We start from the raw sequence: 103,707 nt of genomic DNA on the forward strand, positions 1-103,707 counted from the left end.
AGAGTCCACTCATGAACGCCTCTAATCTTTATTACCTGCACATTACCCACGGTCGAGGCAACATATACGCAGAAGGGGTGAGATTTCATAATCAATACATTAAGCATATAATCCAATAAAATGCATTTAACAACTTGAACATTAATAACATGTCAACAATTAACAATCAGTATATTTTTCATTTCATAACAAATACAATCATCAAATATCATTACTAATTTTCATCAAAATTCATAATCTACTTAACACTCAACTTGACGACACAACTCATCCTTGACCATGCAACTTTATCAACTCGACAACAACTTTACAACACAACTCATCTAGACCATACAACTATATCAACTCAACAACAACTTGACAACTTAGACATCATGAAACTTCTTGATATGCAAATGCATGTGGTACCAATCAACAACAAATGAGCATAATAGGCTCTTCAACGTGTGAGCACAAAGGCTGCCGGGCTTAAAGCCCCCAACTTTAATGAGCACAAAGGCTGCCGGGCCTAAAGCCCCCAACTTTAATGAGCACAAAGGCTGCCGGGCCTAAAGCCCCCAACTTTAATGAGCATGCAATGAACTCAAACTTCCAACGACTTAGACGACGACATGAACAACTCATACGACTCATAATCATGGACAACTTCATAAAATTCCAACAACATAGACCGACTCATGCAACTTCAAGACACTAACAGTCAACAGCAGCAACCAGCAACATTTACATCGTAAAACAGTGTTTAAATAACATAACAACATTAAAGGGAATGAATCATAACCACTTATATCATAAAGCATCTTAAATAATTCTTATACAACACCACTACTAATCTCAGTCACCTAAACAGACTTCTGGGACTTCTGAAAGCATCCTAAACAACCCTCTTTCTTACTTCTAAAATCAACTCATGACTACACGTGCGAAAGGATCGCATCAGAACAATTTTGGGCAACTAACGGCCTAACTCGCAGTTGCGAGTAACTGTGCTCGCAATGGCGAGCAAAGCGTGCATTCTGGGTTCCTACGTATTTACTCGCAGTTGCGAGTTATTCTGCTCGCAGTTGCGAGCTCACAGGTCACTCGCGGTTGCGAGTTGTGTTGCTCGCAGTTGCGAGTTCTGGGTTCTAGCTCGCAGATGCGAGTGTTCTTGCTCGCAGGTGCGAGCGATGAATGTCAGTACGGCCAGAAACCTAAAAATTCCAACTTTTCACTTAATCTCCTAATTCTAACCTCAATTCAACATCTAATTATCATCTTATGGTGTATCTAAGTTCTGTACACTAATTTAGCATCAACCTAACATCTTTTCATGAATCAATCATCAAATTCGGTCTTAAACCTAATTCCCAATTCTCACCAAAACTTAATCTAATCATGCTAAATTCATCCTATAGAATCATACTCTTAATAATATTGAAAATTAGTCTCACCCTTACCTGATAATAGCAGAAATCGATAGCCTCCCTTTGTTCTTCTCTCTTTCTGACTTTTCTCCCTTTTTCTCCAAAAACGTACGTATTCTGTTTTCTAACTTTTGTTGTCTATTTATCTCTCCTAATTACTCTTCTCACTACTAATTGCTCATCTCACAGCACAGCCCAATTTTAATATTTTTATTTTATTTATCATATCTTATTTTATTTAATAATAAAATAAGTCTTAACAACATAACAACTTCACCACAACAAAATACTCCACATAATTCAGTTATAAATCATATAACCCACTCAACTTCATGAATCATAAAATTCGCACATATCAATCATGAAAATCACGTAAATCATATATATAAATATATTTTTAAATAATCGAATAATTAAGACGGGCGTTACAACTCTCCCCAACTTATAGAATTTTCGTCCTCGAAAATTTACCTCAAGCAAACAACTCTGGATAAGACTTCATCATCTTACTCTCTAGCTCCCATGTCAGGCTTTCACCAGTCGTTCCACTCCAAACAACTCTCACTAGAGGTATTTCTTTGCCTCTCAACGTCTTCATTTTGCGATCACCAATCCTCAAAGGTAAAGTCTCCACCGTAAGGTTGTCTCTAACTTGCACGTCATCACTCTGAATCACATGGGACGGATCTGGAACATACTTCCTCAGCTGCGACACATGAAACACATCGTGCAAGTTCGATAAATGCGGTGGTAAGCCAACTCTATAAGCCACCGTGCCAATTCTCTCGGATATCTGATAAGGACCAATAAACTTTGGAGTCAACTTCTTTGACTTCAATGCACGGCCAACCCCGGTCGTTGGAGTAACTCTCAAGAACACATGGTCTCCCTCTTGAAACTCAAGGTCTTTCTTACGCTTATCATGGTAACTCTTCTGTCGACTCTGCGACGCTTTCATCTTCTCTTGAATCATTTTCACCTTCTCAGTAGTCTGTTGAACAATTTCTGGTCCTAGAACCACACTTTCACCTGTCTCAAACCAACACAACGGAGTCCTACTCCTCCGACCATACAAAGCCTCGAAAGGTGCCATCCCAATACTTGAATGATAGCTGTTATTATAAGTGAACTCTATCAACGGAAGATGACTATCCCAAGTTCCACCTTGCTCAAGCACACATACTCTCAACAAATCCTCAAGTGACTGAATCGTTCTTTCCGACTGACCATCTGTCTGAGGACGATAAGCCGAACTCAATCTCAACTTAGAACCTAAAGCCTCTTGCAAACTCTTCCAAAATCTAGAAGTAAATCGTGGGTCTCTATCTGACACAATGCTCGAAGGAACACCATGCAGCTTCACAATGTCTCGAATATAAATATCTGCCAACTGAGCCACAGGAAAACTAATATTAATCGGAAGGAAGTGTGCCGACTTCGTCAATCTGTCAACGATCACCCAAATTGCGTCATTCCCTTTAGGGGTATTTGGCAAACTCGTTACAAAATCCATGGATATACTATCCCATTTCCATTCTGGTACATCTAACGGTGTCATCAACCCAGCAGGTTTCTGATGCTCTACCTTCGACTTCTGACAAATCAAACAAGAGTACACAAATTGTGCCACATCACGTTTCAATCCTGACCACCAAAACAGCTTCTTTAAATCATGATACATCTTTGTAGCTCCCGGATGAATGCTCAAGCTACTCCTATGACTCTCTTCCAGAATCATCCTTTTTATCTCATCATTGTCTGGAATACAAATCCTACCTCGGAACCTCAACACACCTTGATCATTGACTTTAAAGTCACCATCTTCAGTTTGATTACTAGCAACCAACAAGTCCACAAACTTAACATCAACCTTCTGTGCATCTCTAATACTTTTCAAGAAATCGTTATCAATTTTCAGCATTCCTAACTTAACGCTCCGAGACGACATTTCACAAACTAAGCTCATATCTCTAAACTGTTCAAGTAGTTCAAATTCCTTTACCATCATAGCAGACATATGTAAACTCTTCCTACTTAAGGCATCCGCAACAACATTAGCTTTACCCGGATGGTAATCCAAACTAAAGTCATAATCCTTCAACAATTCGAGCCACCGCCGCTGACGCATATTCAATTCTTTCTGATCAAACAAATACTTCAAGCTCTTGTGATCACTAAACACCTCAAATCTCGAACCATACAAGTAATGTCTCCAAATCTTAAGGACAAATACGACTGCAGCTAACTCAAGGTCATGAGTAGGATAGTTTCGTTCATGAGTTCTCAACTGTCTTGATGCATAAGCAACAACTTTACCATTTTGCATAAGCACACCGCCTAAGCCCAATTTGGACGCATCACAATACACCGCAAAAGGTTCATCAGGTTTTGGCAAAATCAAAACTGGAGCCGTCGTCAACCGCTTCTTCAATTCATTAAAACTGTTCTCACAATGAACATCCCACACAAAGGTTTTACCTTTACACGTCAACTGTGTTAACGGAAGTGCCAACTTAGAAAATCCTTCTATAAATCTTCGATAGTATCCTGCCAAACCCAAAAAGCTTCTAATCTCTGTAACTGACTTAGGAGTCTCCCATTGTGATACTGCTTCAACTTTAGATGGATCGACTGCATTACCACTACCAGAAATAACATGGCCCAGAAAACTTACCTCGTTCAACCAGAATTCACACTTAGACAATTTAGCATACAACTTCTTCTCTTTCAGCACTTGCAAAATGATTTTCAAATGCTCTGCATGTTCTTCTTCTGTCTTAGAGTAAATCAAAATATCATCGATGAACACAACCACAAAGCGATCCAAAAATGCATGGAAAATGCGATTCATATACTCCATAAACACGCCAGGCGCGTTACTCACACCAAAAGGCATCACCTTATATTCATAATGACCATATCGCGTCCTAAAGGCCGTCTTCTGCATGTCTTCATCTTTTACTTTAATCTGATGATAACCCGACCTTAAATCAATCTTGCTGAACACACGTGCACCCACCAGCTGGTCCATCAAATCATCAATTCTAGGAAGTGGATATCTATTCTTTATTGTTACTTTATTCAGCTGTCGATAATCAATGCACAACCTCATACTTTTTCTTCTTTACCAACAATACCGGCGCTCCCCAAGGTGAAACACTCGGTCTTATGAACTTCTTATCTAGCAAATCTTCCAACTGTTTCTTCAACTCAGCCAACTCAGAAGCTGACATACGGTAAGGTGTCATAGACACAGGCTTCGTTCCCGGAACAAGATCAATAGAAAATTCAACCTCTCTCTCCGGCGGCAGGCACTTCCTGATGTGCCGGTAAGGTCAAACAACAATCTCTTCAGGAAAGCTTCGGGAAATCCTCACACAATTTGCAACTTATCACTCATTGCTTGATTCTCAATAGGCAGTGACGCCATCAACGAAAACATCAAAATTCCATCACGTGCTAACTTCTTCAGCTGCTTAGTAGACAAAAACTCTGCTCCACTTTCTTCTTCAGCAGAAGAGAAATACACCGACTTACTAAAACAATTAATATGGACATGGTTGTACTCCAACCAGACCATACAAAGGGTTAAACAACAAACAACAACAGGACAACTCAAATACAGTACAAAACTGTAAAACGACACATCGACTCATCTACTTGGCCGGGCGGACCGACCTGCTCTAATACCAATTGTAACACCCCGTTTTCCCAACATAAAAATTTCATTTAAAATCAGAGTATTTTGATCACAACGGAATGTCACATACTTCATTTAAATCATAAAATGGATAATAATAATTATCCTTCAAATTCAACATCATGAAAAATCTTAAACTATTGCAGCGGAAAATAGTTCAACATTTAAAAGTCTTGGCACGCAGGCCTTATTGAAAAAATCTCATAAATTAGTTCATAAAAGAGACACGTAAGGAATAGAAGTAAAAGCAAGCCCCATCCCGTTACGTATCAGAGCACCTAGACACCAACTGAGAGTCCACTCATGAACGCCTCTAATCTTTATTACCTGCAGATTACCCACGGTCGAGGCAACATATACGCAGAAGGGGTGAGATTTCATAATCAATACATTAAGCATATAATCCAATAAAATGCATTTAACAACTTGAACATTAATAACATGTCAACAATTAACAATCAGTATATTTTTCATTTCATAACAAATACAATCATCAAATATCATTACTAATTTTCATCAAAATTCATAATCTACTTAACACTCAACTTGACGACACAACTCATCCTTGACCATGCAACTTTATCAACTCGACAACAACTTTACAACACAACTCATCTAGACCATACAACTCTATCAACTCAACAACAACTTGACAACTTAGACATCATGAAACTTCTTGATATGCAAATGCATGTGGTACCAATCAACAACAAATGAGCATAATAGGCTCTTCAACGTGTGAGCACAAAGGCTGCCGGGCCTAAAGCCCCCAACTTTAATGAGCACAAAGGCTGCCGGGCCTAAAGCCCCCAACTTTAATGAGCACAAAGGCTGCCGGGCCTAAAGCCCCCAACTTTAATGAGCATGCAATGAACTCAAACTTCCAACGACTTAGACGACGACGTGAACAACTCATACGACTCATAATCATGGACAACTTCATAAAATTCCAACAACATAGACCGACTCATGCAACTTCAAGACACTAACAGTCAACAGCAGCAACCAGCAACATTTACATCGTAAAACAGTGTTTAAATAACATAACAACATTAAAGGGAATGAATCATAACCACTTATATCATAAAGCATCTTAAATAATTCTTATACAACACCACTACTAATCTCAGTCACCTAAACAGACTTCTGGGACTTCTGAAAGCATCCTAAACAACCCTCTTTCTTACTTCTAAAATCAACTCATGACTACATGTGCGAAAGGATCGCATCAGAACAATTTTGGGCAACTAACGGCCTAACTCGCAGTTGCGAGTAACTGTGCTCGCAATGGCGAGCAAAGCGTGCATTCTGGGTTCCTACGTATTTACTCGCAGTGGCGAGTTATTCTGCTCGCAGTTGCGAGCTCACAGGTCACTCGCGGTTGCGAGTTGTGTTGCTCGCAGTTGCGAGTTCTGGGTTCTAGCTCGCAGATGCGAGTGTTCTTGCTCGCAGGTGCGAGCGATGAATGTCAGTACGGCCAGAAACCTAAAAATTCCAACTTTTCACTTAATCTCCTAATTCTAACCTTAATTCAACATCTAATTATCATCTTATGGTGTATCTAAGTTCTGTACACTAATTTAGCATCAACCTAACATCTTTTCATGAATCAATCATCAAATTCGGTCTTAAACCTAATTCCCAATTCTCACCAAAACTTAATCTAATCATGCTAAATTCATCCTATAGAATCATACTCTTAATAATATTGAAAATTAGTCTCACCCTTACCTGATAATAGCAGAAATCGATAGCCTCCCTTTGTTCTTCTCTCTTTCTGACTTTTCTCCCTTTTTCTCCAAAAACGTACGTATTCTGTTTTCTAACTTTTGTTGTCTATTTATCTCTCCTAATTACTCTTCTCACTACTAATTGCTCATCTCACAGCACAGCCCAATTTTAATATTTTTATTTTATTTATCATATCTTATTTTATTTAATAATAAAATAAGTCTTAACAACATAACAACTTCACCACAACAAAATACTCCACATAATTCAGTTATAAATCATATAACCCACTCAACTTCATGAATCATAAAATTCGCACATATCAATCATGAAAATCACGTAAATCATATATATAAATATATTTTTTAAATAATCGAATAATTAAGACGGGCGTTACACTAAACATGCTAATTTAATCTCACCCGTTGATTTGATCTCTAATCTCAAACTCCTCATTTTCTCTCATATAACTTAGTTAATGCTAATTGAAAACGAATAACACACTTTTAATGCAATTGAAAACGAATAACACACTTTTAATGACAATTGAAAACGTAGTTAATGCCGCTAATCTAATCTCACCCGTTGATTCGATCTCTATTCTCAAACTCCTCATTTTCTCTCATATAACTTAGTTAATGCTAATTGAAAACGAATAACACACTTTTAATGACAATTGAAAACGTAGTTAATGCCAATTCGATTAGCAACCCCCTACAAACTTTTAAACCATATCCTCTCCTCATGTTAACTTACGAAACTTTCAATATTAATGACTGCATTCCCATTATCCTCTCCTGCCATCATTTTTACGTCAAAACAGTTTAGACTTAACAATGGAAAGTGATGCACAAACTCACTTAGCCTTGCACTGCTTGAAGGTTACAAATAACACAGCAAAATCTAACTATGTTTCATCTCCTTTCTTGATCTCTTATGTTTTGTTTCATATATATTTTTCAACTTGCACTAATTTCTTTGAATCTTTGATCTTTTTCAGCTCCATTAGATCCAAATCCTATAACTGATTTGGACAAGTTTGTTAACAAATTGCGAGTTCAATATAAAACTCTTCGACTTGAGTTCCGTGTAACAGATGTGAATGCAAGATTACTAATACTGTGTTTTTATTGATGCGACATTTCAAATTAAAAGTTCATTTGATCATTTTTCTCACTTACTAATTTCAGATATTGTATATGTTTTACATGGTGCACTTATGTTGCCAAAAATCGTTGTCTCTGATTTTGGTGCATCACTAGGTGATTACGCAACTTTTATCGACCCTAACAACAACCAGGACGTGTTGTCGATCCTCCTCTTTTTATTCCTTCTATGAAATTTGAAATTGAGAAAACTATCATGCCAGCCTTTGCATATGAAGGTGTTCCGGTCACAAGTGAAATCCTCTCATTCCATCATGATGAGAGTAATTTTCAAATATGGTGGGAGAAGGATTTGACTGGATTTGATGTCACTTCTGGATTTATGGTATAATGTTTTTGTATGACATTGCTTTTTTGGGTCATTTTTATTACAAGATATAAAAAATTGTTTTTAACGTAGTAATTTTTTTGCAGATGCGTATTTACCAGGGCCTGTGTGATTTAACTATCGGGAAAAAGACCACTTCATTGACAATGATTGATGATTGTGGAAACAAGTGGAATTGCATCACTGTATTTGGAACCAGGCCACATCACCACATCAAGCTTGGTGGAGGATGGAAAAGAATGGTACAGGCGCGCAAACTTGAGGAAGGTGTCATGGTTAAAGTTGGGTTTCCACATGCTGGCATGAACGACAGCATCTACATTCAAGTAAATCGCCCAACTGTCGTGAGAGTTTGATGTCTGCAGTGCAATTGATGGAGTGCAGTTTTTAGGGTTTATATTTTTAGATCCATTTTGATGTTTTTGAATTTTCTTTACATTTTAATGCAATTTATGGTTTTATCTTTCCATTTTAATATGCTCTCTTTTGATTTCAATGAAATTAAAAGTTTTATCTTTTCAGTTTAATGTGCTCTCTTTTGATTTCAATGCAATTTATGGTTTTAAAATGTTTCTTCGTTTGACTATTGAGCTTAAATGTAATTTATGGATGATTGTTTACGAGCAATTAATATTGTACCATAATCCTTCATGTAACCAAAATCATGGTTTTAAAATGTTTCTTCGTTCGACTATTGAGCTTAAATGCAATTTATGGATGATTGTTTACCATCAATTAATATTTTACCATAATCCTTCATGGAGCCAAAATCATGGTTTTAAAATGTTTCTTCATTTGACTATTGAGCTTAAATGCAAGTTATGGATGATTGTTTACCAGTAAGACACAAATTATCCAAATCATTGCACAATTTATGGATGTGCTTGATTGTGGTGAATGTGCTTGATTATAGTTTAACATGTTAATGGATAATGGTAACTTAAATATCAATTGTTAAAGAATATGGGTCTTCAACTCTAATAAACCCGTGCGATAGCACGGGTCAAGAGTCTAGTTATAGAAAAACCCTTACCCTTCCTCTTTAAAAAACCCTATGCGTTCCTTTTATAGAAAAACCCTACCCTTCCTCTCTAAAAAACCCTACGGTTTCTCTATACTCTCATAATTCTCTTGCGACTAGGTTTCAGCACAACACCTTTCTCCTTCACAAGGTAACCAACCATTCTTCTATTTTTATCATGGTTTCATACGTCATTCGTGTAGTTTAGATTTACATCATTGATTACATAAAATTATTTGATGATTTTGTTGATGGTTTTGTTTTTTGATTTTCTATTCAATTTGAATTTGGCTAAATCTATATATTTCCATGTTTAATCGCAAAGTGTGATAATCACTTTTTGTTTATGAATCGGTAGTTTTATTTGTTCTTATGAAAGAGTCGATCTTTTATCAAGGATTTTGTTTATCACGTCTTTATTCCTCGTGTCACTACCGTTTGATATTTTATTTTATTTTTTTACCCAACCGTTTGATATTTTATTGTTGACTCCAATTGTGCATTTTTTTTGTCACCTTTACGTTGATGGTAGTATTTTTTACTTAGTATTTTTCTTTTGAAGCATACTTATGGAGGAAGCCAACAAGAAATCCAAAGCAGTGGCATGCTCCAATGAACAGCGTGACCGATTAAGCAAACTCTCGGACGAATTGATTCTTCGCATTCTGTCTTTCCTATCAACAAAAGAAGCTTACAAAACATGTGTTCTATCCACAAGATGGGAGTCCATCTGCACCATGATCCCCGACCTTGACTTTAAATTACAAAAGGTTTCAGACCCCCCTAGCTCGCCTGAAACAATCCAATCTATATATGCATCTCTCCTGAGACGCACCGAAAACATAAGAAAACTAAAGCTCTTTAGTGACAATGGCTGCCAATCATATGATGTACACTTATGGGTTTCAAAAGCATTAGACCTCAAGGTTCAGGAACTTGACGTGGAATGTTGGTCCCTTGACAAACGTCCAACTTTATTGCCGCTTAGGCTTTCCATGTCTAAGTCGCTCGTGGTCTTAAAATTGCACGGTGAAGCTCAGCCAAGACTCAGTTCTTCTTGTGATGTATCTTTTCCGTCACTAAAGATTCTTCATCTCCAATATATTGTGTTAAATTCTATCATAGATAATCATAGTGAGTATGATCTCTCTGAATTTCTATCTCGTTGTCCACATCTTGAGGAATTTCTCTTACATGACGTCTTCAAACAAGCCATCAATATTGTCTCTTTTCACTCATTAAAGAGATTAATATTTCTTTTAGAGATGCCTCTTCTTGATTCTTACGTTTCTCCACTGCAAATTAATGTTCCGTCCCTTGAAGTTCTTAATATTGCTGATCTTTCAAGGACTCACAAAAAATACGAGCTTATAAACTTGTCCAATCTTGATCAAGCTACTCTCTGCTTTAATGAGCATCCAGATGTTAACAATTTGTATTCACTCTTGAAGGGAGTTTCTAATGTCAAATCATTGACTATCAATTATGAAACTATTCATGTAAGTTTCATTTTTTTATTATTTTTATTTTATTTTATTTTTTATGACAAGTTCCATAACTACGACACATGCACTTTTTGGTTATGCAGCATCTAAGCAAGGAGGAAAATCTTGACAACCTACATCTTCTCACTTTTCACAATTTATTATTTTTATCGGTTGAAATATATGAGAATTGCAGTTGGAATATGCTCGTTACCTTTCTACAAAATGCTCCAAAACTTGAGGATCTTGTCATTAAGGTGTGTATGATGGTTTTTAACTGCATTTACACAATCTTTTTAAAAAAGTTAAATATATTGATAAGTTCGAATTCTAGCACAAGAAGTGCAAAGAAGGGGACAAAAAAATACTTGGACTTTGCAAATAGAACTGATAAACAAATAAATTGAATCAAATAAATCAATATCTAATCTATATTTGTGTTGCATTTATTCTACCAATTTAATTTAACAGTATATTAAAGTATTTTACTTATAATTTTATCTTTATTTACTTAATTCATTTGTTCCAAGCCAATAAATGGGATCCCTCTCTCTTGCTTTAGGTGTTGATATCTATTTTTCTTTGTAAATTTATGGTTTTCACAAATGTTGTCACACAAATGATTGTTCAAATAACACAGCTCCTTGCAAAATCGAATGAAGTGTTCAGTGCAGATGTTTAATCTCATCCTCTTTCGACCCCACCAACAATTAGCTTTTATTGGAAGTCTTCATAGTAACAATTTTCAAGAGAAGACTACCACCATAAGAGGGGCTAGACTCCCCTACACATAGGTGGTCCGGTGGACGCCTAGAGTTGGTTGAAAGATGTTAGAACATCCATTTCCCACTCAAACAACGAATCTCTCTCCTTTTGCAAGAAATCAAGTACCCCCTGGTTTTATTTTGAGAAATGATATTTGAACAACCATTTTATAGCAACTTTTGTGACAACTTTCTCTCTTATACTCACATTACATTTTTACTTTCTCTCTCTATCACTTTAGTTTTCGTGCCAATACATACTTTTCTTTGTAAAAATATGGTTGTCTATTTGGTTATCAAACAAATGGATGTTCAAATAACACTACTCGTTTTTTTTTTGGTCCGTAGACATAGTGGTAAAGACCACTAAAACTCACACAAACCGTAAGGTTCCGAGTTCGAACCTGAATAAAGGCATCCAACCTAACAATTTCGACATTGTCGGTTGAGCTAGACTTTACGGACCCCATAGTTTTAATAATATCCATGTTTTTTGAGAACATAATATCCATGTTAAACCTTCTTAATTTTTAATAATAACTGTAACCTATCCATTCGTATATAATTTGTTAGTAAGGAACACACAGAGATATATAGACAATAATATATGTTATCCTTTACATGAAGAAACTATATGCTTTATATACACAAAAACACACTCAAGCACATAATTTGTTAGTTTTTTTATTTGTCCACATAGACAATACATGAAGAAACTATATGCTTGTATATCAGTTGGAAAATTCTAATTAACAATAATATATGTGATCCTTTACATGTAGAAAACGTCTGAAACAGAAGATGTTGGAAACTCGGACTGGGTGGAGCCATCGGTAACTCCAACATGTCTTTTAAACACTCTCCTTAAATTTGAATTTAAAGAAATTCAAAATTTACAATCTGGGTTGGACTTTACACGATATATTATTAATCACTCAACCAAGTTAAAGAAGGTAAAGATTTTCACACCAAATGAATCAGTAAAAAGAAGTTTACACGAGATGTCAAAGAAATCTTCCGGACAAGTATGGGTATGAAGTTTACACACTTTCTTTTCTTTAATACTGAGTTTATATACTTTTTATTTTTCAATTAGAAATATTGGTATGTAAATCTTTGTTAGTATGATGTTGTGGGGTGGTGAGAGCCATCATCCGTCCTCCTTTTTTCCTTTTTTTTTTTGACGTTTACTTCTACATTCGTGGTTGAGTACTATAGGATTATTATTTTTACAAATAATAAATTTTATTCTCATAATTTTTTTTAATTATATTAATTTTTTTTATCAGTTTACTCTAATGATTATCATTTTTTTTTGTCAAGTAGCATTTTTAATCAATAAATAACCAAGTAATAAATAATACAAAAAGTAATGTTTGAAAAGCCATACCAAATATGAACAAGTTTATAGAGATATATAATGTTTATAATCTTGCAATTAATTATTCAATATTTGTTACAGGATATTATTTCGATTTGAAGATAATTTGGACGTCTTCAAGGATTCAATCAAGTCTACTCGACACTTTTAATCTAGCTATCAAAACTTATACAGCCAAATTGGTTTGCTGCATTGAACATGGTTTTTGTTCTTTATTAATCTGGCTTAGTACCTTGGATAATCTATTTTGGAATTTGTCGATTTAGAATACCCTAATTGCTTATTTGTTGCTTTTTTAGAGTTGGATTGGCAACGCCAAACTATTAGCTATGATTAAAGTAGAGTTGGTTGGTAATTTTTTTTCCTTACAAAGCTGATAGCATTTCCTCACGAGATTATAATATTTTTTTAAAAGGCTACTTCAAGTAGTGTTAGTTAATTTATGACTTATCATATTTTCTCTCATTTTTATCATCATTATCTTAATTGATTTTTTTTAATATTCATTTCACTTGGTTATTAAAAAGTTTCTATCACTTATTCTTAAAGCTTATTAGGTCTTGCCATCACTTAACCTAATTTTTCCCTCTAATTCTATTGAATTAATTGCTAATCCTCTAAACCCTAAAAAATTTCCCTCCTTCTATATGTTCAATTTGAAATTCAAAATTTACCTGCCTATTTTTCCGTTCCATCCACTTCCTATGCATTTTTTTTTGACAAGACTTCCTATGCATTTATTAAGACATGGTTTTAGCACTATTAGTTAGCTCTTCCATGATATTTGCACTTTGAAATTCAAAACATAGTCTGCTTTTAAAATCGTCGGTTAGCTATTTCCAAAGCAATTATACGTAGCTCTTCACCCTCCCGTTCTGCTATATATACATGCAAACCAGTATTGGAATTGAACAAGCATTCATAATCTTCCTATTTACTTTTTCAAAACCCTTATTCTAACCATGAACTTGACGTTTTTATTTAATCTCTCTAAAGACTCAATTATGTCATTAGAATAGTTTTCCTCTCACTGAACTCCTTCAATCTTCTTCTTTGAAATGATATTTTTCTACTTCATTTTGTTTGTATCTTTTTCTGAAAGGATTTTAAGTTATCTCTTTTGCTTTGTAACCGAGAAAATGGGTTTTCGAATTTGAATTTTTCACTTTTCAGCAGAAATCATATTCAATCTTTACCCTCTCAATTGCTTCTTCGAATCCGACATCAAATCGTTTTTGAGAGTAATACAATGATAAAATTGAAGCTTCCTTCTTGCCATGACTAATTTCGCCACCTATGACGTGTACAACATCAACATAGTCAAGGTTCTCCTGTCATTCCCTTTGTAAATCCCTTATGATCTCTCACACATTTCCTTTCTGTTGCTTTTTTTTTTCTTCATGTTTTTAAAATTTCTAATTAGGGTTTTTCAACATGCAGATAAAATTGAGCTCTCTATAATTATTCCTTCTTATTGTGAGGATTTTCATCTATTTGTGTCATTGAGACCGATGTTTGTAGTTTCTCTGTCTCCTATTGGTTTGCTTGAGACTCATGCTTAAACTACTGTGAAAAGTTGAAAGAAAAAATATGTTTAGTTAAATGTGAAATGAATTTTATAATGAAAAGTTGGTGGAGAAAGTAGAGTCAAATAGAGAAAAGTAGAGAGAGTTGGAAAAGTTGGCTGTATCACTCTTTCAAAATTTCTAATGCTAACCCGTCAAGCTATCGAAAAATAGAGAGTTTATCAAAGTTGGCTGTATCACTCTTTCAACATTTATAACAACATTTACTTAAAGTTTTTCTGCACTGTTTTGTTTACTGTTATTGTTGTGTCCTTTGATAATTATTGGAAATAATAATCACAAATTCAATAGTTTTCTAATTATCAGTTTTTAATGGTTTAAATTACATCTTAATTTGGAATTCACAATTACAAGTGAAGATAGAATGAGTTTCAAATAATTTCATGCTACTTATACATTGAAGGAATATATTACGGATCCGCTACACGAAATTATTATGTGTGGTGCTGTCATATATTCTCATAACTGCGGCGTTATTTTTACATTCTAAACTGCGGCGTTTTTTTTTTGGCATCTACTAATGGCAAAGTCGCTAAAGCTCTTGCGAATAAATTCGGCATGGTTAATTATCAGACTTTATTGTTATTAGTCTCTGTCAATTTTGTCAACTATGAATGTGGAGACAATTTTCCCTTTAAAAATTGATGAAACAATTCAAAGGTTACTTTGTCTGTGTCTTGATGCTTAATTGTTTTAGACGAATGAATTGAGGTTTTTAAGGTTTAAGATTCAGATCTAAGGAAGAATTACACTTAAAAATTTACGATCATCATAATTTAGAGAATGTCAAGACAATTGATGCATTATGATATTGCTGGAACTATGTCTTAGTTTCAAGAAGGATATGTGTACCGCACCTCATGCAATGTATACTGTATATTTCATAAGCTGATATTAGATAATTAGGTCATTGTCGAATTCTACTGCTAACATATATGTTTTGTTACGGTTACAACTTCGAATATTCGAATGAGAGTCATCAATGGTTGTCGAATATAAGGATGTTATTCAATGCAGTTAATGGCAAAGTCACTAAAGCAATTTGGTATTTATACGCTTTATGCTATGTTTTTACATGAAGACAATTTTAGTTTAATTAAGTATCAACAAAAATTTCCATTCTAAACTGCGGTGTTTTTTTATTTGGCATATGTTAATGGCAAAGTCACTGAAGCAATTGCACATTCAACTTTAGATGTAACCTTAATTGTACTGATCTTTAATTTGCAAATAAATGGATTGGTTTGATATCAGTGTAATCCTTTTGCAAATAGTTAATTTCAAATAACATGAAATGCAGGATCGTTCTTATAATTTAATCAGTTATAGCAAAATGGTTCGTATGGCAAATTGTAGCTCCTGAGTAGCAATAAAAAAATTACTTTTTTTTAGGGAAATAATAAAAAAAAGGGAACTTCTAAGGTACACCCGCAAATTCAGGTGTACCGGTACTCTCGCTTACAATTTTTATTAGTTAACTATCATTTTATATGAAGAAAATAGGTGTTTGTTGACATATATATTTTAGAAAATATCATATTATAAGAAAAAACATCATTCCATTTTTTATAAAAATCATACTAATTTTTTTTTACATTTTATTGTAAAAAATAATCAAAATTCTCTATTATGAGAAATAAGAATTCAGAAAAATCAAATTTTATTGCGTTGACGTTTTTGGTAAATAAGATTTAGTTATTATAATTATAGTGATAGAAAACAATTTTTTCCTACAAAAAATAACTCATTTAACTATTAATTTGAGAATTTGGTGTACCAATACACTCAAATTGTTGGGTGTACCATAGATTTTGCCTAAAAAAAATACTTATTAAGCATTAATAACATATTAGTGCAAAGATCTTATAAACTGTTACATTTTATCGTTATGCAAAGATCTTAAGCTTATAAGACCCGTGCAGCGCACGGGTCGTCAATCTAGTTTAATATATAAATAGAGGACCCTATCAGTTCATAAAACACAACACCTAGTTGATAAAACACACTTACGAGTTTTATTGAGTTGTCGAGAACTCTTTCTCTTTTCTTTCTCTTTCTGCTCAATGCATTTTCGAGCTACTTCTCCCCTTTCTTTTTTGTCCTTCGGAATTAAGAGTATTCTTAAGATCATTGTCTCTTTCGAGATATAATGTTCCTTTGGAATGAAGAATGATCGTAAGAGTATAGTCCCTTTCGATATTTTCTTTCCTTGGAAGAGTTAAGTATTAAATTTGAGAGACCTTAATAGCCATATTTAAGGGTGTAATCTTCGAACGATTAACTACAGTGTAGTAGTTAATCAGACCATTGTCGTTGAGCTTGTTTTATCCTGGAGGCGGCGTGGTTGATAGTTTGCCTTGCACAATTTTGGACAGTACCACAAAACTTCTTAAAGAGAGCGACCGGGTCGTGACTCAATCCAATAACAGCTTCGGTAGATGAAAATTATGATTACTTTTTAAAATAGACTTTGGAAATCCAAATATAACAACAATTTGGATATCTAAAAACCAACAAGGATCAACTAGGACTTCATAGTTAATGTTATTAGCTACGTGTTGAAAGAAGATGTCTGCTATTTTAAACATTTAGCTTTATTTTGTGCTATCATTATATAATTTTATCCGGAAGGATCTTGATACTCTTTACTTATGCAAGTAACTAAGAAATGATTGTGCATTTTTATACTTAAACTGAAGTTGATTTTATTGTCACTTAAAGTAGTAAACTATTGTGACTTGTGTTCTCATGTTGATTTCAACTGTACAAAAGATATACTTCAATTGCAGTATTTCAAAAAATTTACCAACTTCATTCAGACTGAAGCAAAAGGAGTATTACACGGTAGAAAAGAAAAGTAAAGAAAAAAAAAAGCAGGCGGGGCATTCCCCAACCAAGTCTATGAAACTAACAAGGTTTGGTAAACCAAGTTCATGAGCCCATACATTCAAGGTTCTACTTATATGATAGATGCTAACTACAATCAAACTACTCATTAAATCATTGCAATCTTGAATAATACGGCCAGTTGCAGCAATAAGAGAATTTTCTGCAATACATTGGACAGCCGTTTACGTATCAGTGAGGATGGTTACATTATCCAACTGTTGTACTTGATCGGTACTGGTTTGTTGTCTTCGATATGATTGTTCATCGGTTTAAAGACATATTTTGCAAGAGCTTTCGGACGTGAAAGTGAATCTTCTTCTATCTGTCAAAATGAAGGCAGTGTAGATCACACACCTAAAAAGAAAATTGAAACATTAAATTACGAGTACTTTAGAAAAAATCATAAAAAAAATGCTAAAAAGAAGGCAAACTACACCAGCTTATACATTAATTAAACATATGATATGCATCATTCATAAGCAAGATATGTTGTATATTCTTCTAATCATAATTTATTGAACTTCCTTCTCCGAGAACTTTCACAAATGTTAGTGTGAGCAATGCTAATGACACAAATCATTGCTTCAAGACAACAACAGATTCTTTCTTTGTTTTTCTGCTCGGGCCTTGGTGCAGGTATATGAGTGCTTGATTTCTAGAATGCTTGGGAAGTCGGAATGTGAGTACCTACCTGGAGGTTCGAATTTCATTTCTTGATCAACCAGTGCTTATACATTGGCTTTCCAGTGCCCAAGCACTAGAATTCGACATAATATAAGCATTTTATTTTTGCCCCAATAACCGCTGAAAAATACTACACGCATAGGTTTATTTTCGTTTTATGTTGTTCAATTTTGGAGAACACAAGTTATCTGGCTGCAAAACCAAACCATTGTACAATAGGTCAGATAGACCTTTTTATGATCAATTCAAGTACATATTTAATGCAAATCTGATTTCAATGACTTCATGGTTTGTATTTGTTGGATCACATGGTTTGTATTTGTTGGACCACATGATATTAGATGCAAAGCTATTAATTAGTCTCCCTAAATTGTTGTTCTGTTTCTGAAGAGCTTTAGGTCTTGATAAACTTGGATGCTAATAATATATCATGGGAATGAAGAAGAATTCACAGTAAAGTTAAGCACCGGCCTTTTCAGGATCAAAAGGGAAACGGGGAGAAGGATTCTGATTCCTAAAACCTCAACAAGTAGGACAACAGATAATAGAAGATAGGTAACAAGTCTAATCAATCATCAGTTTATCACATATAGTCAAGACCATACAAAGGGTTTATTTCTATTAAGGAGATAACTTAGTTTAAAATTCACAATAAAAGAAAGGAAAAATATGATTGAAATAAAAAAGCTTAAGGGGTAAAAATCAATAATCATAATATTCATTCCTTTTACTAATTTTCCTTTCTTTTATTGGAAAGTATTTACATTCGGACCAGCTGGATTTTAATTACTTCCTCTATCTTATATAAAGGAAGGAAAAAAAACACATGTTAAGTTATGTTTTGTTTTCACTAACACATTATATTCACATAGAATTCGCTTAATTTTTGTACCCAAAAAAAAAACTCTCAATTTGCAAGATTTTTTTTTCCTTTTCAAATAACCTATTTTGATGTTTTTTTTTTCTTCATAAAACTACCCTACTTATATATACTATAAGTAGGGAGTCTCACAAAACTTGTGTACTATCCACAAGATGGGAGTCGATCTGCACCAAGATCCCCAACCTTAACTTTGAACTACCAAAAATTTCAGATCCTATGTCGTCCAAAGCAATCCAATCTGTATATGCAGCTCTCCTAAAACACACAGAAAATATTAGAAAACTACGTCTCTTTAGTCAATATGGCTGCCAACCATATGATGTACACTTGTGGGTATCAAAAGCATTAGACTTCAAGGTTCAGGAACTTGAATTGGAATGTTGGTCCCTCGATAAACCAACCATATTGCCGCTTAGGCTTTCCATTTCTAAGTCACTCGTGGTCTTAAAATTGCGTGGCGGAACTCAACCAAAACTCAATTATTCTTCTAATTTTCCGTCACTAAAGATTCTTCATCTCCAATATATTGTGTGGAATTCTATCATGGATGATCATATTGAGTATGATCTCTCTAATTTTTTATCCTGTTGTCCACATCTTGAGGAATTTGCTTTACATGACTTCTTCAAACAACCCATCAATTTTGTCTCCTTTCACTCATTGAAGAGATTATACCTTTTTATAGAGATGCCTCTCCTTGATTCTGACATTTGTCCACTGCAAATTAATGCCCCTTCGCTTGAAGATCTTCATGTTGTTGATACATCATTGACTCCCAGAAAATATGAGCTTATAAAGTTGTCCAATCTTGATCAAGCTAGTCTTCACATCGTTAAGTATTCAGATTTTAACAGTTTGTATACACAATTGAAAGGACTTTCTAATGTCAAATCATTGACGGTCAAATCTGAAGCTATTCATGTAAGTTTTTATCATGATTTAATTTTTTATAAAGATAAGTTTCATATTTAGATACCCATATGCACTTTTTTTTTTTTTTTTTATCATGCAGCTTCTTAGCATGGAGGACAATCTTGATGCCCTACATCTTCTCACTTTTCACAATTTATTATTTTTATCGATTGAAATATCTGAGAATTGTAGTTGGAATATGCTCGTTAGCTTTATACAGAATGCTCCAAAACTTGAGGATCTTGCCATTAAGGTGTGTATAAAGGTTTTTAATTTTATTTGTACAATCTTTTTTAAAAGGTAAAATATATTAATAAGCTCAAAATCTAGCATAAGATGTAAAGACTTAGGAAAAGATATTTGGAGTCTGCAAATAAAATTGATAAACAAAAAAAAATGATTCAAATAAATCAATATCTAATCTATACTCCCTCTAGTCATATTTATAAGAAATTTTTTTTAGATTCATTGAATACATAATGTATTTATAAGCAAATACTTTTTAGATTTTTGATCAAACCCACCACCAATTCTACAACTAGGAATTTTGAAGAGAGGATAAAATCATTATGAGTTTTTTAAATTGACCACAAAACCGAGTGTCAAATCAAACAACAAACCCTTTTGTAACTTCTCCTTTTTCTCAAAGAAATATATATGCTTCCCTCAAAATCAAGGGGGTCCTTTAGCAATACAATGATCGCCCCCTCCCAAGTTCCCATATCACCAATGAATCTCTCCTTTTGCAAAGAAATCAAGTAGAGTATAAGGAAGCTATTCCGTAGTTTTAATGATATCCATGTTTTTTGAGAACATGATATCCATGTTAAACCTTCTTATTTTTTAATAATAACTATAATTTATCCATTCATATAATTTGTTAGTAAGGAACAAATATAAATACATACACATAATTTGTTAGTTTTTTATTTGTCCATATAGACAATACAGGAAGAAACTATATGCTTGTATATCAGTTCGAAAATTGTAACAACAATATTTGTTATCATTTACATGCAGAGAAAATCTAAAACAAAAGAGGTTGGAAACTCAGCTTGGGTGGTGCCATCCGTAACTCCAACATGTCTTTCAAACAGTCTCCTTAAATTTGAATTTAAAAGAATTCAAAACATACAAACTGAGTTGGACTTTGCACAATATATTATTAATCACTCAACTAAGTTAAAGAAGGTAAAGATTCTCACACCAGATAAATCGGTAGAAAGAAGTTTTCACAAGATGTCAAAGAAATCTTCCGTACAAGTATGGGTATGAAGTTTGCACACTTTCTTTTCTTTAATAGTGAGTTTATATACTTTTTTCAATTAGAAATATTGTTAGGTTAATCTTTGTTAGTATGATGTTTTTTTTTTTTTTTTTTGAAGAATGTTAGTATGATGTTGTGGGGTGATGATAGCTGTCCTCGCTTAATGCTCGACACACACTTCTACGTTCGTTTTTTTTTATGTTCACTTCTACATTCGTGGTTGAGTACTATAGGATTATTATTCTTACAAAAATTAAATTATATTCTCATAATTTTTTTGATTATATTAATTTTTTTATCAGTGTACTCTAATGATTATCATTTTTAATTTGTAATCAAGAAATAAGCAAGAAATAAATAATACAAAAAAGTAATGTTTGGAAGCCATATCAATTATGAACAAGTTTATAGTGATATACATATTTATGTTTATAATCTTGCAATTAATTATTCATATTTGTTACAGGATATTAAATCAATTTGAAGTTCATGTCGGCGTCTTCAAGGATTCAATCAAGTCTACTCGACACTTCTAATATAACTATCAAAACTTATACAACCAAATTGGTTTGCTGCATAGAACATGTTTTTCGTTCTTTATTAATCTGACCTAGTACCTTGGATATTTTTCTTTTTGGAATTTGTTTATTTAGAATACTGCTATTGCTTATTTGTTGCTTATTTAGAGTTGGATTGGCAAGGCTTAACTATTAGCTATGACTAAAGTAGAGTTTGTTGGTAATTTTTTTTCTTACAAGCTTATAGCATTTCGTCAAGAGATTATAACATTTTTATAAAATGCTACTTCAAGTACCATTAGCTAATTTATGACGTATCATATTTGCTCGTACTTTTACTGTCATTACCTTAATTGAATTTTATAAAAACTAAGAGCAAATATGGTACGTCATAAATTATCTTAATATTTTGTCTCAAAATTTGCTCTCATTTTTACCGTCATTATCTTAACATTTTTAAACATATTTTTATATAATTTTTATTTGAGTCAGTTCAAGAACTAATTATGATAATCAAGTGATTGAGATCAAACGGTTAATGAGTTCCATCCATGACGAATTGTTCTGGAGAATCCGAATTAGATTTCTGATTGGAATAATTACCGGACATCTAAACTCCCGATTACTAGGACCCTTTTCCTTAAAAACTGAAAGATAATAAACATATCAAATTCAATGAGCTAGCGAGATGAAATCACATCTTGCTTATTGAAGCAACAATAGCTGCCATAGAAATATTTGTAGGCAAGTTGAGCATAGATTTGCAACAAAATATACTAAATTTTCTAAGTCTATTTTAATCGAATTGTGATATAGAAATTGCAAAATTTCAGACTTTGAGAAAGCTATACATGCATGTATACATCAACAACATTCTTCTACCTATTAGCTTTTCTCAGAATGCTGACTCCTATTGTTGATAAGTGATGAAGCACTGTTGTTATAATTGTTTGGATTGCAAAAAAGTTGGTGTCCACTTGATATATGCCTAGTTTTATTCCACAATGTATTTTTTTTATACCGATGCACATAACCTTTCTTCACTGGAAATAATTTTGTTATTCTCTTCTCTGTCATTTATTGTATTTTGTTTACAAAAAATATTTGCAGAGCTTGGTCCATATACTCTAGACTTTACTTCAAGTGGCCGGTATATGGCTGTTGTTGCCGTAAGGGACACCTAGCAATCGTGGACACGATGATTCTGAGCCTGATCAGGGAGCTTCATTTACCCTTAACTGAGCTCACAATAGTTTAGTTTAAAAATGTTTGTTTGATTTTATCTTCGTAAGAGTGATACTCATCATGCCTTCTTTTGGACGGGACCATTATTTAGGGCTGTGTATCTTCAGAAGCTACTGAGAGAAGCACTAAAACAAGTTTTTTGAGCTTTATTTAAATTTTAAAGCATTCTATTACATAGAAGCAGGAAGGTTTTTATTTTGATTTTTTGTCTGAAGTTTTTAAGGTTTTGACTTGTTAAAAAATTAGACTTCTTCTCTTCTCCAATATTAAGCTATCACTTTGGTATTCCAGTTCTTTTATAATAAAGGGAGCATTTAGGGCTCTGCCCTCTTTTTTGTACCAAAAAAAAAAAAAGTGAGCATTTAAAGATCTAACTATAGCAAAATACAAATAGCATGTCAAAGTTCTAACCATAGCATTTAAAGTTTTAAAAATGAGCATTTAAGAATTGGAATACCAAATTTATTCCAAATTTTTATTGGAGTATTTGTTTTGTATTCACAAAAGCAGTTATAGCCTATTCCGACAACTTTCTTAATTCAAACCTTGGTTTTTAAATGAAACTACAATAAAGATTGCAAGTAATTTAACTGTATTTTACCTCGTAATAATCCGTCCCCATTAACAAAGTGTCTTCAATAATTGGAGCTTATAATATGCAAGATTGCAGACCAACAACTGAAAGTGGCAACAAAAAAATAAAATCATAATCGAAATACAAGCATCTCATAGAAATAAAGTCTTCCATCAATGAGGAATAAAATAAAACATGTGAATATACATTTTTTCTGAGAGCCAAAAATAAAAACAAAAAACATAGCTAAAAAGAAACAGAAAACAAAATGAGGGAGTTGAACTACCAAAACATCATATTTTCAAGCATTTTCAAACAATAAACACAAGGTAAGGTCTCATTCCCTCCAAATATTTCTATCACCTTCAAAGTATTTTGCAAGCATTGAGCAAACACTCGACGCATTTGCCAGAATCTCTCAAGGTCTGCAAAATAGGGAAGTCTATAGTCCTGCAATATGTACGAGCAAACATTCCAAATTTTAAAAATCAAACCACATAACTATATATCAATGACTACTATGTTAAATATTTAGAGAAAAAGAGAGACATGAAATGTAAAATATTTGACATGAAATGACTCACCTTAAATATAAATTGTGAGTTTTTATGTCCAATGTGAGTTTTTCAAGCAACTGGCAACTGTTGAGCAAGAATTCAAATCCACAAAGCTCATATTTATGCATGTTTTTAGAATCAAATGTCTTACATTCAAATAAGTTTTTGTACTCACTGTCACTAGGTCACCTGCAGATGGAGCAACCTTTTTTGTGCATCTAATTGGATGTCAACAAAATGAATAAAAGTGTACCAGGAGTAGATAGCTGCAAACCGTTAGAAGCTTAGCATCTTTGAAATCAATCAGTATTTGACATAGTCCATTGGCATGAAGTTTATAGAATTTTGGTTCTGTGTGGAAAAATCAATGTCTACCTCTTCTATAACATTTGGACTTACACATATCTCTAAAGTAAACACATCCCTGGAATACTTGAAGTATTTAAGATTTGGTGCATCTAATTTGATACACTGTGGATCGCACTTGTTTAGCACCAATCTTTTTAATCCAAGTTGTACAATATCTTTCAAATCAAAGTCAACCAAATTCCAACACCTCTTCAGACTCAAACTCTCAATACTCTTACAAGTTGATAACAAAGTTTTAAGAGTGTCCATGCGAACTTCAATCCAACCCAAAGAAAGGTCTTTGAGTGCACCAAAGTTAACCAAATCTGGCATATAAAAACCACATGAATACAGTTTTAGTGATTCAAGCAACGACCCGAGTTGATAAACATGTGTTGGCAATTGGAACAATGTATGCTTATCATCCAAAACGTTCTCATCCCATTTAGGATTAGAGAAATCAAGAGTTAAATCTTTCACACGGCGTTGTGTCGCGAAAGCAACTCAACGTTCGATTGTTTCCCCACAGGTTTGAGGGTTCGAAATTGTGAGAGAAAACTTGTTGATTCGACTGCTCGTGAAGTGTGAAATCCAATTTTTGATGAAGTTGATGAAAACTTCTCTTTGCGCTTGTTTGACTTCATCCGAAGTTGAATCGACAAAAAGATTTTCATTGAAGTTGATGTTCTCACCGGATTGTCGTATCCTTAACCATTTTTTGTTAAGTATACACGTTGTAGCGGCTAAGAGTAGGATAGAAATTATTGCAAGAAGACGTGATTCTGATAAGAAAGAATATATCACTATTATCTCTTGCCATGGTTATGGTTTTGGATAAGAAGATGAAAATAATTTTGTAAGTATGGTTTTTAATGAATACAACAATGGTAGATTTGTGAGTATATGGGGTGTGTGTATTCAATTTATATAGATTTGAATATGTGTAAGTTCCAATGTATAAAGATGGTATTAAATTGCGTTCAAATCGATAGTTTTTCTATTTTGTAATGGACCCCAACGTTATTTTTTACAAAAAAAAAGAAGAAGAATTTAATGTTTGATCAAAAAAATAAATTTAATGATATGCACTTTTGGAGTAATAAATTGGAGTAATTTGGTCAAAGATGCGTTTTGGTGACATGGTGCTTTTCCAGGAAGCTAGTTAAGGTCTTAACCTTACGGGTCTTGTTAAGCTGTGTCTTGGAGGTACTAGTTGATTAAAAGTTAAAAAAAATAAATTTTTGCATTGAAAAGAACGCCTTTTTAACTTTCAAAAAGTAGAACACACAATTTCCAACATAATATTTTCTTTTATAATTTCTTAACAAGTATCCTAGGTGTACTTGTTAACATTTCCCTAACCTTAATAAGCATCTCGATATTGCTTCTTTTTGTGCTCTAGCAAGAATTTAATGTTTGACTAAAAAAAAACCAATATAAGGAGATGCACTTTTGGTGATACAGAAACTTTTACTACACTCACAAAGTTTTTTTGTTGAGGTGAAATTGGAAGTTTACCGCACATATGTTTTCTAAACTGCTCTCGTATTATTTACTTTGATCATATTTTTAAATTAGGGTCATGTTAACTTGTGCCCTTAGGGCACAAGTTAAGAAACTAAAAATAGAATTAAAAGACAACTTTTGCATCGAAAATATAAAGTTTTAGACTTTTAATACAATGAATGTACAATTTCCAAGAAAAAGTTTCTATGTTTAGTTTTTAAACTTGTACCCCAAGGGCACAAGTTAACATTTCCCTTTAAATTATTATATGAATACAAATATTAGCATATAAGATATTGTTCAATTTGTCTCGATAAATATTTTCAAAATATTAAATTTAATAATTTTTTACTTTAGATAATTAAAGATATTAACGGATCAAAGTTGTGTATATATATATATTGGCATGTGTGAAGTGGTTGATGTACATGTATTTTGAAATGGATCGAGTAATAAAATAAATATCTTTTTTTTATAAATCCCTGAATTATTTGTTGGCCCTTGTATTTAAAGAAAGATCATTTCATAAGAAAAAATATATTTTCTCTAAAAATGTTCGGTATATATAATCCAAACTGTGTCAAATTTTACACTAGAATTTGCCTCTAGAAATGGTCTTACGAGGGTTTGGCACATTTCAGATTATATTTTTTTTAACAATTGTGCAAGATTTTGGGAAATATAATCATATTCCGAACGACACATTTACAAGCTTTAAATAGACACGAGCAATTTTACAACAATTAGAATTATATAATCCAAACAAATGGTCTTTTGGAAAGAAAAAAAAAACATACCGCGTGAGAAACACATAGGTGGCAAAAAGTAATAGCCTAAGTTTTATTGAGTCCGATATCGGGTTTAACCAAAACTGGCCCAACCCAACTCGCGAACACCTTACAATATATGGAAAAAAAAAAAAAAAACCCTACAATTCCTCTCTACTGTCATAATTATCTTCCTCGCGCCTCTATGTTTCAGCACCACGTAGCTTTCTCCTTCACATGGTAATCAACACTTCTTCTGCCATTCTTATCATTGATTCACATTTTATATTCATATTGAAGTTTAGATTTATATATGTGATCATCTGATTATTATATCATTTTACTTTTTGATTTGAATATTTGGCTGGACCTTTGTGCATGTTTAGTAGCAATTCTCAAAACATATATTGTGTCATAATCTTTTTTTTTTTTTTTTGTTTATGAATCAGTATTTTTATTTGTTTGTTTTGAATGCAACAATCTTTTCATTGAGGGTTTTGTATTTTCATACTTGATACGTGTAATCTAGTTTTCTTTTTGATTAATGTAGGCTGTTTTATACGATTTAGTGCATGTTTGGATTGGTTTATTTGAGCTTATATACTTGGGAGAACTTATGAAAACAACTAGCTTGTGACAATTTTCAAAAGCTTTTTTCAGCTTATTTTCATAAGTTCTCTATCTTCAAAAAAAAAAAGTTCTCTATAGCTTATAAAAACAACTTATAGCATATACAAAAAAAAAATTAACTTTTTTTTTAAAAAAAAAATCTTTTGCTATAGTAATAGCTTATGTAAATTTATACATAAGTGTTAGTGCTATAAGCTACAAATAAGTTGCTTATCCAGACAGGCCCTAAGTTTTGTGTTTGAGTAATGTAGTTTGTGTTTATATGACTTAAGTTTTCTTTTTGAGTAATTTAGTTTGTGTTTTTTTCCAAAGCAGACTTTGTTTGCTCCATCTACTCCGTTGAGACTCAAGAATTAGCATATGGAGGAAGTCAACAAGAAACCGAAAACAATGGCGTGCTCCGAATCCGATAAAGAGCAGGACCGATTAAGCGATCTTTCAGACGAATTGATTATTCATATTTTGTCTTTCCTAACAACAAAAGAGTCTTACAGAACCAGTGTTCTATCTACAAGATGGGAGTCGATTTGCACCAAGATCCCCAACCTTGACTTTGAATTACCAATGACTACGGATCCTATGTCGTCCAAAGCAATCCAATCTGTATATGCAGCTCTCCTTAGACGCACCGAAAACTTAAGAAAACTAAGTCTCTATAGTGACGATGGCTGCACACCATATGATATGCACTTGTGGGTTTCAAAAGCACTAGACCTCAAGGTTCAAGAACTTGAATTCGATTGTTGGTCCATGGAGAAACCAACCTTATTGCCCCTTAGGCTTTCCATTTCTAAGTCGCTTGTGGTCTTAAAATTGCGGGGCGGACCTCATCCAAGACTTAATTATTCTTCTGATGTGTGTTTTCCGTCACTAAAGATTCTTCATCTCCAACTTATTGTGTTTAATTCTATCTTGGATAATCATAGTGAGTATGATCTTGCTAATTTTCTATCTCGTTGTCCACATCTTGAGGAATTTTTTTTACATGACTGCATGAAACAGGCGATCAATATTGTCTCTTTTCACTCGTTAAAGAGAGTATTCATTTCTTTATTTCCGCGTCTTGGTGGTTCCAATGTTTGTCCACTCCAAATTAATGCCCCGTCACTTGACGTTCTGCAAATTGTTGATACTTCAATTTCTCCCAGAAAATATGAGTTCATAAACTTGTCCAATCTTGATCGAGCTACTCTTCGCATTAGTAATCATCCGGATTTGAACAGTTTGTATACACTCTTGAAAGAAATTTCTAATGTTAAATCACTGACTATCAGTTCTGAAACTATTCATGTAAGTTTCATAATCTTTTTTTTTTAATGATAAGTTTCATATTTTGTTACTCATATGCAATTTTTTTTTTATGCAGTTTCTAAGCATGGGGGATAATCTTGACAACCTACATCTTCTCACTTTTCACAATTTATCATCTTTATCGGTTGAAATATCTGAAAATTGTTGTTGGAATGTGCTCGTTAGCATACTACAGTATGCTCCAAAACTTAAGCATCTTGCCATTGAGGTGTGTATGAATATTTTTAACTACATTTGCACAATATTTTTTTAAAATGGTAAAATATATTAATAAGCTCAAAATATATCACAACTCACAAGACGTGCAAAGATTGAGCGAAAGATACTTGGAATTTGCAAATAAAACCGATAAAAAAATAATTAATATAGCATGCATGCTAGTTTTAATGAAAAGTTATAACAAATGGTTCACAGTTATTATCAGTTAGTTGTAATAAGATGCATTTAATATTCATGTTAGGTTTTTATTTGCCCATGTAGACAATATTACACGACGCAATTATGTGTTGTATATTCATTGAGAAGTTCTAATAACCATAATATTTGGTATCGTTTAATCGTTTACATGCAGAAAATTTTTGAAACCGAAGAGGTTGAAAACACAGGTTGGGTGGGGCCATCCGAAACTCCAACATGTCTTTCAAAAAATCTCATTACATTTGAATTTAGAGGAATTCAAAACGTACAAACTGAGTTGGACTTTACCCGATATATTATAAATTGCTCAAGTAATTTGAAGAAGGCAAAGATTTTCACTCCAAATTCAAACAAACCAGTAGAAAGAAGCTTACTCGAGGGGTCAAACAAATCCTCCATTCTAGTATGGGTATGAAGTTTACACACTTTCTTTTCTTTAATACTTGAATTTATATACTTTTTATGAACGAGAAATGTTGGTATATATGTTAATATTTGTTAGTATGATGTTGCGGGATGGTAATAGAACTTCCACCCTCCCCTATTGCTCCACATATTAACTCTGACCATCAACAAGTGAAATTGACAAAACTACATTCCTGAGTCAACAATTAATGTATACCCACAAAATTTGATTAAGGAGTATTCTAACAAGTTACAACTAAAAACGGTTAAATGTACCTTAATGTGCATGTTGTTAAAATACCTCTTTTAACAAATCAGTGGGTGTAAGTCATCAGTTTTTGTAGACATTTGCTAAAATACACTCACTCACAAAAACATTAATAGGTGTATTCTACTAAATCTCACGGTACTGCTAATTTACACTTGTCTAAAAATATTAAAGTATAAGTTTGCAACTTACCTGCACTTGATTTCGACAAAGACCAATTTTCACTATTTTAAGCCACTTGAAATTAAAGGATAGTTTTGTTAATTTACTTGATATTCTTTTTAAAAAAATTGCGCAACTGTTTCTCAACGTGGATACATGTTTGTTGGTTGAAAAAGCTTTAGATTAATCACACAAGCCTCTTTCTTCCAGCACCAATTATAAAACCAATACCCACTGTACTTGAACTATGCATCACCCTCAGATGCTTGAAACAACAGGAATATAGTGTTTTTTAAAATTAATAAACAATATATAGAGATATGTTATGAAGCCCGGATACTCCAAAACAGAGATGTACCCGTATCGGATATCAATATTTTACGGATACTCGTAGATACGTATCCACGAAGTATCGAAAATAATTATTTTAATTTAAAAAATATATTTTATCGGATACATATATGATACTCCACAGATACACAAAGATACTTATAAGATACTTCACAGATACATATCCTAGAAAAGATGAAAGGTAAAAAAGTGAGACAATGTTGTAAAAATTTAGTAGATGTGTATGGTTCAATTTTAGATATGCATAGTTAGAATTGTTTCTCGATGAACCACTAAATTTATACTTCTTGTGGATGAAGGTAACGAGATAGAAATGATTCAATCAATCAACATTAGATAAATTTTTTGTTAAGTTCTTTTAATGATGTTTCTCTCGATATCCCACCACTAAATTTTTATTTTGATCACATGTATTATTTTTAAAAAATTGTGACTTTTATAATAATATAATAATAAAGAGTAATCAATACTATTTTCTTCAAGTATTTTACACACATGAGTTTTAGTGTAAAAAATTTGTCAACATTTTAGCCGTATCGTATCCTAAATTTATAAAAATTCGTGTATCCACGTATCCGTATGTATCGTACCCGCACCCGTTTCTATATACGGGCTTCATAGGAAATATGTAATATTTATTTTTATAATCTTATGATTTATTATTCAATATTTGTTACAGGATATTAATTCAATTTGAAGATCATTTGATGTCTTCAAGGATTCAATGAAGACTACTCCAGATTTATAATCCATCTATCAAAACGTATACAACAAAATTGGTTTGTTGCATTGAACATGTTTTTTGTGCTTTATTAATCTGACTTGGATGATAACTTGGATATTTTTTTATTTGAACTTGTTTATTTAGAATACCCCAATTGCTTATTTGTTAGGGTTGGATTGGTAGTGCCTTATTTTTACCTTATTAAATTAATATATATAGCGTATAAACTTATGATTAGAGTTTTTTTTAAGAGATGATTACAGTAGAGTTCTTTGAAATGCTATTCAATGAGCTAGATTCACCAACAAAAAAAAATCAATGAGGTAGTTTATCAAATATAAGCCCATCTTAATCACGTATCCACTATCTACTATTTCTTACCACTAAATTGTGAGGAAAGCTAGTAGGAGATATAAGCACGTCTTGCTTATTAAAGCAACAATAGTTACCATATCAATATTTGTATCCAATATCTGCTATATCCATTCACTAATAATATTTAATAAGGATATCAGCATAAGAGGGTATATCAAAATAAGTGGTGGATTAGTTGATAACATGGTTGTCTCAGCACAGTGGCGGAACTAGGAATTTTATAGAGTCTGGGTAAAAATTATAGGGTCAAGAATTCTTGTGCGCGTGCGTGTGAAAATATTGAATTTGTCCAATTTTATTTTTGAGTAGGTTAATGGACTATTGGGTTGGACGAAATATGAAAAAAAAATATAAATTGAGCCCAGGCTCGCCGGGTGGTGGCTCCGCCCCTGTCTCATCAAGTACGTGAGCAACTGTTGTGGGTTGTCCCTGCAAGTGTGTGTGCAATCACATTTGCTTATATATAGACATCCATACTTTTTCTAAATCCATTCAACGCCTCATATTTTTCTTAATCTCTTTCCTTAAGTTACATCACTAACCTATTACATTTATCATATTCTCTCTTTATTTCCTTTCACTTATTGTGTTAGTGAGTATGAGTATCACAAATCATTTTCCTTTTCTAATGGGTGAAAACGTCGGACACAATAATGTCATTGGGTCTATTTATAAAATTAATTGATAGAAGTGACCACTCCATATGATCCTTGTTACGTGGGTGCTTTCAAATCTTGAGGTCCTACATTAGTAACAACCTACCCTTAGTTGCCTTCGGTTAGTATTTGCATGGGTCCAACTGCTGTAGGCTGTAGCCAAAAAAAAAATAAAATTGGTTAACAATTATCATGTATGCATATTGATTTGTAAACACAAAAATATGACAAAACAACCCCAATTATTTTAGTTTTAAAAAGGCGGTACGATTTTGGTCTTGCATAATGGTTACCATCGATTTCCTCAATAAATGTTTGGCCTCCCTTCACTTTTCTCAACAAAGTAACCTTGTTGCTCATAAAAAAGCAAATTTCAAAGCTCATACATTTTAAATGTATAAAAATATGGTGTTCAGGGTTCAAACCCAGACCCCTGCATATATTATTCAATTCATTCTTCTACTACAATTCTTTCTAACATGAGTGTTTCATATGAATGTTATGTTTGCTCGAATTTGCAGCCGTTCTTTACGGACGATCGGACTACACATGAGACAATTTTTTTTTTATACCTTGAGCCTTTCAAGCCACCCTTTTATATTCTTATTATCCTTTGTGAAACCACTTTGAGCCTCCAACAATAATTTCTTTTGTTGTTTCTAAAGTGACGAATCATGTCACAAGTTCTGAACCTTAATGTCATCTATTTGATTTCTCATGGAGTTAGATAGAATATTTCCCAATTAATTCAAGATATTTTCCTAATTTTCTCACTTCCCCCCAAAAAAACTGTTAAAAATAGATTCAATAGATGAAATGATACATGCGTGAGCCTTGAATAAGGAAAGAAAATAGACTGAAAGAGAGAACTAGAAGACTTCAGAAGAACAAATCGGCCATACCCAACCCAAACAGCTCAACATTAGATTGGGTTGATTCATGTTTGATATACCAAATTCAAATTTTTTATCCAACCCAAATCAATTAAGTTTTAGGCTTTTATTTTAACCACCTATGTGTTACTCACGCGCCTTTTTATTTTTCTATTCAAAATTACCCTTTGCTTGGATTTTAAAATTTGAACCACAATACGTATTCTAAAATTTGAATACGTACTACGTATACGTCAAAATCAGAAACTCCCATCACTTCTCAGATTGCTATTTTGCCATAACATATCTCCCTCACACCCCAAAATCTGAAAACGTAACATTGGGTGATTCTTGAAGTTTTTTTTGCTCAAAAACATCATATTTCAAGTATTTTTAAATATCAAACACAAGGTAAGGTCACATTCCCTCGATTTATCAATGTAAGGGTCGCGATTTTTTTCATGTCACTGAACATGTTCAAATTATATTTTCCGAACTAGATTGTTATATATGTTATTTTTGGTGTTTTTGTTAATTGTATGTATATGTGATGTTACATGTTTTAGAAATGGACCACTTAGACCACCTTAGAAACAACATACCTTCCATTACTACTTTCTCCAGGTGGTAGTGGTTTGAGAGGAAAGTAGCGGAAAGGAGAGTGCATAGGGGAAGGGGCATGGGAAAGGGTTGCCATGCTGATGGTGCCGAAGTATCTCAAGTGAACGAGCCTGATCCCTAGCCTGAGAAGCACCATATGGAGGATGAGGAGGCAGAGGTAGAGAATGCGAATGATGATGGGCAATCGCAGGTGGAGCTGAAGGTGGAGCCAAAGCCACTAAAATAACTATCCTGGTGGCTCATAGGACATGTCTGTACTCACCCAGTACCAAATTCATCTGGCCTATTGCATACTTGTAGGAGTAGTAAATTTCTACAACTTAAACTTTTTAGTAGCATGTTTTTAATGTAAACTGAAGGTTATGTTTATTTTTATTTATGTAAACTAAACTTAAACGTATCATGATATTAATTTTTATTTTCGATTATGCGTGGGGAGCGGCTGCCCATGCTGACCTGTATATGGAGCCTAACAGTGGATTCCATTATAAGACTTTACAGATGGCTGACTACATGACCCTTTTACAAGTATAAATAATAATAATTGCTTATTTATTTACATGTATATTCATGTTTTTTATACTCATACTTATATGTTGTTGACTTTGCAGGCTTGAGTATTTCAACACTTTCATAGTGTTAGATATTATTGGGTTGGATATAGGAAGGATCGACTCCTACATGCCATTATGTTTGTTTCCCTGAAGGTTCAACCTGTCACATATCCCACAAGATTGCATCTGGATCATTTGAATCTGGGGTCTATATATTGTCATGAACACGAATAAGGTCCATCGTTGGACATATCTGTTCTAGCGAATCAGTCTTTAATCTAGATGACTCAGATACATACCTCCAAGGGTCCGAAATCAACCGGAGCGGGTGTTGCACCAGTTTGGTTACGTCCAAACTACCCCCAGGCATCTACATGACATTGCAGATCCTCAGACGACCGGGTAGGAGATTAGCCAATGCTACATGCAGTATCTTGATTATGTGTTGACTTAGTAATATTTTGGCCTGCTTGCTCCGACTGGTCTAGAGACGGAAAATGGATACATGAGATGGTATTTTACTATCTCATATATAGTCATTTTAACTTTATCGCATGATGTTCATATACCGAGGCCACCTAAGTAGGAGGCCATTAACAAGATTGTTGTCGAGCAACATGAAGACCAACAATGGCAAGATTTCAGGTCACTGCTGGCTTGCGTCAGAGACCATGCCTTTACTATCATAGGCAGTGGTCATGTGGAGGAGGGAAGTCCGACTTGGATTAGTTTGCATGCGATTCAACATGAGGCCTGGGGAGAGATCGTCTATCGGTGAAGCATGGTAAGAGTGCAAGGGCTACCAAATAGTTTTATTACTATGTTGTAACCTATGGATAATTTATTTTAATTTGTGTTTGAATGCTTTTGGGTTGTAACCTTTGAATATTTGTGACATTATTCTAACTTTATGTTACATATGTGTGCAGTTTCATATGCTCTCATTAATTTATTTGCTTATAATTTGTTTTGATGCTTGTTCAAATCATTCTTGTTTGTCAATTTGCCAAAAAGAAGGTGTTAGTGAGCACAAATTATGCCTCCTTGTCAAAAAAGTTCGGAAAATATAACCTGAACTGCATGTTAAAATGTTCGGTATATATAATGCAAACTGTTTCAATTTTTACACTGCAATTTCCCTCTAAAAATGGTCTTCTGGGGGTTTGACACATTTCATATTATATTTGCCGAACAACCGTGCAAGGTTTTGGCAAATATAATTTCGAACTACATATTTACAGACTTTTTTTTTTTTTGGTACAAGAACTATTTTGCCGAACAATTGTACAAGGTTTCGGCAAATATAATTCGAACTACATATTTACAAACTTTTTTTTTTGTACAATATATTTACAAGCTTTTTTTTTGTGGCCGGGGTTTGAACCCCAGAACTTGCATATATTATGCATTGTTCCTACCACCTGAGTTAAGCTCACGAGAACACATATTTACAAGCTTTAAATAGACATGAACAATTTTATAATAGTTCGGATTATATAATTCAAAGAAAGGGTATTTTGGAAAGAAAAAAAATATGACGCTCGAAAGAAACATAGGGTATGAAAAGTAATAATCTAAGTTTTATTGGGCCTGATGTCGGGTTTAATCGAACCCGGCCCAACCCAACTGGCGAACACCTTACATTACAAAAAAACCCTAACTTTCCTCTCTACTGTCATAATTCTCTTCCTCGCGCCTCTATGTTTCAGCACCACGTAGCTTTCTCCTTCACATGGTAATCAACACTTCTTCTGCCATTCTTATCATTGATTCACATTTTATATTCATATTGAAGTTTAGATTTATATATGTGATTACATCAGATTATTATATCATTTTGCTTTTTGATTTGAATATTTGGCTGAACCTTTGTGCATGTTTAATAGCAATTCTCAAAACTGATTGTGTCATATCATAATCGTTTTTTTTTTGTTTTTGTTTATGAAATCAGTACTTTTATTTGTGTGTTTTGAATGCAACAATCTTTTCATTGAGGGTTTTGTATTTTCATACTTGATACGTGTAATCTAGTTTTTTTTTTGATTAATGTAGGCTGTTTTATATGATTAAGTGCATGTTTAGATTGGTTTATTTGAGCTTATATACTTGGGAGAACTTATGAAAACAGCTTATGACAATTTTCAAAATCATTTTCTAACTTATTTTCATATGTTCTCTTATATGGCTTATAAAATTAACCTTATACCATATACAAAAACATAATTTAATTTTTTTTTTTTTTTTTTATCTTTGCTATAGTAATAGCTTATGTAAGCTTAAACATAAGTACTTGTGCTTTAAGCTGAAAATAAGTTGTTTATTAAAACAAACTCTATGTTTTGTTTTTAAGTTATATAGTTTTTTTCTTCTTCTTTCGAAGCAGACTTTGATTGCTCCATTGCTCCGTTGAGACACAAGAATTAGCATATGGAGGAAGACAACAAGAAACCGAAAACAATGGCGTGCTCCGAATCTGATGAAGATCAAGATCGATTAAGCAATCTCGAAGACGAATTGATTATTCATATTTTGTCTTTCCTGACAACAAAAGAGTCTTACCGAACAAGTGTTCTATCTACAAGATGGGAGTCGATCTGCACCAAGATCCCCAACCTTGACTTTGAATTACCAAAGACTACAGACCCTATGTCGTTCAAAGCAATCCAATCTGTATATGCAGCTCTCCTAAGACGCACCGAAAACTTAAGAAAACTAAGGCTCTATAGTGACAATGGTTGCACACCATATGATATGCACTTGTGGGTTTCAAAAGCATTAGACCTCAAGGTTGAGGAACTTGAATTGGATTGTTGGTCCATCGAGAAACCAATCTTATTGCCCCTTAGGCTTTCCATTTCTAAGTCGCTCGTGGTCTTAAAATTGCGGGGCAGAACTCAGCTAAGACTTAATTCTTCTTCTGATGTGTGTTTTCCGTCACTAAAGATTCTCCAGCTCCAATTTATTGTGTTCAACTCTATCGTGGATGATCATAGTGAGTATGATCTCGCTAATTTTCTATCTCGTTGTCGACATCTTGAGGAATTTGTTTTACATGACTGCATGAAACAGGCAATCAATATTGTTTCTTTTCCCTCATTAAAGAGAGTATTCATTTGTTTATTTATGCCTTTTGTTGAGTCCAACATTTGTCCAGTGCAAATTAATGCCCCATCACTTGAAGTTCTTCGTATTGTTGATACTTCATTTTCTCCCAGAAAATATAAGTTTACAAACTTGTCCAATCTCAATCGAGCTACTCTTCGCATTTCTAAGCATGTGGATTTTAACAGTTTGTATTCACTCTTAAGAGGACTTTCTAATGTTAAATCATTGACTATCAGTTCTGAAATTATTCATGTAAGTTTCATAATTTTTTTTATTTTTTTAATGATAAGTTCCATATTTATTTACTCATATGCAATACTTTTTTTTTATGCAGTTTCTAAGCCTGGAGGATAATATTGACAATCTACATCTTCTCACTTTTCACAATTTATCATCTTTATGGGTTGAAATATCCGAAAATTGTTGTTGGAATGTGCTTGTTAGCATACTACAGAATGCTCCAAAACTTAGGGATCTTGCCATTGAGGTGTGTATGAATATTCTTTACTACATTTGCACAATTTTAAAAAAAAAATGGTAAAATATATTAATAAGCTTAAAATCTATCACAAGACGTTCGAGGTTCAAACCCCAACCATAAAAAAAATCTATCACATGACGTGGACGTGCAAAGATTGAGCAAAAGATATTTGGAATTTGCATATAAAACCGATACACAATTAAAACTATATTTAACCTATACTTGTAGTAGTAATTAAAATTAATTTAGCCGTCATATAGACTATCTATGATCTTAAAGTGAATAGATGTTTGCATGCATGCTAGTTCTAATGAAAAGTTATAATAAATGGTTCAGTTATTATCAGTTATTTATGATAAGATGCATTTAATAATATCCATGTTTTTGTTAGTTTTTTATTTGCCCATGTAAACAATACACGAAGCAATCATGTGTCGTATATCAGTTGAGAAGTTCTAACCATAATATTTGGTATCGTTTACATGCAGAAAAAATTTGAAACCGAAGAGGTTGAAAACAAAGTTTGGGTGGAGCCATCCGAAACTCCGACATGTCTTTTAAACAACCTCATTACATTTGAATTTAGAGGAATTCAAAACGTACAAACTGAGTTGGACTTTACCCGATATATTATAAATCGTTCAAGTAATTTGAAGAAGGTAAAGATTTTCACTCCAAATTCAAACAAACCAGTAGAAAGAAGCTTACTTGAGGGGTCAAACAAATCCTCCGTCCTAGTATGGGTATGAAGTTTACACACTTTCTTTTCCTTAATACTTGAATTTATATACTTTTTATGAACGAGAGAATTGTTGGTATGTTAATATTTGTTAGTATGATGTGTGGGATGGTAATAGAACTTCCACCCTCCCCTATTGCTCCAGATATTAACTTTGACCATCAGCACAACTTAATATCAAGTGAAATTGACAAAACTACATTCCAGAGTCAACGGTTAATCTACACCCTCAAAATTTGATTAAGGAGTATTTTAACAAGTTACAACTAAAAACGGTTAAATGTACTTAATGTGCATGTTGTTAAACTATCCCTTTTAACAGATCCGTGGGTGTTTTGTACGCTTTGTGCAAGCCTTGCTTTATATATTTGGCTGTTTCAAAAAAAAAAAAATCCATGGGTGTGAGTCAACAGTTTTTGTAGTCACTTGTTAGAATACACTCACTCAATTTTAAAAGGAGTGAGTTAGTAAGTGATGAATAAAAATTTGTTGAATACACTCTAAGGTGTATGTTTCTAAAATACTCCTTCACAAAAACACAGGTGTATTTTAGTAAATCTCACGGTACTGCTAATTTATATTTGTCTAAAAATATTAAGGTATAAGTTAGCAACTTACACGCACTTGATTTCGACAAAGACAAATTTTCACTATTTTAAGGCGCTTGAAATTAAAGGATAGTTTTGTTAATTTACTTGATTTTCTTTTTAAAAAATTGCACAACAGTTTCTCAACGTGGATGCAATGTTTGTTGGTTGAGAAAGCTTTAGATTAATCACACAAGCCTCTTTCTTCCAGCACCAATTATAAAACCAATACCCAAATGTACCTGAACTATGCATCACCCTCTGATCGCTTGAAACAACGGAAATAGTGGTTTTTAAAATTGATAAATATTATATAGAAATATGTAATATTTATTTTTATAATCTTACGATTAATTATTCAATATTTGGTACAGGATATTAATTCAATTTGAAGATCATTTGATGTCTTCAAGGATGCAATGAAGACTACTCCAGATTTATAATCCATCTATCAAAACTTATACAACAAAATTGGTTTGTAGCATTGAACATGCGTTTTTGTGCTTTATTAGTCTGACTTGGATGATACCTTGGATATTTTTTTTTTATTTGAACTTGTTTATTTAGAATACCCCAACTGCTTATTTGTTACATATTTAGAGTCGGATTGGCAGTGCCTTATTGTGTTATTTGTTACATTTATCATATTTCTTTCTTTATTCCTTTCACTTATTGTGTTAGTGAGTACGAGGATCACAAATCATTTTCGTTTTCTAATGGGTGAAAACGAAAGACACAATAATGTCATTGGGTCTATTTATAAGATTAATTGAACATTTAAACACTAAATCTATAGTAGTGGACATCTCTATTTCTTTTGAGAAATGGAGAGGATCTCCACACTATATGATCCTTGTTACAAATCTTGAGGTCCTATTTGCATGGGTCCAACTGCTGTAGGTTGTAGCCAAAAACTCCTGCCATAATATCTTTAAAAAAAAAAATTATTAACAATTATCCATGAATGCATGGTCAAAAATTGTTTCAAGTCCCCTTAAATAAAGCTTAACTAAAAAAAGGGAGCACAGGTAGTCACTACAATTCTATGGATATGATTTGTAAACACAAAAATATGACAAAACAACCCCAATTAAGGTGGAACAATTTGGTCTTGCATAATGGCTACCATCGATTCCTCGATAAATGTTTGGCCTCCCTTCACTTTTCTCTACAAAGTAACTTTGTTGATCACAAAAAGCCAATTTCGGAGTCACACATTTTAAATGTGGAGAAATAGGGTGTTCAGGGTTCGAACCCCAGCCCTACATATATTATTCAATTCATTCTTCTACTACAATTCTTTCTAACATGAGTGTTTCATATTAATGTTATATTTGCTCGAATTTGCGGCTGTTCTTTTCGGACGATCGGTCACGTTATACTACACATGAGACAAATATTTTTTTGTATCTTGAGCCTTTCAAGCCACCCTTTTATATTCTTATTATCCTTTGCGAAACCACTTTGAGCCTCCAACAATAATTTCTTTTGTTGTTACTAAGTGACGAATCATGTCACAAGTTCTGAACCTTAATGTCATCTATTTGATTTCTCTTGGAGTTAGATAGAATATTTCCTAATTAATCCAAGATATTTTCCTAATTTGCTCACTTTTCCCCCAAAAAACTGTTAAAAATAGATTCAATAGATGAAATGATTCATGTGGGAGCCTTGAATAAGGAAAGAAAATAGACTGGAAGAGAGAACTAGAAGACTTCAAATGAACAAATCGGTCACCCAACCTAAACAGCTCAACATTAGATTGGGTTGATTCATGTTTGTTGATATACAAAATTCAAATTTTTTATCCAACCCATATCAATTAAGTTTTAGACTTTTACTTTTTCCACCAATGTGTTACTCAAGTGCCTTTTATTTTTTCCTTTTTAAAATTACCCTTTGCTTGGATTTTAAAATTTGAACCACAATACGTATTATAAAATCTGAACACGTACTATATATAAGTCAAAATCAGAAACTCCCATCATGTCACTGAACTTGTTCAAATTATATTTTCCGAACTAGATTGTTATATATGTTGTTTTTGGTTTTTTTGGTTAATTGTATGTATATGTGATGTTACATGTTTTAGAAATGGACCACTTGGACCGCCTTAGAAAAAAACAAACCTTTCATTACTACTTTCTCAAGGTGATAGTGATTGGAGAGGATGTAGAGGACAGGAGAGTGCATAGGGGCAGGGGCATGGGAAAGGGTTTGCCGAAGCATCTCAAGTGAATGAGCCTGATCCCCAGCCTGAAAAGTAACATATGGAGGATGAGGAGGCAAAGGCAGAGGAAGGATATGAAGGATGAGGAGGCAGAAGCAGCATATGAAGGTGGAGCCAAGCCACTAAATAACTATCCTGGTGGCTCACAAGACATGTATGTACTCACCTAGTACCAAATTCATCTGGCATATTGCATGTATGTAGGAGTAGTAAATTTCTACAATCACTACAAGAAAAAACGCGTTTTATGACCTTTAAAATTGACGATTGCGACTGTTAGAAGGGTCGCAAATGTACATTTGCGACTGTTCCCCAACAGGCGCTAATGTTGAGGTCGCAACAGTCATTTGCAACCCTCCGTAGAACAGTCGCTCCAACCGTCGCAAATGCTATTGCGACAGTTCCTAACAGTCGCAAATGTTTAGTTTTTAAAAAAAAAAAATTGAATGGTGCAATTGCGACCCTTCACAACAGTCGCAAATGTTTAGTTTTTTAAAAAACAATTTGAATGGTGCAATTGCGATCCTTCACAACAGTCGCAAATGTTTAGTTTTTTTTATAAAAAAAAAAAAAATTGAATGGGGCAATTTTTGTTGACAATTTAAATAAATATATTAATAAATACTTACAATACATAAATATATAACTAAAAATTTCTAAATCCCATAAATATAATTCTTTTAATAGTAACAATCAAAACAAGAGATAAAGTACATGGTTTAAACATTCAAAAACCAAAACACTAGTGGAAATTTAAGTCACTGAAGGTGCATTACAATTCTATTCACAATAGTAGCTCCTGCGTGTGAGAAGCTTTTTCACATGATTATACCAGACAACTACATTTTGCCCATCCACTGTCACCCAGTCGACAACAGTTGATACTAGTTGCTCCCACCACTCATCAAGCTGCAGAGGAAGTTGCAATGTAAGAATAAAAATGGAAATTTTAATAGTTATCATCGAACACATAAGAATGCACCAAGAGATTGCATATCAAATTGAACAATTGTGATGAAGTTTTTTATATAGCAATATATGTAAATAAACATGCTTAGCAGAAGTTGCATGAACTCGTTCCTGAATTTTTCAGCATTGTTTTAAGGTATATCAATCTTATATCAATCTTATAACACTAATGGCTCCATAGTAGATAATCTAAATTAGTTTTCGACCAAAACCTGAATAATGATGGAAGCTTTGGTCTGTTTCCTAAATCTGAATTCCTTGCGAGCAGCAATGGCCCTTAAAGTTGTTTGCAAAGTAAGTACTGACATATGCAGTTTTTTATACACCTTCCTAGTTTTGTAACTGCGTATGTTCTTTTGAATTTTCACAGCAGCGACCACCCTTCTCATTTTCTCATAGAGTTTGAATGTGAGTCTTCCTAGAAAAAGCATGTTGTGTATATTAAATTAAATATGTAGAGAATGGAGAATGATTGTGTAATGAGGCCTCCTACTGCATCTGCCTTCTCTGAGACACACTGTTCTAATTAAGGACGTCTATACTTTGTGAAAATAAAATTACATCTATCCTAAGAAATGAATTAGGTTATTTCACCTCTCTGAGCATCTAGTTCAGCCATCTGACCTGCTCTCAAGAATACCTTTGTTTTTCCAATCTACAACATTGGACAGCCGATCAAACAAATTATGTGAATGTACGAGTCAGGAATAAATACACAAACGCATGTTATAAGACTATACAAGACCCCTGATCATATTTGTAACTAAATCTAAAAAAGGTATTGTAAATGAATGCTATGACATGCATGCATTATAGTTGTTGCTAAGGTGTCAGGAGCTTAATATTAGAACTATGGACAAGAACACAAAAGCAATAAATATTATGTTGTAACATTTCAAATTACCCGATATCCTTTAAGCCCAGTCTTTTCCAGAATCTTTTGGCAAGCATTCTTTTCATTACAGCTGCCATAGGTGAAATAACTCGACAAATTAGCAATACCGGCAACACTGACACCATCAGTGATAACATTAGCATCACAGTTGAATTTCTCCGAATTAACTTCTCCGACATCATTAATAGTCACAGTTTTGGATACGCTGGCAAAAATGAAAACAATTACAAACTAGCTTATTAAAAGCTTATTATAGCTTAACTAAAAATTTATCCAATTTCATCACCAAATAAATCTAACAAGCACATTGATTGATGCAAAAGTCAAATTAGAGAAGACAGTTTACCTCAGCATCTAATGTTTAAGCAAAAACCAAATCTGAGAAGACAGTTTACCTCGAATCTGAGAAGTGAATCGAATCTCAGAAGCTCGAATCTGAGAAGTTTCTTCGCTGATTGATGCTCGATGTCAAATCTCTCATGTCTCACTGAGAATGAAGCTCGGTGGTGAAGTGTAGAAATCTCTCGATGTGAAGCTCGGTGGTGAAGGGGGTAGGGTTTGGGTATGAAATCTGAGAACCATTGGTTTGTACAAGCAGTGAAGGAACCGAATCTGTTAGAGAGATTGTGAATGAGATTGAGCAATATTGCTCAATCAAGAGGAAGGAAGTGAGAAGAATTAGAAACCACTACCTCACCAGAGACCAAGCAAAAATAATGCTATTAATCCAAAGAATTCACACTAATCAAGACAGCTACAAAATTATATCAATTGCAGTAAGCCTTCAAGATCGGCACATAGACCCCAAGACCCACAGAGCCTCCCAAAGCATTCATCTCATCAAGAATACTGTGTGCTTTGTCTGATAATCCAATACTAACACAAGCATTAACAATACCAAAACCTATAGACTCATCATATTTAGCAGTTTTATATGATTAAGTTGAGAAGTTCTAACCATAATATTTGGTATTGTTTACATGCAGAAAAATTTTGAAACCGAAGAGGTTGAAAATACAGGTTGGGTGGGGCCATCCGAAACTCCGACATGTCTTTTAAACAATCTCATTACATTTGAATTTATAGGAATTCGGAACGTACAAACTGAGTTAGACTTTACCCGATATATTATAAATCGCTCAAGTAATTTGAAGAAGGTAAAGATTTCCACTCCAAATTCAAACAAACGAGTAGAAAGAAGCTTACTCGAGGGGTCAAACAAATCTTCCGTCCGAGTATGGGTATAAAGTTTACACACTTTCTTTTCTTTAATACTTGAATTTATATACTTTTTCTGAACGAGAAATGTTGGTATGTTAATATTTGTTACTATGATGTTGTGGGATGGTAATCACACTTCCACCCTCCCCTATTGCACTAGACATTAACTCTGACCATCAACACAACTTAATATCAAGTGAAATTGATATAACTACATTCCTGAGTCAATAGTTAATGTAAACCCACTAAATTTGATTAAGGAGTATTTTAACAAGTTATAACTAAAAACAGTTAAATGTACCTTGATGTGCATGTTATGAAAAATATCCCTTTTAACATATAAGTGGGTGTAAGTCAACAGTTTTTGTAGACATTTGCTAGAATACACTCACTCAATTTTAAAAGAAGTAAGTTAGGAAGTGATAACTAAAAATTTGTTAAATACACCCTAAGGTGCATGTTTCTAAAATACTCCTTCACAAAAACACTAGTAGGTGTGTTCTAGTAAATCTCACGGGACTCCTAATTTACACTTGTCTAAAAATATTAAGGTATAAGTTAGCAACTTACACGCACTTTGATTTCGACAAAGACCAGTTTTCACTATTTTAAATCATTTGAAATTAAAGGATGGTTTTGTTAAATTACTTGATTTTCTTTTTAAAAAATTGCACAACCTGTTTCTCAACGTGGATAAATGTTTGTTTGTTGAGAAAGCTTTAGATTAATCACACAAGCCTCTTTCTTCCGGCACCAATCATAAAACCAATACCCACAGTGTACCTGAACTATGCATCACCCTCAGATGCTTGAAACAACGGGAATATAGTGTTTTTTTTAAAATTAATAAATATTATATAGAAATATGTGATATTTATTTTTATAATCTTACGATTTATTATTCAATATTTGTTACAGGATATTATTTCAATTTGAAGACCATTGATGTCTTCTAGGATTCAATGAAGACTGCTCCAGATTCATAATCCATCTATCAAAACTTATACAACAAAATTGGTTTTTTGCATTGAACATGTTTTTTGTGCTTTATAAATCTGACTTGGATGATACCTTTGGATTTTTTTTATTTGAACTTGTTTATTTAGAATACTCCAATTGCATTGAACATGTTTAGAGTCGGATTGGCAGTGCCTTATTTTTTTTTCTTAATCACTTTCCTTATGTTACATAAGTACTAACTTATTACATTTATCATATTACTCTCTTTATTTCCTTTCACTTATTGTGTTAGTGAGTATGACTGTCACAAATCATTTTCCTTTTCTAATGGGTGAAAACATCGGACACAATAATGTCATTGGGTCTATTTATCAAAGAGTCCTGATAGGTATACCACCATAGGTGGCAATACACCTTCTACCACTCTTATGTGGCAATGTCATTAATAATTAAAAAACAGTTAAATTACATGTCACATAAAAAAATTAAAAATGACAAAAAAATCAATTTTAACTGTACCCCTCTCTCCCAAATTTCCAATTCATTCGCCCACTGCTCTCTCTCTCTCTCTCTCACCCTTGTTCCATTTTCTTCATTCCTCTTCATTCCCCCACACCCTTGCCGTCGGCGGCATCGCCGCCGTTTGCCGTCACGATTTTTATTCATCGACTTTCTCTCCATCTCTGGTGTCCTTTGTTGAACCACCCTTTTCACTCACTCGCCCCAAATAATCCGTCGTGTGTTCATCTCCGTTGTCAAAGATCTCTTTCCCGAATATCTCTTTCTGGCTGTTCCTTTTTCAACTCAGGTATTTTCTTTCATATTCCTCTTGGTTGATTTTGTTGTTACATTTTGTGATTTCTATTAGGTCTTCATTTTTTGGGTGATCTTTGTTCCTCATATCAATCTAATTTGAATTAGATTTAAGCATTTTTGTGAATATTGTAAACCTCAATTTGCTCCATCCATAACAATAATATCTAATTAAGGTTTTTTTTGTTTATAGAAATATAAATGCAATTTATCTTAGATTCTGGAGGATCTGAAGTTAATTGAGTGATAAAGTTTGTTTGACAGAAGTTTGGGATAGTCTCTGGTAAATTCATAATTTTCACAATGACTTTTTTTATTTTTGAAAGAATAGTTTTCATAATGTCTTTGTTAAACTCAATTTAACTTGTTGATTATGATGTTTATTGTTCTAACAAAGGTCTGTTTTAATTTGTTGCTAGCCTAAGAATGTTTGAAACTGCTTGGGAGAGATTATTGATACCACCTATAACATGTACATAAGATATGTTATTAGCATATTTCAATAAGCCCTCCAAGGTAGCTTATGAAAACAACTTATAACTTAAATAAAAATAGTTTTGACTAAATTTTATCTTTTGTTATATAAATAGTTTATAGTTAAAGTTTATAGAGTTATCATAGTGTGAGAATTAGATTGATTCTGATTATGTCTAGTTTATAAATGGATAGAAATATACATAAAAAAAATTATGTAAGTACCATGTGACAGTTAGTAATAGATTCCGAATTTAGTAATATTGATCTTTGTTAGAGCTAAGCTAAGCTAACATAATTATGTGGTTTTGATACTAATCGAGTCTATAATTCTATGCCAAATATTTTGATATGTAGTTAGTTTTCAATGTTGTCCAGTGGTTCTATATATTCTCCTAATCCTATGTACCTTTAAACTTTTTTACAAGATTTATAATCCTCAAGGTTTGCACGCCTAAAGACGGACAATATCAAAATTCTGGAAAAATAATGGTCACGCATCTGAAAGATTATGGTCATATGGATAATCAATTTAGTTAACTGTAATTTTCCAACACAAAATAATACTTTAGGTCAATCAAATGGTGAAGCACACAAATTCAACACATTGAGGTTTGCCGGACCATTAATGACATATTTTAATTTAGATTTGATTAAAGTTTTTGAGTCATTTTTGTTTCACATCTTTCCACCATTGGGACTTTACATAGTAGGTGAAAAAGTGGACATCAAACAAGGCCCTGAATCTTTTACGAAACAAATGTTTGAAAGGGAAGTCTTTCCCACATATTTTCACTTGTATTAGTTTTTTTTCTGCGTAATAACGTAGATAGGGTTTCCTATCATTGTTATGTTATTGTTACTATTATTATTATGATTATTGAAATGTACTGCAATGGTTATTATAATTAGAGATGTGTTAGACTGTTGGACGAGAAAATTAACTTCTTGTGTGAAATGCATGTAGTGTATAATTGTTCCAGACTAAAGGTATTGATGTATAATAAATGGTTCATTTTCAGGTAAGATTGATGCAGGTTTTTGAAACCAAATCATTGATGGAAATCAAGCTCAGATGAATCAACTCCAAACGACTTCGTTCAATTTTTTAATTTTAGTTTTATTATGTGATTTACTTATTCGACCATGTATATCACATGATTACCTTATTTAGTTTCAGTTTTATTGTGTCGAGTACATATTCACCATGTAAATGATATGATTGTAATGTTCCACGAATTCATGTGTGTACTGTAAAATCACTTATAAATGTACAAAGAAGGAACAATGGAAATATCAATGTTATTTTGCATTGTAATTGTTTCCTTTGCCGCAATTCTATTTTCTCTATACTCGTAGCTCGAATATGAGTAAATGGTTTAAACTCAGAAAATTACTCGTAGCTCGAATATGATACTTGAATTATTATTGTTATTTCTGCTATTCACAAGAATTTACAAGGCCTTCTGAAAGTATTGCTAGACTCTCTTGTACGTATCTATGTGAATTTCTTTCTTTGTTTTCTGGTTTTAGGTATTATACTTATCACAACTTTTGCAGGGTATATTCACAGGAAAATGTGGGACAGCATTAGACCATGGTGTTACCGCTGTTGGGTATGGAACAGAAAATGGAGTCGATTATTGGATAGTAAGGAATTCATGGGGTAAGAGCTGGGGAGAATCGGGCTATTTAAGAATGGAACGTAATCTAGCAACAAGCATGGGAGGCAAATGTGGAATTGAAATGCAGTCTTCCTATCCCATAAAGAAGGGCCAAAATCCCCCAAATCCTGGACCATCTCCTGCTTCACCTGGGAACCCACCAACCGTTTGTAGTAGATATCAGAGTTGTGCTTCAAGCACTACTTGTTGTTGTGTACTTGGAATCGGAAATCTTCGCATGTATATATTTTGCCTAAAACGATATTATTTACTCATGGGAAAGATAACTAGCCAAATATATGGTCTGTATGACCACATTTTTACACATGCGTGACCACTATTTTTTCATAAATTAGAACTTGTCCGTCCTTAGGCGTGATAAACTTGCCAATTGTAAAACAGGTTATTTATGGTTGGAAATGCTTTTAGTGCAGTGATCAAATGAGATCATGCGTTCGATTCGCCTAAAACGAAATTATTTACATCTGGGAAATATAAACTAGCCAAATATATGGTCTGTATGACCACATTTTTACAAATATGTGACCGCTATTTTTTCATAAATTAGAACTTGTCTGTCTTTAGGCGTGATAAACTCGCCGATTGTAAAACAGGTTATTTATGGTTGGAAATGCTTTTAGTGCAGTGATCAAATTAGATTATGTGTTTGATTTGCCTAAAACGAGATTATTTATACCTGGTAAAGATAAACTAGCCAAATATATGGTATGTATGACCACATTTTTTAATATGCGTGACCACTATTTTTTTCAGAAATTAGAATTTGTCCGTCTTTAGGCGTGATAAACTCGCATATTGTAAAATAAGTTATTTATGGTTGTAAAGGCTTTTAGTGTAGTGATCAAATTAGATTATGTGTTTGATTTGCCTAAAACAAGATTATTTATACCTGGTAAAGATAAGTAGCCAAATATATGGTATGTGTGACCATATTTTTTAATATGCGTGACCACTATTTTTTCAAAAATTAGAACTTGTCCGTCTTTAGGCGTGATAAACTCGCATATTGTAAAATAAGTTATTTATGGTTGTAAAGGCTTTTAGTGCAGTGATCAAATTAGATTATGTGTTTGATTTGCCTAAAACAAGATTATTTATACCTGGTAAAGATAAGCTAGCCAAATATATGGTATGTGTGACCACATTTTTTAATATGCGTGACCACTATTTTTTCAGAAATTAGACACATGAAGGAAAAAAAAGGTTAACCCTTTGTTAAAAAATGGATAAACGCTTCAAATATTTGGTTAGTTTGCAAGTTCCTGTCAAAACTTTGAAATTTCACACAACTTATCATCAATATTAGAAGACTCAAATCAAATCGCGCATAATCAATAGTTGTATCATAGCCTCACTAGTTACTACATTATGTACATTATGTCCCAAAACTACTTTACAAATTTTTTAGCAGTCAATAATCCTACATATATTCAACTAATTTTTCATTTGGCAATGAGAAAGCTTCAAATTATCCATAGTGGTTTGTCCTTGGCCAATGAGAACACTTTAAATTCTTCATAGTGGTGTCAATACCTATTTGACTTTCTGTAGAGAAATCTTTGCCCGTCAACAATTGAGTTTGCTTCGTTTTAACATAACCTGCATTAAACAAAAGAAAATTAAAACAATAAAGTGATAAACTACTCACCTAAACAAGTTAATATTTGGATTTTATATGAGAGCAATACACAAAGCTTCCATTATCTAACAAACATAACCCAACAAGTTCAATGTTAAAAACAAATTGAAATAACACCAAAAGAAATTCAATATCACATATTGTCTTTACATCTAGCATAGTGAAAACAATAGCATACCACTTATCACAAACACACCTAAGAAAATCTCCAACATCATACTGTTACACCAAACTCATGATTTGTGACTGATGGTAATAAAATGAGAGGTGAATGATATTTATTGTTTGACAGACTTTAAGCAAACTAACCAAAAATGATTTGTCCTTAACCAATTATTAACAAAGGCGTATCCATATTTTTTTATTACCAGTTTATCTCCTTTCTTACTATTTCTTCACAAACCTCATTCATTTTCAACCTAGTAACCCATATCATAACTCATAACCTAATCTTGCAGAAATTTACCCAAAAACTTAAAATAAATAATTGTCTCATATCAATGTGTAACTCATATCAAATATGAAGAACAAATTTCAACACACATAAACATATAAAACCCTCAATGCAAACCCCCAATGTAGAAGTTAAAGAAATTTTTTGAGATGGAACTCACCTTCAAGAACAGAGACAGTCATGACGGTGAATCCAACCCCAAAAGTTCTGACAAAACGTAGAGAGGGGAGGAGACAATGTAGGTGTGGGTGATGTATGGAGTGGAGGTGAGAAAGTTGTTGGCAGAAATGAAACTAAGAGAGAGAACAGAGAAGGTTTGGAGATGAAACTGAACGAGAGAGAGAGAGAGAGAGAGAGAGAGAGAGAGAGAGAGAGAGAGAGAGAGAATGGGGATTTGTTTTTTTTGTTTTAATATTTCCATGCCAGATCAGTTTCTTATTTTAATATTTTTTTATTGCCAACTAAGGAGTGGTAGGAGGGTGTATCACCAAAAGGGTGTTCACCAATCTTTTTCCTTTATCAAATTAATTGATAGAAGTGACCACTCCATATGATCCTTGTTACGTGGGTGCTTTCAAATCTTGCGGTCCTACATTAGTAACAACCTACACTTAGTTGCCTTCAGTTAGTATTTGTATGGGTCCAACTGCTGTATGCTGTAGCCAAAAAGAAATTGATTAACAATTATCCATGTATGCATAGTAAAAAATTGTTCTTCAAAGTCCCCTTGAATAAAACTTAACTAAAAAAACGTCATCAATCAGAGGAACATGGTAGTCACTACAATTCTATGAATATGATTTGTAAACACAAAAATATGAAAAAACAACCATCGATTTCCTCAATAAATGTTTTGACATCCTTTCACTTTTCTCTACAAAGTAACCTTGTTGATCATTAAAAAGCCAATTTCGGCATAGTCTTAGAAGTTAAGCAAAATGTGTTATCAATGTGACATATCACATATCACATAATGGAACAACTTACAAAAGACACAATATACGTCATAGCATATGTAAATTAACAATGGTGAAATTATCAATAAGGAAATAAGAGATTTACATATCTTGGTAGTATAGAATCTCAGGGCGTGTGTTTGTTTCAAGTGTATCAAATTTATTCCCAAGAATAACATTCCTTGGAATATAAAGATAGAAATTTTATTCTAAGGTATTTAGAAAAAAGATGTTTGGTTAACATTATAATATTCCAAGGAACATAAAAATTGGAAATATAATATGTAATTACACATAATTTTATTCCCATCTCCATGGGAACTTTATTCCCTCCGTTTTCTTTGGGAAAACTTTTCTATTCCCAGGAACATTTTATACCCGGAAATAAAATTTAGAAAACTTGTAACAAACATAGGCATATGCATTTTTATGATTTTATTCCCACAAATCTTCAAATATAACTTGAAACAAATACACCCTCAATGTAGCATAAAATCCATGATTGGGACCACACATGCCACAAATGTCAAAAAAATAATTTTTTTGAAGAAGCTAAATTAGCCGCTCAAACTGACACTAAAAGAATCGAACTTCAGACTTTAAGGAGAAGCGCACTCTCAAAATGACAAATTTATTAGTCACAGTTTCAAATAAGAACTTCAAAAATAATAAAAAAGAGCCACACCAATTTGCATTGTTTAATTTTTCTCTGATATTTTCCGGAGGTTAACTTATTCATTTGCATCAAAAGTTCTTCATTTCCTACCAAACGAAAGTAGAAACCATTGGTTATCCCTAGACCTATTCCACCAGAGTTCAAAAAATGTAACACATGATATTCGTCTTTCTTTCAATATAAAAGGCACGATGAAAAAACACAGCGGATGAAAAAGGCATGATGAAAATTTGCTCAAAAAACAAATTTGATTTAGGGAAATGATAGACACAATGACAAACTTTACCAAGAAAGTTTCAAGACAATGTATTTGCTAACACCTTTACTTGATTACACACCATTACCTCCCTTGATTTCCGCCAAATAGCAAATTTAATTGGTTGGGACATTTTCTTGATAAATTCTTGATAAAAACTCTAGATAAATAGCAATGCTCTTTGATTTATGACAAAATCCGCAGCAAAATCTACAAGTATTCCTACGGATATCATTTCGCATGAAAATCCGCAGGAAAATCACAAATTTCTACTAGTGAAAAATGCTATGTAACGCAAAAAACAAAAATGATATATTGAGGTTAAGAAACACTACAAGAATTTTGGTTATTACTGGTGGAAATAATCCCCCAGTAATGCAAAAAATCCCTCAGTAATACGAATTACTGGCGGATTCGAGTCCCTCAGTAATATGAGCGGTAGAAATGTTACTGACGGATTTTTCCCTCAGTAACGAGGATGTAGTCCTGACAAAGCATTACTGAGGGATTATTCCGTCAGTAATTACTGACGGATTATTCCGCCAGTAATTACTGATGGAATAATCCCTCAATAATGTAGATTCATATTTGTCATAATATTACTGGCGGATTTATCCCCCCAGTAATGTTAATCGAATTTGCATTACTGACGGAAATGTCCGCCAGTAATGTACTTCACCTTTTTTTTTTGATCCCTTCCCCCCACTTTTTGATTTTAATTAGAGAAATAAAATTAAATAAACACAAATAAATTAAAGAAATAATTTTTTTTATTTAATACGACAAATTAATTAAACCACATATCATTATAATATTTGTACAATACATAAATAATTTTCATACAAAATCATAAATATTTTAATAATATTCCTACAATCTAGAAAACTAAGAAAAAAAACTAATTATCATAATATTCGGACAAATTTGATCTTGATCTCCTTCTCGGTGATCTTCGCTCCTATTTCCTCCTCTTCCACAAACCGGAATAAGGAACCAAAGGAACAGCCACAGAGAACAGAATGCTGCTCACAAATAAAATTAAGCGTCGATGATACAGATTAGAAGCAAAAAACAACTGACTCGATTATAAATTACAAGAACTTACTATTTAGCTTTTTCTGAAGGTGCACAAATAGGCACCATCTCTTTGATCCACTTTAGGCACCATCTCAATCCCATTGCTTCTGCCATTAGTGGTGATGTCTTTATATTTTCTCTCAAAGTGACTGTTGCACTAACAATGCCTTCACAGTTGCGAGCCACCAGTCCCCAACAAGTCGACCCTCCTTCAAAACACTCAACATCTATATTAATCTTTGGATCATCAAATTTTTATTAGCATAGGAAGTTATAAGAACTACCGACTCTCGCAAAGAAAAGAAATACAAGGGCAACGCTAAAGACGAAACACCTTGAAAAGAAACAATCATCCATAACAATCATACACACTGCCAAAACAGAAATTCAAACACTCCCTAACACCAAAATATGCAGGTCAGCTGTGCAGAAAAACATACATCAGTGTATAATATTCAGTATGCACAAAAAAAATAATACATTAGATACATCATAATTGCGAGTATTTTTATCCAGTTTTCTAACAGCCATATATTGTTTGTAACAAAGCTTAAATCTGGATTATACAATCAGATATGTTTCTACGCATATGACTTTTGACCTTACAGCATTTATACAATTATACTTAGCTTATGTATAGGTTGATGACCAAATCTATATCTATATTGATCTATCTACCATCTATCTTCTATATATAAACTAAACATGACTTCTTCTATGTCTTTATGTTTATGTGGCAATTCTATGTAACAATCTTACCCTAGACATTCTATAGTAGGGTTCTTTCAGATCAAGCTTACAAGAAGATGTTTGAAGAATCCCTCCTTGTTCAGCACCAGGACCCCACATTTTAGCTAATGCAAATTCAAATTTTTCTAGTTAACGACATGATGCACCTCATGCTAGTATAGCAATAAAAGAAAAAGAAATGATACAAATACCAACCAGACAATGTTAAATATATTGTATAACTCTGTGCATTGTGGGCAATCAAATGAAGCCTGCCGGTAATTTCCTGCCCTGCCATGACATAAATTGGCTGAGAGAGAACACATCGTAACTGGTACCAATGGGTTGTGGGTGAACCAGGAGCAGTGGTAAGCCACCTTTGCACAGTACTGTAAATTTGTAATAATTGAAAGAAACATTATCAATTTGGCTGCAACATAAACCATTATCAATTTCTAATTATGTTAAAAACGTAAGAGTTCTGCCTATGTGACATCTCTATGTAATCTTTCCATTATATAACATTTCCATCAGATTGAGAGCTATGTAAGTGAACACAATGTGGCACTACTTCAAACTTCTTTAATTAAACTAGCAACATTATATCACAGGGTGACAAAGCTTAAATCTCTGATAGCAAGATAAGGTTTGTAACAATGCTTAAACTTATCCAAAATCTACTCTTAAATTGGGAAAATTTTGATCAAATTCAAAAAACATTAATGCTTCTAAATTCTAACCACATTACATTACGCAGACATACATATAGCATCAAATTCAAGACAATTAGTTTCAAAAAGGTCAATTATCTCACTCCAAAAGCTATATATCACTAAAGTCTCTGCAAGAAGTGCAAGAAGCACTAAAGCTCGCAGCGAAAGGAAAAAATACAAAGTGCCGCCAATATGCGTAACACCCCAATTAAATACTCACCAAAGTCTCTGCCACAAGCAATGACGGCAGAATATACATATAGCAAACTAACATGCATAGCCATGCCTCACTCCCACAAACAACAGAAACTAAACAGAACAGCCCTACCAAAATAAACTAACTGGTGTTGCTGCATTAGCTGCAACCAGCAAAAACAGCTGGGGACAGCAAGCACACACACACAGCAGGACCTCAGGCCTTCCCAAAAACCACAAATGCAGACCCATCAGCCCAAAAAACAACACCCAACAATAAAACTAACTGGTCAGGTCGAACAAAGCCATTCCACCACTGCCTAGACCGCATAAACAGAAGCTAACAACACTCCACTGCTGCCAAGTCTTTACCGCGTCAACAATTTTCTATCAAGGCACTCAAAAGGATTCCAACACCATTCGTAAAATAGACAACTCGGCACCGACATCCTACTCAAAACCCACCTCCAAAAACACACATGGTTTATACAATGACTCTCAAATCAACAAATTCTTATCAACACTCAACATTGTGTATTGGACATAAAAAATGATTTGAAGTATTGACAATCTATAGGAACAAAAATTATCAAATCAATTAAAAAATAGCAAAGACTGAATAATCTTTTAAACATGTAACTATTATCAAATCAAAATTAGAAAGAAAAAAAATCAACAATCTATATATTATTATAGTACAAATGATTTAGTAATTATAGGGAGTATTTTTATGTGTGCTTGCACTTCTAGCTGCACTTCTAAACGCAATTCTAATCACCATGCACATTAAATCCAAACTCTAAGATTAAACCTATTCTTTTTAACAATTTATAATATTAATGAAACAAAACAAACAAAATCATGGCAGCAGCAAAACAACTTAATCTACTTACAATCTCAATTTCAACGCCAAATATTAGCAACAAGAACACTAAACCACTAACAGGGACCTATTAGGGTTTTAAGCTCTATTCGCTTGCATGTCAATTTCTCTAAACCTAAGAAAGAATCTCAGTTTCCCATTTCTAAAATTGAAGCTTAAGTTGAGAAATTCACCTTATTAGAGGAAAGAAACAACAAGATTGTAGTGGATGGTGAAAGCTTCCTAAAACTCCAATTTTTCTTCAATTGATTTTCCCTTTTGCTTTTGTTCCTCTTGTGCTGGAATTTCCATCTTCTATCAACCAAAAGAGATGAAAAGAAACGAATTACTACACATGCATGGCTTGATTCATGAAAGGAAGCTTTTCTGGAAGTTGGTTAATGGAAGGTGTGGGTTCGGTGGTTGAACCCGAGAGAGAAGAGAAGATGAAAATTATCCCCCTTTATCTAAAAAAAAAACACGCCTCCCTTCCTTCTTTTTTTTCAATATTATTTTATTATTACTGGCGGATTTGGTTTCAATACTGACGGATTTGATTATTAATAGCAACCGACCATTACTGGCGGATTTGGTTTCAATACTGGCGGATTGTTGCTTTAATTACTGGCGGACTGTATGCGTTACTGACAGATTCGTAAATAACAACATTACTGGAGGATCTTTTGAATTACTGGCGGATTATATAATTCCGTTATACCATTATTGACGGATTATCTCCCTCAGTAAAGCAAAGACATATGTGTTTACATTATTGGCGGATTATATCCCTCAGTAATAATTCGTAGGTTCTTTATTGAAAATAATATCCGTCAGTAATCTAACTCGCTGAATTATTGTGGGATTTTTCCGTCAGTAACTTTATTGAGGGTTTTTTAGATGTTACTGAAGGTTTATTCCGCCAGTAATTACTGAGGGCCTAAATCCCTCAGTAATGCAATTTTGTATTGGTTAGTAGACTGGGGAATTCTTGTAGTGAAATAATGAAGAGGGAGAGGGGTCATGAAAGGTACCAGAATGTGAAACCCACGAGATCCATTCTCCTTATCATGGAATAAAGAGGGTGAGAAATTTGTTATGAGGTATGAAATTCTTAGAGCTTTTGCTCGTCATTTTTTTATTACTTATAATTGAACTGCGAGAGGTTTTATGTTCATCATCATACTGTTGTGCTTAAACTGTTGGAACAAAATTGGTTTGTACAATTCTTCCAAGGTTTTGATAATAACAAATTATTGAAGAACAATTGGATATGTTAATATTTGTTCAAGTGTGCAAGACCATAGAATAAAATCTATTGATGAATTAAACATGTATAAGAGCATCAGAAACGCTAGAGAAGCTTAAAAAAACTATGGTAGAAGAGTCGAAGAAAGGTCAACCAGATTGTCCCTGTTGGATGTTCATAAAGCATTTCTGTTTTAATTTATTGTCTAAATAACAATGTATTATGTTTAATATACTTACCCATACCTGCGCTTAATGAGATCATCTTGAAATTTCTCATTCTTATCTATTTATGAACTTGCACCACGTGAGCTCATTATCTTGAAAGCTCATTCATATTATAGAATAGAATAAATATATCAAAAGTAAACAGCAAGTACCAAGAATTATAACCAGATCAAACAGCTGAAATGAAAGAAAAACTAGCAAGAAACTACAAGGAAAAGGAACATGCATGAAACCACCAAAGCTACAAGAGGAAAACCACCAAACGAACGAAACTCTTAACTAACTAGAGCAAGAAGCAAAACTATGTCATGTGAAGCAACATGAAATACACAACCACAGATACCAATCACAAACTGCAGATCCGTCGATGTCAACGACAAAAACCACTACCGACACCAAATACAGAATGAACTCCACAATCCACTCATATAGGTGTCTTGCATAAATGAATGGATCCAACAATTCTGATAGTTTCAAGTATGGAAAGATGATTGTTTGTACATGAATTGATAAAAATCATTTAAAAATGAAAACAAGAACACATAAATAATGTTTTTGGAATTAAGTTTTGATAACTAATTATATAATGTCCTTTCTTGATCGATTATATAATCCTTCCATTTCAGTTATATCTTCACTTATCATTAGCAGATCTATTATATCCTCAAACTTTCGATGTCTCACTCAATTAACTTATATAATAAGATTAAGTTCCGATAGTGTGTGTGATTATAAACCTGACTTGATATCTTGCAATTAGCATCTACAAATCCCTTTGCTCATGTCACTTACAAAGGAAGTCTATGTTCAACATTCCCTCAAAAGATTATAGCAGAAATGGAAACAAATATAACGAGAAAGGATTTATATATTACAATTATCTACACTAGTCATAGAAATTCCAGTCCCAACAATAAAGATAATTAATTTTCCATAACCTTAAAAGACATGGCAAGAAGAAAAGAGAGTCGACGTTGAAGATGATGCCTCAATCTTCTCCGCCTTCGCTCTCTCCCTATGGATTACTCTCTCTCTCTCTCTCTCTCTCTCTCTCTCTCTCTCTCTCTCTCTCTCTCTCTCTCTCTCTCTCTCTCTCTCAAGTTCCTTGGAACTTTAGAAAATGCAAAGATACCAAAAAACACTAAACTATGAGCCCCTACTTATAAATTTCATAAAAGTTGAAATTCTCTAAAGCTAATTCACGCTTGCTTAGCGAATTGATGTTTCTTCAAGTGAAGGGAAATTTCAGCTCATCCTTTTTGGTCAATTATGACGTCATAGTTCATTAGACGAAGTGAGAATCACATGCAGAATCAACTCTTGCAATTTCCTTGGTCGTTCTATTTCATGTCGCTTTGAGCCTGCTACTGCCCGTCCAGCAAATTGGTCTTCTCTAAAAATTCCAACTTTTTGACTTGGTTCGCTTTGATTTCGCTTTCAATTTGCTTAGCGAATTAGCAAATACTTTGTTTCCAATATCTTTTCCATCCCATGCATCTTTAAACACCAAACCTTACAAAAGGTATGGAAATAGGTCAAAGTAACTTTAATGACTCTAAAAAACTAGTTTATTTAATTTGATCTTTACAATAATAATCAAGGAAATTATTGTTATATTACTTGTAAATATGTACGAATAAAATATGTCAAAAAAGTACGTAAATTTGACAAATATCACTATGTTATTTTTATTTTTTGACAGATATCACTACGTTATTTATTTAACTGTATTTTGAAATAAATTATATTATTTCCAAAAAAAATCATTTTATTATATCATTAGTAGGTCCATTCTCATTCGTTGAATATACTATTTTGCTATTGTTAATTATATATTTTAAAAATATTTAAAAAATCAATATATTACTCACGAAGCAATTGCTCATAAATTCTTATAGGGAAATGCTAGATCTCGCGAAAACTAGTATTACGAGAGCCTCAAGAATGACGTGGAACTGCCACTTGCGTGTTACAATGTCTCTCTCATGGGGATTCTGTCTCAAGCTAGTCTTCCATTATTATTTGTCCATTGTTTTCTTCCAAACCGCTACAGTTTTGTATCCACGAATGATTAACCACGGTTTTGAGAAGATGGGGTTTTGAAAGAAGAATTAGAAGCAGCCCATTAGAGTGAATTCCAACAAGGGAGCTTCTATGGTGCAGTCAGAAAACTGACTTTTTTGGAAAAGTTAATTTTGATCTTAATGTTTGATTCATGTTTAAATTGTTGATTACTGATTAATGATCAATAGTAATTCATCTAGTAATGCTTGCAACATCTTTGACTTACAGGTACTATTTTATCGTTGGCATCTTTAACATGCAAACAGAGTTGATGATATTATGTGATAGTCTTAAGTGTTACACTTAAAACAAGGTAGGATAAAATTAGATTAAGTGTAGTCTTGTTAATCTGATGAATTGATGATACTATATTGTTGATATTTGGCTTCAAATTTGTGTTTTAGAGAAACAGAGGAATCGTGACACGATTTCCTCAACGTGTCACGATTTTCTAGGCCGTGAGCATGGTTTTCTGAGTGCTCATTCGTGTCACGATTTTTGGGAAAACGTGACACGATTTTCGGCTTGCTGGGCAAGTTTTCAGGATAAGGTTGGTCGTACCTTGGGTCGTACGTATCAAACGTGTCACGATTTGGACAAACGTGACACGATTTTGACAACTGAAGACTGCTATATAAGTGTTTCTTTGCAGATTTTTGAAGGAGAGCTGGAAGAGAGAGAAACTTGGATTACAAAGGAGGTAACTTTAGGGTTGAGTGTCTTTGTAGTGAGGATCTCTTGGGTTGGGAAACATTGTAAACACCTTGGGTAGTGAGATTTCACCATTGGAAGGATCAAAAGCTTCCTTTTGTGTTTTCTCTTAGGATTCATTGTGAGTGTGGGTGACATGAAAATGGGTAGAAATTAGGTCTTGTTCTTTTGTGAGCTTTTAAGCTAATTTCTTGTAACCCATTTGTATCACTTTCATCTTAGTGGATTGGAGGGCTGCTCTCTCCCCCAGAGTAGGTCATATTGGACCGAACTGGGTTACCACCTTGGTGTGTTTGTTCCTTTCTTTCATTGCTTATCTTTATTGCTTTGATTATGCTTGTGGTGTTGCTCTACACTTAGATTTAGATCTGTTTTTGTTGTTGTTGCTTGGAGACACTTTATCTATTGATTACCACAGTCCTTTGCTCCACACATCTTTGTTATTCATTAGTGTGATTTTGTCCGAATTCACAACATATATGGACTGAACTTTTGATGCCACTGTACAAACAGTGAGGTGTTACTCATTACATTTTTGATGCTATAGTGTTAACTTCACCAAAAAAGTCATTCTCATGACTTCACCATAGAATTTTCCAAACAAATTTAAATTTTAAGTAATCATGGTAACATGCATGAAGGTGGTATTCTAGAGCAAGATTGTATTCAACATAAACAACTATGCTATTTTCTTGTGGAACAAAGGTGTTGAAGTGTTGGTGTTGTGAGAGATGGTGATGTCTTTGGGTGAGTTGTGAATATGGGTTGTCTAGATTGGGTATTATTGACCGTGATGGTTTTCTTTTGCTTTATAAAACATAGCATGTATATGTTAATTAGACTTATGAAGTTTCGGTTATAAAACTCAAAAATACATATGCTAGTGGAATTTTCCGAAACATTTTTCGGGACATATAGCACAGCTGATTCTTTTTTTTTTTTTGAGGGAACACTGCTGATTCTTATATACTACATTAAATTTATGCAGTTTTTTACATTTTTTTTAAAAGAAAAAGGAAAAAATATAGAGAAAATAGGATAAGGTCTTGTCAAAATAGGATAATATTTTCAAAATATAAAAACGAAAAGTGTATGCAAGAGCAATGTGTTGTATTTATTTTGCAAACTGGGTATAGTTGTACTCGGTAAAAAAAAAAAATCAAAGAGGAGACAGTTGAAAAGTAGCAATACTTAAGCACCGTTAAGAAAGGGTTGAACTCAAGTGGAATATTAACTTTAGTTAAGTACGAATTGTTCATGAGTAGGCAAGTGTTGGACTCAAGTGAAAAACGAACTTTAATTAAATACGAATTATTTGCAAGTATCAAATATATAATCATGCAACAAGACTTATTTTTTCAGGAAATGGAACAAGACTTTATTGAATAATCTAGTATTACAAGATCGCATCACTCAAATGAAAAACAATGTATTCCACACTATCATCAATCAATTGTTATTTGCAAATTCTCTGAACGCTCTGGAGCTTTGAGTAAAAGTTGTGCACGTCTACGGCGACGCTCAGTATCCCCATCTTCATTCCACAACTTAATATTAATCTGTTCCAAAGCTTTCCCTTTCATGAGAAAGCAACAAGTCCTAAGTTCTTGGCTTGTGGCTCTCGATTCAAATATTTCTATCACCTTCAAAGTATTTTGCAAGCATTGAGCAAACACTCGACGCGTTTGCCAAAATTTCTCAAGGTCTGTAAGATAGGGAAGTCTATAGTCCTGTAATATATACGAGAAAACATTCAAAAGTGTTAAAAATCAAATCACATAACTATATATCAATAACTACTATGTAAAATATTGAGAGAAAATGAGAGACATGAAATGTAACGTATTTGACTCACCTTAAATATAACTTGTTGACTTATGTCCAATGTGAGTTTTTCAAGCAACGGGCAACTGTTAAGCAAGAATTCAAATCCACAAAGCTCATATTTATGCATTTGAGTTTTTAGAATCAAATGTTTGACATTCAAATAAGTTTTTGTACTCACTGTCACTAGGTCACCTGCAGATGGAGCAACCTTTTTTGTGCATAACAAAAGACAAAATGTTTAGAAGTAACCTTAATAACAAATATCACTGTAAAATTAATCTATACTCACAAATTGAATGTTAACTAAATCAATAAAATTAGTGTACCTGGAGTAGATAGCTGCAAACCGTTAGAATCTTAGCATCTTTGAAATCAATCAGTATTTGACATAGTCCATTGGCATGAAGTTTATTGAATTTTGTTTCTGTGGAAAAATCAATGTCTACCTCTTCTATAACATTTGGACTTACACATATCTCTGAAGTAAACACATCCCCAGAATACTTGAAGTATTTAAGATTTGGTGCATCTAATTTGATATACTGCGTATCGCACTTGTTTAGCACCAATCTTTTTAACCCAAGTTGTACAATATCTTTGAGATCGAAGTCCACCAAATCCCAACACCTCTTCAGACTCAAATTCTCAATAGTCTTGCAAGTTGATAACAACGTTTTAAGAGTATTGCTGGGAACTTCAATCCAACCCAAAGAAAGGTCTTTGAGTGCACCAAAGTTAAGAAAATTCGGCATATCAAAACCACATGAATATAATTTTAGTGATTCGAGCACCGATCCGAGTTGATAAACATGTGTTGGCAATTGGAACAGCGCATGTTTATCATCCAAATCATTCTCATTCCATTTAGGATTAGAGAAATCAAAAGTTAAATCTTTCACACCGCGTTGTGTCACGAAAGCAACACAACGTTCGATTGTTTCCCCACAAGTTTGAGGGTTCGAAACCGTGAGAGAAAACTTGTTAATTCGACGGCAAGTGAAGTGTGCAATCCAATTTTTGATAAAGTCGATGAAAACTTCTCTTTGTGCTTGTTTGATGTCATCCGAAGTTGAATCGACAAAAAGGTTTTCGTTTAAGTCAATGTTCTCACCGGATTGTTGTATCCTTAACCATTTTTTGTTAAGGATACATGTTGCAACGGCTAAGAGTATGATAGAAATGATTGCGGGAAGAAGTGATTCTGGTAACAAAGAGAATATGTCATTGTTTTCTCTTGCCATTGTTATGGTTTTGGATAAGAAGACGGAAATAATTATGTAAGTATGGTTTCTGATGAATACAAGTATGGTTGATTTGTGAGTCTATGGGGGTGTGTGTATTCATTTATATAGATTTGAATAGGTGTAAGTTCCAATGCATAAAGATACAACCGTTGAAAATTAAGGTATTGTTGAATTCAAGGTATTAAATTTTGGTCTTAATTTTGGATTGATAGTTTTTCTATATTGACCAAAAAAAATGAATTTAATGTTTGATCAAAAAAATAAATTAATGATGATCCGTCTGTCTCATAATAAGTGAGTCATCTACAACAAAAAAAAGAGTCCCAAAATAATTAACTCATTTTATTCTTTAATACAATATTAATTACTTTTTTCAATTATAGCTCTAATTAATATTACTTTCATCACTCTCGATTCAATATATTATACTTTGAATTTATGATAATGGAGAATACACCAATACACCATCTTTTCACTATTATAAGCAAAAATCAATATTTTACAATCATTCAATTAATGATGTATATGATCTTTATTATAGATCACATACATCAAAACCATATTTCTCTCTTTCACTTATACTATTTTTCTTAATATGTGTGAAATGAAAAAAAGCTCAATTATAATAGGACGGAGGGAGTATACACTTTTGGAGTAATAAATTGAAGTCATATAGAAGCTTAATTATGTTGCAATAAGATGCAACCTTTGGTCAAAGAAGCATTTTCGCAATGAGTTATGATTCTCTCCATTTATGATTTTCTCCGTTTCTTCTATTTGGAGAGATAAAGAGACACAAAATTTTGAAAAAAGTAAAAAAATAATTGGACCCGCTTATGAGTTAAGATCATCTCCATTTATTATTCTCTCTATTTGTTCAATTACCAAAGTTTTGGTTTATAAATATTTAATTAATGTATCAAATTCTAGAATTGTGTGCATTTATATATCATTTATTTATTTGAAAATTATAGTAATGGAGATTGTCATTTTATTTAAGAAATTGAGAGGATCTCAACCCAACTACCCATTTTTTATGTTTATCTCTTTTTAAATGGCATCCTCCATTTATTTTCATAAATGGAGGGCTGGAAATGAGTCGAGTCAAATCGAACTTGTTTGAGCTCAACTCGGCTCGTCAAGAATTGGCTCGATTCGAACCTCGGTTCGAGTTTGGCACGAACTTTTTTTCTGCTCAAGTTAGGCTCGTTTAAAGTTCACAGACATTTTGGTTCGGCTCATTAGGTTCAATTCGTTTGTTCAAAGCACATAACTTTATGAATGAAAATGAGTAAAGTCACTTGAACCACGTAACTCAAAAGTCAAAGAATTTAGCTATTATTACACATAGTAATTAACACTGGTATGCAACCACCAAATCCAGTTTTGCCTTCTTATGTCATTTGTTTCTCTTATTATAGATAGATAATCATATCCTCCATTTTTTATGCATGTTCCGATGCGGAGCTATTTTAGTTTTGAAATCCTTAAAAACTACAACTCTGTGTATGGTGTTGTCTATCAATTTTAAAGTAGCTCATTATTATCCTGTTATTGCTAAGTGTTTGTCTTAGTTTTTAAGTATTATATATATATATATATATATATATATATATATATATATATATATATATATATAGGGGTTGTTAACTTGCACCCACCTAAAAACACTAAGGTGCAAGTTAACAAGCTGCACCTACTTGTACTTTACTAAAACACCATTTTGTCTCTATTAAACTTTATTTTAATTAAAAGGACATTTTTGTAAATAGCATAAATAATATTTGTTTATAATAGAAAAACATGGGTGTTTTAGTAAATAACTAGTAGGTGCAAGTTAACAAGCTGCACCTACTTGTACTTTACTAAAACACCCTTTTGTCTCTATTAAACTTTATTTTAATTAAAAGGACATTTTTGTAAATAGCATAAATAATATTTGTTGGGTGTTTTGGTAAAGGAAAATGCTACTTCTCAAGAAAAATAGCTTCAAGAATTTTTCAAGAAATAGTTGGCAAATTTTAATTGGATGATTTATTTGTCCACTTCCTATTTTTCAGCCACACCTCCTTGAATTGTGGCAAATAATGCATCGTGATTGGCTATTCTTTATTCTTGAAAAATTCTTGATGTTATTTTTCTAGAGATATAGCATTGCTCTTTGGTAAATAACTAGTAGGTGCAGCTTGTTAACTTGCACCTTAGTGTTTTTAGGTGGGTGCAAGTTAACAGCCCCCTATATATATAATCGAGTTATCTCGTGAACCAAACGAGTCGAACTACTTATAGCTCAAGTTCTGCTCAATTAGTTGACGAACTTAATTTTCAGCACAAGTTCGGCTCATTTGGTTCATGAACCAAGTTCGACGAATCAATTGTCGAATCGAATTACGAACTCTAATCAAGTTGGTTCGGTTCATTGCCAGCCCTAATGGAGAGGATCCTTACTCGATTAAAAAAGTGGATAACTTTTTTCCAAAAAAGATAAAGGAATAAAAAGGAGAAAGTTGAAGAGAAATTAAACTACCAATGTTTGCAAAATAGGTTGTGAAAATAGCAAGACGACATAACATATATCTAAAACATGGAAACTTTTATGGTACACTTACAATTCAGAAAGAAAGAAAAAATCATTTCATTTTTTTTTTCAACAAAAAAAAAATCATTTCATTGTTTTTAAGAATCATACTTAATTTTTTACATTTTATCGTAAAATATAATCAATAATATCGATTATGAGTAATAAAAATTCAGAATAATTTTCCTTCAAAAAAAATCAGAAAATGTAATTTAATTTTTCCGACAATTTTGTTAAATAAGATTTGATTATGAGTTAATAAAAAAAATTGAAGGGAAACAACTGATTTAACTATTAATTTAAAAAATTTAGTGCATCGATAGACTCAAGTTTTCGAATGAACCATAGAATTTGCCTCCTTCAAAAACACATATATCCAAAACATAATGTTTAACGGAAATGACCGAACATTAGCATTATGGAACTTCTCACTTAATACTGAAGAAGACTTTATTGAATAATCTAATATTACAAGATCACATTACTCAAACCATATTTAAAAAAAAAAAATGAAAAACAATGTATTTCACACTGTCAAATTGATATTCGCAAATTCTTTGAAAGCTTTGGAGCTTTGACTAAAAGTTGTGTACATATCCATGGCACCACGGCGATATTCCACGTTACCATCTTCATTCTAGGGCCAGTACAAGGGCCAAGAAATCCAAACAAAGGGTTTTTAGGCTTCAAAATTTTGGGAAAAAAAAAGGCCTAAGAAAATTTAATTTGGTTATAAATATATATAGACTGGTAAATAAATTGTAGACATTTTCATAGTTTAACTGGTTATTGAAAATGCATCAAATACTCTTGGTCATGAGTCAAAATTTTGGACAACATAAATTTAATTTTTTTTTTAAATATTTTGTAAGTAAAATTTATTTTAAAAGACCTCATTAACAATTTTTCTTTAGACCTTTTGATATATTGGACAGACCCTCCTTCGTTCCACAACTTAATATAAATAATAATAATATGTTCCAAAAAAATTCCTTGCATATAAGAGAGCAACAAGTCATAAGTTATTCATCTGTGGCTCTCAGTCCAATTACTTCTACCACCTTCAAAGTATTTTGCAAGCATTGAGGAAACACTCGACGAGTTTGCCAAATTTTCTTAAGGTCAACATGATATGGAAGTGTATAGTACTGTAATATATATATATATATATATATATATATATATATATATATATATATATATATATATAAGCAAACATTCAAAAGTGTTAAATATTGAGAGAAATAGAGACATGAAATGTAAAGTATATTTGACTCACCTCAAATATAACTTGTGGACATAATGTGCAATGTGAGCCTTTGAAATGCTCTAACTTTGCTTTCAGTTAGTGTACTTGCATCGCATTGCTTTATTCTAGTATAATCATGTCCAAAATTGACAAAAAGGTGTCGAAAATAGAACGTAATAGCTTCCTCGCATAATTTGTGATATGAACTATATTTACATATAATTGGTGATCTCATATAGATTGCTTGTAAAACAAGTCGATAAGTACCATACAAAAGCTCTAATTCCACTCTTAGCAATTATGCAACCAAACATTAATGAAGTTACCGGGTGGCACTTCAGTACCATTGAAAAATTAATGGTATGGTGACATTACCAATCAGAGGCTGACACGTGGCACATAGTCATTAAAATAAAACAAAAAACAAAAAGTCATTTTAAGTGAAAAGAACCAAACGTGATATAAGCTTTCCTCCTTCTTTCTCCCTTGCCTCTTCAACCCAAAAGCCACCACCACCACCACCGGTTTTCTTCACCGTCCGCCGCAATAACCTTCAACCACCACCCTCTGCCGTACCTTCGAACATCAATCTGTCACAGGCCGCCGGAGATTCACATCCCTCCTTGTCAATCTCATATTCACATCCCACAGATTTTATTCATCAATAATATCATTTTTTTCAATTTATTTTTTGTTTAGTATTCTGCTTTCTCATGGTTTCTTTAGAACAATAAAATCAATTTTGGTTGAATTAATGAGAAGGTATACTTGTGATGATACTGATATAATAATGAAAGTTGCATACTAAGCTACATACGATTTTGAAAGAAAAGAGGAGGTAATGAAAGTTGCTTGAAAACAATAGATCATAATAATTGGCCAGTGAGGATTCAAATAATTAAAATGAGAAACACATTCATTCTGTGGCTGGTTAGGAGGTGCAGCTGTTGTCATGACAGTTTGGCTGCCCGTGCTGTGTTTAGCTCGGCTGCTGTCATGAGAGCACATGTTTTGTTGGCCGAAGGTGCTGGTTTTGGGGCTAATGTTTACTAATTTCTGCCTTATTGAAAAATATGAACAAGATGGTCAATTTAATTTCAAGCTTTAGATCACTAAGTATTGATATGCTGTTTAGTGTTTACTTCAATGCTTCTGTACACTCAAAAGAGACAAATATCTTCAATTTTGCAAGCCATATCAGTTTTATATGGAATAGATCATAGTCACACGGTTCGCAATTCGCTTCGGTACGTGGTACGAATTCGGGTACGCGGTTCGCCACTCTTAAAGAATTCGGTACGCAAGGGGTATACAGAGTCGGTACGCTTGGGTTCGTTGTAAGTTTAAATTTAATAATCAGTATACTATTGATAACAAAATTATTTAATTAAAAATATAAAATAAACAATGAAAGTATTAATACCATCAATAAAAATAATAAAATTTAACCTTTACAAAAATTTAGAGTTATAGAGGTTTGAAAGCATGAGTACTAGTAGTTCAAATTGTCCCACATCGGCTAGTACAACAATATTGAGTGGAAGGCTATGTTATAAATAAAGAAGCTTTGTATTGCATTTCATATTGAATAACCAAGAGATTCACATGCCATTAATTGGTGGGACCAGGGCTTATTTCCTTCCTCTTTTCAAGAGCAGGATCACTTCCCTATGCAATCTCTTAATTAGTTCAAGTTTTTTAGCGTGGTTCGCTGGTACGTGTATTTCCAAGAATTCCCTTGCGAATTTTGGCGAACCGGTTCGTGAAAGTACCGCGAACCGGTTCGTGCGAACCCGGTTCGCGGTTCTCAGGCTAGTACACAAATTCTGTGACTATGGAATAGATTCTCACTTAAAATGGCTTTTGGATTGAAGAGGCAAGGGAGAAAGAAGGAGGAAAGCTGATATCGTGTTTGGTTCTTTTTCAATTAAAATGGCTTTTTGTTTTTTGTTTTATTTTAATGACTATGTGCCACGTGTCAGCCTCTGATTGGTAATGTCACCATACCATTAATTTTTCAATGGTACTGAAGTGCCACCCTGGACACCTGAAGTTACCGTACCATATTTTATCTACTTACAATTTTTATGCTACCAAATTTGCCACGTCAAATTTCTCCTATGAAGAGGAAAAAAGTGGGTGCAGATCCTCTCCATTTCCACTACAAATGGAGATCTCAATTTCTTTCTATTTCCATTGGACACGTGGCTTTAAATTGTTTGAAGGGTGGAGATTCAATTGTTACTAATTTTATTGTTTTTTTGATGAGAAAACTGAAAACAGTTCAGATTCTGCAACATTCCCATGGAACGCCGCCGTCTTTCAATTACAAAACACCGCCATTTTCAATTACAGAACGCCATCGCCGACTGCGTCCTCGTGCCTTTTGTCTCCAACACACATCGTCCTTCCGTCACAGCACCGTCTCATCCTGTCAACGGTTGCAGCAAGGAAAACAATTGAAGAAAAATCTAATGAGTTCAATGATAACGGAGGGCGAATGGGGTGATGACCACCAGTATGTTCTTCCTTCCCTTGATGTTATTGAGAATCGCCATTCTGAGACTGGCCTTTAACAAAGAACGACCGTGACTAGGCAGTGGTATGACGAGGAAACAGATAGGGAGACAAACGTTAACGACGCGATGGACCAGCGCCGTCTTCTACAAAACAGATTCGCTGATGGATGAGCAAGCCGGCGATCGAAGACTGACGTCGCGAGACAACAGGGATGGAATGTTACAGAATCTGAACCATTTTCATTTTTTTTAATAAAAATTAATAACAATTGAATCTCCACCCTTCAAACATTTTAAAGCCACGTGTCCAATGGAAATAGAAAGAAATTGAGATCTCCATTTCTAGTGGAAATGGAGAGGATCTGCACCCGAAAAGAAGTAAGGAATAAGTTCATCCTTCTAGAAACCTATTTATATACTTTCAATGGAGATACTGTAAGGGCATCGTTTAAGTAAGTTTTTCGTCTCTTAATAATTATCAATATTTGCTTTTTGTCCTCATAAAAGAAAGCTACATCCCTATAAACTTTCTACATTCAGTTTTGTCCCTGCTAAATTTATATTTGTTTATCGATCCTTAACCTTTTGAACTATTTGAATGATTTTTTTTTTCAAACATGTTTAGAACATTATAAAATGTTCCTTTAAAAAAAACTCAAAACTTGATTTCTAGGTCTATATTTTTATTAATTTTATCTTGAACTTTTATCGCATTCAAAAGTTCATATTTAATTCATCCGTTGTTAAAAAATTATAATTTTTTATAAAAGAATGTTTGCAAAAAATCATTCAAAAATTTCAAAAGTTTCAGGATAATTAAATAAATTTGAATTCAACACTAAAATTGCTTGTTGGAAAATTTTATAGAGACATAAACATACCACATTTTTTTACGAGGACAAAAAAATGGTAATTTTATAAGTATTGAAAACAAATTTAACCTTTAATAATATAAAATAGCTAGTTTTTGTGAAAAATTATATATTTAATGCTTTAGAAATTGAAATACTTTAACTTTTTCCATAAAGATTCTTTTATTTAGAATCCTTAGACAATGTTAAGACACTCGTAACTAAGACCCTTATTTTCTTTTTGTCCTTCAACCTTAGCCTTTTTTATTTCATTGACATTGTAGGTTTATAATTTCTAAAATGATAAGAAATATTTTTTTATAGATGAAACAAATCTAAATGGACTTGGTACGATGGTTTTCAATTATTCTCATAGTTTAAGTATAGAAAGAATGTTGTGTTTACATGAATTGATCAAAAACATTCAAACGGGAAAACAAGAACATAGATAATATTGAGAGATTAATTGTTTCATCAATTAATCATCTAATGTCCTTTCTTATTCAACTATATACTCCTCTTATTTTAATTATACATTCCCCTATCTCCCTCCATCGATCTCAATGTCTCGCATATAACGGAATGTCTATTATATTCTCTAACTTCCTATGTCTCGCCTAATTAGCTGATATAATAGCTTAAGGTTCTTATAGTGTGTGTGATTGTAAACCTAAATTGATGTCTCACAACTAACATATACAGATGAATTTACCCATGTACATGTCTAGCACTCTCTAAATCAAAAGATCAATTTTGGATTTCATAGAAACGTATAAACTACAGAAATGGAAACATAGATACAAGAAGAAGAAGAAAAAAAAAGGATTTATATATAACCAGCCATATCATGTATCCACATTAGAGTCATCGAAAACTACACATAATTCCAACAATAGAGAGAATTAGTTAGACATAACCTTACAAGACATATCACGAAGAAAAGAGAATCAACATTAAAAATGATGCCTCAAACTTCTCCATCTTTAAGCTCTCTCCTTCTTCACTACAAGAAAAAAGTTGATTTGGGACGGAATATTTTGTCGCACAACAGTGTAAATTTCCGTCACAATTGAAATTTGGGACGGAATTTGCGAGCATTTATTTTTGTCGCAAATCCTGCTGTCGCAATTTATTTAGTTAAATGTATTTTGAAATAAATTTTTTTATTATTTCATTAATCGGTTCATTCTCATCGATTGAGTGTATTATTTTTGTTATTTTTTTTAACAGACAAAAATGAATTATATTAACATTGACATAGTAATCTCCTTGGCACAAGGCATACCAAAGAGACCACTAAAGATTACAAGTTGTCAACCAAATAATTACAAAAGATGATTAGCCAATGCCCAAACAAATTAACGGGACTCGACCACCACTTCTGAATGCCATAAACAAAATTGGTGTTCTTTACTTTCAACCACCAAAAAGAATAATACTTTGCTATTGTTAATTATATATTTTAAATGAGAATCTATAAAAGAATTTTTTTTTTTGACTTATATAAAACTAAAAGAAATTATATATGTTAAGAAATTTATTCAAAAAATTACTATATTACCTTTTTTTTTAAAGATGCTATATTACCTTATAATCAATAGAAATATATTTGATGGTTGTGATGACGTGATGCAAATCTATACAAATATTACTCATTAAGCAATTCCTCATAATTTTTATTTTAAGGAATCCTCATAAATTCTTATATTCTACATTAAATATATGGAGTTGCTTATATTTTCTTTTAAAAAGAAAAAGGAACGAATATAGAAAAAATATGAAAACATGTCTAGAAATATAAAAGAAAAAAAAAGTGTATTTATTTGCGAACAGGATGAGTATTAGCCGATAAACAAAATGTATAACTTAGCCGATAAAAAAAATGTATAACCGGTTTTCGCTGTCATTAATATCATTTAGCCGATAAAAAAAATGTATAACTTTTTTTCCATAAAAAAAAAAAAAGAATAAAAAGAAGAAAGTTGAATTTAGTCACCTTTAAGCAAGTATGTTTTTTATTTAATTATTTTAACATCAAAAGAAACTTAATCCAAAGTACCATAAGTCTTTTCACATCAACAACAATGAAGAGAAATTAAATTACCAATTCATCCATAGTGCTACTTTTAAATATTTGCAAGATAAGTTGTAACTTAATACTGAACAAGACTTTATTGAATAAACTTTAGTTAAGTACATTAAAAAAATCTAATATTACAAGATCACAATACTCAAACCACATTAAAAAAAAATGAAAACAATGTATTCAACACTATCATCAATCAATTGATATTCGCAAATTCTTTGAACGCTTTGGAGCATTGACTAATAGTTGTGCACATCCACGGCGAAATTCGACCTTACCATCTTCATTCGACAACTTAATATTAATCTGTTCCAAAACTTTTCCTTGCATAAGAAAGCAACAAGTCATAAGTTCTTCATTTGTGGCTCTCAATCCGATTACTTCTACCACCTTCAAAGTATTTTTCAAGCATTGAGGAAACACTCGACGAGTTTGCCAAAATTTCTTAAGGTCTACTTGATGGGGAAATGTATAGTCCTGTAATATAAACGAGCAAACATTCAAAAGTGTTAAAAATGATCAAACCATATAACTATATATCAATGACTACTATGTTAAATATTTAGAAAAAGAGAGACATTAAATGTTAAGTATTTTATGACTGACCTCAAATATAACTTGTGGACTTATGTCCAATGTGAGTTTTTCCAGCAATGGGCAGCTTTTGAGCATGAATTCAAATCCACAAAGCTCATAGGGATGCATTTGAGTCTTTAGAATCAAATGTTTTACATTCAAAGCACTTTGCATCCGCTCCGATTCATCTCCGGATGGAACAACCTTTTTTATAACAATGTTTAGAGGTAACAATAAAAACATCAATTAGAAAAAAAGATCAATTCAAAAAGTTGATTCATATGAGATATTTAAACGTATGCACAAAGTAACCTACAATTTCTAAACACAAGCAAGAAATTAATTAAAATACATGCATAATCATTAACAAGAATTCAATTAAAAGAGTACCTGGAGTAAATAACTGCAAACTGTTAGAATCTTGGCGGCGGAGAAATCATGAAGGATTTCGCAGAGTTCATTGCCACGTTCATGGAAATCTGATTCTTGAGAAAAATCAATGTCTACCTCTTCTATAGCCCTTACATTTACATCTGAAGTAAACACAGCCCCAGAATATTTGAAGTATTTAAGATTTGGTGCATTAAATATGAAATACTCAGAATCACAATTGTTTACCACCAATCTTGTTAATCCAAGTGCTTCATCTCCCAAATCAAAGTTTGCCAAATTCCAACAATTCTCAAGACTCAAACTTTGAATCGTCCTACAAGTTGATAACAAATTTTTGAGAGTTTTGATTTTAACTTCAATCCAACCCAAAGACAAATCTTTGAGTGCAACAAAGTTATGAAGATTTTGCATATCAAAACCACATGAATACAATTTAAGTGATTCAAGTGATGATCCGAGTTGATAAACCTGCGTTGGCAATTGGAACAACGCATGTTTATCATCCAAATTGTTATCTTCCCATTTAGGATCAGAGAAATCAAATGTTAAATCTTTCACGCCTTGTTGTGTCGCGAAAGCAACACAACGTTCAATTGTTCCCCCACAAGTTTGAGGGTTCGAAACCGTGAGAGAAAACTTGTTAATGTCCCGGCTAGTGAAGTGCGCAATACAATTTCTGATGAAGTCGATGAAAAATTTTCTCTGTGCTTCTTTGATTTCATCGGAACTTGAATCGACAAAGAAGTTTTCATTGAAATTGATGTGGTCTTCGGACTGCCATATCTTTAACCAGTTTTTGTTAAGGATACTTGTTCTCCTTGCGGCTTCTTCGGAAGGTAGGAAAGAAACGATTGCAAGACGAAGTGATTCTGGAATCAAAGAAAACATATCCATGTTATTTTTTGCCATGGTTTTGAATATGAATATACGATAATAATATGTAGTGTTAGTGTGTTTAGTGATAATGGTGAATTATTTGGGCATAGGGTGTGTGTATTTATATAGAACGATCAATGTATAGAGATGCAACCTTCGGAAGAAACGTTTTGGTGAAACGGTGTTATGATGATATTTTTCCTTTTAATTTTTGATTGATAGCGCTTCATCTATAGACATGTCATAATGTTTCGGTTCGAAAAAGCTAATAGTAGTAATAATTTAAGAGATTAGTTAAGGAATGTCTAACAAGGACGTTGGTTAATGATTTTGCAAAAATAAATTTTGTACTAATTTTTTTTGGTTGTGCTAACTTGTATCTTAGGGGATATGATAAGGAAATAAAAATGGAAATTTTATTTTATAAATTTTGTACTAATTTTTTTTGGTTGTGCTAACTTGTATCTTAGGGGATATGATAAGGAAATAAAAATGGAAATTTTATTTTATAAAAATAAAAAATTTATTAAAAATTAATGCATGATCTTTAAGACTAGTATCATACTCTCTGTCCCATATTAATAAAATTTCTCTAACTAATTTCACATATATTAAAAAATTTGATATTGTAGTTAATGTGTAATGTGTTAATTTTATGTTCTTGTGGGCTTAGCTCAGTTGATATGGACAATGCATAATATATGCAAGGTCCGGGGTTCAAATCCCAGCCACCACAAAAAAAAATTTATGTGTCTATATTACTAAATTTCCCTAAATTTGTATGTATTTAATTTGATTTTTCATATTTTAAGACAAGTTAACAATAGTAGTTAAAATTATGTTTGAAAATAATAATAAATGCACATAAAGGTTTATATTTCAGAACAAATATCGAGTTTAGTGCATATGTTAGCGGTTGCCTTTTTATTATGGGAATTGCTAACTAGTACTCTCTCTGGTCATTATTATAAGAAAAATTTCACTTTTTAGATACATTGAATAATTAATGTATCTAGTCTATAATAAAGACTAGATAAAATTAATGTATCTAAAAAGTGAAGTTTTGCTTATAATAGTGAGCGGAGAGAGTACCGCGGAGGCATTGGTTAAGGAATGAATTATAGTAGGTATTGCATTGAAAATTGTGTAATTAATTCTTCAAAAGTCAAAAAGTGTCATTTTCAATTTTAATTTTTTTTTCTTCCTTAACCAGTACCCCAGAAACACCGGTTAGTATGACGCTTTTATTATATATAGTACAAATTAAAATTATTTCTTATGATTTTTTAATCAGTTCTTAGGACACTCATTATTAGATGTGATTTTTGAATAAACTAATTTTACACTCAAAAACCCTAAATAGCCAAAAAAGGATAAAAAAGAAATGAGAGGCAGAGAGCGTGAGAGGGGCGGCGGTCATGGTGATTATCATGGTCGACCGTTCCGGTCCTTTTCACCTGTTGAGAGTTTGTTCAGGGGGGGTAGGGATTCAAGCAGGGTGCCACAAATGGGGGGGGATGGGGGAAATTGGTTTGATGTGAGACCGCGGCGTCGGAAAGCGTTGCGACAGGACGATCGAGGTCAGGACAGACAGTGGGAGGCATCTTGGTTCGATGGCAGAGGTGATTATGGTTATCGACGGTCTAGGTTTCGTTATGCTACGAGGGAAGGACGGTTCTCAAGGAATAGGTCGAGGGACTCAGCTTTGTGGGAGCGCCCTTATACGTCTAGGCCACGAAACCCTAGCAACGTGGCTGATGTTGCTGTTCATCGGCGGGAGGGGAGAGCATTTTCACGTCATCACAGACCTAATCAGATAGGGGACAATCGCGCGGCTGTTGCTGGTCCTAGGAAGCGTTTGACAGACGCAGCAGCAATGGGGAAGGAAGGCGAGGCAGATTCTTCGCGTAAACGGTTTGTCACATTCTATTTTACTAATTTCCCTATGCAAGCTCCTAATTTTATTCTTAGACAAGGTTTTGAGGTATGTGGGATGTTGGAGGAGGTTTTTGTTCCTAACAAACTGAATGTTAATGGCGAGGCATATGGGTTTGTGCGGTTCTCGAATGTCCGTGATGTTGATAAGCTTTTACGAGCTGTGAATGATGTGCACTTTGGTCACTTGCGTGTCAAAGCGTCTTTAGCACGGTTTCATAAGACTAACAAGATGGCATCGGTGGTGGAGCGTGTGGGGAAGGATGCGTTTGCTGATCACAAGGCGGCTACAGTGGAGCAAGCGGCTGGAAATAATAACGAGAGCGACGAGGGAGAGAGACATATGCGCAAGGACATTAAGGCTGGGAAGGAGGTTCTGCTGGTGCAAGGGAGCAACGTACCTGTGCTGGAAGAGCTGAGGGAGAGTGACAAAGGGAAGGGCATGGCGAGGAGCAGTTTAAGGATGGAGGAGGAAGGAACTGGCGGTTCAGCAGCAGCAGTGACTGTTGGTCAAAGGCTGCGACAGCAGCAGGCTCATGACTTAAAAGCGGCAGCCCAGCAGCCTAGTAAGTTGGTTAGAACGTACCGGTCGTTAGAGAGTGACTTGCAATGGGCGAGGAATGGTCTGGTCGGCACAGTATCAAATGGGGAGGCGGTACCGGTGATTCAGAGACGCGTGGAGGATGCTGGATTTCGAGATGTGGATATTATTCCATTGGGGGCTGATAAGGTATTCATCCATAGCTTGTCCAGTGTGGACATCTTGCACACTGTGGTCGAAGCGAAGCAATTCTTTGATCTTTTATTTTCAAATATTGTGCGATGGGAAAAATCGACAACGGAGTTTCAGCGAGGTGCTTGGATACGTGTGTACGGGGTACCAGTGCATGCTTGGCGTGAAAGTTGCTTTAAGCTTTGTGTTTTGGATTGTGGACGCTATCTTCGCACGGATGAATGCACCTTAAATAGAGAACGATTTGATTATGCTAGGGTGCTGGTTGCGACTTCGTCGTTGGACATTGTAAATGTGACTGACACGATTGTAATTGACGGTGTTCAAGTTGAAGTTAAGATGCGTGAGGAATGGGGTTTCAATCTGAGTGAAGATGCATGTTTGCTGACGGAAGAAGAGGGATCGAATAGTTCGAATGAGGATGAACATGTTGATTTTCAAAGGGGCTCGGAGGAGGCAAATAATGTAGATACCTTGGTTGATAATATTGTTAAAGATTTGACAGAGGAGGATGGGGACGTTTTGTTAAAAAATGTTGATGCTGAAAACCTAGCCCAAGCATACTCAGAACATGTTGCCAAGAGTGGGGCGTCTGTCCGAAGCGAAATTCATGTTAGTGATGGTCATCAGAAATTCCCTCCTGTGCAGTTTTTGAATGGGCCAGGTGGGGATAATGCGGAGGGTGGCGGTTCGAATGTCAAGAAGCGAAGTGTACGTCAATCTTCGTGCCCTCCGGGAGGCGTTCGGTCTCATTCTTCGGGACCATGGAGCAGGGAGTGGCTACAGGCACAAAATTCAAAAAAGGGTTGGCCATCATCGTCTCCAGCTGATAGGGACGTAGATTTAGGGGAAGGGTGTCGCCGAAAGAAAGTAGGTGGTGTGCTAAATCACACTGTTCACAGTTTAAAAAAGGTGGCTCGTATGCCGGGGAGCGATCGAACAGAGGTGTTGAAAATTTTACGAAAAGAAGAACGTAAACGCCAACGTGAACTAAGTTTGCAACAAGCGGTGGAGGGGGTTTCACAAGGATCTACAGATGGAAATGCATCATCGTCTTCAGCTAATCCTGGGTGGCAACATTGGGTGGTGCTGCGAGGGAATGATAGAGTGGCGGAGGAAGATGTTAGGGGTATAGGTAGGGACATTGGTTTGGATTTTCCGAGTGATTTTCAGAACAGGTTTGCGGTGTTGAGTGGAACGGGTAAGGAAGTGACGTCAGGCGTGGATGTGGGAAAGGAAGGGGAGGGAGGAAGTTTGTAGGTGTGTGTGTTGGAGTGTGTGGCGGGTGGGTGAGGGTGATGAAGCTATTTTCTTGGAATATTAGGGGTCTCGGTGGTTTAGAGAAGCGTAGAGAAGTGCGGGTTTTGGTTGGGGAAAAATTGCCTTGGATTGTGTGTCTTCAGGAAACAAAATTGTCTGTTTGTGATTCTTTTATTGTGGAGTCGTTATGGGGTAACTCCTCTTGTAATTTTTCTTTTCGACCCTCGGAAGGTGCGTCGGGGGGGCTGTTGATTTTGTGGGACAGCATGGAGGTGGAAGTTTGGTCTTCTGTCAGCAGGCAACATTTTTTATTGATTCATGGTAAGATTATTAAGTCGAATGAAGAATTTTATTTGTTTAATGTGTATGCTCCATGTGGGCTTCGTGAAAAAGAAGCGTTGTGGGTATCCTTATCTGCGCAGCTTCAGATGCTTCGGGGTAAACCTGTGTGTGTTTGTGGAGATTTTAATGCTGTCCGAAATGTGGAGGAAAGACGTTCAGTTAGGGGTGCAAATGTGTCGTATGATCATGTTGGTTTTAACACCTTTGTGGAAGATAATGTGCTGGTAGATTTACCACTTTTTGGTCGAAATTTTACTTGGTTCAAAGGAGATGGAAGTTCCATGAGTCGAATTGATAGGTTTCTGTTGTCTGAGGAGTGGTGTTTTCAATGGCCTAATTGCGTTCAGACAGCCCTTTTGAGGGGTCTCTCTGACCATTGTCCTCTTGTTCTGTCAGTCGATGAGGAAAATTGGGGACCCCGGCCTAACCGTATGTTGAAGTGTTGGCAAGATGTTCCGGGTTATAAACAGTTTGTGTCTGATAAGTGGAAGATGTTACAGGTGGAGGGTTGGGGAGGTTTTGTTTTACGTGAAAAATTAAAGTTGATAAAAGAGGCGTTGAAGGAGTGGCATGTTACTCATACTAGGAATTTATCTGGGAGAATTAATTCTTTAAAGGAAAGGCAAGCGGTTTTAGATGGGAAAGGGGAGGATGAGGTTCTATCAGAGACTGAAATTGAAGAATTGCATGATATCTCGGTTAATATTCATTCATTATCTAAGGCGAATACTAGTATATTTTGGCAACAATCTCGGCTACAATGGCTGCGTGAAGGGGATGCGAACTCAAAATATTTTCATTCTGTTCTTCAGGGTAGGCGTCGTCGTAACTGTATGCATTCCATTGTTGTTGATGGGGCGGTGGTGGAGGGAGTTCAGCCCATTCGCCAAGCTGTTTTCTCACACTTTTCGAATCACTTTAAGAGAGGTGTGTCTGGTAGGCCAGCGTTGAGTAATCTTTCCTTTAAGACTTTGAGTGTTGCTCAAGTAGGGGGTTTAACTAGACCTTTTTCTGAAGACGAGGTGAAGGCAGCAGTGTGGGATTGTGACAGTTACAAAAGTCCAGGTCCGGACGGGGTCAATTTTGGTTTCGTTAAAGATTTCTGGACGGATATGAAACAGGACATTATGCGGTTTATGGTGGAATTCCATCGGAATGGGAGGTTGTCCAGAGGTATTAACTCAACTTTTATCGCTTTGATTCCTAAAATTGACAATCCGCAAAATTTGAATGATTTTCGACCTATTTCGTTGGTGGGAAGTATTTATAAAATTTTGGCAAAGGTCCTTGCGAATAGATTAAGGGCTGTGGTCGGTTCGGTTATTGCGGAAGAACAGTCAGCTTTTGTGCATAATAGACAAATTTTAGATGGGATTCTGATTGCAAATGAAGTGGTGGATGAGGCATATAGATTAAAAAAGGAATTACTGTTGTTTAAGGTGGATTTTGAAAAAGCGTATGATTCAGTTGACTGGGGGTATTTGGATGCGGTGATGGAAAGAATGCATTTTCCGGTTCTTTGGAGAAAGTGGATTAAGGAATGTATAGGGACGGCATCAGCTTCTGTCTTAGTAAATGGTAGTCCAACTGATGAGTTTCCTTTAGAGAGGGGTCTTCGGCAGGGAGATCCGTTATCCCCTTTTCTTTTCTTGTTGGCGGCAGAAGGGTTGAATATAATCATGAAGTCGGTGGTTGAGAGAAATATTTTTGAAGGGTACAAAGTTGGGGCGTCTTCCTCTATGACTGTTTCTCATCTTCAATTTGCGGATGATACGTTGCTTCTTGGTGTGAAGAGTTGGGCGAATGTCCGGGCTATGCGAGCGGTTTTGCTGTTGTTCGAGGCTATGTCCGGTCTGAAAGTTAATTTCAATAAAAGTAGGTTGGTGGGTGTCAATGTCTCTGCTTCTTGGCTGAATGAGGCAGCTTCTATCCTGCGTTGTCGAGTGGGGACAGTGCCGTTTGTGTATTTGGGCCTTCCTATCGGGGGTGACTCGCGTCGATTGATTTTTTGGGAACCTCTTCTGCGTAGCATTAAAACGAGACTGTCTGGTTTCAATAGTCGGTTTTTGTCGTTTGGTGGCCGGTTAGTTCTTCTCAAGTCTGTCTTGACCTCTCTACCTGTCTATGCTCTTTCCTTCTTCAAGGCTCCGTCAGGTATAATTTCTTCCCTTAATTCTATTTTTTCTAAATTTTTTTGGGGGGGATGTGAGGATTTTAGAAAATTATCTTGGGTCAGTTGGACCATTGTTTGTTCCCGGAGGGAGTATGGTGGTTTGGGGGTGCGGAGGTTGAGGGAGTTTAATGATGCGTTGTTAGGAAAATGGTGTTGGCGGTTATTGGTAGAGAGGAGTAGTTTATGGTATAGGGTTTTGGTGGCGAGATACGGTGAGGAGGATGGGAGGTTGGAGGTAGGGGGCCGGAGTGGTTCTTCTTGGTGGCGTGAGGTAGCTATTATTAGAGATGGGTTAGCAGGAGTTGGTGGCGGTTGGTTTCAGGAGGGTGTGACACGGCTGGTGGGAGATGGGGCCGATTCTCTTTTTTGGCATGATCCGTGGTTAGGGGGTGTGCCATTCTGTGTGCGCTTTAGGCGCCTTTTTGATCTTGCGGTTGATAGATCGTGTACGGTTGCGTATATGTTTGCGCAAGGTTGGGAGGCTGGGGGTGAGGGTTGGAATTGGAGGAGGCGGTTGTGGGCGTGGGAGGAGGAAATGCTAGGGGAGTGTATTACTTTACTTTCTAATGTTACTTTGCAGTTTAATGTGAAAGATACTTGGAGATGGGACCTGGATCACTATGCAGGTTATACAGTTCGTAGTGCATATCAGCTTCTCACTTCTCAGGACACCCCTCAGGTGGTAGGAGCGGAGGCTCTTGTTTGGCATAAACATGTTCCGCTAAAAGTCTCTATTTTCGCTTGGAGGTTGTTACAAAATCGGTTGCCTACAAGGACGAACTTGGTGCGTCGCGGTATTATTTCAGATAATGTAGCAGGTTGTTTGTTAGGATGTGTGGCAAACGAGACCTGTCAGCATTTATTCATTTCATGTGATTTTTATGGCATTCTGTGGCAGCACGTTCGGTCTTGGCTTGGTGTCTCAGGTCCAGATCCTGTTACTGTTTCAGATCATTTCTTGCAGTTTACTCATTCAGCAGGTGGCTTGAGAGCTCGGAGATCTTTCATGCATCTTGTGTGGTTGCTTTGTACGTGGATCATTTGGAATGACCGTAATCAAAGGTTGTTTAATAATTTAGGTAGTTCCATTGATCAGTTATTGGATAAAGTCAAGCGGTATTCGCTATGGTGGCTAAAAGCGAGTAATGTAATGTTTGTTTTTGGTTTTCATTTGTGGTGGTCAAATCCCTTGGTTTGTTTGGGAATTGGCTAATCTCTCTGACTTTGTATATTTGTAATTGTTGGGGGGTCTTCTTGGTACACCTTGTGCTTTGAAGATTCCTTGGTTTGTTAATATATAAGTTTCATTTTTGATTGTTCAAAAAAAATTTTACACTCAAATCCAATAAAAGAATATGGTATCACTTTGTAATAAAATTAAATTTTATAGGAAAATAAGTTTTAGACTTACATCAAATAGTACTATAACATAGATAATTATCGGAATTTAATTAGTATACTCTATCAGTATATCATTTATTTATTTATTTATCAATATGATATTATTTTTTGTCGTAGACTTTTCTATCCTATTCTATATATCTTCAACATTTCGTCGTAAAAATAATTAAATAGAATAATAGATATGACAGAAAATTTATATTAAACAGAATATGGATTTGTACTATATATTTCATTGGAGACAAATTTACAAGAATAACATAATAACATGAGAATGAGAAAACACAATAGAAGTCTACACAATCCAAATCAGAATATATAATGATATGTAATAATAAAGATATTTGGACCATAACCCAACAAAGGATAATAACATGATTTTTTATTGTTTTTTATATTACATGGGACAACAACACAATAACTAATGGTAGTTCTATATCTATTGTTGTAATGGAGTATGTTTAAGTCCTATGACAGAAAATTTATATTGAACAGAATATGGATTTGTACTATATATTTCATTGGTGACAAATTTACAAGAATAACATAATAACATGAGAATGAGAAAACACAATAGAAGTCTACACAATCCAAATCAGAATATATAATGATATGTAATAATAAAAATATTTGGACAATAACCCAACAAAGGATGATAACATGATTTTTTATTGTTTTTTATATTACATGGGACAACAACACAATAACTAATGGTAGTTCTGTATCTATTGTTGTAATGGAGTATGTTTAAGTCCTATCTATTGTTGAAAAAGTTAAATTAACTACTTACAATGTTGTAAATATATAATATACATTGCAGACTTTTATAATTAAAAATTAACAATGTGATATGTCCCAGCAATATTTTATAATATATTAACCTTCATAAGTTTTGTGTTATCACATCATAACTTATACACATCAATTATAGACATTTTGAAAATAAATGTGCAAGCTTTGTCCCTTTATGTAAAAGCTAATGGTAAGATTCTTCAATGACAATATGTATAGTCACTTTGATAGTTATCAAAAGTGATCCATGTGTTTTCACCTCAAGTCTTTCAATGTTTTATTAATTCCCAATACAAAATTGGAGTGTCAAAGTAACCAACATTGGAAACTTTGACCTATAAGATAATGGAATATATAATTCTATACTACTAAGATTTACCAAATAAAGTGAATCCAATTAACAGTGAATCCTATACATTTTTTTCCAAAAACAATATATTGAAGTGAAATAAGTTCTACTACAATTAATTAATACTAGATCAATAAAAATGTTAGACTTTAATCATAATTATTTCTAAAATCAAATATATGATTGTTATGATTTGTTGACGGTATAAAACTTTAATGACTGATAGTGGATAAAAATTAAACTTTTTGAATAATAAAAATAGAAAATTGTAGCAGTAAAATCTATCTATTAGACTTGGACTTGATGTATTTTTGTGATAGAAAAATATAGGCTTGACTTGATAGCTTATATATCGAAATGGAAACATGTTTTGATGGTTAGTACTGAAAAATAAAAAACCTTTACATGAGTACTTCTACAGGAATACAAATATTATTAGCTTAATTGTAGTTTTCTTAGATAGAATAGATAAGACTTTTTTAATACCTTTGTCCTTAAATGTATTTCTGATATCATTCTCCTTGTATACATTATAATTTTTAAAAAATATCCTACATATCATGCAATGTTGTTATTTATTATGACTTGTGCATTGATTGACAGTTATATATTTTTTATAACAATTTGTTGGAACAAAATGTGTTTAACAATGAACCTTAAAGAGTTTTGATGATAACAAGGTATTAAAAATTGTAAATTGGACTAGCTAATATTTGTTCAAGTGTACAGGACCATAATTATAAAGTTACATCATCATGGTTCTGAATGAGCAAATAAAGAGCTAAGGAAACAACAAAAATTTGAAGCTTGGACGCTCCTGAAGGCAACTTGCTACTGAAGAGAAAAAGCGCTCCTGAAGTTAAGTCGCTTCTGAAGTAAGGATAGTGCTCCTGAAGTTAAGTCGCTTCTGAAGTTGGAATAGTGCTCCTGTAGACAAGAAGTTCAGAAGCTGCATCATCAGAAGCTGCATCTTCAGAAGCTGCAGAAGTCATCTCATCAGAAGCTGCATCATCAGAAGCTGCCTCATCAGAAGCCATTTCACCAGAAGCTGAATATCAACTGGATTTGCAAAGAATCAAGAATTGAAGAATTATCAATGCAAAAGCTGTCTATTGGATTCGAAAACACAAACAAAGGATTAGTGGAGTTTGCAACGGTCATTTCAAAGGTGTTTGAAGACGTGTGTTTGCAATTTGGACGAAAGCGTTGACATTGTACTTTGTACGAATTGTACAACCACGTTCTCCACTACTCTGTTTTGTGTCCGCGCTACAGGACAAGAAAACAGCTCCAGAATACGGTTTCGCCTGCATAGATGTTCCTTTGGATAAGGAATGGATTTCAAATTTGTTCTTCATAGGACAACAACCAAATCAGGCAAAAGATCATTGGTGAAAGATCAAGCTTCAACAACGACTCTTTGGTGTGCTGGCAATTTCACAACGTCTCTTTCACACCTCTATATAAAGGAGTGAAGACCTAGAGAATTGGTAATGCAAGAACGCTGAACGAAAGACTCACAAGATTTTCACAAGTACCAAACCTCTGCTGAAATTGTTCTGCATTCACTTAGAATTTCTGTGTCTCAAAGTCATATCTTAGAAATTCTTAAGTCCATTGAGTCTGTATCTGATTTGTATTGTGAGCACCTCTGATTGTATATCAAGTGTTCAACCTTAAACAATTTTCTGTGTAATTTTGTTTAGCTAGGAAGTCTCTTGCAGTTGTGCTTGAGCAGGAAGTCTCTTGATTGTGTTCTTGAGCAAAGGAAGTCTCTTGCTTGTGTGCTTGAGCATTGGAAGTCTCTTGCTTGTGTGCTTGAGCATTTGTAATCAGATATTACTCATAGTGAAATCTCCTTGGAAGTGCAAGGGGGACTGGACTACTTCCGGATTGTGGAAGGAACCAGTATAATTGCTTTGTGTCGTTCTTCTTCTCTCTCTCTGTTTTATTCCGCTGCATTTAGATTCTGATTATCACTTCAGAAGCTGTCTCGCTTAGCTTCTGATCAGTGTGTTCAGTTTTTAGGAGAAACGAAGAATTTTTCTAAAACACAATTCAACCCCCCTTCTTGTGTTTTTCTCACCTTCAATTGGTATCTAGAGCCTTGGTCTGTTGTGTAACACTTAACCGTGCAACAGTCAAAGATCCGAGAAAAACATGACTACTCCTCCTCCTAATGGTTCTGGTTCTAGTGATACTAGCTATAAAAATGTCTCACATGATTATAGTGATAGTAAGAAAACCAGTGTTGGAAAAGTTCCAAAGTTCAATGGAGATGCTGAAGAGTTCTCTTGGTGGAAGACCAATTTTACAGTTACATCATGAGCCTGGATGAAGAATTATGGGATATTCTGGAAGATGGTGTTGGTGATTTAGTCCTTGATGAAGAAGGAGCTGCTGTGGATAGAAAGAAACATACTCCAGAACTGAGGAAACTCTACAAGAAGCATCATATTATCAGAGGAGCTCTTGTCACTGCCATACCCAAAGCAGAATACATGAAGATGAGTGACAAATCCACTGCTAAAGCTATGTTTGCTTCTCTCTGTTCAAATTATGAAGGGAGCAAGAAGGTCAAAGAAGCAAAGGCTCTCCTGCTTGTACATCAGTATGAGTTATTCAAGATGAAGGATGATGAAACTATTGAGGAGATGTACTCAAGGTTTCAAACCTTAGTTTCTGGGCTACAAATTCTAAAGAAGAGCTATGTTGCTTCTGATCATGTAAGCAAGATACTCAGAAGCTTACCTGCCAGATGGAGACCAAAAGTGACTGCCATTGAGGAAGCTAAAGATTTAAACACTTTAAGTGTCGAAGATCTTGTTAGTTCTCTCAAAGTTCATGAGTTAAGTCTTAATGAACATGAGTCTACTAAGAAGAGTAAATCAATAGCTCTTCCATCCAAAGGCAAGTCATCAAAAGCTCTCAAAGTGGTTGAATCTGAAGAGGAAGAACAGTCAAGTTCAGACTCTGAACCAGATGCTGCTGAAATGGCCATGCTCTCAAACAGACTTCAATATCTGGCCAAGAAGAACAGAAAGTTTCTCGCCAAAAGGGGTAACTCCAGAAGCTCAAGGAAAGAAGATCAGAAGGGATGCTTCAACTGTAAGAAGCCTGGACACTTCATTGCTGAATGCCCTGATCTTCAAAGAGAAAAGTCAAAGGACAAATCAAAGAAGTCTACATTCAAACCAAGCAAATTCAAGAAGCAGATTAAGCAGAGTTTAATGGCAACCTGGGATGATCTGGGTAGTGAATCTGGATCTGATAAAGAGGAAGCTGATGAAGATGCAAAGGTAGCTGTTGGGTTGGTAGCAACAGCAACTTCAGAAGCTGGATCAGATTCAGACTCAGAAGATGAAAATGAGGTATATTCCAAAATTCCCAGAGATGAACTTGTTGAGTCACTTAAAGAACTTCTTACACATTTTGAAGAAAGAACCAATGAGTTGAAGGATTTAAAAGAAAAATATGCTGATTTGGTACAACAGCAAAAATCAACTCTATTGGATCTGAAAGCTTCTGAACAAGGACTTAGGGGCTTTGACTTCATGTGTAAAACATATGAAGACCAGCTCAGGTTCTTATGTCAGAAGCTACAAGAAAAGTGTAATGAAAAACCTTTAAGTAATCATGAAATTGCTCTTGAAGATTTCATTATATCTGGCATTGACAGAAGCAGAGTAGCTTCTATGATTTATAGCATTTACAAGAACAATGGCAGAGGAATTGGTTTTCCAGAAGTGAAACTGGAGAAAACCAATCTAAAGTCTTGTTGTGAATGCATCAAGGAAGGTCTGAAAACATTCTTTGTACCAGAAGGGGCTGAGTTGGAAACTGTTGTTCAATCAGAACCTGAAGCTTCTAGTTCTAAAGCTAAGATTACTTCAAAGCCAAAGAACTCTAAGTCAAAGGCTATGATCAAATCTGATTCCAAGACTTCAAAGGTTAGGATCCTGAAAAAATCAGAACCTATTCCTCAGAGTCTGGTGAAACCAAAATCTGAGGTTCTGAAGTCTAAGTTTCAGAAGAAGACAGTTACTGCTTCTGAAGTACCAAAACCTAAGGTGATGGTTAATCAGAAGCAACCCAACTCACAGCACAAGGTACAAGAAGTGAAGAGTAAAGCCTTAAGTACTAACCTTCCAGGACCCATAGAACAATGGGTACCTAAATCTAAAAATGTCAATGATGCAGGTATGTCTAAGAGCAGTGCCAAAGCAAAGGTCATGGTACCTAGACAGCGGTTGCTCAAGACACATGACAGGAGACAAGTCCATGTTCCTCAGCCTAACAATGAAAGAGGGAGGAAATGTGAAATTTGGAGGCAACCAGTCAGGCAAGATCATAGGTACAGGAACTATTGGTAATTCCTCTACCTCAATTAATAATGTATGGTTGGTAGATGGTCTTGAACATAACCTTTTGAGCATTAGTCAATTTTGTGATAATGGTTATGATGTGCTTTTTGAAAAACCCAACTGTACAGTAATCAACAAGGAAGACAAATCCATTGTGTTCAAGGGAAAGAGAGTTGACAATGTCTATAAAATCAATTTTTCTGAACTGGCTGATCAGAAGGTGATTTGCCTACTATCAGTGAATGATAAGAAATGGATGTGGCACAGAAGGTTGGGACATGCTAACTGGAGGTTAATCTCTAAGCTTAGTAAGTTACAACTTGTGAAAGGGCTACCAGACATTGACTATCATTCAGATGCACTCTGTGGTGCATGTCAGAGAGGGAAAATTGTGAAATCATCTTTTAAAACCAGAGACATTGTTTCAACCTCAAGACCTTTAGAATTACTCCATATTGATTTATTTGGACCAGTGAGTACTGCATCCTTATATGGAAGTAGATATGGATTAGTCATTGTTGATGATTACAGCAGATGGACTTGGGTGAAATTCATAAAGAGTAAAGATGTTGCGTGTGATGTATTCAGTAGCTTCTGCACTCAAATTCAATCTGAAAAAGAATCAAAAATTTTGAAAGTCAGAAGTGATCATGGTGGAGAATTTGAAAATGAGCCATTTGAAGCTTTTTGTGAAAAACATGGAATTTTCCATGAATTCTCTTCTCCTAGAACACCACAACAAAATGGGGTTGTAGAGAGAAAGAATAGAACTTTACAAGAAATGGCCAGAACCATGATTCATGAAAACAATTTACCAAAACATTTTTGGGCAGAAGCAGTGAATACAGCATGCTATGTTCAAAACAGGATCTATATTAGACCTATGTTGGAGAAAACAGCATATGAACTCTTTAAAGGAAGAAAACCCAATATCTCTTACTTTCATCAATTTGGATGTACTTGTTACATTCTGAACAACAAGCTCTACCTAAAGAAATTTGATGCCAAGGCCCAAAGAGGAATCTTTTTAGGTTACTCTGAAAGGTCAAAGGCATACAGAGTGTATAATTCAGAAACACTCTGTGTTGAAGAATCTATGCACGTTAAATTTGATGACAAGGAGCTTGAAGATAAAACTTCAAAGCAAGGTGAAAGTTTTGCAGAGATACAGGTTCCTGAAGCTACTCCAGAACCTGATCAGATAGCTGAGTCTGAAGATAGTCCAGAAGCTGAACCCACATCAGAAGCGCAAGATGAAACTGCTTCTGATGAAGCACAAGATGGCTCACATCAAGAAGATCCTCCCAGAAACACATTCAAACACAAGTCTTCACATCCTGAGGAGCTAATCATTGGAAACAAAGATAGTCCAAGAAGAACAAGATCACATTTCAGACAAGAAGAGTCAATGATTGGACTAATCTCAATGATTGAACCTACAACAGTTGATGAAGCACTTTCAGATGATGGATGGATCTTAGCTATGCAAGAAGAGTTGAATCAATTTCAAAGAAATGATGTGTGGGATCTGGTACCCAAACCTCAGCACAAGAACATTATTGGAACAAAATGGGTATTCAGAAACAAGCTGAATGAGCAAGGTGAAGTAACAAGAAACAAAGCAAGGCTTGTTGCACAAGGGTATAGTCAACAAGAAGGCATTGATTACACTAAAACGTTTGCTCCAGTTGCAAGATTGGAAGCAATCAGGTTACTTCTTTCCTATGCAGTTAATCATGGCATAATATTATATCAAATGGATGTCAAGAGTGCATTTCTAAATGGTGTCATAGAAGAAGAAGTGTATGACAAGCAACCTCCTGGATTTGAGGATATTAAAAATCCTGACCATGTTTTTAAACTGAAGAAATCACTATATGGCTTGAAACAAGCTCCTAGAGCTTGGTATGATAGACTAAGTAATTTCTTAATCAAGAATGATTTTAAAAGAGGACAGGTTGATACTACACTCTTCAGAAGGACCCTTGGGAAAGATATTCTTGTTGTGCAAATATATGTTGATGATATAATATTTGGTTCTACTAATGCATCTCTTTGCAAGGAATTTTCTGAGTTAATGCAGGATGAATTTGAAATGAGCATGATGGGAGAGCTGAAGTTCTTCCTTGGCATTCAAATCAATCAATGCAAAGATGGAGTCTATGTTCATCAATCAAAGTACACAAATGAGCTTCTGAAGAAGTTCAAACTTGAAGATTGTAAAGTGATGAACACTCCAATGCATCCTACGTGCAACCTGAGCAAAGAAGATGAAGGAGCTAAAGTAGATCAGAAGCTGTATAGAGGTATGATTGGCTCTTTGTTATACCTCACTGCATCTAGGCCAGATATTTTATTCAGTGTATGCTTGTGTGCAAGATTCCAATCAGATCCTAGAGAATCTCATATGACTGCTGTCAAGAGAATCTTCAGGTATTTGAAAGGAACAACTAATCTTGGACTCCTTTATAGGAAATCCTTAGATTATAAGCTAATTGGATTCTGTGATGCTGATTATGCTGGTGATAGGATTGAAAGAAAGTCAACCAGTGGCAATTGTCAATTTCTGGGTGATAATCTTATATCCTGGGCTAGCAAAAGACAAACAACTATTGCTATGTCTACAGCAGAAGCAGAATACATTTCAGCTGCAAGTTGTTGTACACAACTACTTTGGATGAAACATCAGTTGGAAGATTATCAGATAACTGCTAACAGTATTCCCATTTATTGTGATAATACTGCTGCTATTTGTTTGTCTAAAAATCCAATTTTGCATTCAAGAGCGAAGCACATTGAAATCAAACACCATTTTATCAGAGATTATGTTCAAAAAGGAATTTTAGATATACAATTCATTGATACTGAAAATCAATGGGCTGATATATTTACTAAGCCTTTAACTGTTGAAAGATTTGATTTTATAAAGAAAAATTTGAACATGCACTTTGTATCTGATTAAATGCTTGCTTGCTCCTGAATAGGATTTTAGGTTCTGAAGTTAGTTCAGAAGCGGTAGTCCATCAGAAGCTCTTTATTGAGGTTCTGAGGAAAACTCGCTTCTGATGATGACGTCAGCATCTGAAGTCCAGAAGCTGGATTTGTTGCTTCTGAATAGTTGAATTAGTGGAAACGTTGGAAGTTACCTTTTAAAAAGTAACTTCTGGCCCACTAACTTGGTAGTTACTCTGTGAACTTCTTACGTGGCCAGTATGTGTTGGTGTATAACTAAAAGGGCAATGATGATTTAATAGCTTTGAAAGTACTTTTCACGCGCCCCCAATTTTGTCATTAATGTTATGTTTGTTTGTCTCTTTTGAATTGCAATCGTTTTACTTTTAACACTTTGTCAATTCACACACTACTCACTCACAACAAACACATTTGCTCTCAAACCTCTTGCGAAGTAAGTGCATTCTCTCAACCTTAGAACCCTAAAATCTTCATCTTCTTCAAGTCTTCGTCAATCATCAAATGGCATCATCAAGCTCAAAAGTTTCAGAATCTACATCAAACATGCAAAGCGTACCAGAATCCGGGTCCGTCTACAAAGAAAAGACTATGGATATTCCATGGGAATCCTTAATAGTTCAAATAGAGTCACCGGTGGATTTTACTTCACTCAAGAAGTACGAAGTAAACATGGAAGGATTGATAGAGACACAGGAGCTGTCTGAGTATTTCAGGATGCTAAATGGGCCAACATATGTGAACTTGGTCAAGGACTTTTGGTTAAAAGCTGAAGTGTACAATGAAAAGCCTGCAAAAGTTGTAAGCAAACAAGCTGGGTCAAAGAAAGGGAAAATGGCCATGGATATGAATCCTACATCATTTGACAGCTTAGAAATAAGGTCTGAAGTGATGGGCATTCCTATAACCATCACTGAGGAAGTTATAGCTAAAGCTTGTAAAAGGCATGCAGAGGGAAGATTCCAAGAAATAGTCAGGAAGGAAGATGTCCTGCTAAAAGGTTACTACAACTCTCTTCTGGGTGGGAAGAAAGATGCCAAGCCTTCAGAAATGGAGATTCACAACAGAATGTTGGTGAAATTCAGTAATGATTGCTTCTTTCAAAGAGCAGGAGGGTCTGACCAACCAAACAACCAACAGAAGTTAGCAATTTATTTCATGACCAATCTGGAAAAGATAAACTTCCCCAGATATGTAATGGATCATCTCTGCTGGGCCATAAACGAAAGCACTACAAGAGGAAGAAAACAAGTACCCTATGGAAGATTGCTGTCTGAAATCTTTCATCAAGGAAGGGTGCTGGAGTTCTTAAAAAGGACAAGGAGTGCTTCTGATAAATGGTTCGAAGTCTCTACTGCTGAAAGGACTATCAGTAGCAGGAGCTTATGCTCTATGAAGTTCATCAAGGAAGTCTCTAAAGATGAAAAGTGGTTAGAGATTACAACTGCTGAAACTGAGATAATCAGGGACTTTCCTTCCATCTTTAAGGAAAGTGACTCTGATTTCCTAGTTCAATCAGTAGCTGAGTACGTCTTGGAGGAAGATGCGAGGTCTCAGGAGGAAGCTGCTCTTGCTAAAGGGAAAGGCAAGAAGGCCAAAGCAGTTGCTGTGTCAGAAGCTGCTGTTTCTGATGCACCTAAAGGGAAAAGGGCCAGAACGAGTTCTGAATCTGATGCCGCTCCTACTAAAGGAAAGAAGGCCAGAACGAGTACTGAGTCAGAAGCTGCTAAACCTGTTTCTATCAAGGAAAAAGGAAAGATGCAGAAGGTTGGTGCTGCCTCTATTCCTCAGAAAAGAAGAAAAGGTAAGACAGATTTGGTAATCACCCAAGAGCAGCTGGAGGAAGCTCTTGAAGAAATGGAAAAAGAAGAAGCTGATCCCAAGCTGAAGAAGAAGAAGGCTCCTCTTCAACTTGTGAGTCCTATGGTTGAAATGACTCCAAGAATGAAAAGGATGGCAGATGAACGTGCTTCTGATCTTATATCAGACAGAAAGGAACAAAAAGCACAATACATTCATCAAAGAGATGAAAAGCTCAAGGCTTTGGGATTGGAAGACTGTGATAGGTTCTACAAAGATAAATTGGCTGAAGTAAGAGCCATTGCTGGTAAGCCTACTGAAGACAATGAGGAAGACGATATGATGCTCATTTTTGAAAATGCTCCAGAAGAGGGAACTTCAGAAGTAGTTCCTCAAACTGCTGATCCACAAAAGATCACTTCTGAAGCTGGCCCTGCAGATCAGGTAATTCAGATTCCAGTCACCTCTCTCCCCATTTCACCCTCTTCGCCATCAGCACCTGAACCAATAGAAGACACTTCTGTCTTAGACAATCTTGCTCTCCACTACTCAGGTGAGTTACCCATAGACAAATCTACTTCAGAAAAGGCCTCTGAAGCAACTCCAGAAGCAGCTGCTTCTGAAAATGTTGTTTCAGAAAACCCCCATCAACAAACACCTGAACCACATAAACCCACAACACCCCCACAATCACCAATAGCTACCATTGACCCCCAACTCAGCACTCAAACATCATCTTCACCACAACAACCACCAACTGAAACTGAATTTCAATCTTTACCGGAACACTCCCCAGAACCAACTCCTATGGATGTTGACATCTCTCTAGTCAATGTTCAAGCCTCAACCTCTACCACTCACATTGCCTCTGACCAGCCTTCATCTTCAAACACACAAACACACTTTACCATTCCAGTTCCTAACCCTATTCAAGATTTAGAAATCAGTGATTCTGATCTTGAAACCCTTGAACATCCACCCACAAACATCCTGGAATCTGGATATATTAATTCTGAGCTTCTGACAATTCTGAGTCAGATGCATAATCTGGTGGATCAAAGAAGGACAATTGATCTCACAAGTGCATATGAAGACTCCTGGGCATCTCTTCAGAACCGGGCAGCTGAGCTTATCGAAGAGATCAAGGCTAAATGCATCAGAGTCAAGCAAGCTTCAGTCAGAAGGCTAATGGAGCAAGTAAATCAGAGTCTTAGAGTAAGAAGTTCTACACTGCTCCTGGCAAACCAGCCTTTCTTCTTTGAAACGGATTACTTGACCAGAGAAGCAAGGTTGTGTAAGCTTCTGAAGAAACAGATGGCACAGCAGCAGCAAGAAGCTAGAGAAAGGGAACAAACTCTTCTTCAGAGGCAACAACAACTTGAAGAACTGTTGCAGAAGAAGATTGAAGAAATGGAAGAGATGAAGAAACAACAACAAACCAACCCTTAGTTGCACACCCTTGTGTTTTTCTTTTTTTTTGTTTGTTGTTTGTTTTAAAATTTCTTAGTCTTATTTCTCTTGCTTCTGAATGCTTACTGATTCTGACTGTTTAGCTGCTTCTGACAATTGATTTTCATGTTCATATACTCTGCTCTGATTTATTTAGTTAATTTCCTATTATACTCTCTCATGTTTGAGTTTTTCTCATATCTTTTTGTCTTTTATGCTTAAATTTATTTCAATTTTTTTTGATAATGACAAAAGGGGGAGTATATGTGACAAGTATTTAAAGGCTCTGAGCCCCATTAATGGCATTTGAAATTTTTGAAAAACTTCTATCATTTTTACCTTATTGGTATAAGCTATGAACGAACGAAGGAGTATCAAAATTCAAGTAAAATTAATTGAATCATTCTTCTTATCTATAAGTTAATTCTTTCAATGATTCAATTTTGTTTTTAAGCTCTGATAATATTATTGTGCGAAAAATGAATATAATTAACCTGGATAGAACTTAGGGGGAGCTTACAAACCTCACCTTAAAAACTATCAGACTCAGGGGGAGTTTGAGCTTACAAACCTCAGATTCTGAGCTTACAAACCTCAGAACCCCAAAGTCAACTTGTTAATTAGATTAACAACAATTGATCAATTTTAAATACTTTTGTTTGTCATCATCAAAAAGGGGGAGATTGTTGGAACAAAATGTGTTTAACAATGAACCTTAAAGAGTTTTGATGATAACAAGGTATTAAAAATTGTAAATTGGACTAGCTAATATTTGTTCAAGTGTACAGGACCATAATTATAAAGTTACATCATCATGGTTCTGAATGAGCAAATAAAGAGCTAAGGAAACAACAAAAATTTGAAGCTTGGACGCTCCTGAAGGCAACTTGCTACTGAAGAGAAAAAGCGCTCCTGAAGTTAAGTCGCTTCTGAAGTAAGGATAGTGCTCCTGAAGTTAAGTCGCTTCTGAAGTTGGAATAGTGCTCCTGTAGACAAGAAGTTCAGAAGCTGCATCATCAGAAGCTGCATCTTCAGAAGCTGCAGAAGTCATCTCATCAGAAGCTGCATCATCAGAAGCTGCCTCATCAGAAGCCATTTCACCAGAAGCTGAATATCAACTGGATTTGCAAAGAATCAAGAATTGAAGAATTATCAATGCAAAAGCTGTCTATTGGATTCGAAAACACAAACAAAGGATTAGTGGAGTTTGCAACGGTCATTTCAAAGGTGTTTGAAGACGTGTGTTTGCAATTTGGACGAAAGCGTTGACATTGTACTTTGTACGAATTGTACAACCACGTTCTCCACTACTCTGTTTTGTGTCCGCGCTACAGGACAAGAAAACAGCTCCAGAATACGGTTTCGCCTGCATAGATGTTCCTTTGGATAAGGAATGGATTTCAAATTTGTTCTTCATAGGACAACAACCAAATCAGGCAAAAGATCATTGGTGAAAGATCAAGCTTCAACAACGACTCTTTGGTGTGCTGGCAATTTCACAACGTCTCTTTCACACCTCTATATAAAGGAGTGAAGACCTAGAGAATTGGTAATGCAAGAAAACTTAACGAAAGACTCACAAGATTTTCACAAGTACCAAACCTCTGCTGAAATTGTTCTGCATTCACTTAGAATTTCTGTGTCTCAAAGTCATATCTTAGAAATTCTTAAGTCCATTGAGTCTGTATCTGATTTGTATTGTGAGCACCTCTGATTGTATATCAAGTGTTCAACCTTAAACAATTTTCTGTGTAATTTTGTTTAGCTAGGAAGTCTCTTGCAGTTGTGCTTGAGCAGGAAGTCTCTTGATTGTGTTCTTGAGCAAAGGAAGTCTCTTGCTTGTGTGCTTGAGCATTGGAAGTCTCTTGCTTGTGTGCTTGAGCATTTGTAATCAGATATTACTCATAGTGAAATCTCCTTGGAAGTGCAAGGGGGACTGGACTACTTCCGGATTGTGGAAGGAACCAGTATAATTGCTTTGTGTCGTTCTTCTTCTCTCTCTCTGTTTTATTCCGCTGCATTTAGATTCTGATTATCACTTCAGAAGCTGTCTCGCTTAGCTTCTGATCAGTGTGTTCAGTTTTTAGGAGAAACGAAGAATTTTTCTAAAACACAATTCAACCCCCCTTCTTGTGTTTTTCTCACCTTCACAATTATTACAAAATAAAGATTTCAAAAACAAAATATAATTTTTTAGACAGGTTAGCCCTCCTCTTGGCGGGGAAGGGTGTCTGTTTGAGGCCATTCCTGCAAGTTGACTCTGTTGGAACAAAATGTGTTTAACAATGAACCTTAAAGAGTTTTGATGATAACAAGGTATTAAAAATTGTAAATTGGACTAGCTAATATTTGTTCAAGTGTACAGGACCATAATTAAAAAGTTACATCATCATTGGTTCTGAATGAGCAAATAAAGAGCAAAGGAAACAACAAAATTTGAAGCTTGGACGCTCCTGAAGGCAACTTGCTACTGAAGAGAAAAAGCGCTCCTGAAGTTAAGTCGCTTCTGAAGTAAGAATAGTGCACCTGAAGACAAGAGGTCCAGAAGTCATATCATCAGAAGCTGTATCATCAGAAGCTGCATCATCAGAAGCTGCAGAAGCTGCCTCATCAGAAGCTATTTCACCAGAAGCTGAATATCAACTGGATTTGCAAAGATTCAAGAATTGAAGAATTATCACTGCAAAAGTTGTCTATTGGATTCGAAAACGCAACAAAGGATTAGTGGAATTTTGCAACGGTCATTTCAAAGGTGTTTGAAGGCATGTGCTTGCAATTTGGACGAAAGCGTTGACATTTGTACGAATTGTACAACCACGTTCTCCACTACTCTGTTTTGTGTCCACGCTACAAGACAAGAAAACAGCTCCAGAATACGGCTTCGCCTGCATAGATGTTCCTTTGGATAAGGAATGGATTTCAAATTAGTTCTTCATAGGACAACAACCAAATCAGGCAAAAGATCAAAGGTGGAAGATCAAGCTTCAACAACGACTCTTTGGTGTGCTGGCAATTTCACAACGTCTCTTTCACACCTCTATATAAAGGAGTAAAGACCTAGAGATTTGGTAATGCTGAACAACAGACTCTCAATATTTTTAGAAGTGCCAAATCTCTGCTGAAATTGTTCTGCATTCACTTAGAATTTCTGTGTCTCAAAGTCATTTCTTAGAAATTCTTAAGTCCATTGAGTCTGTATCTGATTTGTATTGTGAGCACCTCTGATTGTATATCAAGTGTTCAACCTAAACAATTTTCTGTGTAATTTTGTTTAGTTAGGAAGTCTCTTGCAGTTGTGCTTGAGCAGGAAGTCTCTTGATTGTGTTCTTGAGCAAAGGAAGTCTCTAGCTTGTGTGCTTGAGCAAAGGAAGTCTCTTGCTTGTGTGCTTGAGCAATTGTAATCAGATACTCCCTCCGGTCATTATTATAAGCAAATTTCTACTTTTTAGATTCATTCAATAAATGATGTATGTGGTCTACAATATAGACTACATACATCATTTATTGAATGAACCTAAAAAGTCAAAATTTGCTTATAATAGTGACCGGAGGGAGTATTACTCTTAGTGAAATCTCCTTGGAAGTGCAAGGGGGACTGGACTACTTCCGGATTGTGGAAGGAACCAGTATAATTGCTTTGTGTCGTTCTTCTTCTCTCTCTCTGTTTTATTCCGCTGCATTTAGATTCTGATTATCACTTCAGAAGCTGTCTCACTTAGCTTCTGATCAGTGTGTTCAGTTTTTAGGAGAAACGAATAATTTTTCAAAACACAATTCAACCCCCCCTTCTTGTGTTTTTCTCACCTTCAGACTCACCATATTAAAAATAACATGACTTTGTGCTACTCAATTTTGATGGTGAAAAACTTACAAGAATGACATGAAGTATTGTTGTTTCGAATAGAGAGTACAACACAAGTCCAAATAAACTTAACAAAATGATATGATAATAGAATAATAAAGATACTTGGAACCAACAACGGGCGATGATATGGTTTTTTGTCATTTTTTTAGTATTTTATGGGACAACAACATCACTATTACAAAAAACAAATTTAGCGATGAAAATTAGTGAGGGAAAAAGTGAAATCCCTCACGAATTACGTCCTCAAAAAATTTAGTGACGGAATTAGAGAGGGGTTTTATGTTTTCCCTATTTAAATTTCCCTCACAAATATTTTTTCTAGTAGTGATAACAAATAAGGGCAGTCTTATACTATTGTTGTAAAAATAAATTGCATTTAATATATATATATATATATATATTGTTGGAAAGGTAAACTATATACTTACAATTTGCAAATATATACCTACACATTACAGTCTATTATAATTAAAAAGAAAGTAATAATGTTGTATGTACCAAATATATTAAATATCTTATACTTCATTTTCCTCTTGTCCTTTTTATAAGAGAAAAATGAGTCAACAACAATGGATGTATATGGTTTATAATATAGAATAAATACATCATCTTTCCACTTTTATTAACAATGAACAATAAAACGGTAAAGAATAATTCAGTGATGGGTAAAATTGAAAGACAAAATGTTAAACCAAAATACAATATTTTTATATAAGGTTTTACGTTGTGTCAAATATATAGTTTCTATTATTATGGATTGTTGTTATTTAATGGGATCTAACTAATTTTTTAATTTAAATAATAGGCCAAATACCTCCCTGGGTCCTTTAAGTTTCGAGTTTGTTTCGGATAGGTCCTTTATGTTTCTAAGGTTTCAGATAGGTCCTTTAAGTTTCGAGTTTGTTTCGGATAGATCCTTTAAGTTTCTAAGATTTCAGATAGGTCCTTTAAGTTTTGAGTTTGTTTCGAGTTTGGCTTAACGGACAGATCAACTTTGGCTTAACGGAGGTTGATAGAAAGGACCTATCTGAAACAAATTCGAAACTTAAAGGACCTATCTGAAACCTTAGAAACTTAAAGGACCTATCCGAAACAAACTCGAAACATAAAGGACCTATCCGAAACAAACTCGAAACTTAAAGGACCTATCCGAAACAAACTCGAAACTTAAAGGACCTATCCGAAACAAACTCGAAACTTAAAGGACCTATTTGAAACCTTAGAAACTTAAAGGACCTATCCGAAACAAACTCGAAACTTAAAGGACCCGGAGAGGTATTTGGCCTAAATAATATTAATAAAAAAGTTTAAATAAAGGGATAAAATTGGAAATAAAAAAAGGCCAAATATGTATTCCCTTTATAAATTGGTATAGATGTAAACTTAACTTGATAGTTAGTATCGAAAAATTAAAAGACTTACATGTCAGTCAATACTTATTTACGTATGGATTTTACTTCAGTGCATCCTATATTTTGTTTAAAACATTGTATCTTGCATATACTTGCAAATCGGGATTTAATAAAGTTTTGAAAAGGATAAAAATTGTTTATATTTCTTTGTTTAACTATATCAATATTATTATAATATATTAATTATTCTATTAATTAATCGTGAATTGTCAATATCAATTTTTGAGAATTATTAATATAAATCATGCTCTATTAATATCAAACACTAATTATTTATGAATTATTTGATCTGGTTCGATTTCAGAATGGACCGTGATAGATTTGACCATTTTATTAAGTTTGATGTGGGGTCTCTACGCTCGACAATTTATCTATTTAAATGTTTCTCCATTAGACGGTTTAATACTAGTGTGGCGGCTGAAAATAGAGATGACAATGAAGGTAGTCATCGTCTTCTACACTTACTCTCACATCGATCTCTTTTTAATATTGTAAGGTTTAGTCATCATATTTTCTTGAATGCATTATTTTTCCTCGTTTTGGCACAGAAAATGTTGTTTTATTCGATTTGGGATTGTTTTTATGGGCTTAATGGTTCGCAAAATTATCACGGCTCTTTTCTGGAACACGATCGAAATTCATATAATCCCGTGTTGTTTTGTTGAGCATTTCACATTGAATGACACGTCAAAATGGCTTTATTTAGAACAGGATTTATGTTAAACAAGTGAAGAAGGTGATTATAAATTTATACACACCAATTATAAACATTTCTAATGTGAGTATACATGTTTTGTTTCTTTATGTAAAAGTTAATAGCAAAGATTCTCCACATGACAATATTGTGTAGTCATTTTATACTTATCTAAAGTGATCCGTGTGTTTTTACTTCAAGTTTTTCGGTGTTTTATTCATACCCAATACAAATTTGGATTGTCATGGTAACCAACATTGAAAAAATTTGAGCTATAAAAGAAAATAGAATATATAAATTCATTCTGCTAACATTTACCAAATAAAGTGAAAACAAGTAGGTGTTTGTTCTAAAATGACTAATTACAGTGATTGATAAATATAAAAAGGAAAATAATATGAGGTGTTGATACAATCCATGTTTCGAATAAGGTAAAACCAACAGCTTATTTAAAAAATTCACATTTCACTATCATGTGAATTAATAATTACTCATCATCTCTACATATAGTTTTTTTGCGTAATGTTCAAATTAAAGTATGTTCTTATTGTAATTGTGTTTATTGAACTAGGACATTGGAGATATTTCATCCATCTATATACAAAAGTTAGACTGCAAGTACGCAAGAAATGGTAGTTCATTCATAGTAGTGGCAGACAACACATAATATGTTTCAATGGATACTACAACCATTCATTCTTGACACATGGTTCGAGTTGACTAATAAAAAATTTATGGATTTGAATGTCCTAAACAAATAGTTTACTAGAATTACAGACACAATACTTTTCAAATATATCTTGGCATTTACAATAATACTGATCAAATCCTAGGATTCCATAGCTGAAGTAACAACATTGGCCTTACAAATAACTTCAATATTACCCTTTCACGATTTCAAATGACAATGAATTATCAATTACTTAAGTTTCTAATTTAACAATTTCATAGACTCACATTAATGATTATCTTCACATATTTTGATATTGCCTTTATTATTTCTTTGTAGGTTCTTGATAGATGTTAGGAGATTACCTCTAAAGAATCAAATTGAAATACTAATTTTATCCAGGCGTTATGAGTAAAATGTGGAATGCGTAGCTGTCACAACACAACTTTTCATCTTTCTGCACATAAAACTGAATCAGGATGGATTGTATTTTGCACTAACATTAACTGATCGCTTCTACTTTGAATTTGCATATGTCTAGCTTCACAAAGCCTCACAATTAATTTGATGAAGGACTCTTTGAAGTTTTCAAATTCTGCAGGGGTGTGAAGTTGGGTTGGGATGAAGAAATTTAAGGTTTTAACAAGGGAATTTCGTATAGGAACTGAAAAGAAAGAAGAATAAGACGAATTATGTCACAATCCTTTATAAAATTGGACTTTCATTGCTTCACGTACGCGAGTCTTCAATTTCGTGTGCGCGAAGTCACTTTAGAGCAAATTCCAAACCACGTTGGTGGCGTGTACGCAAAATTCAAAACATGAAATCGCGCAAATGTGAAGGAAAACATGAACACTGTGTGTACATTAAGCCATGAGTCACGCACGCGAGGCTCTAATCACCTTTCTAGTTACTAGGTTAAAATAAGGTTTTACGTAGTGTCCAATGTTTAGTTTCTATTATTGTGGATTGTTGTTATTTAATGGGATCTAACTAATTTTTTAATTTAAATAATATTAATAAAATAGTTCAAATAAAAGGGTAAAATTTGAAATAAAAACAGGCCAAAATATGTATTCCCTTTATAAATTGGTATAGATGTAAAGTTAACTTGATAGTTAGTACCGAAAACTCCATGAAATAACCCCATCACTTCTCAACTTTCAAATGGTTTAGGAGTTAACTCCCGATACACATGGTTACACACATGAACATAAACTGGATCTGTCATTTGTGTTTCAACCTTTTTCTCAAACTCAAGCAACATTTCCGTACTCAAACAAATCAAATTCAAGCCACATTTCTCAACCTCAAGCAAAAATGGTACCACGTACGAGTATCTATATGCTACTCTGCAACAACTAGTCGAATAAACATAGTTGGTCGCTCAATATCGCGTCGCATGTAGGAGGAGGGTGTTCAGATGATTTTATATATTTTTTTTATTTTTCTTATTTGTTTCTCATGAATGATGATGTATAGCGCAAGTCCACAACAATTATCATATCATTTTTGACGTGTGGGAATATTTTAACTTTTAAATATTGAATGAAATATATTATAAATGTTGAATAAAATACACACAAATTTTATGTTATATGACCCGTTGAATGAATTATTGAGTGCTGAATATTAAATCAAAGGGTCATGTTAACGCCCTAAGGGCACATGTTAAGAAATCTATAATTTTGTGTCTTAAGGGCACAAGTTATTAAAATTAAGTAGGCACAAGTTATTAAAAAATGCTATTAAAATTAAGTAGAGACTAAACTTACAAGGTCGCTATTTTATAGGGACTAGAAACATAATTAACCCTACTAATTATGCAATGAAGTAACAGAAGTAGCTGGGCCTAGCAGACTGGAAGCAGCAGAGAAGTACATGCAAGTTTCACGTGATTGTACTCCTTCTGGAAATAAATCCAAATAATGTTTCACCTCCGACATTTACTGTTTCAACACTGGTTTTGATAAAGAATAAACGTCATCTTTTTTTCCTTGCCCATCCGAGAAATACTTGGTTAGGCACGTGACCAAATATTACACAATACACACACATAAAATTGAAAAAATTAAAATGAAAAGGAGTAAAGTGATATTAATTGATGTGACTATTTTATTTATTTTTATTTTATTTATTTATTTATATGTGCCTAAATTTTATGTCTAATTGCTTGTATCTATGCAAGACTATCTCTGCCCATCCCACATTAATTACTTTTACTACTAACAGTATACTATATACATACATCTTCGAGCAATATATACTCTCCCATGAAAAAAACTAGTAAGGCATAAAAATTCTTGAACTATACCAAGAAAAATAAATAATTAACAATCCTTGAAGCCTTTAGATGCGTTTGATTTGTTAAAAAAATGAAAGAAAGGGCAGGACAATCCAGAGTGATTGAATTGTAAAACTGTTTGTCAGACATGACAAACCGGAGGTAAGGGACTAGACAAAAACAATAATTTTTGTCCCTCAGTAAACCACAACACAACTTTTTCTCACATATATGTTATCTAAAATACAAAAAAAGATTTTTGGGCAACAAAATCATATAAGACCAAAAATTATTCAATATCATAAAAGTTTGTCATGTGTTGTTCTAACTTGTGTTGTGTTGTTCTTTCTTATGTTGTTCTGTCAAATACATACTCCCTCCCGTCCTAAATATAAGAGAAGAATCTTTTTTTAGGTTCATTGATCTATTAATGCATCTAGACAATATTATTAACTAAATACATTATTAATTCAATGAACATGAAAATGGAATCTTCTCCTATATTTAGGACCGGAGGGAGTATTGTTTAACAAATCAAACGTACTCTTTGACTTTTGTAAATATTATGTAAAAGTTGCACTGACTTTTCTCATAATATCGTCATATCTTGGTAGTATGTTAGGTCTGATCAAGGTCGACTCGAGAGAAAAACCACTAAATCCCTCGCTTTAGACTTACTAAAAAAAAATTATTTTTTATTAATTTTCATAAACAAAAATGTTTCATATACAAACAAGAAAATTCATATAATAACAAAACTTGTTTTATACCTCATTTATTTTTGAAGATTATTGAGCCGGCCTTGACTAAAACGACCTAAGTGGAAAAGTGAGGCAAGGTTAGAAAATAAAACAACCAACCACTTTTTTGTTCATTCATATGAAAAAAGGTTCAATTTATTCTGAAGAAATTTTTTTAAATTCTCCAACAATTATTATTTTAAAAATATTATTTAAAACAAAAAAAAAAAATCTTCTAAAATACCAAA

The 103,707-nt window shown here is 34.1% G+C and overlaps 7 protein-coding genes, 3 long non-coding RNA genes and 1 pseudogene across 10 annotated transcripts; 6 read left to right on the forward strand and 5 right to left on the reverse strand.

The window, feature by feature from the left end:
- Positions 1-7,673: 7,673 nt before the first annotated feature.
- Positions 7,674-8,687, forward strand: LOC146957831 (uncharacterized). The gene is made up of 5 exons (XM_085751193.1): positions 7,674-7,680; positions 7,838-7,960; positions 8,028-8,099; positions 8,207-8,328; positions 8,418-8,687. The coding sequence occupies exons 1-5, from the start codon at positions 7,674-7,676 to the stop codon at positions 8,685-8,687; spliced, it is 594 nt and encodes a 197-aa protein (XP_085607319.1).
- Positions 8,688-9,921: 1,234 nt separating this feature from the next.
- LOC146957832 (FBD-associated F-box protein At4g10400-like) lies at positions 9,922-13,353 on the forward strand. Its single transcript, XM_085728228.1, has 4 exons — positions 9,922-10,851; positions 10,941-11,105; positions 12,383-12,631; positions 13,063-13,353. Exons 1-4 carry the CDS (start codon positions 9,922-9,924, stop codon positions 13,078-13,080), a joined length of 1,362 nt encoding a protein of 453 aa, XP_085584354.1. The 3' UTR covers positions 13,081-13,353.
- A 5,217-nt stretch (positions 13,354-18,570) lies between these two features.
- Positions 18,571-21,686, forward strand: LOC146957833 (F-box protein At4g22280-like). The gene is made up of 5 exons (XM_085751198.1): positions 18,571-18,593; positions 19,143-19,944; positions 20,036-20,200; positions 20,956-21,204; positions 21,669-21,686. Exons 1-5 carry the CDS (start codon positions 18,571-18,573, stop codon positions 21,684-21,686), a joined length of 1,257 nt encoding a protein of 418 aa, XP_085607324.1.
- A 2,135-nt stretch (positions 21,687-23,821) lies between these two features.
- On the reverse strand, positions 23,822-25,818 carry LOC146957834 (putative F-box/LRR-repeat protein At5g54820; annotated as a pseudogene).
- A 1,889-nt stretch (positions 25,819-27,707) lies between these two features.
- LOC146957835 (F-box/LRR-repeat protein At4g14103-like) lies at positions 27,708-31,199 on the forward strand. The gene is made up of 4 exons (XM_085728333.1): positions 27,708-28,637; positions 28,714-28,866; positions 29,230-29,484; positions 30,941-31,199. Exons 1-4 carry the CDS (start codon positions 27,708-27,710, stop codon positions 30,956-30,958), a joined length of 1,356 nt encoding a protein of 451 aa, XP_085584459.1. The 3' UTR covers positions 30,959-31,199.
- Positions 31,200-36,453: 5,254 nt separating this feature from the next.
- On the forward strand, positions 36,454-39,591 carry LOC146957836 (FBD-associated F-box protein At5g60610-like). Its single transcript, XM_085728279.1, has 4 exons — positions 36,454-37,420; positions 37,503-37,655; positions 38,138-38,392; positions 39,350-39,591. The coding sequence occupies exons 1-4, from the start codon at positions 36,491-36,493 to the stop codon at positions 39,365-39,367; spliced, it is 1,356 nt and encodes a 451-aa protein (XP_085584405.1). The 5' UTR covers positions 36,454-36,490; the 3' UTR covers positions 39,368-39,591.
- A 6,041-nt stretch (positions 39,592-45,632) lies between these two features.
- On the forward strand, positions 45,633-48,523 carry LOC146957837 (uncharacterized). The gene is made up of 3 exons (XR_015020088.1): positions 45,633-46,058; positions 46,257-46,346; positions 47,560-48,523. It is a non-coding gene; the product is annotated as an uncharacterized LOC146957837 (long non-coding RNA).
- A 1,020-nt stretch (positions 48,524-49,543) lies between these two features.
- On the reverse strand, positions 49,544-50,823 carry LOC146957838 (uncharacterized). Its single transcript, XR_015024239.1, has 2 exons — positions 50,476-50,823; positions 49,544-49,821 (listed from the first exon to the last, which is right to left on the reverse strand). It is a non-coding gene; the product is annotated as an uncharacterized LOC146957838 (long non-coding RNA).
- Positions 50,824-52,990: 2,167 nt separating this feature from the next.
- On the reverse strand, positions 52,991-54,365 carry LOC146957839 (uncharacterized). Its single transcript, XR_015024242.1, has 3 exons — positions 54,226-54,365; positions 53,309-53,489; positions 52,991-53,225 (listed from the first exon to the last, which is right to left on the reverse strand). It is a non-coding gene; the product is annotated as an uncharacterized LOC146957839 (long non-coding RNA).
- Positions 54,366-61,382: 7,017 nt separating this feature from the next.
- LOC146957840 (putative F-box/LRR-repeat protein At5g54820) lies at positions 61,383-63,130 on the reverse strand. Its single transcript, XM_085728429.1, has 3 exons — positions 62,181-63,130; positions 61,883-62,062; positions 61,383-61,757 (listed from the first exon to the last, which is right to left on the reverse strand). The coding sequence occupies exons 1-3, from the start codon at positions 63,093-63,095 to the stop codon at positions 61,473-61,475; spliced, it is 1,380 nt and encodes a 459-aa protein (XP_085584555.1). The 5' UTR covers positions 63,096-63,130; the 3' UTR covers positions 61,383-61,472.
- A 9,307-nt stretch (positions 63,131-72,437) lies between these two features.
- Positions 72,438-74,259, reverse strand: LOC146957841 (putative F-box/LRR-repeat protein At5g54820). Its single transcript, XM_085751213.1, has 3 exons — positions 73,348-74,259; positions 72,988-73,161; positions 72,438-72,858 (listed from the first exon to the last, which is right to left on the reverse strand). Exons 1-3 carry the CDS (start codon positions 74,257-74,259, stop codon positions 72,574-72,576), a joined length of 1,371 nt encoding a protein of 456 aa, XP_085607339.1. The 3' UTR covers positions 72,438-72,573.
- Positions 74,260-103,707: the final 29,448 nt, after the last annotated feature.

This window comes from Medicago sativa, chromosome 1 (genome assembly GCF_051527215.1).
Source record: "Medicago sativa cultivar Bolivia chromosome 1, Bolivia_mono, whole genome shotgun sequence".
Taxonomy (NCBI): domain Eukaryota; kingdom Viridiplantae; phylum Streptophyta; class Magnoliopsida; order Fabales; family Fabaceae; genus Medicago; species Medicago sativa.

What these genes read in the sequence shown, in the direction of transcription:
- LOC146957832 (XM_085728228.1), top strand. Translation starts at nt 9,922, where the DNA reads ATGGAGGAAGCCAACAAGAAATCCAAAGCAGTGGCATGCTCCAATGAA. An exon ending in TCAATTATGAAACTATTCAT is followed by an intron (nt 10,852 to 10,940) that starts GTAAGTTTCATT and finishes TTGGTTATGCAG; the next exon opens with CATCTAAGCAAGGAGGAAAA. An exon ending in TCATTAAGGTGTGTATGATG is followed by an intron (nt 11,106 to 12,382) that starts GTTTTTAACTGC and finishes CTTTACATGTAG; the next exon opens with AAAACGTCTGAAACAGAAGA.
- LOC146957836 (XM_085728279.1), top strand. Translation starts at nt 36,491, where the DNA reads ATGGAGGAAGACAACAAGAAACCGAAAACAATGGCGTGCTCCGAATCT. An exon ending in TCAGTTCTGAAATTATTCAT is followed by an intron (nt 37,421 to 37,502) that starts GTAAGTTTCATA and finishes TTTTTTATGCAG; the next exon opens with TTTCTAAGCCTGGAGGATAA. An exon ending in TTAGGGATCTTGCCATTGAG is followed by an intron (nt 37,656 to 38,137) that starts GTGTGTATGAAT and finishes GTTTACATGCAG; the next exon opens with AAAAAATTTGAAACCGAAGA.
- LOC146957835 (XM_085728333.1), top strand. Translation starts at nt 27,708, where the DNA reads ATGGAGGAAGTCAACAAGAAACCGAAAACAATGGCGTGCTCCGAATCC. An exon ending in TCAGTTCTGAAACTATTCAT is followed by an intron (nt 28,638 to 28,713) that starts GTAAGTTTCATA and finishes TTTTTTATGCAG; the next exon opens with TTTCTAAGCATGGGGGATAA. An exon ending in TTAAGCATCTTGCCATTGAG is followed by an intron (nt 28,867 to 29,229) that starts GTGTGTATGAAT and finishes GTTTACATGCAG; the next exon opens with AAAATTTTTGAAACCGAAGA.
- LOC146957833 (XM_085751198.1), top strand. Translation starts at nt 18,571, where the DNA reads ATGGGAATGAAGAAGAATTCACA. An exon ending in GGAATGAAGAAGAATTCACA is followed by an intron (nt 18,594 to 19,142) that starts GTAAAGTTAAGC and finishes TACTATAAGTAG; the next exon opens with GGAGTCTCACAAAACTTGTG. An exon ending in CCATTAAGGTGTGTATAAAG is followed by an intron (nt 20,201 to 20,955) that starts GTTTTTAATTTT and finishes ATTTACATGCAG; the next exon opens with AGAAAATCTAAAACAAAAGA.
- LOC146957831 (XM_085751193.1), top strand. An exon ending in TGATTTTGGTGCATCACTAG is followed by an intron (nt 8,100 to 8,206) that starts GTGATTACGCAA and finishes CTATCATGCCAG; the next exon opens with CCTTTGCATATGAAGGTGTT. An exon ending in ATGTCACTTCTGGATTTATG is followed by an intron (nt 8,329 to 8,417) that starts GTATAATGTTTT and finishes ATTTTTTTGCAG; the next exon opens with ATGCGTATTTACCAGGGCCT.
- LOC146957841 (XM_085751213.1), bottom strand. Translation starts at nt 74,259, where the DNA reads ATGGCAAAAAATAACATGGATATGTTTTCTTTGATTCCAGAATCACTT. An exon ending in TTTGCAGTTATTTACTCCAG is followed by an intron (nt 73,162 to 73,347) that starts GTACTCTTTTAA and finishes GTTATAAAAAAG; the next exon opens with GTTGTTCCATCCGGAGATGA. An exon ending in GTCCACAAGTTATATTTGAG is followed by an intron (nt 72,859 to 72,987) that starts GTCAGTCATAAA and finishes TTTATATTACAG; the next exon opens with GACTATACATTTCCCCATCA.
- LOC146957840 (XM_085728429.1), bottom strand. Translation starts at nt 63,095, where the DNA reads ATGGCAAGAGAAAACAATGACATATTCTCTTTGTTACCAGAATCACTT. An exon ending in TTTGCAGCTATCTACTCCAG is followed by an intron (nt 62,063 to 62,180) that starts GTACACTAATTT and finishes TGCACAAAAAAG; the next exon opens with GTTGCTCCATCTGCAGGTGA. An exon ending in GTCAACAAGTTATATTTAAG is followed by an intron (nt 61,758 to 61,882) that starts GTGAGTCAAATA and finishes TATATATTACAG; the next exon opens with GACTATAGACTTCCCTATCT.